This window comes from Pinus tabuliformis, chromosome 3_2, assembly GCF_031772625.1.
Source record: "Pinus tabuliformis cultivar Carrire ecotype Pingquan chromosome 3_2, CPIR1, whole genome shotgun sequence".
In the NCBI taxonomy this organism is placed as follows: domain Eukaryota; kingdom Viridiplantae; phylum Streptophyta; class Pinopsida; order Pinales; family Pinaceae; genus Pinus; species Pinus tabuliformis.
In genome coordinates, this window is record NC_142302.1 from 1,077,733,522 (window position 1) to 1,077,877,700 (window position 144,179).

At 39.7% G+C, this 144,179-nt stretch overlaps 1 protein-coding gene and 1 pseudogene across 1 annotated transcript; one reads left to right on the forward strand and one right to left on the reverse strand.

The window, feature by feature from the left end:
• Window positions 1–28,752: 28,752 nt before the first annotated feature.
• LOC149184416 (uncharacterized) lies at window positions 28,753–115,011 on the forward strand. The gene is made up of 3 exons (XM_089417472.1): window positions 28,753–29,357; window positions 110,477–113,976; window positions 114,080–115,011. The coding sequence occupies exons 1-3, from the start codon at window positions 28,788–28,790 to the stop codon at window positions 114,837–114,839; spliced, it is 4,830 nt and encodes a 1,609-aa protein (XP_089273598.1). The 5' UTR covers window positions 28,753–28,787; the 3' UTR covers window positions 114,840–115,011.
• Window positions 106,497–106,883, reverse strand: LOC149184417 (E3 ubiquitin-protein ligase AIRP2 pseudogene; annotated as a pseudogene).
• Window positions 115,012–144,179: the final 29,168 nt, after the last annotated feature.

The following is a 144,179-nucleotide window of genomic DNA, read 5'->3' on the forward strand; positions in this document are numbered from 1 at the left end:
TCGATGTATTTCCTTGAATCTCAATATAAACAAAATAAGTTACTATAACAATGGTTGAAATTGTTGTAAATTATAGCAATCACAAAAATTGGTATTATGTCATTCAATAGTTTTATAGATCCGACACTCTAAAATTAGGGAAAATTTTAGGGACTAATATTCGCAGGTGGGCTAGTATTCTATGCTTTTTCCTAAAAGAAGATTCGCCAATTTCCATTTTTCTAAAAATGAATTCGCCCAAATTTTATAGTATAAAATTGTTTTACCTTAAAAACCACCAATAGTATATGTTGTCTAATATAAAATAATTAGAGATCTAAACATTTTAATATTTGGATATTAGGGACTAGTAAGATTCGCCAAAGTTGTTAAATTTTAAGATAAATATCCATCCTTAAAATTTTAACTGTCTAAAATGGTCCCATCTCCTAGAGTTACTATAATAAGTCAATCTAGATAAAATAGTTTCCATAATATCAAAATATATAGAAAATGTAAATTAATAATAATATCAAGTATGGATTACAATTAATATCATTATATAATTTTATATAGGATTTTTGTTTCCATAATTTATTGTTTGTTAGATTATCCTTGATCAACTTAAATTTAAATTAATATCAAACAATAAATAAATAAATAATATCAAACCATAAATAAATAAATAATACAATTGTAAGTTCAAAATATTTGTATTAAATAAAATTTACAATGGTTGTGTTGCCTTGGCTTGTGAGCCAAAATCCCTCAGAATGAGCCATGGGTTTACAGAGGGTATGAATCCAGAGTACAACAAGAGTCTGCATAAGAAAGAAAGCCGAGGGCCATGAGCTAGATCTATACAACAAGACTCTGCATAAGAAAGAAAGTCGAGGGCCATGAGCTAGTTCTAAGATTGAATGTTTCACAAAAGAAATGACGCATGGCCTGCTTCATAGAGAGCCAAAAGAAAAAAACAGAGACAAAGCCAAAGCACCCAAGGTCGTGGGCCATGAGCTAGATTTAAGACAAAAGGTTTGACAAAAGAGATGATACAAGGTCAGATTCATAGAAAGCCAAAAGACAAAAACAGAGGACACAAAGCCAGAACACCTAGTCACGACAGCTTCAATATGACAGATATCTCTTCCTCGACACCGCTTATGATCACAGTGATTTAAAGGTTTACAGGTAACATTAAATGAGGATTTAAAATACCACATACAAATAGTTTTTCCATTAATTTTATCCGATAAGAAATTAAGAATTCTGAATTTTAAAAATTTGAAAATATATCTTTAAATTTAAAATTAATAAATAACATTCACATTCTATTCAACGCTCATTTGAAATAGACTAATTACCATATTACCCAAATGAAGTATAACTGAATGTTAATTTGAAATAGACTAATTACAATATTACCTAAATGAAAGTATAACAAGGATTGCATGCAATGGTAGTCCCTGCCGATTTGAAAGCACACTTTATGGCCTGTAAAATTTAAATACCATTGGAACAATAATTTCTCATACATTTTGTTTTCTCTCGAACTGTATCAACTACATTGTGTAGTAGACAGAAAATGTTATTTAACCGAACGTATCTTACTACAAAATGTCGTTAATTTGTCCATATTGTAGTAGATATAGCAGGCCACCAGATCCATGTGATGGTGTCCAGCTGGTACTTTAAACAGAAGCCATGCACGTGCAGGATTTTGTATTTCTAAAAGCGACAACCCCATTAATTCTTGGTGCGGTGCTAGGTATGTGCATGTTCACCATGGCATAATCAGACGAGTTGAAAATGCATGCTATGGAACAAATCGAGGGATCGGTTCTATATATTTGATCACTGTGATGATTGACACTATGTGATTCATTCCACTAGTTTCAATCCCACTTCTTCACCCCTATGAGCATCACCCGATGCAATGAGTGCTAAGTGAACTATTCAAAAATCATGAGAAATTAGTCAGTTACGACTACCTCTCATGGAATTGGTCATACGTGAATGACTTACTTAACGCAGTTGAATCCCCAAAAATGATATTTAATATAATGCATTGCGTAAAATCCCCATACTTAAATTCAAAAAGAGTGAAGGGATCTCTACTTCAATGGTTCATGAGGCACAATACTTGCTAAGGTTTTGCAAATGGGGTAGCAAGCTAAGTGGGCTTGATTGTGGGGAAAACTCCAGAGTTAAGCGCACTTGAGCCAAAGGTGATTTAGGATGGGTGACCTCCCGGGAAGTCCTGGTTACGGGTGCAAGCCCCGGAATTGATGATTGATGCTATGTGATTCATTTCACTAGTTCCAATCCCACTTCTTCACCCCTGTGAGCATCACCCGATGCAATGAGTGCTAAGTGAAATATTCAAAAATCATGAGAAATTAGTCAATTACGACTACCTCTCATGGAAATGGTCATATGTGAATGACTTACTTAACGCAGTTGAATCCCAAAAATGATATTTAATATAATGCACTACGTAAAATCCCCATACTTAAATTCAAAAAGAGTGAAGGGATCTCTACTTGAATGGTTCATGAGGCACAATACTTGCTAAGGTTTTTCAAATGGGGTAGCAAGCTAAGTGGGCTTGATTGTGGGGAAAACTCCATAGTTAAGCGCGCTTGAGCCAGAGGTGATCTGGGATGGGTGACCTCCTGGGAAGTCCTGGTTACTGGGTGCAAGCCCCGAAAGTGATGATTGATGTTATGTGATTCATTTCACTAGTTTCAATCCCACTTCTTCACCCCTGTGAACTGTTCAAAAATCATGAGAAATTAGTCAGTTACGACTATCTCTCATGGAAATGGTCATACGTGAATGAGTTACTTAACGCAGTTGAATCCCAAAAATGATATTTAATATGAATAACTTGTTGATTACTCCACAATCAAAACTTCAACCAGAGCCTAATTTGAACTAAAAGCTAACACTAGCTTGTGCTTGGAAAAAAGGGAGGTTTATATAACATGGATGGAAGGGAGATGGTTCCTCTTCTCATGGGAGAAGGTCTTATCTCTTGAGGTGGTTCCATCCTAATAGGGGAAAGGATCCTAATCTGACCTCCTTGGCTCCATCTAGCCTAACCATTTACCAGACTTCCGTTACGAAGCTTCTAGAGTTGGAAGCTTTGGCTCCTTATTTAAAAAACTTTCCAAAATAGGATCGATGAGACTCGAACAAGGCTCAGTGCTTCAGTTGGTGCTAAAGACAGTTGTTATCCCTACATATTGGTGCAAGGAGGACACGATCATTAGCGTCGGTCTTGTAAACTGGGAAAAACATAAGATTTTTGGGAAATGATGCGAAAGGGAATTGTTCTTCTCATGAAGAGGGACACAATGGGAATTTATTCATGTAGGGTTCACTGTAGAGGTCCTCCAAGATCATGGAATTGGGAGTGTAAGGACAGTGACAAAATGTTGTGTAACAACCCCACCCTTTGTTATATATAGAACCTCATAACTCGTTGTGAGGGCTTTTGGGAGCCAAGCTTCTGATAGGTATAACTTAGAGAAAGCTTAAGGTGTATTGTAACGAGCCTTGGCTTCTCCACAGTGCAGAGCGAGTACATCTATTTGGAGGAGAAGACGGCAATGACTGTAACGTTCCACTATTGGGGCTAGTGGTTGTCATGGTTGTATGTATGATTGGATCTTTCACTCTTTTAATATAACAGAGCCAACAAATTTCATGCATGTATTGTTATTGTAGTTCGACTATTCTGGTTACTCTAACATTGTATGCAGTTGTAACTTACACATGTATGTATGGACTATTCTGTATATGTTTGTATGAATCCTATCGAAGCGTGTTGTTGATTTAACTCATCATTTTGAATTGTCAACTATTATGCTTTCCATCTTGTGATGTCTTTCAGCTCGTGTGTTCCCTTTCAAGCTACGTACTATTACAGGCTTCTAAGGGGCGCACTCCTCTCCCCTTCTGTGTGTTAGAGCCTTTCCATGCATCTTCCTTGACTTGTTGCAAGATCACACCCTTACTTCCAAGAAGGACATCTTACTTACCTCTGCACGCAACCGCAATCAAGGCGATATCGTACTACCCACTGCTGGGACTCCTACTCCAAATGGTCTAAGGTCTAGTTGGGACTTCTTATCGAGGCCCTGACATGTTGGCGGGTCCAACACCGTCAACACATCTATCTCTTTATCTCTGAACTATTTAATAATAAATAATTTTTTGATGTAATAATATCTTAAGTATTAATATAGTGTTTCTACAAAATGATCTCTTCCTTTATCTCTCAATTGTATAGCCAAGGTTGCTCACACATATGTCATCCCCACTTGAGTTGAAGGTGGTTTTGGTTAGATTTACAAGCAATTTCAGGAAACCTCTTGTCTTCCATGTTATTTAACCTCCTTATACATAAAATATTGATGCCATGCTTTCAATGGGAGAAATATATGATTTGACGAAGAGGATATGATATTAGATATCATTTTTGGGATTCAACTGCGTTAAGTAAGTCATTCAAACGTATGACCATTTCCATGAGAGGTAGTCGTAACTGACTAATTTCTCATGATTTTTGAATAGTTCACTTAGCACTCATTGCATCGGGTGATTCTCACAGGGGTGAAGAAGTGGGATTGAAACTAGTGAAATGTGGAGAACGAATCACATAGCATCAATCATCACTTCCGGGGCTTGCACCCGGTAACCAGGACTTCCCAGGAGGTCACCCATCCCAGAACTCCTCTGGCTCAAGCGTGCTTAACTGTGGAGTTTTCCCCACAATCAAGCCCACTTAGCTTGCTACCCCATTTGCAAAACCTTAGCAAGTATTGTGCCTCATGAACCATTCAAGTAGAGATCCCTTGACTCTTTTTGAATTTAAGTATGGGGGATTTACGCAGTGCATTATATTAGATATCATTTTTGGGATTCAACTGCGTTAAGTAAGTCATTCAAACGTATGACCATTTCCATGAGAGGTAGTCGTAACTGACTAATTTCTCATGATTTTTGAATAGTTCACTTAGCACTCATTGCATCGGGTGATGCTCACAGGGGTGAAGAAGTGGGATTGAAACTAGTGAAATGTGGAGAACGAATCACATAGCATCAATCATCACTTCCGGGGCTTGCACCCGGTAACCAGGACTTCCCAGGAGGTCACCCATCCCAGAACTCCTCTGGCTCAAGCGCGCTTAACTGTGGAGTTTTCCCCACAATCAAGCCCACTTAGCTTGCTACCCCATTTGCAAAACCTTAGCAAGTATTGTGCCTCATGAACCATTCAAGTAGAGATCCCTTGACTCTTTTTGAATTTAAGTATATGATATACCGATGTATTTCCTTGAATCTCAATATAAACAAAATAAGTTACTATAACAATATTTGAAATTGTTGTAAATTATAACAATCACAAAAATTGGTATTATGTCATTCAATAGTTTTATAGATCCGACACTCTAAAATCAGGGAAAATTTTAGGGGCTAATATTCTCAGGTGGGCTAATATTCTATGCTTTTTCCTAAAAGAAGATCCGCCAATTTCCATTTTTCTAAAAATGAATTCGCCCAAATTTTATAGTATAAAATTATGTTACCTTAAAAACCACCAATATTATATGTTGTCTAAAATATTATATGTTGTCTAATATAAAATAATTAGAGATCTAAACATTTTAATATTTGGATATTAGGGACTAGTAAGATTCGCCAAAGTTGTTAAATTTTAAGATAAATATCCATCCTTAAAATGTTAACTGTTTAAAATGAGCCCATCTCTTAGACTTACTATAATAAGTCAATCTAGATAAAATAATATCCATAATATCAAAATATATAGAAAATGTAAATTAATAATAATATCAACTATGGATTACAATTAATATCATTATATAATTTTATATAGGATTTTTGTTTCCATAATTTACTATTTGTTAGATTATCCTTGATCAACTTAGCTTTAAATTAATATCAAACAATAAATAAATAAATAATATCAAACCATAAATAAATAAATAATACAATTGTAAGTTCAAATTATTTGTATTACATAAAATTTGCAGTGGTTGTGTTGCCTTGGCTTGTGAGCCAAAATCCCTCAGAATGAGCCATGGGTTTACAGAGGATATGAATCCAAAGTACAACAAGAGTTTGCATAAGAAAGAAAGCTGAGGGCCATGAGCTAGATCTATACAACAAGAATTTGCATACGAAAGAAAGTCGAGGGCCATGAGCTAGTTCTAAGACTGAATGTTTCACAAAATAAATGACGCATGGCCTGCTTCATAGAGAGACAAAAGAAAAAAACAGAGACAAAGCCAAAACACCCAAGGTCGTGGGCCATGAGCTAGATTTATGACAGAAGGTTTGACAAAAGATATGAGACATGGTCAGATTCATAGAAAGCCAAAAGACAAAAACAGAGGACACAAAGCCAGAACACCTAGTCACGACAGCTTCAGTATGACAAATATCTCTTCCTCGACACCGCTTATGCTCACAGTGATTTAAAGGTTTACAGGTAACATTAAATGAGGATTTAAAATACCACATACAAATAGTTTTTCCATTAATTTTATCCGATAAGAAATTAAGAATTCTGAATTTTAAAAATTTGAAAATATATTTTTACATTTAAAATTAATGAATAACATTCACATTCTAGTCAACGCTCATTTGAAATAGACTAATTACCATATTACTTAAATGAAGTATAATTGAATGTTAATTTGAAATAGACTAATTACAATATTACCTAAATGAAAGTATAACAAGGATTGCATGCAATGGTAGTCCTTGCCGATTTGAAAGCACACTTTATGGCCTGTAAAATTTAAATACCATTGGAACAATAATTTCTCAGACATTTTGTTTTCTCCCGAACTGTATAACCTACATTGTGTAGTAGACAGAAAACGTTATTTAACCAAACGTATCTTACTGCAAAATGTCGTTAATTTGTCCATATTGTAGTAGATAGAGCAGGCCACCAGATCCACATGATGGTGTCCAGCTGGTACTATAAACAGAAGCCATGCACGTGCAGGTTTTTGTATTTCTAAAAGCGACAACCCCATTACTTCTTTGTGTGGCGCTAGGCATGTGCATGTTCACCATGGCATAATCAAATGAGTTGAAAATGCATGCTATGGAACTGATCAAGGGATCGGTTCTATATATTGGATCACTTGCCCTTGAACTTTCCAACGGGAAAAGTCTCTGGCTTTGCAGCTCTGTTCATTTTTCATTTGATCTTATTCAACTGTTATGCAAGTCCTTCATTTCTTTAAAGTAGCTACTATGCATTAAATTGATTTTTCTAAGCGAGGATTCTAGTCATTGGATTGATGAGTTTGTTTGGCTGCAGACTAATGATGCAATTACACGACATTGAGCTAATTTCATTGCAGGGATTCCTATGGATGGTTTCTCAAGCTTCTGGATACGGTGGCTGGCAATCTGGCCATGCCACGTTCTACGGTGGCAGCGAGAACTATGGGTACGTAGGACATTTGGTTGGAACACACTTCAAAATTTTGTTTCAAAATTTGGTATATTTGGGAAATTTTGTGAAATTTAATAGATAATTGGTAAATATGTTTGAAATTTACATACAAAAAGACGCAATCTATATATATCTGTAAATATTTTGGAGTTTTGGAATTTGAAGTGAAACAATTAACTTCTGCATAAAATTTTATTTTAAAATATTCTACCAATCTACAATTAAATTAATCTGTCATAAAGAAACTATACAATTCTGGTAAAAAGATTATTCTCCAACCTCAATAAGTAACTATAAAATTCAGGTAGAAGTATATTGTCCAACGTCTTGGACTTATAAAATTCAGGTAAAGGTATATTGTCCAAAGGTATCCTACGAAATCCAAAATGAGATCGTAACTTAGTGGCGAACAAGCAACCCACCCAGGTAGATCTTCGGTTCTGTTGATAAAATCAAATGGCAAATAATTCCCAAAGCTTGAGGCTATAAGTATCGTTGTAGTTTGGTTTTAGGAACTGTTTGAAATTCCAATACAGGCTCCCAAATGGATAGTCATTCATATAACGGGATAACGGGATGGCTGAAGCAGTCTCCTAGCATGGCCTAAGTCTACACGACATTCACTTTCTGGCTTCATTCTGGTTTCTGCTTTACCTTTTGAATATAAATTAGTTGTACCCTGATTTTTCATATATGCTTGTTTGCAAGAGGTGCGTGTGGATAAAGGAATATGTACAACCAAGGTTATGGCACTAATTCTTCTCCCTTGAGTATTGTGCTTTTCAACAATGGACTCAGCTGTGGAGTTTGCTACGAAATGAAATGTAACAATGATCTCCAGTGATGTTTGCCCGGGATAGTGAGGGTCACAACCACTAACTTCTGCCCGCCAAACTATGCTCTCCCAGACAACAATGGTAGCAGGTGCAACCCACCCCTGCAACATTTCGATATGGCTGAGGCATATGGAGTTTGTGCTTGGCTAGGAAGTGTTGACCTTTTAGGACCAAACAAAAAAGACTATGGTATTAGGTACCTGGCTCGAGGGGATTGAATCAAGCACTATAGGAAGAGACCCGACTCAGGTATTAGGGGTTAGCCCGACCATACACCGTAGATATATACTTATCACCTTCTATATGTCTAGCATACTGATTTATTCAGGGTAGTTTTCTCGCAATTCCGAACTAAACCAAGCCAGACTGATAGATCTCAGGGAATTAGCAAGATCAAATCTTGATCAACACGACATGAGATGTTGTTTATCTGGCAGAATCATAACCAGTGTCAATCGATTCAGTTCCAATCCAGTTCTCAGTCAAGCAAGAGAAGTACTAGGTCAGGTAATTAATTAGGTTTTTCTGAAACACACCTGATTTTTTGTGAGCTTCAGTCTTCCCTCCTTCTATATCCTTTACCAGTTGAAATCAACCCATACACTCTCGCGCCTTTGGTCTTGCATGTTTACTGGTTACAAGTTCAAGCTTTTGCGAATTTTTCTGGAACAGGTTTAAGTTTACGGGTTGCAACATGAGAGAGAGAGCATGAGAGCACGAGCATGTGAGCCAACTGGAGCCTATTCCCAGAATCCAGTTTCCAAGGAAACTCTAATGAGTGATAGCTGTTGCATTTAGGGTTCTCTAGATGTAAGTCTAAGATCGCGTAGGGAAAGGATCCACCATATATATTTCATTGAATATTTCCAGGCTGAAAACAAAGAAAACACCCTGTGTTTAGCAAATTAGGATATGTTAAGAGGCACAATTGGATATGAAAATAAAACCTTGCAATAAGACCTCCAAAACAAAACTTTGGATAAACTTTTTTTTTGTCTCTGAGGTTTCTGCGAGTTTCATGATTATGTAGATTATCTTCCGGATACATCGCATTAGGTTTCTTTTTAATCGACATTTCGAACCAGCAACGGGGGTTCATCTTTAGGATGTGAAAGATTGTTGAAAGACTGGTCTCATTTTTCCAAATATATAGAGATGTATGAGATGTTTAGCCAACATGTATCAGGATTTGTTAATTATAATTCTAATTTTTTTATTATATTTTGTTAATTTGTGAAATTTGGGGTTTAAAAATGTGACATAATTAATTTAATTTTTAAAAAATTATTATAGAATTATTATTTTTATTAGGGTTATGGTTATGTTAATTGTATTTGTATTAATCATTTCATATTTTAATTATATTCATTTTGATTAATTTTGTAATTATTTTAATTAATTATTTATTTTGATTATTTTAATTTTAATTAATTATTTATTTTAATTATTTTAATTGTTCTAATTCTATTTATTTTAATTTATTTATTAATTATATTTATTCTAATTATTTGTTGTGGCTAATCCATTCTTCTTATTCTATTTGTTTTCATTAATATGTTTTATTGTAATTTTTTTTACTTTGTCTTTATATTAATTTTAATCATGTTGAATATTAATTAGAATAAATTTTTATGTTTTATTGTAATCATTTTAATGTCTATTCTAGGGTTATGGTTATATTAATTATTTTCATTAGGGTGGTTATATTAATTGAATTTGTATTAATCATTACACATTAGCAACTAGAGCCCTTAGAATCTCTGACAAGGAACACCTAGAAAAAGAAATAGAACACCTTATTAAAGTTTTCCTAAAAAACGGATACAACAAACATCAAGCCATCAAAGCCATAAATAAGGCAAACACTCGACCTAACAAAAATAAAAACTTTGATAACATAATAGGAAAAGTCAACCTCCCTTACATACTAGGGACTACAGACAAAATCTCCCGCATCCTGAAAAATAATGGAATTCTAACTACTTTCAAACCCTTAAACACTATTCGTAACTGCCTTAATCATGTCAAAGACAAAATTGATCCTAAATGCCATAAAGGGGTCTACTTAGTTCCCTGCTCATGCGGCAAACCCTATGTAGGTGAGACTGGGAGATCCTTCAACACAAGAATCTAGGAACACGCAGCTGACATTAAACACAATCATTCCAAATCCTCAGCTCTAGCTGAACATTCTGATAAAACTAAGCACCAAATCTGTATAGAAGATACCCGTATCTTAGCTAGAAGTGAACACTACTTCATAAGGAAATTCAAAGAAGCCATAGAAATTAGCAAACACCCTAATAACCTCAATAGAGACGATGGATGGACCATAAGTGAAAACTGGATTCCAATCCTATCATCCAAATCTACCTCTACCTAACTATAATCCTCCTCTAATTAACCTAGAACAAACATAAAAGATCTAATCCATTATAATTAAAATAATTAGAATAAATATAATTAATAAATAAATTAAAATAATTAAAATTATAACAATTAAAATTAATAACTAATTAAAATAATTAAAAGTAAAATAGTTAAAATTAAATAATTAATTAAAATAAATATAATTAAAACAATTATAAAATTAATCAAAATAAATATAATTAAAATATGAAATGATTAATACAAATTTAATTAATATAACCACCCTAATGAAAATAATTAATATAACCATAACCCTAGAATAGACATTAAAATGATTACAATAAAACATAAAAATTTATTCTAATTAATATTCAACATGATTAAAATTAATATAATGACAAAGTAAAAACAATTACAATAAAACATATTAATAAAAACAAATAGAATAAGAAAAATGGATTAGCCACAACAAATAATTAGAATAAATATAATTAATAAATTAATTAAAATAAATAGAATTAGAACAATTAAAATAAATAATTTATCAAAATTAAAATAATCAAAATAAATAATTAATTAAAATAATTACAAAATTAATCAAAATGAATATAATTAAAATACGAAATGATTAATACAAATACAATTAACATAACCATAACCCTAATAAAAATAATAATTTTTTAAAAATTAAATTAATTCTGTCACATTTTTAAACCCTAAATTTCACAAATACAATTAAATTAACAAAATATAATAAAACAATTAAAATTATAATTAACAAATCCTAATACCTGTCAGCTAAACATCTCATACATCTCTATATATCTAGAAAAATGAGATCAGTCTTTCAACAATCTTTCACATCCTGAACATGAACCATCGTTGCTAGTTCAAAACGTCGATTAAAAAGAAACCTAATGCGATGTATTTGGAAGATAATCTACATAAACTTTTTTTTGATAAAATGTTTTTTAAAAACATTGGTTAAATAGATTGGTCCACCCAAATTAATATGAAAACAATCGACTATTGATCGCTATAGTCCCATGGCAAGGACTAATAAGTTATAGAGTAATTACGATAAGTTATATTTTATATTTATACTTGTTTTTCTGGATGCATTAAATTTGTTACTTAGTTCCAACCAGGCTTAATAACTTGTAGAACCCAAAATGATTAAAGATTTCTGCATTATTTTTTTTTTACTAAGATCACATTAAGACTTTCTGGATCGTTGTGGCGTTAAAAATAATGAGTTGATATTTTTTTCAGAAAGAAAAGCTTTATATTATATTGAGGCAATATATACAAAATAGATATGATGGATCTGTTAAAAGATCAATGGATGATCGTCTGAAAGAGAGACAGACAGAATAGATCTGATGGATTTGTTGCAAAGATCGCCTGAGAGAAGACTGATAGTCAAAATACATAAGCATCAAAAGATGGTAGAAAAACCAAAAGGGGTTGCCTGCAGAGACAGCCATGATAATAGAGACAAAAAAACCACAAAGGTTCAGCTTCAGCGGCTTGGAGAAAAGAGAGCAGAGAAAAGAGATAGAACATATATGGAGGAGAGGTTTGAGTCGTCAAAAAAAATTTTGTTCCTCCATTTCCAGAGGCTCCATAAAGCGATGGGAAGGATTGGACGAAGGGAGGCATTCTGTCTTCCCCACCATGCAAAAGCAGCATCAACAGAAATGAAGCAAAGGTGCGGAAAGGAGAAGAGCAGTGCTAGATCGAACCAGATTTGTTGGGAAACTGTACATTTGAAAAACAGGTGAAAATTGGTTTCCTCCTCCAGCTTGCAGAGGGCGCATCTACTGGGCCCATGCCAAGAGCGCTTTCTTAAGGACTCCCAAGTCAGATTTTTGTTGAAGAACACCAGCCAAGAGAATAAGGTCACTTTGAGGGGGCAGCCTAGATTCCACCAGAGTGCAGGAAAACGCTTGCAATTCAGTCTATTTGAGAATGATATAAGATCCATATAAATGTCCTTGACAATTGCTTGAGAGGAGGAAGGAGATAAGGACCAGACCAAATGGTCATCATCAGCGGAACGCACTATACCACCCTGAAGGAGAGAGTTTTTAAGAATATCCCATTGAGGGGACAGCTCCAGAGGAATGCCAATGTCGAGAGCGTCCATGAGCGCTGGAGAGGGGCCTCTCCAATCCTTGATAACTTTGTCCCATGAGAAAATGCCAGCTCTGTGTAGGTGGAATAGGATAGAAGAAGGAACAAAAAGATTACCCCTGAAACCTGCAAAAGAATCTATGCCGATGAGAACCTTCCGACCTGAGTAAATTTGCCATTTGAGATTGCTGAGGAAATAACGCTGGATCCGCCTGAAGCTAAGCCATATAGCAGACCCGTGCTGCAACCCAATTGAATGAAACCTGAACCAGAACTCGATGCCTCGACCTTTTTGGTATTTATGGCGGATAATATCACTCCAGGGGTTGGTGCCGAAAATGCCTCTCCAGAGGGATTTACAGAGAAGAGCAGTCCCAAAGAGTTTTATGTCCAACAGGCCCCAACCGCCTTGCTTTTTTGGCAGTGTTAAGAGATCCAGCTTCGCAAGATGCATTTTACGCCTTTCAGCTTTTGCTCCCCATATGAAATTGGCTGTAATTCTGTTGATGGCTTGGATGATGCGAGCCGGGAGGAGATAGAGGTGGCCCCAGAAAACCGAAAGCTGCGATAAAACCGATTTAACAAGCACAACCCTGCCGCCCAGAGAAAGGGATCTGAATTCCCACAGTGCAATCTTGCAGAAGAAACGATCAATAAGCCATCGCCAGTCCGACGTCCTGTAGGCCTTTGCTTTGAGGCGAAAACCAAGGTACTTAAAACCATCAGACAGAAGTCTGGATTCGATTCCAAGAAGCTGTGTTATCCAGGAAATCAGAGCGTCATCCGAGCCGTTATGGAAGAGAATCGATTTGGCTTTATTGATGGCCAGGCCCGAGGCTTTTTGAAAACGGTCCAACATTGATTTAATGCACAACCATGTAGTCCTGGATAGCATAGCGAATAAGAGAATATCGTCTACAAACAGGTTATGGGAGATATGGATATGTTTGCACACCCTGACCGGAGAAAAATCTTTTAACTCCACTGCATGGTTGATGTGAAGGCTCAAAGCATCGATGGCCAAGATAAAAAGGAGGGGCGACAGCGGGCAGCCCTGCCGGAGGCCCCTTTCGGCCTGAAAGAACTGAGAAGGCCAGCCATTGATCAAAATGGCGTAGTTGACAGTTTGAATACAGCCCATAATCCATCGAATGGCACCCGGATTCATCCCAATTTTGGCTAAAAGACATTGTAGATATCCCCAGTCTAAGACGTCAAAGGCCCTCTGCAGGTCGATTTTCAGAATGGCTGCCCTGGAGTTGTGCACAGACATGGAATGAAGGCATTCTTGCGCACAGGCCACTGCATCATGGATATTTCGGCCCTTTAAAAAGGCGTGTTGATTTGAAGAGAGATGTATTGCCAGAGTGCTTTTAATCCTAGCTGCAATGATTTTAGTGATGATCTTGAAGGAGATGTTGCAGAGGGAGATAGGGCGGAAATCCAGGAAGGATTCAGGCTCGTCCTTCTTGGGGATAAGGGCAATCAGAGTGGACGAAAGATGGCTGTGAATGTTGCCTGAGAGTCTGGAGCCCTCCACCATACCCAGCAAGTCATCTTTAAAGAGGTCAAAAAAATGGATAAGAAAATCTATTGACCATCCATCGGGCCCCGGGGCCTTGTCCTTTTTGAAGGATTTCATGGCCGAAAGGAGCTCGTCTTCATCAACAGGGCGGAACAGTGCCTCGTTCTTTTCTTGATCAAACATCACTGGCATCAGGTCGATTCCCCATCTTATATCGCTGAAGCAGCTTTCATTGGATCTACTGTATTGCTTTTTGAAAAAGCTTACAGCCAGCTCTGAGATGTCTTCTTGGGAGACCGCATAACCACCGTGTTCATCCTTGATTCTCCATATGAAATTCCTTTCCCTCCTTGCATTGGCGAAGTTATGGAAAAATTTCGTGTTTTTATCACCCTCATGCAACCATATGGCTCGGCTTTTGAGCCTCCATTTAGATTCTTCTTGTTTCAGCAAACAGAATCTCTTATTTTCCAGCTCTCTGATGTGGCATTTTGTTTCAAAAGAGCATGTGGAGAAGTCAGTCGATTCCAGCATCTGGTCCAATTCCTGTTGAATCCGTTGAAGATTTTCTTTGTCCTGCTGGTGCTTTCGAAACTGCCATTTTTTCACCATATCCCTGATCTCAGCCAGTTTTTCCCTGAAAGTTGTAAAAATAAATTGTTTGTCCCGGCCTTTGATTTCTTGCCATGCATTCTGAATGAAGGTGTTGAAAGCAGAGTCAAGAAGGAGACTGTTGTCGAACTTAAAGGAGTAGCCTTTTCTGAATATTTTCGCAGGCCAAGATATAAGGATAGGAAAATGGTCCGATATCATGACATTCTCCACCGAGAGTTTTGGCATACCCATTTTGTCGATAAGACTAAAATGAATAAACATTCTATCAAGCCTTTTGGCTATATAGGCTTTTCCAATCCTGCCGTTTGACCAGGTCGGCTTTCTTTTGGCAGGAATAATGTCAACCATGTTCTTATTGATCATCTCAGAGTTGATGAGGTCCGCCAAACAATTGTTTATCTTCCCCTGTCCCCAGACCTCGTTGGAATACAATGCTACATTGGAGTCGCCTGCAATGAGAAGATTGTTCATATTGAAAAGCTCGGATGCAAAAAACCTGGTCCAGAAAGGGGTTCGAGTCTTATATGGAGCGTAGAGGTTGAGGATGTTGATCGGAACATCTACTCCTCTGATAGAAGCCGATATTAGAATTCCTGCAAAACACCTGTATGCCTTGGCTTTGACCTTGGTAGGGTCCCATAAGGTAATCATACCGCCTGATAATCCATTTGCCTCTGTAGCGGCCATGTGCCATGTAGGCATCATTTTCCTGAAATACAACAAGGAGTCCTCCTTCCTGTGCAAGGTTTCCTGGATAAGAATGATTGAAGCCGATGTTTGTCGCATGTATGGCAATGAACCGTCTTAGGCGCTGGTTGGCTGAGCTTGTGGTGAGCAGGCGATGAGAATCAGTGGAGACGACACGTCGAGGCTATGGCTCCGCTCCCGTCAGGGGGTCCAAACAAATCCTCCGACCTACTCCAAAATTGAAAACCCCAGCACCACACCCTTGCTTACAATCCTCTATTTGAAAAAATGTTAGTATATACCATCCTTTAAAGAATTCGAGGAAGTGAACTCCTTGTTTTCACTATCAAAAATAATGAGTTGAGATGTGCACAATTGTTGAATCGCTTAATACAGATGCCACAAATTAGTTTTGTTTACAATTTTGTGGCTAAAATCCAATAACAGATTGTTGGAGTGTTTGAATAGTTTTTAATGACGGAAATAGATTCAGCACAATCAAAAACTTTGAAACACCCAAAATCTTGAAATTTGATAATTGTAATTTAGATTTTCAAAAATTTATACAAATTTTTATAGTAATTTTATGGAAATTTGCATACCCTTTTTCAGGATTATTCAACATAGTCATGTGTCGTGAATGGAACCCAAGTGGGGAGGTTATCATTAAACCCTCCCAGCCACCCAGGATATGCATCATTGACTTAAAATATATATATATATATATATATATATATATATATATATATATATATATATATATATATATATATACTTTTTTAAAAATCGGCGCACAGAACCTGTGATCTCGGAAATTATGCTTAAAATTTTAGTACAATGGATGACGCCCATATGCCGCCCCATATAGGGCACAAATACCCAACGTAATTTTCAATATTCTGCATTTTACAATGTAATTTCAAATAATTATTTTTAAAAATATAATAATAATTAAAAGAACAAAAGTACGATTCTTGCAAATGGATTTCAAACAGCGAAATTCCAGAAGCAAAAAACCAATTCTGCACCGAGTCAGGAAGTGATAATAGGTATATGGAAATTAAATCGGAACATTCACTTTTCGAGGTTCTTGATGTTTTTTCACTATTGACAAATTCTGCGCCAAGTGAGGAAGTGATAGGATGTGAACCTTCACTTCAGCGTGTATTTTTCTGTGGGATTAAAAAGTCGGAACCTTCACTTTTCGAGGTTCTCGATGTTTTTCACTTTTTAAGGTTCTCCATGTTTTTTCATTATTGATCACGGGCCACTGCATTATTCATAGCGGTTGTATGGTAAAAAGAAATTATTGGAATTGAAAAAAATAAAAAATAAAAATCAGAATGTTGTAATGTTTGAATCATTTTTTATAGTGGAAATGGATTCAGCATTGTGAAAAAATTTTAAGTACCTAGGTTTGACAACTATAACCTAATTTTTAAAATTTTCTGCCAAATTTATCTTAATCTTGTCAAAATTTCTATTATTTTCCCAACTACTTTGTGGATTTCTTTTAAACTACCCTTTATTCATAGATTCCTAAATTTGTAATCAATTCTTTCCCCCATAGATTCTTAAATTTGTAATCAATTCTTTCCGCCACTTTATTTATATATTCCTAAATTTGTAGTCAATTCTTTCAGCTTGGAATTGTAAACTGTGTACTTAGCTTTCCTAATAAGCAACACATATTATGTCATTGTATCAGTCCATCCCAATTTCTCTGCACAAAATAAATTTGTCTAATATGTAACTATGTACCACATGGTATAATATGCAAGAATATCAACTCCCAACTTTGGGCCATATTAGTCTGCACTGTGATCATCTATTATCTACATCGAAAACATGCTATGTACAAGAACAGAAAAACAAAAAGTGTCAGTTGTGTGCTCTTCCAGAGCTTGGATATTATCTGGGAAGTGGAAGTACCCCGACCTCTACCATAGTATAGCCCATCTTAATTTCTATGTGCATCCCATCCAATTCATCTTGCAGCCCCCTCTTAGACAGACGGTCTACATTTTGATTGAATTCCCGCTCAATATGCCTCATCATAGAGTTCCTGAATGTGGCCCAAAGATTCTCAATTTGCCTGAGCCATCCATGTAGCAATGGCTGATATACTTTTTTTCATCCCATTATATGTTCGATGATGATCTGAGAGTCTCCAAAAATGTGAATGGAATGGATGTTTAGATAAATCGAGAACCAGAGAAGGCCCCATAGTGCCACCACTTCATCCTTCATATTCGTGCCACTGCCAGCACCCCAATGTACCCAAAATTTCTGCTCCTCTCATATAGCAATTCAAAATCCGCATCCACAGTTATTACTTTGAGCCGCACCATCAAAAAATATGGTTGGATACTCAGTCTCAGGTCCTATCTTTTTGTTGTTATTCTTCTTAGTCCCTGTGTTATGTTGTCTACCAATTGTATACCACTGTATAAAACGGTCCTTTACCCGCACATCATTATCCTTGCAGTTATCATAAATTATTTTATTGCGCCATCTCCATATTTCTCAGAAAAAAGCAAGTGGGATGTACCGCCATGATGGATTTTGATTTCTCCACCATCTTAAGCATTCATAATTATTGTCATATTGGTTGTATGTGAAACCAATGGAACTAGAAATGTAACTCCAAATCTAAACAGTTATAGGACACTTTAGAAAGAGGCGGCCATTATCCTCCTTCGCATTCCTGCACATAATACAAATCCCCGACCCCTACCAATTCCTATTATGAAGGTTCCCCCATGTTAGATTTTTATTTTTCCAGACCAACCAAAGAAAGAGTATGATCTTAATGGGAATTTTAGTTTTCCAGAATGTATAGAACCAACATACCTCATTGTTGTGTGCCTCCTGGTAGCAGAGGGCATTGTACACATCAGCTACCATAACAACACCTTCCTTCATTTTTCTAGTCCATGCAATCTGGTCCCCGCCTGCCTCACGACAGACCCCAACTAATTTCATTTATGTTCGAATTTGATCCCACTCACGAGCCAACTGCCCATCCAGTCCCATTTCCCATGCCCGTTTCCAAATCGGAACATGACCCCGCCATTCGGATATGGCCAATGGACAAGGCCTTCTGAGATATTATTGTCTATTTCTGTGCCAAGTATATGATCAATCCTGATTATTATCCGATGTCCAGTCCCCAGTCTCCAACATAGGTTCTGGAAGATCCATTTATTGATTTTTCGGAAACTAAGCCAAATGGTTGATCCCGATGCAATCCCAATACTTCCTTTGTGCATCCAAGTAGTAAACTCATGGTCCTTTTGATACTTGTGTCTCATGATCTTGCCCCATATTCCATCCCCAAATATACCCCTCCATAATGACTTCTGCAATAACACCCTTCCAAAACGCCGCAGATTCAATATCCCCTTCCACCCAAGCGTTTAGGAAGGGATATATGCTCCAATTTAGCCAGGTGGAATTTGGTATGGTGTATCGCACCAAACCAGATGTATTTTGCCATAATATGATTCAGAGACTGGATAATGGTGGGGGGAAATAATATAAATGTGCCCAGTATAATCCCAGCTGTGTGATCACCGATTGGGTCAGTGTGATACGACCACCCAAGGATAAACATCTGAATTCCCATCCAGTGATATTTTTATAGAAATGGTCCACAAGCCACATCCAATCATTTATCTTGTAAGTACAGGGCTTAATGTGATAACCAAGATATTTCATGCCCCCCATCAATGTGTCAGTTGCCACCCCAAAAATTCTATGGATGTATGCAATAACCTCCGGATCACACGTACCGTGTAGGATGATAGACTTTTGAAGGTTCATGTATAGTCCGGTTGCACTCCCAAATTTTGAAAAAATATGAAATAAAGTGAGCCATGCAAACTTATTGATCATCCCCATGATGAGCACATCGTCAAACAAAAAACAATGTGATATCCTGATATCTTTGCCCAGGGCTAGTGCCTCAAAGTGTCCTTCTGACACAACTTTTTTGATGTGTAAGTTGAACCCGTTCATTGCTAATATGAATAATAATGGCAACAGTGAGCAACCTTGTCTGAGTCCTCGCCCTGCCCTGAAAAAGTTAGTGGGATAACCATTAATAATAACAACATATCGAACATTTGTGACGCAAGCCATGATCCACTCAGCACACCTGACCTAGACTCCAATTTTGAGGAGAACCATCCTCAAGCATCCCCAGTCTAGGCAGTCATATGTCTTCTGGAGATCGACCTTCATGATAGCAGCATTTAATTTTTTTTATGAATCGAATGTAAGCTATCCTGGGAAATAGCCATTGCATCATGAATTTGTCTGTTCTACAAGAACCCAAACTGCTCAGGAGAAATATGCTTTGACAGTGTGTGCTTAATCTTGGTAACATTAGTTTTAGAGATGATCTTATAAATAAGATTACAGAGAGAAATGGGCCTAAAATCTGAAAAGGTAGTCGAGGATGTCCTTTTTGGAATGAGAGTAATATAGGTAGAATTTATATACGAATGAATGTAGCCCCTCGTTCTCGATTCCTCCGTCATATTGAGCAAATCATGTTGAAAGATGTCAAAAAAGTGAGTAAACATTTCAACCTTCCACCCATCTGGACCAGGGCTCTTGTCTCCCTTTAAGGATTTGAGCACCCACGGGAGTTCCTCCAAGAATACTGCTTTGAAAAGGTTCGAGTTTGCCTCCTCGTCAAACATGGATGGATATAAATCCACCCCCCATATTTGGTCCTCAGCATTGACATAATCTTTGCGACGATATGCCCTCTCAAAATGATGTACCGCAACACTACTAATATCCTGCTACATCTAAAATTGAATCCCATCTACATCAGTGATCTCCCATATAGAGTTGATCTTCCTTCTATGATTAGCAAATCTGTGGAAGAATTTAGTGTTTCTATCACCTTCCCGGATCCATATAGCTCTACTCTTTAAGCGCCAGGTTGTCTCATTTATTTGTAGAATTTGTTTCCTTTTAAGTTCCAATGATTGAATATGATTCTTGAGTGCATCCAAGGGATTGTGCATTAACATCTGAGGCTGCATAGCATCCAACTCCGCTGAAATATCATTTAGCTCTTTTTTCAATTGACCTCGTTTCCTCCTCTCCCATGCTTTGACCTCCACCTTAAGGGCCCAAAGTTTCAACAGAATATGTGTCATGGGAGAGTTATTCCGAACCTTGTCCTGATTCCAGACTTCTTGCACAAGATTGTTAAAATCTGGGTCTTCTAGACACACATGGTTAAACTTAAAAGGCATCCCACTTCTAAGATCCCCTCGTCTCCAGAGAATGATAGTGGGACGATGGTTTGAGATATAACTATTCACAATATCCGATTGTACAAACCTGAGCCACTCAACTAACTTTTCATGTAATAGGAAACGATCAAGCCTTTTCGCCACATATCTGTCCCCCAACCTGCCATTGTCCCAAGTAGGAACAATCAAAGGAGGCATATATCAACAAGGTTAAAGTCAACAATGATGTCTTTAATCTGTGTAGCCAAAGCATCCACCTTTCTTAAACTCCCTCATACCTCGTCCATATCAATTGTACAGTTCAGGTCCCTAGCGATAATAAGGGAAGCCAATCCCAAAATCTCCAATGTAACAATTTTATTCCAAAAGGAGGTTTCGTTTGTGTATGGTGCATATACATTTAATATATGTATCCGACCTGGTAAACCTCTGATGTAACCAACAAGGAGAATGCCCGCAAAACATGAGTATGCCTTCACCCTAACCCAACGTGGATCCCAAAGAGCCACCGACCCCCCGAGAGGCCTGCAGCGTCAGTGGATGCCATGTACCAATCAGCGAGCATATTCTTGAAATATTCAATCACATGAAATGAAAAATGCATAGTTTCTTGTAGAAGAATGATATAGGGACGAGATGAATGAAAAATTTCCTTGAGAGCTAAATATTTTGGAGCAGCCCCCACACCCCGAATGTTCATTGATAGGATGAAGTTCATGTTAGCTCAGGAATGGGCATCTGTGCTCTAAGGGCCTGAGGGGAGGTAGTAGATGCAATAGGAACGTCAATGAGAGCATGAGAATCGGATGAACCAAATGGAGGAGGCCATGCGCGTCCTCGGAAGTGTCTACTTTCCCGATTTTGTTTCCGACAGACGGTGATATTGCCCGCCGAGGATGGACTGATGTGGGGGGTCGATGTGCCCGGAGGCTTGTGTATGGTGAGGGTACGCAGGTCCAAGGTCTTCTTCTGGAGAAGGAAATCTATGTCACTATCCATTGAGTTGGTGGGAGAATATAAGGGCGAAATAGGTGATGTAGGTCGGGTCCTATTCCCCAAGGTAGGTTGAGAGGTGCGTGTAGGGGAGGTCGCAAGAATATACATAATATGTGATGTGGAGGGTACATCATATGACATCGAAGGGGGTGGTACAATATTCGGAAGAGCTGAGTCAACATGAGAGGGAAGGGGAATCCGGTCCAATAGGGGTGGTGAGGTGTCATCAGCCATAGGAGTACCAGAACATTTCAGGGTCCAGGGGGAGGAAGGAACGAGTAAGGGGGCAGATTCGTCATGTTTCACAGAATGAAAATCAATGGAAGGGAAAGGGTGGGAATAGGGCGGAGTAACTGATAATCATCGAGCATCGCTCAGGTAATAAGCCTCCCCTTGACTGTTCATAGGAATAGTATAATGAGCATCCACCTTCTCCCTCAAAATGGAACCATGTCTCTTGTGTCGCATACGCCTACCACCCAATCTGCATGGACACTGTGCCATAATATGCCTAGTATGATGACAGATAAGACACCGGAATGGAACACCCCAAAAATCGAGCTGTTGCACCTGGTGGGTGTTCTCCCATTGTAGCTCAATGTGATCCATAAATCCACCTCTGTATTCCTTTTCATCAGGATCCATGCAATTCTCTTATCATGTGCACCCAAACAGTGTGGGTCAACATATACAAACTTACCAATTTCATTGCCAATATCCATGAATGCTTGGCGAGTCCAAAATTCAATGGGCAACCCTGGCTTTTTGACCCAAATTATTTTTTTGTGGCATCTCCTTCAAGGGGTTAAACCCAACATACCAAGAATGCAGTGCCAGAAATCTCCTCCCCCTTATCCAAGGAATGACCTTGATCTTTAGTAAATCATCCTAGCTGAGGAAATGGAAGTTGTATCAGTGGTTCAAAAACCGCACCACCATAGGCATTAACTCAGTAGTGATTTCCATTTAGTTTCCACCCATCTCCTCATTTCAACTTCACTTAATTCAACAAAATACCATTTGCCAACAAGTGCCCTCTTTTGTAGACTATTAACCCAATCAATCAATACATCATGGCCAAAACAAAGCATAGGCATCGAGGTGGTAATTTTAATAGATTGTGTTTGTTTCCTGGTTCGACGTCCTTTTACGTCGTGGAAAACCGCATGAGATCTAGACCCAGTATGTCCACCACCTGGTATGTACATCGAGGCGCCCAACGAGCGCCATGTGTCCAGGTCATTAGGACTCCCCCCCCCCCGCTTCGACCCAGAAAATTGGCGATAGTTTGATTCAGCTTCTAGCATGGCACAGATATAGGCCTCGTGCACTAATGTGTCTGACACCAGCAGATCCATAGTGTCACAAGAATCCAAGATGTGATGGGAGTGAATATTGAGAGAAGAGAATTAAAAACAACCTTTAAACCCCCTCAAAGCGATAGGTTAGAAATAGGTGTATCCTGCAGAAAATCCCTGCCAGGAATGTCTTGGGATCCATAAACCTCCAGACCTGAAATCAGAACCTGTGGAACATAAACCCACATCCCGCCAAAAGAGATATGTCGTCGTTGAAACTCATCCTAAAAGGGAATGATACGGATGAATTGAAATATAAAATGGAATACTCGATACGAATTAACGCCAAGAAATCTCCAATATCCAGGATGTCAATAGACTTGTGATAGAGAATAATGTGTGATGCAGACCCAAGTCATCTCAAAAGAGAGTGATCCAAACAACCATCGACAAAAAATTCAAAAACCACCGAGAAAGTAAGATCCGACACCATATAAACCAATACCCCCCGGTGCACCAACGCCTGTAGCCAAGCCACCAAGAGATACAAAAACCAACCAGAGACAACAGCCAAGTGACCAGATCTATACTCTTTCACAGCAACAGTAACAAGAACACCCCAAACAAGTCAACCACCTGTTACAAACCCGAAAACCAAATGCCTTGCAAGGCCTGGAAATGTTGAAAGAATTAACCCAACGTTACCAGAGTGGATAGAAAATTTTTGGACGTAAACAAGATCCCTCTTCTTGGTTATGTTGAGAACAGACAAGTGTGAGAATCTCAGTCCAAATAGACATTAGGACGTTGGAAGGGAGATGTCATGTGAGTCCGAAAAATATAGATAAAAATGTATATAAGAATACAGAGAATCATCAGAATGTGAAAGATTTCCGATATAAAAAGGAAGAGAATGTCATCCAGGAGTATGGGCATTCTAAAGGGAGAGTATGAATGGAAGCCAACAAAGAGAAACCCAAGTTTAAACCCCACATCCAAGGACGGATATCAGAGGAGAGTGAACCATCCAATCCAAAGGCAAATACCTTAAGCGATTTACCTGGGCTGTAGTAATATCAGTAGATTTACCAAAATACCTAACAATACATCCACCCCAGGAATGAAAGAATACCAGGAAACTCAAGCAAATATACAGTGACCTAAAGTTATGATAAATCAAAACCAAAATCACATCGTGAGGACCTGTGAGAGCAAACCAGAGAGACCAAATGATTTCTACCTTAGAAATACCGCTATGAGGAGGGCCGATGCTTTGAGGGTAATAGAGAGCCACCCTACTTCCATGTCATCTATAGTCCATTGAATCTACAAATCAACGTGGCCTCTGAGAAAACCTTTTCCTTGCTCAAAGCTGCCACCTCTTTACATGCATATTCTGTTCTGCTTCGCATTTCACATTCATTGCTTCTGCCACATTTTCGCCATTGGGAAATGTCATCTCGAACCATACAGATCCAGTAAGAAATGGGGTTGCAGAGTCTCTTTCCTCTGTTTCAAAATCTACATAGGCCTTGAGATCATACTCGCATTACACATAATTCAGTTCAAACTCATCAACCTTTTTCCCATAATTTGGGAAACCACATACAAATAGTTTTTCTATTGATTTTTTCCAATAAAAAAAAAGAAGAATTATGAATTTTATAAATTTCAAAATGTATTTTTAATTTTTAAAAATGTAAAATTAATAAAAAAAACATTCACATTCTAATCAATGCTAATTTGAAATAGACTAATTACAATATTACCTAAATGCGAGTATAATAAGTTATAGAGTAATTGCAATATTACCTAAATGCAAGTATGATAAGTTATATTTCATATTTATACTTGTTTTTCTGAATGCATTAAATTTGTTACTCAGGTCAAACCAGGCTTAGTACTTTGTAGAACCAAAAATGATTAAAGGTTTCTGCATTAAATGTTTTTACTAAGATCATATTAAAACTTTCTGGATGGCTGTGGTGTAAAAAATAATGAGTTGAGATGTGCACAATTGTTGAATCGCTTTTGAGCTCGTTCCCTATTTTGTGGCAGGATCGCTTAGTGTTGGCATTGGCTACAGATTTCACAGAAGTGTTTTGTTGTTTGAATTGGGTAAAAAAAATTAAAATATTAAATGGTTAGTGTGAATTATTTTTTATAATGGAAATAGATTTAGCATAATCAAAAAAATTTAGATACAAAAAAAACTTAAAATTTAACTCATGTAAATTATCACCGCCACATAACTTATTGGTTCAGGCAGCGCTCCATTGGGTCTGCCAATGGCTCAATCATTTGGAGAGGGTTTAAAAAATTGGAGCCATTCTTCAGGAAAAATTTGATATGGAAATTCCAAACTGGCTCCAACATTATTATGACCCATAATAATGAGTTTGCAGGTTCAGGTGAATCGATCCACTTCTCCCAACATCTCCTAAGATATCTTCATTGCAGGGGACATTATTTCTGGGCCAGTGTTATCAAAAAATGGGACGGCGCCATCCCAATTTGGAAATCTGCAAATGAGTTACAGCTGAACGGTGTACTTGCGGCCCAATGGAAAGACATCACTCTTTCATTACAAACGAGTGGTCTCTATCGTTCTTTGGACAGGGATGGCATCATTTGGAAAGGACTCAGTGGATCCTCGGCTGTATGTGCAAGACACATATACTCCCAGATTTTACTTACAGAAACTGATACCTCTGATCATATCTTTCCGCCAATTTTCTGGAAATCTGGTTGCCCTATTAAAATCAACATTTTTGCATGGCTGGTATTTCATAACCAGAATCTCACTTGGGAGAATCTCCAGAGGCGTCATTGGTTTGGACCTGCTATTTGCCCCCTCTGCAGATCGAATTCTGAAAACAATGTTCACATATTTCTACAATGTCCCCAAACCCTACTGATTTGGCAGCAAGTATCTGCACACTTTGGATTCACTTATGCCAACTCGCCTACAATCTACGAGGCCTTCTATATATGGAGCAACATGTGTAACAAGAAGTGGCCGATCCCTTTGATCACTATATGGACCATCTGGAAATGGCGCAATCAGTTGATCTTTGATTCCAAAAGGAGCCTGATTAATTTGGTCTTCGAATCTATCCTTCATCTATATGAAGCGCTTGACCAGCGCCGTCTTCCCAAAATCAAGCATGGAGTGAATCAACTACCCATGTGGCTTTTATATTATTCCAGTGGAAGGTCAAGCTTTTGATATTCATTGGAATGGAGGACCTGGAACCAATAACAAAGCTGAAATCATGGGTCAGGCTGTCTCATCATTTTCTCTGATTTCCTTGGTTTCAAAAATCTTGACATTTTTGGAGACTCCAAAGTCACCATTGACCATGTTTAAATCGCATTAAAAATATTCACCTATCTGGCTGGTTGGACAGGCTTGAGGCTTTGTGGCTTAACAGGAAGGACTACACAATCTCCCACATCGACAGAGGAAAAAACCAGAGAGCTGATGCATTGTCAAAGCAGGGATTGTCAGCGCCGCAAGGAATATGGAGGCTGCTGATTTCAGTTGACAACTCCTCCCACCAGATCCAAGACTTTTCTATGCAGGGTTCTTCTTTCACTATTTTGTGAGAACTTCACTGATAGGAATTTTGCTCCCCATCTTTTGTCTCATTTTTTGTTGATATTTCACTCATAACTCCGGCTCATGGGACTGTTTATTAGTTTTTCTATATGAAGATATCCCCAATATATATCTTTTTCCTCATGGCTGCTATGAAGCAGATCTGCCTAGGAAGCACATATCCTTTCTCCTGGAGGTCTTATGCCTTCTTTCTTTTCTCAAATCAGATGTCCACATGTTCTCATTGCTGTATTTTTCATGATGTTTTTTAGACAAACATAATATAACTATAGAGTTTTTTCCCGTGCTGAAAAAAAGCTAAAAATTCTATTATTTTCCAAATTAATTTATAAGTTTTTTTAAACTAGATTCTTAGAAATAAATAATAAAAAAATTCAACGCACAGTCAGAAACGCTCTAGAAAACTATTCGCGAGATTTTAACACGATGGATAAGGTCTATTCTCCACTGTTCGATAAAATTTCAAATAAATATTTATAAAAAATAAAATAAAATATATTATATATAACTTCTTTAGAAATCGGCGCACAGAGCCTGTGATCTCGGAAATTATGCTTAGGATTTTAGCACAATGGATGACGCCTATATGCCGCCCCATATAGGGCACAAATACCCAATGTAATTTTCAATATTCTGCATTTTCCAGCGTAATTTCAAATAATTATTTTTAAAAATATAATAATAATGAAAAGAACAAAAGTACGATTCTTGCAAATGGATTTCAAACACTGAAATTCCAGAAGCAAAAAAGCAATTCTGCACCGAGTCAGGAAGTGATAATAGGTATATGGAAATTAAATCAGAACATTTAATTTTCGAAGTTTTTGATGTTTTTCTTTTTTTGGTATGAAAAAAGGTTGATTGTATTTATTAAATAATTATATAAAGTCCAAAATACATCTGATATAAAATCCAAAATACATCTGATATAATTTGATATGAGATATAACTCCAAATCTGTACAATAGTATAGAGGCAACAGAAGTATTTCTGATATGATTAATAGCCAATATTCCGCCATAAACTAGTGAAGAAAATGAAATATATGTGCCAAAAAGCTATCAACCAAAAAAAGAGACAAAATTTGTCTAAAACAGATAAATAGTCTAGAAAAGTCAAAACCCCGATAAGAAGCATACATAATCTACTATTGAGATAGTATGTGAACCTTCACTTCAGCATGTATTTTTCTGTGGGATAAAAATGTCTGAACCTTCACTTTTCTAGGTTCTCATGTTTTTCACTTTTTAAGGTTCTCAATGTTTTTTCATTATTGATCACTGGCCACAGCATTATTCGTAGCGGTTGTATGGTAGAAAGAATATTGTTGGAATTGAAAAAAAATAAAAGTAAAAAACAGAATGTTGTAATGTTTTTCACTTTTTAAGGTTCTCGATGTTTTTTTCATCATTGATCACTGGTAAAAAGAATATTGTTGGAATTGAAAAAAATAAAAAGTAGAAAACAGAGTTTTGTAATGTTTGAATTATTTTATTTTATATTAAAAATATATTTTATTTTTAGATATTCAAAGTTTTGAAGTTTAATAATTATAACTTAAATTTAAAAAAAAATTATCAAATTTATCATAATTTTATCAAAATTTATTAGTTTCCCAACTGCTTTGTAAATTTCTTTTAAACATAGATTCCTAAATTTGTAATAAATTCTCTCCACCGCTTTATTCCTAAATTTGTAGTCAATTCTTTCAGGTTGGAGCTGTAAACGGGCACGCTTGCCTTACAACTGTATACTTAGCTTTCCTAAGAAGCAACACAGATTCTGTCATTGTACCCGGTCTCTCTTCCTTTATTACAACTTGTCTTCGAATCACGAACCGCCAGGTTCCTGCTCTGTTAAAAAATATAGTAACTGTATTCCAGTCGAACCTCAATTTCTCATCATCCAAGACGCTTAGGAATTCCACAGCCATTTCCCCATCAATGGCTGTGAGCAATTCTGGAACTTCAGATGAACATCGTTTTTCCAGGTTTGGATTTCGATTATCTTTATCAGAAATCGAGAGATGGCTGGACAATCAGCTAACGATTTCTACAACCCATCTCATTTCTTACCTCAGTTCGCCTGAGGGGCTTCATATACTGAGACATATAGCAGACAACCGTTCTCTGTCGTCTCAAATTGTCATCAAATTGGCCAAACTTGTAACTAGGGATGATATAAGATGTAGCGTGGCAAGGTTTGATACCAATAAAATATACGGAGCATTTCTGGGGTCGGCTTTTCTCACACAGATTCAAGCCCATGTCGGAGCCATGATGGAGCCGAAGCCCAAGGATTTATGGCCCTTTCTTCATCTTTTGGAAGAGATGCAGAATCGAACAGAGGATGGATGGAGGTTCTTTCCAGCTGAGACTCTTAGAGAAGCAATTAATGAGATTCCAGAAGGCGCTGAAAAGTCTAAACTGTGTCAGCAATTTTGCAAGCTCATTGAATATCGAAATAAAATGAAAAGGCTCCAGCAACTTTCAAAGTCTGAAGAGCAATACCAGGTAAGAGTCATTCTAGTGATCATTGAATACCGTGTTCACTTCATGGAATCAAAATACAGTACACTATCATGGATCTATCATCCTTCACCTCTATATATGAAATTCTATTTTTAAATCAATTTAAGCTTTAATGATATCAAAATACACTCGCACGGTTTTATGTTTCTATTTTTAAGCGGATAGGATAGACTTGGTGTATTTCTGAATAGGCCTGTAGAATTTTTATTTTTGAAAAAATGCATAGATAATTTAGATTTACCAAGTTAAAAATATTCTTTGTCCAAAGCTTTTTATTCATATGATCTGTTTCAAAAGTGTTATTGTTTCTATACAAATATTGCTATAAGTGTGTGAGAGTTGTTTTTTTTGTTTGTTGTGAATTTTGTTTTTGCAAGTGTGAGATTTCTATGTGTAAATTTGGAGGTTGTGGTGTGTGGAGTGATTTTTGTCGGCTAAACTTCAAAAAATTCCTCTGACCATAAGTTTTGAGTGAAAATGGCCACTATGAGGGAGAAAATGCAGAAGAGATTGGAGGATTATTTCAGATCTCACGTTGTGAAAAAAGGGATCGAGTGTGTAAATTTGGAGGTTGTAATGTGTGGAGTGATTCTTGTTGGCCAAACTTCAAAAAATTCCTCTGACCACAAGTTTTGAGTGAAAATGGCCACTATGAGGGAGAAAATGCAGAAGAGATTGGAGGATTATTTCAGATCTCACGTTGTGAAAAAAGGGATCGAGTGTCTTCATAGGAGATCAGCCAACGACATCAATGGTTCACCTTAAAAGGGAGGCCATCGTGGAATTTCTAATGATAAGAGGTGGAGACAGAACCGAATTTCATGTGCCAGAGGTCGAGATCTGAGAGATTTATTTTAGAGCTAACGAATAAATCTCATGTTTGGCTCAGCTCCTTACCCACAATAGAGATGGAAGATCGTGCACATGATGTGGTCGCTCTGTGTTTAAAATGCCACTTGGCCATTCGGTCATTCTGTGTCAAATTTCTAGCTTGATTAACGTTATTTCTCCCTTATTGCTTGCTTCCTTATTATCGCTATCTGCCTTTCCAATTCCTACTTTCCCCACGAGTCGTGTATCACCTCTTTGAAATATTGGAAGCGCGAATTTTCTCTATTTATCGTTTGTAATATTCTTTTTTCCTGATGTGGTTAAAATGGATGAAATTTACTTATGGTATTTTCCTATGGGATCTATCGTTTGTAATATTCTTTTTTCTTGATGTGGTTAAAATGGATGAAATTTACTTATGGTATTTTCCTATCGGATCTATCCATAGTATTTGCTTTTGTTTTTCGAGGAAAAATAATAAAATAAAGTTTCTAGGAATGAAAACTCCGTAAATATCCAAACTCTAATCCATTAACTTGGTCAACGAGCATGTAGTCAAAGCCTTGTTGCCACATACAGGGTCGCTTGCCAACCTGGGCCATTCATCGTTGTATGGTCTAAGGTCTTGGTTTATTCATACATCAGGCGACAGTCATTAGGGCTCAATTGTTGGAAGCCATGTGTTGGCTTGTTGGAGCCTAACCCAAGTTCGGAGGTGATTTACCCAAACAAATCCTAGTACTACTAGCCCTTTTGAGAACAGTCCACGGAGTGCGGACTAAGGTCTCACCTGAAGTAGTATGGGAGGGTGCTAGAACCAGGTTTCCACACCCTGGAGATGTCTGATGGGTTCCAAGTGGTCCGCAGTTTGCCCTGCGCGCACGTCGCTACGCGCACTTATCAGTACCTCGCAGTCTGTGATGATGTCTTCACACAATCCTACTCGGGGGCCGAACAATGTTATTACCCAAGTCCTTATCAGTAACCCGATATTAGTATATTAACTTAGCTTATATGTATGCTTTCAGTTATACTTAACAATATTCACCATTCATACAAATGCGCGTAGTAAATAAATAGTATAATTGCAAATGATATCAAACAGGTAATAACACAAGAACAAATACACAGATTTCAGATAAAACTTCTCTTTATTATTCTTCTTCCTTGGTTATAGACTCGACTCCGCCCTACGCACTCAGCTGCAAGGGTCTGCGCACTCAGCTGCGGACTCTACTAGGCCTCTGCGCACTCAGCTGCAAAGCCTCTTCCTATTACTACGACCCAAGATACTTAGACTCTTACTCTATGCTCGCTATCTTATTCTATTCATCAGATTCTATCCCTTCATTTGTTTCTTTACAACTTAGAGCCTCTCTCTATTTATACAATCCCATGGTCCATGGACCATGGGTAGGCCAACACTACATTCAAAACTTAGGGTCGACAACCCTATAACTCTAACATACAATTCGCGCTCAGCACCCACAATTCGCGGAGTCTTTACAACAATATTACTCAAAACTTGGGCTTTGAGCCCTAAACCATCTTGTGGAGGGATTCCATGCCCAACAAGCCCCCAACACAAACATCGCGACTCGCCCTCGAGTCACTCTGTTTGTGCGGCGATCTTGGCGCGGAGTCCCTCCAACTGTTCCCGTACGGTGCTGATGTCTGCAGCGCACTGAGCTGCTGCCTGCTGAATTCGTTCCTCCATGTCTAACTTGTGTCCTTACATCTGTACCGACATCTGCTGCGTATGCTTATAGTCCCGCGCCCTTGTCCGACTTCTCGGGCTGCGAAGACTGTGCTTTCGCTGGTAAGTCAGATAGCTGGCCCACCCGTGTAAGGCTTCAAGCGGCTATCGTTTATTTTGCCTGGGAAGGGTTCTCCATTTAGTTTGACTAGCTGCACCATGCCTCCATCTGTGACCTCCTTAACCACGTATGGTCCCAGCCAGTGCATTCTGAATTTTCCCATAAAATTTTCAAACTTACTATCATACAGCAGCACTAAGTCGTTTACCTTGAAGGTGCGCAACTTGATATGGTGGTCGTACCAGGGTTTTTCACATTGTTTTTGTACCTGCTGATGAAATCCAGCCAAAAACCGTTCTTCTTTGAGTTCCTCTAATTGCACGAGCCTTTCCTCAAGAGCTTTGCGGTCTGTCATGCCTGTAAGCGCTGTTATTCGCAGACTAGGTACAATATATTCCATCGGCATGACAGCTTCCACACCATAAACTAACTGGAAAGATGTCTGTCTCGTCAGTTTCTTGCACGTTTTCTTGTAAGCCCATAGCACGGCAGGTACGCGCAAGTCCCAATCGTTTCGCTGCGCGTTGCACACTTTGGTCAGCGTAGTTTCCAGTATTTTGTTGAATGCCTCTACTGTCCCATTAGCTTGTGGGTGGTATGGTGTACTTTTCTGATGATACACCTAGAACTCTTCTGTGAGCGCGTTGATGGTTTCATTCAGGAAATGTGTTCTGCGATCACTCATTAAGATTTTTGGACAGCCAAATCGGGTCAACACATTTTCGAACAAAAACTTTGCAGCTGTAGCGGTCGTGCAGTCTTTGACCGGCTGCGCTTCTGCCCATCGTGTCAGGTACTCTGTCGCGGTGATGATGTAGCATGCGCCCGTCTTTCCTTAAGGTTTGATCGGTCCCACAAATTCGATTGCCCATTTTTCAAATGACTGCAGCGTCATTTATGGATTTAACGGCATCTCATCCCTCCGTGATGGTTTTCCAGTCCTTTGACATATATCGCAGGCCTTACAGTGTGCTTTCGAATCCTAGTGCAAGGTTGGCCACCATAACCCTGCACGAAGAATCTTCTATGCGGTCACGCGTCCTGCATAGTGTCCTCCTGCAGCACCCCCATGTGCTTCTGTGAGGATCTGACTTCGTTCGAATTCAGGTACGTATTTTCGCAATATCTCATCATTTCCCATTTTGTATAGGTGCCCCGCGATGACAGAAAAATCCGTCGCGTGCACCACCAATTCGTTCTTCTGTTGGACAGAGTATTCCTTCGACGCAGTCCCTATTGTCAGAAAGTGGATTATATCCTCGAAGTGCCCGTCCGCAACATGCACCACAAAGAGTTGTGTATCAGAGAGTCCCTCCTCCAAATTAGTAGGTTCCTAGCCAGTCTCAGTTCACGACAAGTGATCCTGTCTTGCGTTCAGGCGTCCCGACTTTACTATGACCTCAAAATCATATTCCTGAAATAGTAAGAGCCACCTACATATGCGCCCCCCCAACACAGGCTTATTGACTAGATATTTCAGCGCGGAATGGTCAGTATACATCTTGAAATGTCCTCCGAGTAAATAGTGTCGGTATTTTTGGAGCACGTACACCATTGCCAACCCCTCGCGCTCGGTAGTGGAATAGTTCTTCTCTGCTTTGGACAACCTCCGACTTGCAAACGCGTTAGGGTGATCCAAGCCTTCCCGGCCCTACTATGTGAGCACTGCTCCGTGCGACACACGACACATCAACATGGACATGAAACTCCACATCCCATTTTGGGAAGACCAGGATTGGAGCGGAGGCCAATTTCCCCTTCAAGAAGTCCAAACTTTTCATACAGACGTCATTCCAGCAAAATGTAACATCCTTTTTCAATAATTTTTCAATCGGCGTGGTGATTTGGGCATAGATTTTGATAAAATTTCTGTAGTGTCCGGTGTGTCCCAAGGTAGCGCACAGTTGTTTAACACTTCGCGGTGCTTCCAAATTTAGAATAACGGAAATCTTCACAGGGTCCACCATCAGTCCTTGATTGCAAACCACATGTCCCAACAGGTTTCCAAAGGGAATGAGGAATGTGCACTTCTTAAGGTTTAGTGCAATCTGATGTCATCGACAAATATCCAGCATCAAGCGTAAGCTTGCTACATGGTGCTTAACTAATCCAAAGACAGTCCAATCATCCAGATAGACCTCCAAGAACTTGTGGACGTATTCTTTAAATGCAACAACAATGATGTGCGAAAAGATGGTTGGTGTGTTCTTCAATCCAAACAGCATAACAGTGTATTGAAAGCAGCCCCATTCTGTTACAAAGGTCGTTTTGATCCTGTCTTTCGGCGTGAACTTAATCTGATGGTACCCTGAGAACCCATCCGTGAACGAGTATGCTTCCTGGCTGCCAACATTTTCCAGTACTTCATCTGTGAGCGGTGTCGAGAATGGATCGTGTACACAGGCGTCATTCAGCTTCTTGAGGTCCACATATTCTTATTTCGCCCTTCTGCTTTTTCTCCTGCACTACCATAAGACGCACCCAGTCGGATTCTTCCACTGACTCAATAATTCTGGCTGCAAGCATTTTGTGTAATTCTTCGCAGACCTTTTCCTTATACTTCGGATTCAAACAGTAAGGTTGCTGCTTAACCGGCTTCGCGTCGGGTTTTAGGGTGATCTTCATCATCCCTAAGTCGCCAATGATCCCTTTTAAATCTATAATTTTGGTCGGGAACAAGTCTTGGTATTTGTGGAGTAACTCAACGACCTTATCCACCGTGGCATCATCCCAATAGTCCCCAAGTGTTGCATACTTTGGCTCTGACTCTGTTCCAATTGTTACAGGGAAAAGTGTCTACTCATAACTGCTTAACCCACTAAGGTGTGACAGCTGCCTTAGAAACAAACAGAGTAAAGCTACTTTCGTTTTTCCTTTACGAATTATAGATAGAGAGGAACAAAAAGACCAACCTCTGTCTTGCGCTAATCTCCTGATTTGATTCCTCTCTTCCTTGATAGTCTTTCGCTACTTGTTCCCCTGCACGCCCAGCTTCACAAAGTACCTGTAAGATCACAGTAGCATAGCACTATACAAAGACATGGATCTATAATCATAAACAATCTAGGATCAGATGTAAATTGACCATACAAATGCAGCAAACAACAATGACACAAGAGTATGGAGGAAAACTTGAATAGCTTTTATTGATAAACAAGAAAGAGCCAAGAGGAATTACAACCAGTTGTTCTGACCCAGCATCAACCTCTCAGCAAGGAAGCCCCTCTTCACCTCATACAAAGCTTAGATCACCCAACAATCTGATGTTTGTCTCAAGAAACCAATAGCAATTCCTTACAATATGCAAAATTCCAGCCCCTGGATCTCTGGGATGAGGGATCCATATATAGATATTTGTAATGGAGAAGAGTCAGCTTATGATTTGATTAGTGTCTTCCCTCTGATAGTTCTTGCTTCCACTTGGAGATTGATGATTTCTTACTCATCCTTGGTCGAATTCAGAGAGGCAAGTGTCACAGGAGAAGTTTCTAGAAGCTTCCATTGCCTCTCCACCTCGCGGAATGACACTGCCATTTGTCATTTATCGCCCATCGCACCCCATAGAAGGGCTTTTTGAAATGCAACGCACCCACACAGTGTACTTAGGTGAGATGCAACGCACTTGGCCAGTGGAGCAACTGAAATGATCCTGTTTTGACCAATTCTGAGCAGTTTTTCATGGAGAACTTCTGGGAGAAGCTGTAATCTGTTGACCTTGTTCCTTTAGGGGTTAGAACAACACTTTTAGGGACTTAGGAGCCCTTGGTTTATGGACATTTCATGCTTGGGGTTGTAGTGCCCAAAAATGTCTATAACAGTTGCCCCCTAAAGCATGAGGTCGTTAATCTTTTGATGTCGGGTGAAATGCTTTATTATGAGGATCCGAAGTTCTTTCAAGCTGGGAGGAGACCTGCAATAAAATACAATACAATACATTATCTTCATAATATTTTCATGATCTAGCTGAGGTGGGAATTCCCATGCTCAGCTTTATAAATTCATTTTCATGTACATAGGACAGAGAATCGTCTGAGTGTAGACTTATGATTCTGATAGAGCCATCATCCCTTTGATTGGATGATTATCTGTGCAGCAATGATGTACATTTGATGTTTTTACTTTCCTGAATGTATATCGCAGCCCGGATGGATGAAACTAGATCCGGGGTCTTCAATCTTGTTCAATCTTCACTCGAAGTACAAGTCTATCCATGTGAGAAATGTTCTGAAGTCGAACATGGAAAGACATCGCTTGATTACCAGCCAATGATATAAGCTATTAACAAGTGCGAGAGGAATCACCGATAATGATAATGACCCTCAAGGTACTGCAGTACAATTCACGTGGTGTGAATAAAGGGCTTGGCGTCAAACACCACGCAAAATCTTTCGGTCGAAGGTCATTGATGTAAACCTGTCGCCGGAAGTGAGAAACTTGCCATTGAGGCATGCAAGCTTCAAAGTACTAAATGGGGTGTTCCTAGATCACCTTCTTGGATAATGAGCTGATGTCGACAAGAAGTGATCCGTCATAGGAGGGCCTTAATGAATCCCACATCAATGACACGGAACTGAGCAAATGATTTTAATGGAGGTGAAAACGGTCTGGTGATATAAGGTTCAGGGTGGCAGTCATGAAAGAATGGAGTATAAATGTATTGTAGTGGGTGAGACACAGGTGAATTCTCTGAATGACTTCTCTTGAATATATCGGCGACACTGACTTGATGGATTGGTAGCATTAACCCCAAATGTGGATGGTATTATGGGACCATGGTGATGTGACCGGTGAATGAAACAACCCAACCCGACTTGGATGCAGAGTGAAAGTGTCATGTTCAAGAGCGACTTGCTACCAACAAAGTTTCTTCAAGTTTTCTTCCCAATTTTTCCCCAGTCATTGCTGACTAGTACCTCTTTATTTCTATCAAGCTTGAGGAGGATAACATATGCTTGTTTTATAATTTGCCTTTCGAGCAAACCCATCGCTATGTTTTAACGATCCTAGCGATAGTGAAACTCGTTCTCGTCTATAGACAAGTTTGTCACTATTAAAATTTTAACGAGTTTAACGACAAAGATAACTCGGTCCTTTTCAATTTTATAGAGTCTGGAAAGGAACGTAAAGGTAACTCCAAAATTCATTTTTCGTCATCTAATCCCTTAAGCCCGCAAAAGTATAAAACAATACAGAAGGGATGAATTTTCGATACTTTTAACGAGCCGAACAAAACAAGCGCTCGATCTTTTTGTGTAATAATCCCTCAGGTCCAAAAAGATTAAAATTTAGAGGAGGGATAGCACTTCCGGTCCCTTTAACGAGCTGGAGAGGCCAATGGCTCGGCAATCTTTTCATATTTTACGAGTCAGTTGAAAATAGCTTAAAGGAGACTCGTCTTTTGAGGAATGAGTGATAAAATGGGTAGCAACTGATTCCAGGTAAGGTTTGGAATTTTCCAATCACGGCAGTGTTACAAGGATGGCTAGTGAGATCACTCTTCGCAGCTGTTCCTCAACATGGGTAAATAATCAAATGGAGGTGAATGATCGGCTAATGCAAAAGTGGAGGTGACGGGGCAAACACGACCAAGGCTTTAATGGCTGAAGTACTACATGCACGATGGTTATTTACCGGGGAATAGTTCATTTTTTAATGAGTTTAAACGTGGGGGGAAACATTTGCTCATGGCTTATGTTTATTTTTTAACGAGCTTGAACTATGTGCTAAAACTGCTCGATTAAATGGTCTCTTTTTGACTTTACCATAAATAGCTTTGTTCTTTCAAAGATTGTACTGTATTCTCACTTGCTTCATCAAACTAGTCAGAAATGAACAATATATGCTTGAAAAATGAGTTAGAACACTAACATTTTAATTTGAACTACGTAAAAAGTAATGAAAAAGTGCTTTTACCTCTCATTTTACCATTTCATTTGAACTTTGGTTTGTTGGAGCTTTGGAGGTTCTTTCCCCCTTTGATTTTCATCAGGTGATTTCGGGAGATTCTATGGACGATTCTCGGCGCCGTCTGGACCAGGTAGGAGCTAAACTTGAGCTCTTTCATTTCATGCTTTCCATTTTGCATTCTGAGCTTGATTCCTGGTTTTTCTGAGCCTCTAGGGTTTGAAAAACTCGTTCTGCCTTCAGCGCACCCTCTGTGTATCGAAAGGTGCGTTGGATGTTGGCCTGTCCAATGGCCATCTGACATGCAACGCACCCAGAGCACTACTGTAGGTGCGATGGGCGTAGAGAAGGAATTTTATGCACAGTTTTTTGATGGAAATTTTGCCTGTTTCTTACCAAAATCAGGATCTAACTCTTCTCTTGTTTGTTTTTCAGAGATCTTTGGAGTAAGATGACTATTACATGGCGAGAACGTGAGCATGAAGAAGAGGACATGCTTGCCCTTCATGATCCGGTTACAGTAAACGCACTGCGGAACTGTGGCTTGCTGAAGTTTTTCTGCATTTCTAGCATGAGACAACAGATCAACTTACTGCAGTATTTTCTCGATGCTTGGGATCCTACCAACCAGGTGTTCCAGATCAGGGGCAAATCTATCCCCTTGACTGTAGTAGACATCTATTTCTTGACTGGCTTGTCGAGGCGGGGTGCCCCCATCTCTTTATCAGGTTCGGCCCGAGGAGGTGAATTTGTGAGAGATTATGTTCGCCGGTATTGCAAAGAGGGATCTCAGTCGAGTAAAGACGGCAAGATCATCATCCATGATGTCACTGACAAGTCCCTCAGGACTATTCTGTTTACTTTTGGTAGGATGGCTGGTGGTGCGGCTCTTCATGTAGCCAACCGATCTTATATGCAGTATGCCTTGGAATGCCTCCGACCGAAGGTGTTCAACTGGTGCGACGCAGTACTTCTTGTGATGAAAGAACAGTTGACCAAGGTAAAGAGCGGGAGGTTGAAGAACTTTGGGTATGGTTCTATTTTGACCGCCTTTGCCTTAGAGAAGATACCACTGATGCAACCGCAGTATATTGCACTCAATTTACCTTCACCTACTGAACCACGTATGCAGAGATGGGTTGACCATATGTCTAGGCATGCTGGTCAGTCTCAGATTTCATTTTCTGATACCTTCTTCAGGTGGTTTGATCGTCAGGAGATGGTTTATTCCGAGTATCCATATGCTGGCATGCACTTCCGAGGTGATCCAGATTTAGTACTGCTGGATGGCGAACAGTGGGGCGCGATTGGTAAATTCTTTGACCATATTCTTGTTTATCGTTTTTCATTTATAATGTCCTTGTGCTTTATTCTATCAAGACTTTAATCAAACTCATGTGTTCACGCAGATGTTGGTCTTGTTCGGCCAGTAGCACGCTTGAGAGTGCCAGCTGCCGCCCCAGCGGGAGAGGCTGTTGGAAGGGCTATCCTTCGCGACATCGATGTGGCCGAGACTCTCACAGCATTACAGGAGCAGGTTGAGGGCCTCACTCTTGGTATTCCAGATGTGAGGACTGACAAGCTGCCCTTGAGGTTGCAGCGGCATACTACTGGTGTGCCAAGACGATGGACTCGTCTCTTACACATGATCGCACAGGCTGTGACTTGCTATCACGAGCACCATTAGACTAGGGTGCCCCCTAGCATTTTGAGTTTTTGGTCACTTGACTGATTTTGTCTTGGTTACAGAACATTATGTGTAAACCATAAACAATTATATATATTTTTGATTTTCAGAGTTTTGTTTTGGTTAAGTTACATGATCCAAATGCAAACATTGATGGTATGCTTCTTTTTATAAATGTTGCAAATGTCTATCTAATACATAATTTGCCAATGAGTCAGTTAATGTGTTTAAGTTTCTGGAAATATGTTGATATTGAATAAAATCAAATTGTCTTTCCAAAATCTTAACCCTTAGGAACATGCGATAAATAGCTGGATTTCGGACAGAATAGATACCAGTGAGTTGTAGTATGACGAGTTGTGAGTCTAGCCTGACAATCAGTCGGCGTATACCATGTGTGATGGCATCAGAGAGAAGTTCTATCAACGCGCTATATTCAGCGATGTTATTTGTTGATCGACCAATACATACCCCTCTGAAACTTACTAACTCGCCGCTTGGATCAAAAATGGCCCAGGCTGCGGAAGATAAGTTCCGCGAACTACGACTCGCTCCGTCGGCATATCCAACACATGACTCCAATAGGTTTGACATCTGCAATAAATGTAAAAAGTGGATTACTTGACCAAAATAAACACTTTAGCGAAAACAAAAACATAACAAAAGTATACAGGTTACCATTATGCATAGCAACGCTTGAGGTACAACCTGTTATGAGGTTGCGCCAGTGGAATTATGTCATAATCCATTAACTCGTAGGCTCCTTTTGCTAACACTTGCTTAACAATATAGGGGCCCATTCATAAAGACTTAAATTTACCTGCTCCCAATTTATCGGATTCTTGGTGGTAAAGCAAGACCAAGTCACCTTCTGAGAAGACACGGGGTTTGACATTTTTGTCGAACTGCGCTTTGACTCATTTCTTATGGGCTTCGTTAGCCAAAGCGGCATCATGACGGGTTTCATCCAATTGGATTAGTTCCAAGAAACGAGCTTCTTCTTCTGAAGTTTCGGGGAGGAGATCAATTGCGAGTTTGAGAGACGAGATTTCGCACTGGATTGGTAAGACTGCTTCCAGGCCATATACCAGTTGGAAGGGCGTAAACCCGGTTGCATTCCTTACCGACGTTCGGTAAGCCCACAAAGCTGAGTACAGGATTAGGTGCCATCTTCTTTTGTGAACTCCAATCATCCTTTGCAGCATGCATTTCAGGACCTTGTTGATTGCTTCAACTTGTCCGTTGGCTTGCGGGTAATATGGAGTAGAGCTGTCGTGAGACAACCCTAGTTTGGCAGCTAATTCAACCATCATGTGATTGCGAAAATGCGATCCATGATCTGTGACTATAGCTTGTGGTACGCCGAATCTGGAGACTACATGATTGAAAAAAAAGAGGGCAGCTGTTTCACCAGTATTATCTAATGTAGGCATCGCCTCGGCCCATTTGGTAAAATAGTCAACTGCGACTATGATATACCCATGCCCCCCAGTCGAGGTGGGGTTACATGTCATGAAATCGATGCCCCATTTGGCGAATGGCCCGACAGCAACTATTGGCTGCAGAGGTGCGGGTGGTCTTCTGGTTTTGCTATCGAAAATTTGACAAGCATGGCAACTTCTAACTGCGTTTATGCAATCTTTAAACATTGTTGGCCAGAAGTATCCTGCTCGTAAGATTTTTTGCGCTGTAGCATAACCAGATTGATGCCCCCCACACGTGCCTGAATGACAATCATTCAGGACTTTTTTGGCCTCCTCATGCGTGAGGCACCTTCTCAGAACTGTATCGATACCGCGACGGTAAAGTGTATCACCGACGATCATGTAGTCTTTTGCTTGGTATCAAATACGTTTTTGTTCGGAGCGGGAGGTGTTTGGCCTATATTTTTGGGTTTGGAGATAAATTATTATATCTCCATACCACTCATTGCTTGAAGATATCAGAAACAAACTTTCTTCCACGATTGTTTCTTCGAATGTTTCATCGTTGGACGACAATGGGAGATCACACAATAATTCTGCGAAAACCAGAGCTTTCTTTGACTTGGATTTTACAAATTCCAAATCAAACTCTTGTAGGATTGCTATCCATTTTGAATATTTTCCCCCCAGCAACTGTCGCGACAATATATAAGTCATGGGGTTGGAATCTGACAGAATGGTAGTTTTTCGAAAGAGGACATAGTGTCGAAATCTCTGTATCGCTTGAACGGCTGTGAGCGCTAGCTTTTCAACATAAGAATATTTGCTTTCTGTATCATTTAAGTTTTTACTTAAATAATATATAGGATGTTCGATTCCATCGTCTTCTTGAACTAAAACCATTGCGATGGTCGTATCTGCTGCAGCCAGATACAGGTTAAAGTCTTTTTGATAATCAGGGGCGTACATTAATGATGCTTTCATTAGGGATTCTTTTAAAGCATCAAAGGAAGCTTGCGCAACCTGATCCCAGACAAAGGGTACTTCCTTTTTCAAAAGACGCGTATAACCTTTAGCAAGTTCGGCGTAATTTGGAATGAACCTCCTTAGAAAGTTTGCTTTCCCTTGGAGTTTCTGAATCTGAAGCAAATTCAAAGGTGGAGGCAAATTTATGATTGCCTGGACCTTACATGGGTCGAGACGAATCCCGTCCTTTGAGACTACAAAGCCAAGCAAATGACCAGAACTGACGCAAAATACACATTTGTGTGGATTGAGTCGTATCTTGCAGTGTCGGCAACGTAGAAATATCGCTCTTAAATGCTGCGGGTGATCAGTCCGCTTTCGCGAATGAGCCGGAAGGTCGTCGAGGTATGGTTGAATGATGTTTTTGATGTCATGGAAGGCATAATTCATTGCCCTCTGAAACGTCGCCCCTACGTTCTTTAAACCAAAGGGTAATTTTCGAATATGCGAATGTGCCCCATAGACAAATAAATGCAGTCTTTGACTCGTCCTGTGGGCGGATATTTATTTGATTATACCCGGAGAATCCATCCATGAATGAAAAGATTTAGCATCCGGCACATTCATCAATTATCTGGTCGATGAAGGGTGTAGGGTAGTTGTCTTTTGGACAAGCTTGATTTACATCCCTGTAATCGACGCACACTCTAATTGTTCCTTGTTTTTTCATAACAGGGACAATATTCGATACCCAATCGGTTAGAGGAACCGAGTAAATGAAACCAGCATGGAGAAGTTTCTCAACTTCTGCCTTAATGGCAAGGGCTTTCTTAGGGTGCACCTGCCGTAGCCTTTTTCGTACTAGTTTGACATCTGGATACATCTTAATTTCGTGTTCAACGATACTCGAGTCAATGCCTGGAATTTCACTATATGACCAAGCAAAGACATCTCTGAATTCGCGAACAAGAGCGTCATATATTTCAAGTTCTGAAAGAGAACAACATTTGCCAACATAAATATTCTCTACAACATCTGTTTTGGTCGAGATATTTATGGCGATAGTCTCTTCAATGTTGGACAAGTTTCGCTCGGAATCCACCGTGTTTACAGTATTTGATAGAAAATAAAAAACTGAAGGATGATAAAGGTCATCAGGAGTATCTTCTCCACAATCCGGAAGAAGGGAACGATGGTGGGAATCATTCCATGGTGCTCCTTCAATTACCATTGATTGAACAATTCCTTCGTCGGTGACATGCACTCGCGACCAAGGATCTGAAGGGGTACCATATTCCTCAGACCTGTCTATCCAAACGCTTGATGAGCGTTGATTTGGGTTTGCCATCCAGGCTAGGAACATTGATTGCTACAATATTTCCGTTGGGCTTGGAGGCAAAACCATTGCATGATCCATGTCAATATCGTTTTCTGAGATCTTTTTAGAAGATATCATATTGCAGGTTCCTACCGACGCTACTTCCGCCAGATTGATTGGAGGTGGAAGGGCGAAAGTTCCCATTAATATAGGATCTTTTAGTAGGCCTACTCCGATATTTTGAAGCGAATGGGGGCTTCCATGGATCATAGGGATGCTTCCTGTAACTTGAGAACCATTGGGGAGGAAGTTTTGTTGATCGACGATTGTAATCCCTCCTTGGAAGGGAAATGCAATCTTCCTAAAATAGGTCGACACAACGGCAGCCATAGCATATATCCATGGTCTTCCTAGTAGGATGTTGTAATCGAGATTTCCATCGATTACTTCAACATCTATTTCTACTGTTTTCCCTCCTAGTTCAACTTTCAAGTTACTTAGAATACCATATGGGGTATATGTCCTTCCGTCGAATGCTTTTAATGTCGTCGAAGATCGCGACAAGGTTGGAGATCCTAAAGTTTTCCAGCAACTCATCGACATAATGCATGTAGATGCCCCCTCATCAATAATTGTTCGATGAACAGTTTTGTTGAGGGCTTTCACTTGAACAAGGAAAGCTAGTTGCGCTGGTAATTGAGGATCGTATCCTTTGTGATCGAAGGATACAAGATTGGAATCCTTTGGGTCTATCCCACCAATGGCTGATAATAAAGCTTGCTTTTGGGATGGGAAATTTTGTAGTACTTCAAGAGTCGACATAGCGGATGGTGATTGGGCCAAATCTTCCACTATATTATAATGTTGTGCTGCTCTAGCGCGGGGATTAAACGTCGACTTCTGTACTACTCCCTTTCGCGGTTTTATTGTCAATTCAGGAATGATGGGCGGCGCAACTTCTGTCGAAGTTTTTGTCGAACTACTAGGCTGATCTTTATCCTTGTTGCTCGACAGCTGTGGATTCCCATAATCTTTGTTCCTCATCGATATCAAAGCATCATTTTTCTGTTTTGAAACCGACAACATTAGCACTTGAGATGGGGAAGCATCTTCACTCTCAACCAGATTTGTTCCTGGATTTGGAAACGGATCAGTTAACACTACGGAGGTTTTTGAATTCTTGAAGAATTTTTTAAGCTCAGCTCTGTGTGGACAATCTGCGATCCGATGATCCTCATCGCATATAAAGCATGGATTTTTTGGTTTTCTATTTCCAGGAGGGTTTGCAGAAGATTTTTCAGGTGATGATTGTTCCTGTTTCTTCTTCTTCCCTTTGCCTTTCTTCTTGCCCCTTGGTTGATTGGTTTCTTTGCCTTTATCTGTCGATATGGCATTTACTTCCGAGGCAAGAAGTTCATCTTTTGCATTTTGACCTGAAATCTTACGGGCCTTTTTGGATGTAGCCTTTGTCGATTTCATGTCTGTTGCGCCAATCACGCCATCGCCGGCATGAGAGTCATTGTTTGATTTAGGAGGAGGAGGAACTGAGAATTCCAGTCTAGGAGCGTCATGTATTTTATCGTAGAGCGTGCCAGACTGAGTGTAAATCAAGTCCAAATATTGCGCACGAGTGATAACTTGCTCTTCTGTTACGACTCCCCCCTTTGCCACATCTTCCGTGATGGAAGGTAGTAATGACTTGATAAACCATTCAGCTAAGAGCTGATCGGGAACATACGTTTTTACCATTCTACGACGACATCGCCACTCATGTATATGATCAGATATGTGAGTGGCCGTCGTCTGTTTGAAGTTGGTAAGGAGTTCCGTTCCCGTTTCGTACCTTATCGGTAATTGAAAATGGGTTAAAAAGGTTGTGGCTAGGGTACTGAAGTTGTTGAATGAAGCTCTAGGCAATTCGATGTACCATTTTGCCGCCGGACCAGTTAACGTCCTCTGAAAAAGGCGAAGCCTTATCAAATCATCATTTAGGGTGTTTGATGAACACCACAGATGAAAGGTCATCACATGATTCGACAGATCTTCACCCGGATTTCTATTAACTTTAGGAATATCTGATGGAAGTTTATGCGGGATCGCTGGCCACGAAGGGGCGTAAGCGATTGGATCGTTTGTTAACCGATTTAAATCCAGTAACTCTAAAGTTGCCACAAAGGGTAACTTCTGATTCAGGTTAGGTGAAGCATACCCAGGATAAGATGGGATTGCCTGAGCAGTTGGTCTTTGCATACCGGCATAATGCATTTGATGCTGGTAACTTTGGTAAGGTTGGTGGGCATGACCATTGTAAAATGGTTGATTTTGACCGTTTTGAATATACGGCTGTCCACTATTTGCAAAGATTTGTTGCTCAGAACCTTGGTATACTTGTTGGAATTGTGGTTGTTGGTATTGTACTAGCCATGGTTGTGAAGCCATGTGCTGTTGCCCGATACTAACAGTTTGACCAAGATGAGGGGTAATTGTACCCGTCTGAACCTGTGTCATTCAAGGGGCTGTTGCATTACAACCTGAGAAACCTGAGGTTGGCATACAACAGGCAGCGCTTGAACGTGCGACACCATCACAATAGCTGGCGTAGTTGGTATATTTGACGTAAGTAAGCATTGTTGCATCGAGTATACAACTCTTGGTTGTTGAGGTAGTATTGGTACCCAACCGCTAGAAGTAATTCCAACATAACCCGAATTTTGTTGTGAACTCCCGTATGGTTGTCCCCCCGAGGGGATAACGAAAGGGTATACTGCCCCCCATACGGTGGTAATCCAGAACTCAAGGGAATGGTTTGCCCTTGAGGGCCGGACTGCCTAAATTGTCCTCCAAATGGATCAATTTGTTGAAACTCAACATAAGAGTTTCCGGATATTATTCCGGATGAACAAACAGGAACAGACCATACTGTCGAAATGGCCCCTGAGTGGGTTCCTTCTAGCAATTGAGAGCTAGTTGCGACAGATGGTATACCGGCGAACATTTTTGGAGTGATAGCAGGGGGTTCTGCCGTCGCTGTGTCAGACGACACAGTCCTAGATGTTGATGGTTGTTCAGACATTTCTAGTCTATCCAAAAGATTACCTAGCGATTCTACAGGAGCTTCCGCTGGCGGTAGACTAACTTCTGATGAAGAAGGATACAGAGTGATCCCGACTCCAAATTGCGATGGAGTACTAGATGGAGGATCTTCCACCATCTCTTCTATAGCAATCAGACCAGGTGGAAGGGGTAGACCGTCAAGTTCGTAGAATATTTTTGGTGCCGAAGAAGGTATGGAATCGGCAGCGACAGATGTTTGAGGAGCAAGACTCTCCGAACTAGTTGTAAATGGAAATGGTTCGGTAACACAAGTGTTTACCCTTAGACTAGGATCAGTACTACTTTCCTTCTGTGGCTGCTGAACTTCTTCTGTAGAGGCAGGGATTCCAGAAATGTTTGGAGTAATCGGAGTCTCTGATGTTGTTGGAACACTTGTTCTAACTTTAACAGGAGATTTGGAACCGGTTAAATGAGTTCGCTTTGTCCATACTAGCTTCGATTCCGGAGACAAAGACGATTGACTCGTAAGCCTCCACAAACGTCGGGGTTTCAATTGACTTTCTTCCAAGATTGCGGATTACTCGATCAACTAAAAATAAAGGGGAAGTATGTTTCCGAATTAAATGAATTTTAGACACTTTGACACAACTTGTTTTTTCAATTTTTAAGAGTTGAGAAAAAACAAAAGATGACTCTAGTCTCCTTCGATTTTTAATGAGCCTGAAGTGACAAGTGCTTAGATGGACCTTTTCTGTTAAAGAGTCTGAAAAGGAACGAAAGGGACTGCTCTGGAAATCTAGGTAGAGGGATTACCAAACCAATCGCAAAACTGAAAAATACTTTTTACAGTACGGCAGTCAATCTCCCCGAATGCTGTGTTCAGTGCATTGCGATCGATAGGGCGGCAGACACGGCTTCCTATGGATAAAGGATTAAGCCTATTGGGGTCTCCCAAAATATACTCGACGGTACGTGGGAGCACAAGTCCGTACTGGCACTTATCATCTCAAAGTGGAGGAATCACCCAACCATCAGTGAGAACAACAGTTACCAGGATTTACGACGTCGGAATACGTCTCTAGCCTAGACTTCTAAATGTTGTGCGTTAAGTTCCAAAGCGTTGTTAGATTCATTGAATTTATTTGATAGTTGATCTTGTTTGTGAAGTTTGCCTTTCAGGTTCACCGCGAGATGTAGATGTAATTCCTAAAATGCAATCTAAGATGATAAACAATCTTTTTATCTTCTTTGTGCAATGAAAATCCTAGCTACTAAGGAAAGAAAGACAGAATCTTTTCACAAAGAGCAAAGAGCACACTCTAAATGCACTTTCCTAAATCAAACCAATCAGACTGTCTATATGCAAATGCACATGCATGTATTTGTTTTCGACTTTCTTAGTATATGAATGATAAAAAGAAAGTTGATGCACAAATCTAAATTTCTTTTCAAGCGACAAATATCAACAAGTTTCCTTTCGAAATAAAAAATGGAGACGATCACAACACCTTACGATTTTGAAATGAATACTTGTTTTTGACACTAGAAAATTACAAATTCAGACCAAAAACAATAGTAACAGGATAATCGACCATCAACAGCAATCAAACTCTTTCCTATGATCGAAATCGACACTTGCGACTGTTTCAAATCAAAGGACGACAGTACGATTACGCTACTTTTGCAAAGGAGAACTGAAAATGACTCAACAAACACACAAAAAACATTTACAGTTCTTTTGTACAAAGGAGGCGGAATAACAGCAAGGAAAAGGGGTTTCAAACAGACATATATTGTTCACAGGCAGCAAAATTCAGGAATAGAACTGGAAAGAATGAATCACAGAAACCAAAACTGCACAAAGCCTAGTCTGATCAATGCACCTGTAACACAGGGAATTTGAAATGCAACGCACCTTCTCCACTCGGGAAGTGCGCTGAAGTTCAGATTCTCTGAACAGTACCTGCGCTGGGCCAGAAACGAGACACTATTTGGGTTCCGGGTCACAGTTTGCAGTTCAGTTCATGGGTTTTGGCCGAGCAAAAGGTAATCAGTAACTCAACGATCAGGGGTAGATCTAAGGAGGATCTAAGAGCTATCACAAGGGCAATCATAGAGTTTGTGAATCAGTTGTTTAAATCATAAACAGATCCCGTAGATGGACTGAAGTAGCATTTACCTACTTTGCATTTATTATGGCAAATGCAGTTCGAATGCTACCTGTAAGTTTATGAAATAGACAACAAGGAAGATAAACAAACAAACTAATTCGTCCCCAGTGGAGTCGCCATTTTGTTACAGGGAAAAGTGTCTACTCAGAACTGCTTAACCCACTAAGGTGTGACAGCTGCCTTAGAAACAAACAGAGTAAAGCTACTTTCGTTTTTCCTTTATGAATTATAGATAGAGAGGAACAAAAAGACCAACCTCTGTCTTACGCTAATCTCCTGATTTGATTCCTCTCTTCCTTGATAGTCTTTCACTAATTGTTCCCCTGCACGCCCAGCTTCACAAAGTACCTGTAAGATCACAGTAGCATAGCACTATACAAAGACATGGATCTATAATCATAAACAATCTAGGATCAGATGTAAATTGACCATACAAATGCAGCAAACAATAATGACACAAGAGTATGGAGGAAAACTTGAATAGCTTTTATTGATAAACAAGAAAGAGCCAAGAGGAGTTACAACCAGTTGTTCTGACCTAGCATCAACCTCTCAGCAAGGAAGCCCCTCTTCACCTCATACAAAGCTTAGATCACCCAACAATCTGATGTTTGTCTCAAGAAACCAACAACAATTCCTTACAATATGCAAAATTCCAGCCCCTGGATCTCTGGGATGAGGGATCCATATATAGATATCTGTAATGGAGATGAGTCAGCTTATGATTTGATTAGTGTCTTCCCTCTCATAGTTCTTGCTTCCACTTGGAGATTGATGATCTCTTACTCATCCTTGGTCGAATTCGGAGAGGCAAGTGTCACAGGAGAAGTTTCTGGCAGCTTCCATTGCCTCTCCACCTCGCGGAATGACACTGCCATTTGTCATTTCTCACCCATCGCACCCCATAGAAGGGCTTTTTGAAATGAAACGCACCCACACAGTGTACTTAGGTGAGATGCAACGCACTTGGCCAGTGGAGCAGCTGAAATGATCCTGTTTTGACCAATTCTGAGCAGTTTTTCATGGAGAACTTCTGGGAGAAGCTGTAATCTGTTGACCTTGTTCCTTTAGGGGTTAGAACAACACTTTTAGGGACTTAGGAGCCCTTGGTTTATGGACACTTCATTCTTGGGGTTGTAGTGCCCAAAAATTTCTATAACACCAATGTTTACCTGCTTTGTTTTTAGTGGCGTGGTGATGTCGAGATCCTCAATCGATGGTCCTCGAACCTCATGACAACCTTCCATTTCTGGAATGTTAATATTTCGTGGGTCCTCATCATCCTCCTCAACATTTACATGGTAACACTCCAGCACACAGCTCAGCTGTGTCGCCCATTCTGGCTGAAGTACTGCCATTGGCTCCTGGGGTATTTTGAAGATAGTTGCTTTTACTGCCTGTAGCACATCGTCAACAATGTCCCACCAACGATCTTCAAACGTGAAAGTTAACAGAAATCCCTCGCACAAGACATCCCATTCTCTCGTACCGTGGCGGAGATCTGTCTCAGTATACCAATTCATGGGTATGACATCCAGGGTATGATAGAACAAATGTACCCATTTAGGCTATGGATCTTACCTGTAGACATTGGTCCATTTCGCGAGGTGTGTACGTGGATCATCCCGTCCATCATACTTGTCTGCTAGCCGCATCTGTGGTTTCTCAAATCGTAGGCGCATCATCCTTCTACATCCGCGCCAATCCTCAAAGCTTCTCTAATGTGTACCCAACCACCTTGCAGGCGTCGCGCGCAGTGCCATTTCAGAGCATCGAACCGTTGTTGTTCTGGCACTTCGCTTTCAAATTTGTTCAGGAATTCATCCACCGCTGTCAACCTGTCATACATAGGCAGATCCCTTACCTCTATTGTCACGCAACGCAATGATTTTACCATCATGTTGCAATTAAGCGTGGTTACCTCGTGTAACCGATTCTGCCATCGTTATGTTTCCTCATCCGAATCTGATGTGCAGGAGCTTTCACGCTCCCACAAAATTCGGTCATCCGCTGTAAGATTCACCCAATCTTGTTCCCGAGCGGTTATCTTGTAGATATAGTCTAGCTCCTCGTCACTCTCGTTATCACGCACTGGCTCTGTGTAGCGCGCTCCTTCCACAGGGTCTAAAGGCACCACTATGCGTAGTGACTTTTTTCTCAAAAATCATTTTGCGCTTCTTTATATTTATTACTCTGTTCATATCAATGGCCCAATCTATTCCCAATAGCGCAGGATAGGGATTGCTGTCATTGACAATCTCTATCACCTCAAAATCTGCGAGCGCACTCGCACCTTCGATGTCTACTGTTATCCCCTGCAATCTTCCCATCAGCAGGATCTTCTGTCGGTTCGCCATCCGTAATTGAATAGGGGACCATTGCAACGCGGGCCTACCCATGCGCTCCCATGTTTTCTTTGGCAGCACATTCGCTTCCGACCCTAGATCTAGAATTACTTGATCCATTTCATACTCCCTAATTTGCGCAGCCAATCGCATTTCCCTTCCTGTTCGCGATGTATGTTTCCCGAGCTTCCGGACTACGCAAGGTTCTCCTGACCCAACACACCTAGTGATAAGTTCGCGCAGCCCTTTCATAGCCTTACTGTCGCGCAACAGTGTCATACATGTCTCGAGAAAGGTAGTGATGATTGAAGGATCCATCTCCGGCTCTAGTTGATCCTTACTACCTGAAGTGGAGGCCTCTGTGAAGCTCTTCTTAGCTTCCATAAATGTCTCCTTTGTGCGCTCCAAATCAAATTCAGGTTCCTTTGTAGGAGCCTTGCGAACCCACACACTTTCTTCAGGCTGCTTACCTTTGTCATCTCCTGTCATGATATTGCTTCTGAGCACTACGTTTACATTCAGGTCCTCTTTGCACGAATCAGACCTCATCATTTGCAAATTCTGAGTCAAGGAAGACTGGAGTATCCCTTTATCGCACAATCTCGCTATTAGTGTAGGGCAGTGCTCCGTCTCATGATCAAACTAAGTACAATATAAACATGATGTTCTCGTTGGATTTGTACAATCGCGGGCATAGTGCCCTGGCCCTCCGCAATTGTAACAAATTAGTTGTCTGCGACCCCTTCTTGGTCCCATTCCACCTCGACCTCGTCCGCGCCCCTGAAATCCAACGCACAACATCCTTGCATTTGGATCGAGGGCTCGTGTTTCAATATGTACTCTATAGGCAGGAGTCTGATCCATCATCAGCTCGTAACTTCTACAGGTGCGCTCATCATGGCCTACCGACTTGCAGAAATTACAAAACAGTTGTTGGGACGTCTATGTATACTTCTGTAATAGATGACAATTATTCGTAGCATGTTTTCCTCCTATCTGACAGATCGCGCACCATAATGTAGGCGTCGCCGGGTCTCGTGCAGTCTCATTGCAATCTCCAAAGCTTCAGCCTGGGTGGATAACTTCTGCTACAACAGCGTCGTCCTTAGATGTGGTGTTAGTGACATTACAAACCATGCGCAGTGCTTCCCATCTGTCAAGGTCATGTTGGCTTCGCAAATCATCCTCTTCAGTCTCTAATCTAGATGCCATGGGGTTTCGCCTAGAAGCATCGCAATCTCCTTAAACCCAATAACTGATTGTGTCTCCGACTTTGGCCTGCTAAATTCCCTATTCAGCGTGGCCTGGATATTGGCGATCCCTACATTCGGATGGTCATTAGAATGCTTAATGTACCACATCAGTGCGCGATCTTACAACGCGCTCACCAATGTTTCCTTCTTTATATTGTCATCCACTACTCCTTGTGCTTCCCATATGGCCCTTACCACAAACCAAAATTCGTCAGGATCTTCGTTCCCTACTCCCCTGAATACCAGCAATTTTATCGCGCTCGCCATATTGAACTGTGGTGGTGGAGGAGGTGGTGTGGTGTTGTGGGGAAAAGTATCCAACACGGAATGACCCTATCCCACTCTAAGGGTGATAGTTCCTTAGCAACAGCTGAAGCAAAGCTATCTAAAGTTACTTCTTTATGACATGCAAGAGATGAAAGGAAGAGATCCACTTACTGATGTCTTGTGCAAATGGTCGATCCAATCTCCTCTATTTGCCGCTTGCTCCCAGCTCCAAGTCTTCTCACGGGCCCAGCTACACGAGATCCTGCAAACAAGACAAGAAACGGAAACTACAAGAAGCATGCATTCATAATTGATTCAAGGATTAGCATAAATCAAATACGCAAGTAAGACAATACACCATTGAAACACATGCGAATAGAAGAACCTCAAATGCTTTATTAATATAAGGAAGTAAGGTTCAGGCGGTGATACAACCGTAAGAGGTCCAATCCAGCATCACCTTCCCGACGGAAAGAAATCTCCTCTTCACCTCCCTCAAGCAATCACCCAATACTCTCAACTGTAAACCAACAGCAATTCTTTGCACTAAATTCCGGCCTCCTAGATCCCATGGGATGAGATCCTTATATAGAGTTTTGGAGTGAAGATAAGTCAGCTTGATGTGTGACTTGTTGTCCTCTTCAACTCCAGTTGTTCTTCAGTCCTTCAATCAGAGTTTCTACCTTCCACTTGGAGTTTTAGAACCTCTTAACTCATCATTAGGCGAATCTTCTGATCCAAGTGTCATTTTGGAAGCTTCCTGGGCACTGGCACATTGAGAAAAGATTCCTCCACATGTCAAAGTACGCCCAGCGCAGGTAGCCTTTGTTCCACTTGCTATGCAACGCAGGTACACCATAGAGCTTTTGACATTCAGCGCAGATGCTTAGTGGAGCAGCTGCTTTGATCCAAAATTGACCTGTTTTTGAGTGTTTTTCAGTGGAGAACTGATTTGCAGTGCTGTGGTTTGCTGACCTTGTTCCTCTAAGGGTAAGAACAACATGTTTAGGGACTTTGGATCCCTCAGATTATTGACATTTCATGCTCCATGCTGTAAGGCACAAAAATGTCTATAACAGTTGCCCCCTAAAGTATGAGGTCGTTTATCGAGTGAAATGCTTTATTAGGAGGATCCGAAGTTCATTCAATCGTCGGGAGGTGACCTGTAACAAAATACAATACAATACATTATCTTTTCATACTTTCTTTTCATGATCTAGCTGATGCGGGCATTTCCCATGCTCAGCTTTATAAATACATTTGTTGTACATAAACAGACGATCGTCTGATAATAGACTGATAATTCTCTGCTTTTAATTATCATCCTTTTAGTAGGATGATCATCTGCTGCACATGTCTATGTTTTTATCTCCTGAATATATATCGCAGCCCGGATGGATGAAACTAGATCCGGGGTCTTCAAACTTGTCCGATCTTCACTCTAGTACAAGTCGATCCATGTGAGAATTTCTTGAAGTCGAACATGGAAAGACATCGCTTGATTACCAGTCAATAATGTAAACTGTTAACAAGCGCGAGAGGAATCACCGATAATGATGATGACCCTCAAGGTACTGCAGCACAATTCACGTGGCGTGAATATAGGATCTGACGTCGAACACCACGCAAAGTCTCCTGGTCGAAGGTCATTAATGTATACCTATCGCCGGGAGTGAGAAACTTGCCATTGAGGCATGCAAGCTTCAAAGTACTGAGGGGGTGTTCCTAGATCAACTTCTTGGATAATGAGCTGATGTCGACAAGAAGTGATCCGTCAAAGGAGGGCCTTAATGAATCCCACATCAGTGACACGGAACGGAGCTAGTGATGATGGTGAAAACGATCTGTGAAATATGATTCAGGGTGGCGGTCATGGAAGGATGAAAGATGATGTATGGTAGTGGATGGGACCCGGTTGACACTTTCTGAATGACATCTCTTGAACATATAACGACACTGATGTGATGGATCGGTAGCATTACCCCATATATGGATGGTATGGCGAGACCATGGTGAAGGGACCGGTGAATGATAATAACCCAACCCGATATTTACGGAGGCAAAAGTGTCATGTTCAAGAGCGACTTGCTACCATTAAGCTTTGAGGTTCTTCCCAATTTTTCCCCAGTCATTTCTGACCAGTACCTCTTTATTTTTGTCAAGCTTGAGGAGGATAACATATGCTTGTTCTATAACCTGCCCTTCGGGCAAGCCCATCGCTATGTTTTAACGAGCTTAACGATAGGGAAACTCGTTCTCGTCTAAAGACAAGTTTGTCGCTATATAATATTTTTAACGAGCCCAGCGACAAAGACAACTCGGTCCTTTTCATTTTTAGAGAGTCTGAAAAGGGTACATAAAGTGGACTCCAGGGGTCCTTTTTCGTCATCTAATCCCTTAAGTCCGAAAAAGTATAAAACAATACAGAAGGGATGAATGTTCGATATCTTTATCGAGCCGAACTAGACAAGCGCTCGATCTTTTTGTGCAATAATCCCTCAGGTCCAAAAAGATTAAAATCTAGAGGAGGGATAGCTCTTCCGGTCCTTTTAACAAGCTGTAAGGCCAAAACTCGGCAAACTTTTCATATTTTACGAGTCAGTGAAAAGAGCTCAAAGAAGACTCGTCTTTTGAGGAACGAGTGATAAACAGGGATAGCAGCAGATTCCAGGTACAGGTTGGAATTTTCCAATCACGGCAGTATTACAAGGATGGCTAAGTGAAATCACTCTTCGCAGTTGTTCCTCAAAATAGGTAAACAATCAAGTGGATGTGAATGATCGGCCAAATGAAAAGTGGAGGTGACGGTACATAAACACGGCCAAGGCTTTTATGGCTGATGAATTTACGGTCTCAAATGGTTATTTACCGGTTCATTTTTCTTAATGAGCTTGAACTCTGGGGGAAGCTTGCTCACATGTGTGTTTATTTTTTAACGAGCATGAACTCTTGCTAAAACTGCTCGGTTTTGCGTTTATTTTTTAACGAGCATGAACTTTGCCAAAACTGCTCATTTGATAAGATCAAATTCATATTTTACCATGACTAGCTTTTTCTTTTTCAGAGATAGTACTGTATCATCAATTGCTGCAACAAACTTTGTTAGAAACAGATAACATGAAGTAAAAATACTAATATTTCACTTTGAACTACGTAAAAAGCAATTAAAAGATGTTTTTACCTCTCATTTTACCATTTCATGTGCATTTGGTTTGTTGGAGCTTTGGAGGTGCCTCTTCCTCTCGATTTTTCACCAGCTGATTTCGGGAGATTCTGTGGACGATTTTCAGCGCCGTTTCCACCAGGTAGGAGCTAAACCCTAGCTCTATCTTTTCATGGTCTTATTTCTCAGTTTTATGCTTGTTTTCCTGCCCCCATGAGCCCTTGGGGTTTCTCTAGGGCGCTCTGCCATCAGCGCAGGTGCCCCATATCGAAACCTGCGTTGGGGGTCCTCTTTTTCAAAGGTAGTTTGTCTCCCAACGCAGGTGAGACCCTTCCCTACCTGCGTTGGGCGCAGAAAACATCTTGGTTGCATAATTTTTCATGAGATTTTTGCCATTTTCTTTACTGAGTCAGGGATCTTACTCCTCCTCTTGTTTGTTTTGCAGAGTTTATTGGAGCAGAATGACTCTTACGTGGCGAGAACGAGAGCATGAAGAGGAGGACATGATTGCCCTCCATGATCCTGTTACCGTGAGCGCGTTGCGGAACTGTGGCTTGCTAAAATTTTTCCGCATATCTAGCATGAGGGCACAGATACGTTTACTGCAGTACCTGCTTGATGCTTGGGATCCTGTTAACCAAGTGTTCCAGATTAGGGGCAAGTCCATCCCTTTGACCATAGTGGACATTTACTTCTTGACTAGGTTGTCAAGGCGGGGTGCCCCCATTTCCTTGTCCGGTTCGGCCCGAGGGAGCGATTCTGTGAAAGATTATATCCGTCAGTATTGCAGGGAGGGATCCCAGCCGAGCAGAGACGGCAAGGTTTCTATCCGTGATATCACTGACAGGTCTCTCAGGTCTATTCTGTACACGATTTGTAGGATGGCCGGCAGCGCATCCCCTCATGTTGCCAACAGGTCTTATGTGCAGCATGCCCTGGAGTGTCTTCAGCCGAAAGTTTTTAACTGGAGTGATGCAGTACTGGTTCAGATGAAAAACCAGTTGACCAAAGTAAAGGATGGGAAACTGAAGAATTTTGGCTTCGGTTCAGTTTTGACTGCCTTCGCTTTGGAGAAGATACCCTTGATGCAACCTCAGTATATTATTCTCGACTTGCCATCTCCTACTGAGCCACGCATGCAGAGGTGGGTTGACCACATGTCCAGACATGCAGGTCAATCTCAGATTACTTTTACTGATGCCTTCTTTAGGTGGTTCGAGCGGCAGGATATGGCTTTTTCCGAGTATCCATATATTGGCATGGATTTCCGAGGTGATCCGGATTTGGTGCTACCGGATGGCGAGCAGTGGGGTGATCTTGGTAAAATCTTGACCTTATCACTGTTTACTGTTTTTATTTGTAATGTCCTTGTGCTTTACTCTATCAAGACTCTAATCAAACTCATGTGTGCATGCAGATGTGGGCCCCGTCCGTCCAGCAGTTCGCCCGAGAGTTCCGGCCGCTGCCCCAGCAGGGGAGGCTCCTGGGAGAGCTATTCTCCGTGACCTTGACTTGGCCGAGACTCTCGCAGCTGTGCAGGAACAGGTCGAGGGTCTTACCCTTGGGATTTCGGATGTACGGATCGACGAGCTGCCTCTACGATTGCAGCGACATACTGCTGGTGTTCCTAGACGATGGTCTCGTCTTCTGCGCATGATTGCACAGGCCGTGGCATGTTATCATGAGCATCACTAGGCTAGGGTGCCCCCCAGCCATTTTGAGTTTTGGGGTCATATGACCGATTTTGTCTTGGTTACAGAACATTACATGTAAACCGTAAACAGTTATATATATTTTTTATTTTCGGGGTTTATTCCAGTTTTTATGTGATCCATGTATGAAACATCGATGATGCTTCTCTTTTTATCAATTTTGCAAATGTCTATCTAACACATAGTTTGCTAATGAGTCGGTTAATGTGTTTAAGGTTCTGGAAATGTGTTGATATTGGATAAAATCAAACTGTCTTTCCAAGATTTTAACTCTTAGGAACTTGCGATAAATAGCTGGATTTCGGACAGAGTAGGTACCATTGAGCTGTAGTACCACGAGCTGTGAGTCTAGCCTGATGACTAGCCGGCGTATGCCATGGGTGATGGCATCAGAGAGGAGTTCTATCAACGCGCTATACTCAGCGATATTATTTGTTGATTGACCAATACATACCCCCCTGAAACTCACTAACTCGCCGCTTGGGTCAAAAATGGCCCATGCTGCAGAGGATAGGTTCCTCGAACTACGACTCGCTCCGTCAGCATATCCAACCCACGGTTCCAATGGATTTGACATCTGCAATAAGCGTAAAAAGCGGATTACTTAAACCGGAACAAACGCTTTAGCGAAAACAAAAATGTAACAAAAGCACACAGGTTACTATTAGGCATAGTAACGCTTAAGGTACAACCCGTTACGGGGTTGCGCCAGTGGAACTCCGTCATAATCTACCAACTCGTAGGCTCCTTTTGCTAATACACTCTTAACAATATAAGGGCCCATCCATAAGGACTTAAATTTCCCAGCTCCCAATTTATCGGATTCTTGGTCATAAAGCAAGACCAAATCACCTTCTGAGAAGACACGAGGTTTGACATTTTTGTCGAACTGCGCTTTGACTCGTTTCTTGTGGGCTTCGTTGGCCAAGGCGGCATCACGACGGGTTTCATCCAACTAGATTAATTCCAAGAAACGAGCTTCTTCTTCCGAGGTTCCGGGGAGGAGATCAATTGCGAGTTTAAGGGACGAAATTTCACACTGGATTGGTAGGATCGCCTCCAGGCCATACACCAGTTGAAACGGTGTGAACCCAGTGGCATTCCTTACCGATGTTCGGTAAGCCCACAAAGCCGAGTACAGGATCAAATGCCATCTTATTTTGTGAACCCCAACCATCCTTTGCAGCATGCGCTTCAGGACCTTGTTGATCGCTTCAACTTGTCCGTTAGCTTGCGGATAGTATGGAGTAGAGCTGTCGTGAGACAATCCTAGTTTGGCAGTTAATTCAACCATCATGTGATTGCGAAAGTGCGATCCATGATCTGTTACTATGGCCTGTGGTACGCCGAATCTAGCGACCACATGATTAAAAAAGAATAGGGCTGCTGTTTCACCAGTGTTATCCAATGTAGGCATCGCCTCGGCCCATTTGGTAAAATAGTCAACTGCGACTATAATATACCCATGCCCCCCGGTCGAGGTGGGATTACATTGCATGAAGTCGATGTCCCACTTGGCGAAAGGCCCCACAGCTATTATTGGCTGTAAGGGAGCGAGGGGTCTTCTGGTTTTGCTATCAAAAATCTGTCATGCATGGCAACTTCTAACTGCGGTTATGCAATCTTTGAACATCGTTGGCCAGAAGTATCCTGCTCGTAAGATTCTTTGTGCTGTAGCATATCCAGATTGATGCCCCCCACAGGTGCCTGAATGACATTCATTCAGGGCTTTTTCGGCCTCCTCATGGGTTAGACATCTTCTCAGGACCGTATCGACACCACGACGGTAAAGCATATCACCGACGATCATGTAGTCTTTTGCTTGGTATCGAATGCGTTTTTGTTCTGAGTGAGAGGTGTCTGGCCGAAATTTTTGGGTTTGGAGATAAACTATTATATCTCCATACCACTCGTCACTTGCTGATATCAAAAACAAACTTTCGTCCACGATTGATTCTTTGGACGTTTCATCGTTGGACAGTGATGGGAAATCGCATAATAATTCTGCGAAGACTAAAGCTTTCTTTGATTTGGATTTTACAAATTCCAGATCAAACTCTTGAAGGATAGCTATCCATTTTGAATATTTGCCCCTAAGCAACTGTCACGACAGTATATAAGTCATGGGGTTGCAATCTGACAATACGGTGGTCTTCCTAAAGAGGACATAATGCCGAAATCTTTGTATCGCTTGAACAGCAGCTAATGCTAGCTTTTCAACATGAGAATATCTACTTTCTGTATCATTTAAGTTTTTACTTAAATAATATATAGGGTGGTCAATTCCATCGACTTCTTGAACTAAAACCATTGCTATGGTCGTATCTGCTGCAGCCAGATACAGGTTAAAGTCCCTTAGATAGTCTGGGGCGTACATTAATGATGCTTTGATTAGTGCTTCTTTCAAAGCATCAAAGGAAGCTTGTGCAACCTGGTCCCAGACGAAAGGTACATCCTTTTTCAGGAGACGGGTATAACCTTTAGCAAGTTCTGCGTAATTTGGAATGAACCTCCTCAGAAAGTTTTCTTTCCCTTGGAGTTTCTGAATCTGAAGCAAGTTCGAAGGTGGAGGCAAATTAATGATTGCCTGCACCTTGCAAGGGTCGAGACGAATTCCATCCTTGGAGACTATAAAGCCAAGTAAACGACCAGAACCGACGCAAAACACACATTTGTGCGGATTGAGTCTTATCTTGTAGTGTCGGCAACGTAGAAATATCGCTCTTAAATGCTGCGGATGATCAGTCCGCTTTTGCGAATGAGCCGGAAGATCATCGAGATAAGGTTGAACGATGTTCTTGATGTCATGGAAAGCATAATTCATTGCTCTCTGAAACGTCGCCCCTGCGTTCTTTAAACCAAAGGGTAATTTTCGATAAGCGAACGTGCCCCACGGACAAATAAATGCAGTCTTTGACTGGTCCTGTGGGCGGATATTAATTTGATTATACCCGGAAAATCCGTCCATAAACGAAAAGATTTCACATCCGGCGCATTCATCAATTATCTGGTCGATGAAGGGTGTAGGGTAGTTGTCCTTTGGACAGGCTTGATTTACATCCCTATAATCGACGCACACTCGTATTGTTCCTTGTTTTTTCATAACAGGGACAATATTCGATACCCAATCGGTTAGAGGAATCGGGTAGATGAAACCAGCATGGAGAAGCTTCTCAACTTCTGCTTTAATGGCAGCGGCCTTCTTGGGGTGCACCTGTCGAAGCCGTTGTCTTACTGGTTTGACATCAGGATACATCTTAATTTCATGTTCAACGATACTCGAGTCAATGCCTGGCATTTCATCATATGACCAAGCAAAGACATCTCTAAATTCGCGGAAAAGAGCTTTATATATTTCTTGTTCTGAAGGGGAACAACCTTTGCCGACATAAATATTCTCTACAATGTCTGTTTTGGTCGAGATATTTATGGCTATAGTTTCTTCTATATTGGATAGGTTTCTCTCGGAGTCCACCGTATTTACAGTATTCGTTAGGAACTCAAATACTGAAGGGTGATACAGGTCGCCTTGAGTATCTTCCGTAGGAAGGGAACGATGGTGGTTATCATCCCATGGTGCCCCCTCAATCCACATTGATTGCAGGATTCCTTCGTCACTTGCATGCACTCGTGACCAAGGATCCAAAGGGGTACCACATTCTCCTGACCTATCTACCCAAACGCTTGACGAGCATTGATTTGGGCTCGCCTCCCATGCCTGAAATATTGATTGCTACAATATTTCGATTGGGCTCGGGTGCAAGACCATTGCCCTATCCATGACGACTTTGTCTTTTGCGACCTTTGTGGAAGATATCATGTTGCAGGTAGCCACCAATGGTACATTTCCTATGTACATATGATTTGGTAGCGAGAAAGTCCCCATCATCGTGGGGTCTTTCAACAGGCCTACTCCTATATCTTGAATTGAATGGACGCTTTCATGGATCATGGGAATGCTTCCTGTAACTTGTGAACCATTAAGGAGGAAGTTCTGTTGGTCGACGACCGTAATCCCTCCTTCAAACGGGAATGCGATCTTCCTAAAATAAGTCGACACGACAGCTGCCATGGCATAAATCCATGGTCTTCCCAGTAGTATGTTGTAATCCAGATTCCCATCTATGACTTCAACATCAATTTCTACTGTTTTTCCACCTAGTTCAACTTTCAAGTTACTTAGGATACCGTAAGGGGTATATGTCCTACCGTTGAAAGCTTTTAGTGTTGTCGAAGATCTCGACAAGGTTGGTGACCCTAGCGTTTTCCAGCAGCTCATCGACATAATACATGTCGATGCCCCCTCGTCAATAATTGTTCTGTGAACAGTTTTGTTGAGGGCCTTTACCTGAATAAGGAAAGCTAGTTGAGCTGGTAACTGAGGGTCATACCCTTTGTGATCAAAGGACACAAGATTGGAATCCTTAGGATCAACCCCCCCTATTGCCGATAACAATGCCTGCTTTTGGGATGGACAATTTTGTAGTACTTCTAGAGTCGACATAGCGGATGGCGATTGAGCCAAATCTTCTACTATGTTATAATGCTGCGCCGCTCTGGCACGAGGATTAAAAGTCGACTTGTGTACTACACCCTTAGGTGGTTTTATCGTTAATTCTGGCATTATGGGTGGGACAACTTCTGTCGAAGTTGTTGTCGAACTACTAGGTTGATCTTTACCTTTTTCGTTTGACAGTTGCGGATTCCCGTAATCTTTGTTCCTTGTCGAAATCAAAGCATCATTCTGCTGCTTGGAGATCGATAACATTAGCACTTGTGATGGGGAAGCATTTCCACTATCAACCATATTTTGACCTGGGTTGGGAAACGGGTCAGTCAACACAGCTGGGTTCTTTGGACTTTTAAAGAATCTCTTGAGCTCAGCTTTGTACGGACATTCTGATGTCTTGTGATCTTCGTCACATATCGAACAGGACCATTTCTTTTTCCCTTTCTCAGGAGAGTTCGAAGAAGTTTTTTCAGGTGACGGATCATCCTGTTTCTTCTTCTTCCCTTTGTTTTATTTCTTCTTGCTTCCTGGTTGATTGGTTTCTTTGCCTTTATCTGCTGATATGGCATTTACTTCCGAAGCAAGAATCTCTTCATGGGCATTTCGATCTGAAGTCTTACGGGCTTTCAGAGGTGAAGCCCTTTTTGACTTCGCGCTTGCAGTGCCAATCACGCCATCTCCGGCATGAGAGTCAATATTCGATTTAGGAGGGGGAGGAATTGAAAATTCAGGTCTGGGGGAATCAGGTATTTTGTCGTAGAGCGTGCCAGACTGAGTATATACCAAGTCTAAATATTGAGCACGAGCGATGACTTGCTTCTCTGTTACGACTCCTCCCTTGGCCACATCTTCCGTTATAGCCGGAAGTAATGACTTTATAAACCATTCAGCTAATAGCTGATCAGGAATGTATGTTTTCACCATCCTACGACGGCGACGCCACTCATGTATATGATCAGATATGTGAGTAGCTGTCGTCTGTTTGAAGTTGGTTAGTATCTCGGTTCCTGTTTCATACCTGATAGGTAATTGAAAATGGGTTAAGAAAGTCGTGGCTAAGGAGCTGAAATTGTCGAAAGAGGCTCTTGGCAATTCTATATACCATTTAGCCGCCGGACCTGTCAATGTCCTCTGGAAGAGGCGAAGTCTTATCGAATCATCGTTTAGAGTGTTCGATGAACACCATAGATGAAAGGTCATGACGTGATTCGACGGGTCTTCACCTGGATTTCCATTGAATTTAGGAATGTCCGAGGGAAGTTTGTGAGGAATCGCTGGCCACCAAGGGGCGTAGGCAATCAGATCATTTGTCAACCGATGTAAATCGGGTAACTCCAAAGTTGCCACGAATGGCAGCTGTTGACTCAGGTTAGGTGAAGCGTACCCAGGATACGATGGAATCGCCTGAGCAGTTGGTCTTTGCATGCCGGCATAATGTATTTGATGCGGTATGATTGATACGGTTGGTGGACTACCCCACTATAGAGTGGTTGGTTTTGACCGTATTGTAGGTACGGTTGTCCATTGTTCGCAAAAATATGCTGCTCGGTACCTTGGTACACTTGCTGGAACTGCGGTTGTTGATACTGCACCAACCATGGTTGTGATACCATTGGTTGTTGTGCGATGCTCACCATTGGGCCAAGATGAGGGGTAAGGGTACCCGTTTGTGCTTGTGTCGCCCCGCCAGTCGGCGATTGTGGTTGGGTTGCAGGGTCAAAGGGTTGTTGCATTACAACCTGAGAAAACTGAGGTTGACATGCAACAGGTATTGTTTGAACTTGCGACACAGTCACAATTGCTGGTGTCGTCGGGATGTTCGTCACAGGCATCTGTTGTTGCATAGAATACACAACTCTTGGTTGCTGGGGTAGCATAGGTATCCAACCACTTGTAGTTATTCCAGTATAACCTGAATATGGTTGTGAACTCCCGTATGGGTAACCTCCCGGAGGGGGTAATGAAAAAGCATATTGCCCCCCATACGGTGGTGGTCCGGAACCGAGAGGATTTATTACACCTCGAGGACCGGATTGCCCGAACTGATTTCCGAAAGGATCAATTTGTTGAGTTCCAACATAGGAGTTACCGGGTATTATCCCGGGAGAACAAACAGGAACAGACCATACTGTCGTCATGGCCCCCAAAGGGACCCCTCCAGCTGTTGAGAGTTAGGGACAGATGGTATGCCGGCGAACATCGTCGGAATGACCGCAGGGAGTTCTGCTGTCGCTGTGTCATTTGGCACAGTCCTAGATGTTGACGGTTGTTCCGACATTTTGAGTCTATCCAGTAGATTGCCTAGTGATTCTTCAGGAACTTCTCTGGGTGATAGGCTAGCTTCTGATGCAGTAGGAAGTAGAGTGATCCCTGCTCCAAAATGTGTTGGAGTAGTTGCTTGCGGATCTTCTATAATTTCTTCTATTGCGATCAGACCGGGTGGAAGAGGAAGACCGTCAGGTCCGTAGAATATTTATGGTGCCGAAGAAGGGGTTGTTTCGACAGCGACAGTTGTTTGAGGAGCAAGATTCTCTGAACCGATCACTGATGGAACTGATTCAGTAACACAAGTATTTGCTCTCAGACTAGGATCAGTGTTACTGTCCTTCTGGGGCTGTTGAACTTCTTCAATAGGGGCAGGGTTTCCAGAAATGTTTGGAGTAACCGGAACCTCAGATGTCGTCGGAACACTTGTTCTAACTTTGACAGGAGATTTGGAACCAGTTGAACGAGATCGCTTTGCCCGGGTTGTTTTCGATTCCGGGGACAAAGACGGTTGACTCGTACGCCTCCGCGAACGACGGTTCATCGATTGACTTTCTTCCACGGTTGCGGATTACTTGATCAACCAACAATGCACAGGGTAAATGTGTTTTCAAATTGAATTAATTTTAGACGCTTTTTAAGACACAACTTGCTTTTTCATGTTTTAAGAGTCGAGAAAAAGCTAAAGATGACTCTAGTCTCCTTCGATGTATTAACGAGCCCGAAGTGACAAATGCTCGGATGGACTTTTTCAGTTATAGAGTTTGAAAAAGGCCAAAAGAAACTACTCTGGAGTTCTAGGCAGAGGGTGTGCCAAACCTTTCGTGAAACCACAGAATACGTTTTACGGTATGAGTGGTCGATCTTCGTGAATGCTATGTTCACTGCATCGCGATCAGTAGGGCGGCCGACACGGCTTCCTATGGATAAAGGCTTTGTTCCTATAGGGGTCCCCCAATATACGCGACGGTACGCGGGGGCACAAGTCCGTATTAGTGCTATCGTCCCTCAGGAGGAATCACCCACCTTCGTAGAGATCGACAGTCACTATGTTTAACGACGCCGGTTCACGTCTCTACCTAGACCTCTACTGTGTTTCGTTATGTTTCAAAGCGTTGTTAGATAAATTCAGTTCGTTTTAGGTTGATCTTGCTTAGCAGTTTGCCTTTATGGATCACCACGTGATGTATGATACAACTCCTAAATGCAGTCTAAGAATGATAAGCAAGCTTTTCTCAATTCTTTCAACTTATGAAAATCTTAACTACTGAGGGAAAAGAAAGACATCATCTTTTCAAACAGATCATAGAGCACACACTGATGCACTTTCCTAAATCGACATGCAAACTGTCAAAATGCACATGCACAATGCAAGTATTTCTTTTCTTCTTCCTTAATGTTGATGTATTACAAAAAGAAAGCTGTTGTATGATTTCGAATTCAATTTCAAGCGAAAGCAAACAAGTTTTTGTCCAATAATCAAAAGAACACCTTAAGATTCACTCGTTTCGACACAAGAAATACTGAAATTCGAACCATATAACGAAAGCAAATGCTCAAGCAGCTATGAACAGCAATAAACCAGCTCTTAGAATCACAACGACACTTTATCACAGGCCTAGATCCAAGAGGTCATAGCAAGACTAGTTCACTTTCGCTACGGGAAACTGTGAATGAAAGCAAGAAATGCAATAAGAACAATCACGGTTTCTTCATACAACTGAGGCGGAATGAAGGCAAAGAAAGGTAGTTTCAGCTGGGTATACAGGTTGACAGCAGGCTGCAAAACAATATTGAAAACTGGGCAACAGACAGTGGGGAACCCCAGTTGCACAAGGCAAAACTGGATCAGCGCAGGTACTGCACTGTCAATCTGACATGCAGCGCAGGTAGCCCCTTCGGGACCTGCGTTGCAGCGCAGGTAGCCTTTGCTACAGCTGCACTGATGAGACAACTCTCGTCTCACTCAGATTCCGGGTCACAGTTTGCTCAAAAATCAACAGTTTTTGGCCAAATCAGAAGCTATCAGTCAAGTATACTCTAGAGGATGATTAAGGAAGATGAACACTATCACAAAGAGCTTAAAAGAGTCCTTGTGGATCAGCTCTTTAAATCATGAACATGCCCAGCACTGGGCTAGAGTAGCTGCCCTCTACTTTGCATTCGAAGGATTCGAATGCAGTTCGATTCGGTACTCCCTTTGTTCAAGAGATAAATAGCAAGAATACACAAGCTACCAACAAGACACGATCCCCAGCGGAGTCGCCAGTCTGTTGTGGGGAAAAGTATCCAACACGGAATGACCCTATCCCACTCTAAGGGTGATAGTTCCTTAGCAACAGCTGAAGCAAAGCTATCTAAAGTTACTTCTTTATGACATGCAAGAGATGAAAGGAAGAGATCCACTTACCGATGTCTTGCGCAAATGGTCGATCCAATCTCCTCTATTTGCCGCTTTCTCCCAGCTCCAAGTCTTCTCACGGGCCCAGCTACACGAGATCCTGCAAACAAGACAAGAAACGGAAACTACAAGAAGCATGCATTCATAATTGATTCAAGGATTAGCATAAATCAAATACGCAAGTAAGACAATACACCATTGAAACACATGCGAATAGAAGAACCTCAAATGCTTTATTAATATAAGGAAGTAAGGTTCAGGCGGTGATACAACCGTAAGAGGTCCAATCCAGCATCACCTTCCCGACGGAAAGAAATCTCCTCTTCACCTCCCTCAAGCAATCACCCAATACTCTCAACTGTAAACCAACAACAATTCTTTGCACTAAATTCCGGCCTCCTAGATCCCATGGGATGAGATCCTTATATAGAGTTTTGGAGTGAAGATAAGTCAGCTTGATGTGTGACTTGTTGTCCTCTTCAACTCCAGTTGTTCTTCAGTCCTTCACTCGGAGTTTCTACCTTCCACTTAGAGTTTTAGAACCTCTTAACTCATCATTAGGCGAATCTTCTAATCCAAGTGTCATTTTGGAAGCTTCCTGGGCACTGGCACATTGAGAAAAGATTCCTCCACATGTCAAAGTACGCCCAGCGCAGGTAGCCTTTGTTCCACTTGCTATGCAATGCAGGTACACCATAGAGCTTTTGACATTCAGCGCAGATGCTTAGTGGAGCAGCTGCTTTGATCCAAAATTGACCTGTTTTTGAGTGTTTTTCAGTGGAGAACTGATTTGCAGTGCTGTGGTTTTCTGACCTTGTTCCTCTAAGGGTAAGAACAACATGTTTAGGGACTTTGGATCCCTCAGATTATTGACATTTCATGCTCCATGCTGTAAGGCACAAAAATGTCTATAACATGTGGGCAAAGATGGAGGTGAAGATGGTGAGACTGGTGGCGATGTAGGTGGAGGTGGTAGGCACGGAATTCACTGCCTTATCAAACTGACCGCGCTTCTCAAAGAAACTTTCGCAAGCTCTTCCTCACTTTCCCGCTGAGGCGAAATCAAGGAGTTATTTTCTATCTCTGCACTACTTTTGTTTCTATAGATCCTTCCACTTCGCGTAGCCCCAAACATCAATTTATTCACATAACCCGCTTTTCACACTATAACACCTTAATGCAAGTGTTCAAAGATTTAATGTACTTATCTCGCGGTCCTTTGAGGAAGCGTCGTTTTGCCTCGATGTAGCTGACTGTCGTGTCTACCATGAACTCAGTGATAAACCCCCCTGTAATTCGATCGAGCTAATTGTCCATAACGTGCGTGATCTTATTTTCCGATGCTTCTAGTCTGCGAACTAATTTTGGAGTCCACACAATCAGTTTGTCGAGCCTACACCTTCCCTAACTGTCTGCTAGCTTCGCGATCCACTCATACAACTCATAGGGAAAGGATGCAAAGAAAATTTCATGGATTTCCATAAAGTAGCGCTCCAACCACTGTTCCTTTGATACTTGTGGATTCCTGTTTTCCTACGTCGCGAACTCGTGAATATTTCTAGCTAACCACCCTTCAATTTCTTTCTTTGTTGGATTCTAGTGACACGACATCAGACATCCTTTATGCAGATCCTGGTCCCGGCAATGGAACCATTTGTTGGCTTGTTGGGGCCTGACATAGGTTCGGAGGTGATTTAGCCAAACAAATCCTGGAACTACTGGCCCTTTCGGCAATAGTCCGCAGAGCACGGACTAAGGTCTCACCCGAAGTAGTATGGGAGGGTGCTAGAACCAGGTTTCTGCACCCTGTGGATGTCTGATGGTTCCAAGTGGTCCGCGGTTTGACCCTGTGCGCACGTCGCTACGCGCACTTATCAATACCTCGTAGTCTATGATGATGTCTTCGCGCAGTCCTACTCGGGGGCCGAACAATGTTATTACCCAAGTCCTTATTAGTAACCCGATATTAGAATATTAACTTAGCTTATCTGTATGCTTTCAGTTATACTTAACAATATTCACCATTCATACAAATGTGCGCAGTATAATTGCAAATGATATAAAACAGGTAATAACACAAGAACAGATACACAGATTTCAGATAAAACTTCTCTTTATTATTCTTCTTCCTTGGTTACAAACTCGACTCCACCCTGCACACTCAGCTGCAGGGGTCCACGCACTCAGCTACGGACTCTACTAGGCCTCTGCGCACTCATCTACAGAGCCTCTTCCTTCTACTACGACCCAAGATACTTAAACTCTTACTCTAGGCTCCATATCTTATTCTATTCATCAGATTCCATCCCTTCATTCGTTTCTTTACAACTTAGAGCCTCACTCTATTTATACAATCCCATGGTTCGCGGACCATGGGTAGGCTGACACTACATTCAAAACTTAGGGTGGATAGCCCTATGACTCTAACATACAATTCGCGCTCCGCGCCCTCAATTCGCGGAGTCTTTACAACAATATTATTCAAAACTTGGGCTTTGAGCCCCAAACCATGCTGTGGGGGGATTCCATGCCCAACACCATGCCCATAGTCACAGGTTGTTAACACAGCTTGCATATGGGAATCACAACAGAGAATTGAGACACTAAGGTCATGGGTGCCATCTGCCCATCTGGCCGTATTACAAGGTCGTAAGCCCATTTTTTACCACCAAGTGTACAGCTTCAAAGACAGGGCCATCAATTTATCGCAGGAGCTAGGCCAAGCACTCACTTTGAAGTCGCTCAGATAGTGGTAAGGGCCAAGGAAAGATGTATCATCCTCTATCACACGAAGTATACAAGCTACAGTCCTCATCGATCCATAAATATTTGGTGGCTAGGCACATAGTAATGTTGTCAGGCCACACGATGACAGTATAGAATAAATCAAGGTCGAAAGGCTTGTAGTTGACGAAGGGAAGTTCTAAGGGCCATGAAGTGAAATCATGAAATCAACCAGCTAAAGAAAAGTTCACTTCCAGGGAATCGACTTAAGAAGAGGAGAAGTCAATGGTTGGAGGAAATCATCATGAACAGAGGAGTGATGAGTGTTGGAATAATGTAGAAATGATATGTCTAGATAGAGTTCATGAGTTATGTTCTCCCAGTTAGTGTTTGAGTCTATTTGTCATGAGTGGTGTCTTTGTAGTTTGTGTTGCGAGTTGGTGATCCTAATTATTTGGATCTAGATTGTTCTAGAAGTTGTCTATGTGTGCCTATATAATGTACTAGTTGTCCAAGCAGTTTGATCAATGAGATTTGATTTCATTCTTATGCATCTTTTTTTTTTAATATGGTATCAGAGTCAGATAGGGAGATCTGGTAAGGCTTCAGATCTGAGAGTAAGAGGGCCCAGATCTGTGAGGTTTGTCAAATAGAGATCTGTGAGATCCTGTTGTTATGGTGTTGCTTCAAAAAATTTTATGTTATTTGGTTGAGGAATATTGTTGAATGGTATTGTTTGAAGTCATTTTGTTTGTATGTAACTACAGTCTCCATAAGTGAGAAGCCCGTGGAATTATATAGCCTTCGCAACCATCATAACTGTACGAAGTCTATTGGCCAGAGTCACAGTGTGTAATTCATCGTGTTGGAGGGTGTGGATTACATTAACTGGAAACTGAATATTTTATTTACGATCATTCGTGCTACGATGTGGCCTAAGTTGAAACGTATGGGTTGATTTTTAAAATCAAGCCAAGCCATAAGTTTAAGGTTAATTTCTCATGGAAGGGAAAATTGGAGTAATAAGGAGCCCTGCCAAAGACCTAATTTCTTATCAGGTATTCACTTATTTCAATTTTTTTTTTTGAGAGAGAAAATTGTGGATGAAGTATGGAGGCATAAGGAGTTAAAATTTTGGTGAAAATTTTGCTTTTATTTATTGGTGAAAATTATTTTAATAGTTATTTTTGGTGAAGAGAATTAAAAAGGTGTTGGGTGTTTTTTTGTTGGGGTGAAAGAATTTATTTAAAAAAAATAAATTGGGAGTGTAAATTGTGTTGGGTGAAAAGGAGAAATAAGGAGTATTTTTGGCTTTGTTTTTTATTTGAAGCAAGATAGAGTCTTGTGTTTTTTAGATCCTGTGCACTTGGTTTTGGATCTGGTGAATTTGGATGTAGCTATAGTGAGATGTAGCTCTAGTGAATTTGGGTGTAGATCTGGTGGATTTGGGTGCATTTTGTTGAGTGGAGACAAATTTTTTGTCATTATGTCAAATTTTTTCGCTGAAACTTATTTGAATGAGTCCACAAGGCTTGATGGAGGAAATTATGCAAATTGGAAATTGCAAGTATTAACAGTTTTAGAGGCAAATAATTTTTGGCCCATGGTGAGTGGGGTGGAGCCCAAACCCACTACTGCTACAACTATTCTGGATTGGGAAAAAAGGGAAACAAAAGCAAAGTTATTTCTACGAATGTCAGTTAAGGCATATTAGGGACTGTAAAACATCCAAAGAAACATGGGATGTTCTCAAAAGCTTGTATGAAACATCTAATACCAACCGGATTTTGTTCTTGAAGACCAAGCTTTTGTCAATTAAAATGGAGGCCAATGAAAGTATAAGCAATTTCATTTCCCGTGTCAAAGAGCTAAGTGATAAGTTAGGAGACATTGGTGAAAAGGTGTCCAATACTGACTTGGTCACCATCACATTAAATGGCTTAGTGCAAGATTATCAAATTTTTGTTTCAAGTCTTTCAGCTAGAGAGAAGCCTCCTACTTTTGATGAATTGATAGGTATTCTTCTACAAGAGGAAGAGAGGATGAAGAACTTCAATTTGGGCTCAAACAATTCAGATTTGGCATTGGTAGCCAAGGGTAAGCAACCACACAAAGGCAAGCCATGGGACAAAAACAAAGGACTAAAGTTTCAAGCAAGCAAAAAGGTATGGCACAATCTAAATTTCCAGTTCATGATAAGAGAAATGATGATTGTTATTATTGTGGCAAACATGTACATCATGCTAAAGATTTTTATAAAAGAAAATATAATGAGTCTAAACAGAGAAATAGAAGCCATAATGGGAATTTTGTGGATGAAGACATCTCAATCAATGATAGATTTAAAAATCTCAAATTGGTTGTTTCTAATGCTGCATTGTCTGCTGAGACTGATGATGTGAATGCTTGGTTCATTGATTCTGGTGCATCACTCCATATGTCTTGTAATAAAGATTGGTTTGATGAATATCATGAGAACATTGATGGAACATGTGTTTATCTAGGAGATAACAGATTCCTTCAAGTTCAAGGTTATGGAATAATAGGTGTGATGTTACCTAGTGGAAAAGAGAGACAGATCCATGATGTGATGTATGTTCCTGGTATCAAAACGAATTTAATTTTTGTTTCTACTATTGTTGATCAAGATCTAAAGGTGGATTTTTTCAAATGACAGTGTGTTGTTAAAGATATCCAAGATCGCTACAAGGTTATTGCCATAGGTCCTAGAGTCGAAGGCTTGTATAAGCTGAATGTGACGAGGATAGGGAGTCAAGCATTGGCATCTACAACAATGTCAACAGAAAAGTTATGGCATCAAAGATATGGGCATTTAAATCATAATGATTTAATGTTACTTCAAAGAAAACCAATGGTTGAACGTCTTCCTGTTATGAAGAATAATCATGTTGAATGTGAAGGATGTGCACTTGGAAAACAACATACAGAGGAATTTCCTGTACATGAAGAAAAAAAAGGCAAAGAGAAATACTTGAATTAATTCGTACTGATATATGTGGACCTATGCAAACTATATCTCTTGGAGGAGCATTGTACTTTCTTATTTTTGTTGATGATAGATCTAGATACACTTGGGTCTATTTCATAAGAAATAAAAATGATGCTTTTGAGTACTTTAAGGAATTCAAAAACATGGTGGAAAAACTAATTGGGAAATACATCAAAATTCTCAGATCTGATTAGGGGGGGGGGGAATACAAATCAAGATCTTTTAATCAATATTGCAAAAGTCGTGGGATTCTACAAAAATATATAATGTCTCATACACCTCAGCAAAATGGAGTTGTTGAGAGAAAAAATAGAACACTAGTGGAATGTGCACATAGCATGCTTCACGGTAAAAATATCTCTAATGGTTTTTGGGCTAAAGCCATTAATATTGTTGTTTATTTGAAAAATAGGAGTCCAACCAAAATTTTAGATCTAAAAACACCTTTTGAAGAATTTTATGGATATAAACCAAAAGTGAATCATTTAAGAGTTTTTGGATGCAAGGCATTTGCACATATTCCAAAAGATGAAAGAAGAAAACTTGATGAAAAATCAATTAAGTGCACATTCATTGGTTATTGTGATGATCAAAAGGCATACAAGTTGTTTGATCCTAGTTCACATAGATTGCTTGCAAGTAGGGATGTGGTGTTTCATGAAAATGTAGATGAAGGTGATAAAATGAATAACACGGGTGTATGGCATGATATTGATGATTATGTCAAAATAGAAGCAAGTTTTGATAGGGATAGGAACAGGTACATCAATAAGTATAGGAACATGTACAGGTTCAAGAGCAGGAAGCATCCAATAATCATGACACTCCAAGAAGAGAATAAGAGACTCCACAAAGCAGAAAGAATTATGAAAGCACTAAAACTCTAAGGAGGTCATCACGTCAAAGTCAGTGTGTTATGTCTTTTATATTTGTATCTCTTGTGATCAATAAAACAACGAAGTGTGATTGGTTATGTGTTTTAATTTCTCTATGCTCTCTCTCAATTTTTCTAACAAAAACTGAAAGATAAGTGTGAAAATTTTGATACCAATAAAATATATGGAGCATTTCTGGGGTCAGATTTTCTCACACAGGTTCAATCCCATGTCAAAGCCATGATAGAGCTGAAGCCCAAGGATTTATGGCCCTTTCTTCATCTTTTGGAAGAGATGTAGAATCAAACAGAGGACGGATGGAGGTTCTTTCCAGCTGAGACTCTTAGAGAAGCAATTAATGAGATTCCAGAGGGTGCTGAAAAGTTTAACTATGTCAACAATTTTGCAAGCTCAATGAATATCGAAATAAAATGAAAAGGCTTCAGCAACTTTCAAATTCTGAGGAGCAATACCAGGTAAGAGTCATTCTAGCGATCAATGAATGTTGTGTTCACTTCATGGAATCAAAATACAGTACACTATCATGGATCTATCATCCTTCACCTCTATATTTAGTATCATGTAAAAATCTATTTTTAAATCAATTTAATATTTAATGACATCAAAACACACTCACATGGTTTTATGCTTTTTATTTTTAAGCAGATAGGATAAGTTTGGTGTATTTTTTTATTTTTGTTAAGTTTGGCAGGACTTGTCATTTTCTATTCAAACATAGGCAAATTTACGCCAGATAGATTGGCTAGGTGACCTCAACTTGTCCTGGAGAGAAACCAAGTCAGTTGGCCACCTATCCGCATTGTAAGTTGGCCTGGTGTATTTAGGCTTGTAGAATTTTTATTTTTGAAAAAATATATAGATAATTTAGATTTACCAAGTTAAAAATACTCTTTCTCCAAAGCTTTTTATTCGTATCTGTTTTAAAACTTTTTGTCAAGAGAAAAAAAACATACTCTCTTTTATTAAGGATCAACGTTAGCTACATTTTCTTTAGTCTCTCAATATTAATGCAACAAAAATCCGGTGGAAAGAAAACTATTGGAAGTAATGCTTTCGTATGTTGTTGTGAGTTGTTCTTGTAAGTTTGTGTGTTATTGTGAGTTGTTATTGTAAGTTCCCAAACGTCAAATTAGAAGTTGTTGAATCCTATGTTATGAGTTGGAGTCATAATCTAAATGTGTCGAAGTGAGTGTATTATGTCTTTTATATTTGTATATCTTGTGATCAATAAAACAATGAAGTGTGATTGGTTATGTGTTTTAATTGCTCTATGCTCTCTCTCAATTTTTCTAACATGTATTAGAGTTGGTACTGGCATGGCTCTCTCAAGGGAGAGCCAAAAATATGTAAGGGATCCTAAGTGTTATTGTTTCTGTACATATATTGCTATAAGTGTGTGAGAGTTGTTTTTTGTTTGTTGTGAATTTTGCTTTTGCGAGTGTGAAATTTCTATGTATGTGTAAATTTGGAGATTGTGTTGCGTGGACTAATTGTTGTGAGCCAACCTTCAAAAGATTCCTCTGACCACAAGTTTTGAGTGAAAATGGCCACTATAGGGGAAAAAAATGTAGAAGAAAGAGGAGGATTATTTCAGATCTCGCGATGTAAAAAAGGGGATCGAGTGTATGGATAAGAGATCGGCCATCGTGGAATTTGTAATGATAAGAGGTGGAGACGGAAGCAAAAGACAGAAGTGAATTTTGTGTGTCGGATGTTGAGATCTGAGAGATCTATTTTAGAGCTAAGGAAGAAATCTCGTGTCTCGCTCGGCTTCTTCCCCACAACAAAGATGGCAACTCGTGTACATGATGTGGTTGCTTTGTGTTTAAAAGGCCATTCAGCCATTCTGTGTTAAATTTCTAACTTGGTCAACATTATTTCTCCCTTATTGTTGGCTTCCTTAATATTGCTCCACACCCTTAAAATACCTACTTTGCCCACTAATGGTGTATCACCTCTTTGAAATATTGGACCCGCGGCTTTTCTTTGCTAGTTGGTTGACAATGCAAGCTAAAGCCTTCGGATCAAAGCATCCACAAAGTTTATTAAAAAGTTCACAGAAGAAGAGAGGTTAAACACCAATGAATGCGACCGGACAATTGCTAGGAAATCAAATTAGAGAGAGATGCGTTGATTCCCTCCTGATCCATGTGAGAGGTAGATCTGATCAACGTAGGTAGCTGACGGTATTCCCCTGTGACATCGATAGCGAAGGCAAAAGTAAATTAATTTGAATGAAAGGCCAACTGATCAAACCTAAGGTGAAATCAACCTGCGCATCATGAAACCGTTGATCAAGATCTAGTAATTGGTTGCTAGATCTGAGATCTAGTTGTTCTCATTCTAGATATGAAGTCATAAAATATTTGTTTATCTAGTTTGTATGTTTGTGGTGTGAGTTGTAGTAGTTTTCTATTTTTTCAGTTTTGATTATAAAATAATTGGTGGTTTTTAAATTGGAAGCCCCGGTGCTGATCCAAATTGGATCCTAAAACAATTCCATGATTGTTAAGAATGAATGACAAACTTCAAGAAATCTTATAGCTATCAAAAATAACCTCTGAATAATGGCAATTTGAAGCCAGCACGGAGCAACGAGGACCTTCGGTCAAAGTGCACTACCTGTTGGCCCATGGAGACCGCGGATGGCGCAAAACTGCCAATTGGGAAGCTCAGATCTGGAAATGGAGGTTGTTTCTGATACGCGATTAGCACGAAACCTCTCAAGAAGGAAAGGCCCCGAGCGCTCGGTCACAAGGGAAAACCAAAAAATCGTGGGAAAGCGCTAAAACCGACAAGGCGGGTCCCGTGCTCAAAACCAGCGGAATATCGAAGGCATTTCGAGCGGTAAGTGGGTTTGGCCAAGGACCCAGCGATTCCATACACCGAGTGACGTATGTCCGACGGGGAGAGAGAGAAACTGCTTATATCACAGATTAACGGTCGAGCAACTCAACTGCGCGATATAAGCGAAGACCGTGGGATATGGGGGCTCCAGATCAACGGCGGAGGTTCAACTCGATGGATGACCAGACCTGAGGGAGAAATAAACTGCAGCGCATAAGATTTGAAGTCCAATTTGACCAATGAATCGACAGAAGGATCCATTTCACAGGAATCTGGGAAAAAAAAAACGACCATTCAAGAAGAAATGACACTCAATTCGCAAGGAGACAAGTGGCCACCTCTCTACAAAGCGTTACACAACAATGATGATGCAGGGTAGAGGGGTCCCAACGGATAGTGACAGGCAATCCAGAGAGCCGGGACGCTGAAACGAACAGTCGAAGGAACGAACTAGCTTTAAAGCCACGAGCTGACAAAGATAGGATAGACAGTGAGGTATAGAAGCAGTGAAGAAACCAAAGGCCGAGAGACACAGAAAGAGAGGAAAAGTTGCAGAGGACAGAGAAGCTGAGATGACCATCAGAGTAAGTGCAACATCGAGGAGACAGAGACCAACTGAGGTCGAAATTTGTTAAGGGGAGTCTGTGAACTCTAAGGACTTGGGAATTCCAAGTGCCATCCTACTGATCATCCTCTGTCAAGTGAGACTCAGATTGAGCTCCTTATTGTAAGACTCTGCTTTAAAAACATAATAAAAAGGCCACCACTGAAGGCTGGACCAGGAGACGTAGCCCAGGAGGATTGGGTGAACTCCTTATTAAATTTTGTTGTGTTTATGTTTGCTTACTGTGATCTCTTACTGTTTCAAGTGTCTGTGTATTTTGCAATCTTATCGATCCATTGCACAAGATAACATAGACACACACACCAGCACATGAGTCTGTAATACCTTCATTGATTTCCTAAGGTCACCGAGGGGTGATTTCAGATCAAGTGGTATCAGAGCTATAGGTTGTTAAGGTTAGATAAGCTTATGCTGGCTTTAGCTATTGAATGCTAACTAGATCAAAGCTCAAATTAGGAGAAGGAGAGTTGGTCGAAGTTAATCCTGAAATTGGAAGAGTCTATCCTCAGAAGAAAATGTTGGAGGAAGGTTCTGTGGGCCCAGACCCTCAATTTATAGATAGTTTCCTACCCATGAGATCCATGGTAGAGGAAATGTATAAGGACTTTAGAAAACATAAAGATGAGGAATCATCAGGCTCCAAACAAGATAAAGGAGAAGAAGAATCTCTCCTCCATGACCGCTCAAAAGGAAAAGAGAAAGAAGAAAACTTTCTCACACATCCTAATAGCCCTGAACATAAAAAGAAGGCATCTTTGATTAAACTAGATGTTAAATTTGATTTATCAATATATGATGATGAGTTGAATGCAAAAAAGCTAGACAATTGGATCAGACAAATGGATGTTTATTGCAGAGTGCAGAGTATCGACTCAGACAAGAGCAAGATTCAGTTGGCCAGCCTACCCTTGGGGGCACTGCCTTGGTTTGGTGGGAAGGCAGGACCCAAGTTGACATGAAGAGACATGGTAAGACTCTTTCTGTCTGGAGTGAATTTGTTTCTGCAATCAAAAAGCAGTTCTATCCATTGGCCTACATGCAGCAAGCCACGATGAGCTGGAAAACTCTTCGCCAATTGAAAGGAACAATGTAAAATTCGAAAATGGGTGATGCAGAACACACATGTTTTTTAGAGCTTAATTTTTGGCACTATAAATTTTTTTATGTACATTGCGTTTTAGAATGGTAGTGTTTTTTATGCTGATTTAAAAACGTGGTAATTCTACACCAGGCCCTTTTTTAAAAGGCTTTTTTTTTCTTTTTTTTTTTCTAATGTTTGAAATGTAAATAATTATTTGTAAATTTAATAATTTTTGAAGTGGTCTTTTTCTTCATATTTTCTTGTTTTTTTTTTTTTTTTTTTTTTTTGTAGTGAGGTTTTTATTGTTTTGCATATTTAAAGAAGAAGGTCGATATTTTGAATTTTCGATATTCTATATATTTATACATCGTTAATTAATTTTTCAATCCACAAGAAATAATTGTTTCTAAAAAACAATATTTTTTAACAGTGGACATAAAAATAGCCATTTTTAACATAAATATAACCAAAAAACTACACGTTTTGATAATTTTTTGCTACAATTGACATGCGAAAATCACAATTTTTATACGAAAATTTTAATTAAAAATAGTTAAATAATAGTTTTTTATAAATTTCATATCAAAAAAATAATAATAATTTTTTTTTTCAAAAAATAATGATTAACTTAAAAATTAATGCAAAAATCACATATTACAAATATTGAACGCATAACAACCTTAATTGAGTGTATATTCTTCTCATAAAATGTCAAAGTCAAAACATTGCAAGTATAACTACTTAATAGTTACAAAAAATGAGCTTGATTTCCAAACATAACTTAAATTTAATCAACAATGTCACATAATCCAAACTCTTCGTCCTCTCGAGTTTCATCATTGTTTTCTTCCACAATATTTTCTGCTTCCTTTTGCTCATTTTCGTCTTCTAATGGATCTTTGATGTCTGCGAATCTCCCAATGTATGTCTTTCCAAACATCCCATGTAATGGTGGTTGAGGTTCCTTTGTTTTTTTTGCCACACGTGATTCACTAAAGTCCCCTTTCTTCAATCCAATTTCTTGCATTGCATTTGGAAGAAATTGAAGAGCATTAATTCTTTGCTGAATGAAATTGCACTGTAATGGATCTTTTTCAATTGCAATGCAATTTCTTCCTTTTTGAAGGCAGCATGCTAGTGTTGTACCTAATTATCAAGCACAAAAGAAATAATGAAATAAATTAGTACAATGACATATTAATTAAAAAATAACATATTGAAATTCAATTCCATATAATAAAGCTTACCTGAGCCAGAAAATAAATCCAAAACCCAATCTCCTTCATTTGAACATATGTCTATAAGATAGTTAATCAATAATTGTGGTTTTTGATAAATGTTAACTATCTCTCCTTTTGCTTCTTTGTCTTCATATGTTAGTTTTCTCACAACAGCATCATAAGTCAGTATTTGGCTATGACTCTTTCCGTCTACCCGATTAAAAATCATAAACATATAGATATCATATTTTACCCAACTATCAATATGAATGAACTCACAATCATTTATAAATACTTGATCTTCACGGTTAAGAAGATTTGACTTTTGCCTGTAACATGAAACAGTAAAAGTTCAATCAACTTGTACATAAATGAATTTTTCAACATTAATTAAATATACATTTTAAACGTCTTACCATGTAAGTTGCATTCTTGAATTTGTTTTCCCCTTGAAGCTTGACAATATCATTGCCAATTGTGTGTCTGAATGAAATATCACAAATCTCCATAATGGTGATGACATGACTTTTACAAATCCCGCAACCACTTTACTAAAAGCTTGATAAGTATGAGGGTCACTATCATAGTCAATGTTTGGAATATTGAAACCATGGGGAATATCTGCAATAACTAGGGCATACTCCCTTTTAGGTATGAGTTTAGCAATTTCTTCACAGTCGCCTTGTATTACTTGATATTGAAAAGTATCTAGCCCATTCCAAATGAAATGAGTAAGAGTTGGATCAAGTTCAACATTCTGAATACATTGCAGCTTCCTCAGTCTTTCGATCTTTATTTTTTCAATAAAGGTTCTGAAGCTACTTGGCGGTCCATTATCATCCTTCTTCATTTTTTATAAAATAAACAAATATATGTGTAAATTATAAACTAAAAATAGTACACAGATGAATAAAAATGAATGTGTAAATCAAGATACCTTTTCAAATGCAAAATGAAAAGCTTTTAATGTTGATGTAGAACTTTAATCTGGATAGTTGCATACAACATCATCCCAACTATCTTCATTCAACAATTTAACCATTTGTTCTTGAATTTTCATGTAAACTTTGTGACTGCATAGATAAAGTAACAAAAAGTTAATATAATGATATGTATAACAAATACTACCAAGAACAACATGTTTTATTTAAAAGAAAATTATAATCTAGAAATAAATAAAAATAATTCAACAAACTTACTTTTGAAATTCATCAGACATTTCCTCCAATGATAATTCCCCTAACTTCACACGAGATAAGATTGTTTTGACAATTTTTTCATCTTTCACTCCTTGCATTTCTCTCCAAGGTGTGATAGTCATATCTTCTAGAAGTTGCTTCAATTCAGGAGCTGATTTATTGCCGCCACATAACAATGGCTTAGACTTTTTGACCTTCTAGTTTTTAATGCCAATGTTTTCCCACATGCTAAAAATATCATCAATCAACTTCCAAACATCTCCAGTTCTAAATGCCAATTGGAAAATGTTATCAACACCTCTGAATATATCACTAGGAAGGTTGCGTTTTCCACCTTTTGAATTGGGTTTCTCTTCAATTTGATACCCTATTTCCAGACAACATTCCCTTCAGAAATCTGCAGTAACATTTATCCTATCCCCACCACATTTTTCTTGAAATTCACTATGAATAAATCTAAACCTTTGAATGAAAGTCATAGACATCCTATAGTCATTATCTGAATTATGATCCCATGCCACTAACTTTGCTTCTGTATCCGATAAACCAGCATAAATGATACATTTCATTGTTTCAAAACGTGGGTTATTGGGATATTCCTCCATCAATTATCTTTGAGCTTCTACAGAATGGTTCCCCCCAAGCACATAATAATTGTATTCAAAACATTTTGACTTATCAAATGCTTCTTTGTTGGGAACTTGAACTAGATCAACAAGAAGCACATAATTAACCACATGAGCATATGGACTGTACCTCATCAATGTCTTCAAGTTGTGAACATGCAGATGGTGTGGCTTTCTGACTTGATATTGACATTGTCCTTCACTTGCCTTATAGGTTTGTCTGACATTAAGCTGAAATGTACGACCACCATCAATTAAGTTTCTCTTTGTCAAATTCTGTCGAATGGCATTTTGTTTTGTTTTGATAATGCCATCCTCTAAATCAGCGCCTGGTGTAACGATTTCTCTGCTTTCTTTTGAAGTTTCACTAGTTTCTTGACTGCTAGTAATGACTACTTCAAAATCTTCAACTTTACTTTTCTTCGTCATAACATTCTCAACAGATTTATTCTTGAGCATTGTTACTTTTGGTCTTTTACGACTCTTCTCAGTTCCAATGTCATCTTCAGTAACGGCAACATATGCTTCATTGTCAGTTTCAACTTCATCGTCCTCAAAAGTAACTTATCTACCCTTGCTAGATTTATCCACTAGAGGCCTTTTTTTCTGATCCTTTGGATGTAGTTTTGTAGCATCATCAATTACTACATTTTTCTTGTTTTCCATATCTTCTTCTAACACTGAGTAAAAACTGCTGACAACTTTCATGATATCATGCTTTATGAAATGAATGCCTCCCAACCTAATTGAACAACTTTCAACAAAATTCTGTCAAACAAAATATCATATGTCAATAAAAACAAAGTTAAAAAAATATAGCAAGACACTTTCAAAAACACAAAATACAAATATAAATAACAATACTTACAATGTTTTGTTTCATCTCATTTACGATTTGTTTACACAACTTTGTAGATACCTCTCTCGTGTCATACAATGAATATGATAGTCGATATTTAATCATTTCATGTGACTTGGGAGCTTTTGTAAGTATGTAAACAACTTCAGTGTCCAATACCGAACACATATCTATGACTCTTCCCATCAGCTCAAAATTCCATTATCATTCGGTATATCAATATATAGATATATATTCACATTTTGGCTTTCTCTTTCTTTCACACACCAGATTCTCGATGGAAATTTCACCTCTTTTGAATTCTTCCAATCTGAAATCATCTTCTTATCATTTGAGGCACTTGAAAGATTTGTAGCCATGAGCTCAAGTGGAGTTCGTTCACCAATGTTTTTTGAAGATGCACCTTTAAGAGTCTTTGGTCCAGAAAGATTCACAAAAATCTTATTTGATGCCATTTTCCTGAAAAATAGAAACACATAAATCAGTAAATAACGAAAACATATTAACTTAAATCCACAACAAAAATATATCATAATTTTTTAATTTGTATAATCAGATAATTGAAATTAAAAAAATATTAACACTAAGAAATGACAGAAGCCCACCGACACCACCCTGTCCATCCGCGGAGTAGCGGGCGATTCCGAGAATCGTGCAACCTCTGCGGGCAGACGGGCGGGCCGCCATGGTGGTGCAGGATGGGGTTGCGGCAGCTCCTCACCGCACCACCCAGGCGGCCCGGCCGCCCCTTAGGCCCCCACACCCCCTTCCTACACACCCACTCCTCCCCCCCACGCCCGCCCCTTTTCACCACCCCGTCACGGCCACCCCTTCCACACCCCACACCCCTCACCCCCCTTCCGTCCGCCCCTTCCCCAACTCCCCACATCCTCCACCCTACCCGCCGCCTCCGCCGACCATCTCACGCACCCCTTTCCCCTCTACCACCTCTCCCGCCACCCCTTCCACCCCCTGCACCCCTCACCCCACCCCCTCACGCACACCCATTCCCACTTCCCCACTCCCGCCCCTTTGCACCCTCCTTCCCCGACCCCGCCCCCTCCTCCCACACTCCCCTCCTCACCCCCTCACGCCCCACCGAGCACCTCCCATCCTCACTCCACCCCCTCACTCCCGCCCCTTCGCACCCCCTCTCCCTTCCCTACTTGCCCCCGCGAGCCTCACCCGCTCGCCCGGCCCACCCCACTCGGTCACCCCAACCACCCCCCCTGCACCCCTCACCCCACCCCCTCACGGCCGCCCCTTTCCACCTCGCTTCTGCCACCCTACCCGTCCCCTCTCCCACCCCCCACACTCCCCTCACACCCCTCCTCACCCCCGCCTACCCCACGGCGGCCACCTACCCAGCCCGGCGCCCGTCCCATTCGCGCCCTCCTTCACCCCTCACCACACCCCCTCACGCACGCCCCTTCCCACCCCCCCACTCTCGCCCCTTCCCACCCTACCCGCCCCCTCCCCCCACACTCTCCTCCCCATCCCCTCACACCCCTCCTCACCCTCGCCCACCACACCCGGCGCCCCGCCCGCACCCGCCTACCCCACCCGGCCACCCCACCTGCCCACCCGCCCAACCCACCCGGCGCCTCGTCCCACCTACCCACCCCACCCGCTCGCCCACCCCGCCCGGCGCCCTGCCCCACCCGCCCACCCCGCTCGGTGCCAACCCCACCCACCCACCTTGCCACCCCACCCCACCCGCCCATCCGCCCCACCCAGCGCCCCGCCCGGCCACCTCACCCTGCCCCACCCGCCTGCCCGGCCACCCCACCCCACCTGGCACTGCACCCACCCTCCTCGCGGCACCCCGGCGGTCCGCCTGCCCACCCGAGGTGGCCAGCCAATTCCAGCCCCGCGCCACCCAAGCAGCCCACCCGGCCACCCGGGCGGAGGGCGGGGGGCAGAGGGTGGGGGTAGGCGTGGGCGAGGGAGGGGTGCGGGGGCAGGGGTGGGGGTGGTTGGTTGGGTGGGGTGGGCGAAGGGGGGGCGGAGGGTGGCATGGGGTGGGGTGGAGCGGAGGGGAAGGGACGAAGGGCGGCAGTAGGGGTAGCCAAGGGAGGGGGTAGGGTGTGGTGGGGTGGGGTGGAGAGGAGGGCAGGGATAGGGGTGAGCGAGGGAGGGGGTACGGGTGGCTGGTTGGGTAGGGTGGGGGAAGAGAGGGCGTGGGGTAAGGGGGACGTGGGGGGTAGGGTGTAGGGGTGGAAGGGGGGTTGGGGGGCGGCAGGTAGGGGGTAGGGGTGCGGTAGGAGGGGGGTTGGGGGGCGAGGGGTGGGGGGTGGGGGAGGAAGGGTATGGGGGGTAGGGGGTAGGGGTGGAAGGGGGGTGAGGGTGAGTTGGGGTGGCCGGCCGATTGCGGGGTGGGGTGACGGGGGGCGAGAGTGGCTGGGGGGTAGGGGGGAGTCGGGGGCAGGGGGTAGCAGTGGCAAAGGGGGGGTGAGGTGGACGAGGGGATAGAGTGGGGGAGTTTGGAGAGGGGGCCAGTAGGGTGTGCGGAGGCGACGGGTGGCCGGGCGATTGCGGGATGGGGGTGCCCAGCTTTGTTGGGCCCACCATGCTCATGATGGAAGTATTGGTTAATTTCACTGATAAAAAATATTAATCTTAAAAATAAAAATCTAGTTCATTAAACTAATTTAATATGAAAATTTTCAAGGAAAAAAATTTAACTGACCTTTCAATTGCGAGAATTCTTCGTTGAATATGTTGTTGAAAGCAATGTAGCTACTCCACAAATTCGCTCCAAGTCTTTCAACGAACCTTAGAAAACCTTGATGTAATGTGAGTAATAGTGATAATGGAATTTAGTATATAGGTGAAATTACGGAGATGTTTGACCGTACGGTGAATGCGGGATTAATTAGTTTTAAAAAAATTTAACATGTTAATTTTTTTATGGCGATGAAGGAAAATATGATAAAGCGAATATTATGGAATTTTTTTATAGCGGGGTGAATGTGGGATTAATTTGTTTCAGGATGTATTATAAAAATTTAAAAAAAAAGCATTCAATTGTTTAGTAAATATTATATACTTTGACTATTAAAATAATTCAGGTAGAAGTTGTAGTTTACAATTTTTACTTTAATGATTTATTTCATAAAAAAAATTAGTTTACATTTTTCATTAAATTATAGAATAAAATAATGAAGAGAAATAAATCTCACATACTTTTAGGAGGGAAATATTTTCGCGAAACTTTTGGGGGGGGAATTTTTGGAGGGAAAATTTCATTCTCTAAGCTATATAATATCTTGAGGAGACTCTCCATTTGTATCATTCAACATCTTCTATTTGAAAGGGATGGATTGTCCTAATAGTGAAGTTTCGATTTATACTGCATCAACGTCTTCATCGTGTAACAACTCTATTCATATGGATGAATATAGCGGGAATTCTTCCACTATGAATAAAAAGTCAATTCTTCCACTTAGTCCTGATCCTAAGGACTATGAGAGCAGCACTGATGAAAGAGGGGATGGAGAATTTCAAATAAATAAAGAGTCACAAATTCCACTTAGTCCGAATTGGAAGGACTATGAAAGCAGCAGTGATGATGAGCTTGATGAAAAATTTCAAAAGAATGGAGTGTCATGGTGTCCACTTAGTCCTAATTCTAAGGACTATGTGAACAATAGTGATAAAAAGCATGATGGTGAAGTTCAAAAGAATGGAGTGTCACGGTGTCCACTTAGTCCTAATTCTAAGGACTATGAGAGCAACAGTGTTAAAGAGCATGATGACGAATTTCAAAAGAATGGAGTGTCACGGTGTCCACTTAGTCATAATTCTAAGGACTATGAGAGTAGCAGTGATGAAAATCGTGATAATGAATTTCAAAAGAATGGAGTGTCAAAGTGTCCACTTAGTCCTAATTCTAAGGACTATGAGACCAGCAGTGATGAAAAGCATGATGATGAATTTCAAAAGTATGGAGTGTCACGGTGTCTAGTTAGTCCTAATTCTAAGGACTATGAGAGCAGCTTTGATGAAGATCTGGATGATGAATTTCAAAAGTATGGAGTGTCCAGTCAGTCCTAATTCTAAGGACTATGACAACAGCAGTGATGAAGAGTGGGATGATGAATTTCAAAAGAATGGAGTGTCACGGTGTCCAATTAGTCCTAAATCTAAGGACTATGAAAGCAACAATGATGAAGAGCGTGATGATGAATTTCAAAATAATGGAGTGTCACAATGTCCTCTTAGTCCTAATTCTAAGGACTATGAAAGCAGCAGTGATGAAGGATAGGATGATGCACTTAGTCCTAATTCTAATGAGTATAAAGGTAGCAGTGATGAAGGACAGGATGATGCACTTAGTGCTAATTCTATGGACTATGAGAGCAGCACTGAAAATGCACATGAGGAAGAATATCCAATAAACATCAAGTCAAATTTTCCATTGAGTCCGAATTCTAAGGACTATGACAGTAGCACTGAAGAAGGGGAAGATGAAGAATATCCTCCAAGTTAGTATTTGAAAAGCACAGTTGATCATAGTGTGGATAACACTCTTAATGATGATGAAAATCCTTATACAAATGATGATCCAATGATGGAGATGTTGCCAAGAAATATTGTATCGAGGAGTAGGAGCAGACCTTTTCGTATCAATGCAAGATGTTCTAGTTACACAAGGAGTAGAGCAAAATATCTGACAAGAAGAAGTTCTATTAGCACACTCATTTCAAGTGAATGTTTCCAAAAAGATTGTTTGAAACATATGGATTTCAAATTTGCATTAGAGAGCGGGAAGAGATATTTGTCAACGAATAAAAGCATGCAAAATTCATATTTAGTTGGGTGCATGCAATCTACATTTCTAGGTTATGATTATTATATTAGGACTTTATTTATCTGTAGAAAAGCTTTCAAAATGTTTCATTTGATTGGGAATTTTCGTCTCTCGAGAATTCAAGAAAATTTGGAAAATGATCCCACATTTTATTCTGAAGTACGTCACAAAAGACAGTTTGGGCCATTATCAAATACTGCAATGTCATGGATGAAAGATTTCTTTTCAAAGCATAGAGAGTGTATGCCAAATAGAGAGACAATACATATTCCAGATAATTTTTCAAGACGAGAAATCTACAACTTATACAAAGAATATGCAGAAGGTGCTGAGGGACATGGCCGGTTTATTACATATCAATATTTTGTGAAGGTATGGAAGAAAGAATTCAACAATGTCTGTATTCCTAAGAAGACAAGGATGGGGATTTGCAGTACATGTGCATCTCTTAAATAAAAAAGGGACAAATGTGAAGGGTCAGAAAGATGTAAGCATTTATAACTTTAACTTTTAAAATTGTATATTCATCAAGTATGAAAACGTATTTCTTAATGGATTTCTTTTATGTTGTGTAGATTCAATTGTCAAAGAACTTCAAGAGAATCGCGAAAAACAAACAAATGAAAGGAAAAGGTCGTACAAGCATCGAAAGAAGTGTTATGATAATCCGAATAAATATTTGGGTTTGATAATTGATGGTATGGACCAGAAGAAAACACTTTTACCACATTTTGTTCGCACGCCCAAAAATTTACAAGAGAAAAATTTTATTCAGTATCACTTGGTCGGTTGTATGGTCTTCAATGGAAAAATGTTGCGAAAGGTGTACTTCACAGCTCCAAATATTCATAATGATGCAAATCTAACCATAACCATAATTCATGATGTGCTTTCTCATTGGTCTGATAATCTTCCTAAAGTTTTGTATCTACAATTGGACAACACTTGCCGTGAAAACAAAAATCAAGTTGTTTTTGGATACCTAAACATGCTTGTTGAATTGAGAATTTTTCAGAAGGTAAAGGTTGGTTTCCTTCTTGTTGGACACACTCATGACCATATTGATCACATGTTCAGTCGTTTTTCAATCACATTGAGGAGGAAAGAAGTTGGGAGCTTGCCATCATTAATTGAATGTATTAAGAAATCATACATGCCAGAGCCTACTTTTAATGTGTTGGAAGAAAGTGTTGACATGCAAGGTTTATTATGGGATCATATGGTGAGGGGAAATGCATTGAACAACTTAATTACATTAGCTTCCAACATCAATTTCGTATCAAAAAATTGATGGGAAAACACTAATATGAGGCGAGAAGTATTCAACTACTGCAAAATGGGCACTGTCATTAGGTTTGCAATTTTTGAAGTTCATTCAAGATCATCCAATATTTGCATCAAAAATATTGTTATTACAATCAGTTGGTGAAGATCATAATGCACGCAGACAAAATAGAGATATAAATTATTCTGATTGCCTAGAAGAAATAAAAAAAATGTATTAGATATAAATACGAGTACTTTGACATTGCTGATTCAGTTTGGTGGGAGTTATTTTTCAATAATCAAAGTGATATCATTTCAACAACAACAAATGAAGATATACCTTTGAAAAATCCATTTATTTGGCCACAAAATGTGTCGAATGCACATGAGGAAATAAACATTGTTGAACAACAACAATCTCAAGGTATTATTAATTCTTCACAGGCAGAGGAAAGAGAGATGTATATTGGTTCCAGAAGATCTCATGCACAACGTAAAGCCATGGAAGACCTTTATAGGGGTTCAGTATAGGATATTAAGGAGGATTGCATGATCGCAGTGCTAGAAAATGGAAATCCCAATGGCTATCCATTCTGGGTTGCTAAAGTTATAAAGGTCTTTACAGAAAATGAGGATGTTACAAGTGTTGAAGTATATTGGTATGCCACAAATACACACCCATTCAATGGTGTGTATAAGCTAGAGAAGGTAGTTGACAAAAAAATGGCGGAAAAAGAAAAAGAAAGGGTACGAATATAAATCGTCGCTACACAGACATATTAAAATTGGAGAATATTGACATACTTGTTTATTACTTCAATTTAACAAAGAGAGGAACTCTTCGCTTCAAGATGATAGAGATTCTGAAAAGGTTGTTACCAGAAGGAACAGTGTTGAGATGGGAGTCTGCTGAAACCAGTCGTATATCTAGAAGAATTTTGAAACCTGAAATGATGGGCATGCATGTGGACTCAGATAGGGCACTAGTTGATGAAAGAGAAGAATATGGAACATCTTCCTCAGCATCTAGTCACTCATCTGAAGATGTGAATTCTGATGGTGTACAAGAAAATATGAGTGATTTTGAATAATTGTTTAAGACAGTTTATCTAACTGATGTATGCATCGTATTCTGAAATAAAATTTTTGATTTCCATATGGTGTTAAATGAGAAGTTATGAGTCATTTTTATGTTGTTGGATCATTTTACTAGCATTTTTTTTAAATTTTAAAGATTGACCCTAAAAAAAAAATCATCGTTCCAGTATAATCACTTTTTCGTTTTCAAGTTGTATTTTGCACGAAAAATTCGTTTTCACTGCCATTTTTAAAACATATTCAAAATTGTCCCTAAAAAAAAAACCATTGTTCCAGTGTACACACTTTTCGTTTTTAGCACTGTTTTTGATGTTTTTTTGGCGTTTTTTTGCCAGAGTTCCCGTTTCAAAGTTTACATTGTTAAGGACAAAATGTACAAGGTTACACCCAAGAATTTAGGAAGTGAGCTTTGATTCTAGGAATATCATTAGACTCACTTGAGACTTTTGAAGTACATCGGTGGTCTACACAGCTACATGAGGCACACTATCCTCATGTTTAATCCCACTAGTATAGATGAGGTATCTATTCAATCTATGCATCTAGAAGCTAAAGGAAAGAATGGGAACCCAAAGGTTGGAGGATCATCCAAGCCCATTGCAAGCAAGAATAAGGAGAAAAGAAAACAGAAATGGAAAGAGAGGAAGGCCAACACTGCACAGAAAAGCAAGTCTTCATGCATTCACTGTAAGAAAGATGGGCATGATGATGAGCACTGTTGGATTCTGCATCTGGAGCTGAGACCTAAGAAGTTCGAGGGCAAGAAGAAGAAGACTGCTGCAGCTATTCAGAAAGATTTGGGGTCGGACTCAGGAGATGAAACAACCATTGCAGCCACAGGTATAAAAGGTTGTCCACTTTAGAGAATGCAGAAATCAAGAAGCAGGTGCATGAGTTGCTCGAGAAGGGGTTCATCAGACCTAGCACATCATCATGTGGGTCACCAATCGTTTTGGTGAGAAAGAAAGATGGCTCGTGGAGAATGTGCGTTGATTACCGAGCACTGAATAAAATAACAATAAAAAATCGTTATCCCCTTCCTCGCATAAATGATCTATTAGATCAGTTAAAGGAAGCTGTTTATTTTTCCAAGTTAGACTTGCATAGTGGATATCATCAGGTCAGAGTTGCAGAACAAGATGCATGGAAGACTGCTTTCAAAACAAAGCAGGGATTGTATGAGTGGTTGGTTATGCCTTTTGGCTTAATTAATGCTCCTGCTACTTTCATGAGAATAATGAATGATGTGCTCAGACCTTTTCTTGATGATTTTGTTATTGTATATCTAGATGACATTCTTATATTTAGAAAAACATGGGAAGAACATTTAAAGCATGTTAAGCAGACACTAGATGTTTTGAAAAGAGAAAAACTTTATGTTAAACTCTCAAAATGTGAATTTCGCAAAACATATTTGAATTATTTGGGACATATAGTAGGGGGTGGTGAATTGAAGATAGATTCCTCTAAGGTGGCAGTCATTGTAAACTGGCCTAAACCCAAATCTGCTACAGAAGTTAGAAGCTTTTTAGGAGCAGCACAATATTGGAGAAAGTTCATTTCTAACTTTTCCTTAATTGCAGCTCCCTTACATGCTTTAACATGATTGAACAAGGTGTTTCAGTGGGGAGGCAAACAGCAGAAAGCCTTCGACACTTTGAAAGAAAAGATTAGTACAGCACCAGTACTAGCACTGTCAGATCTTCAAAGACCATTTGAGATCCAAACATATGCCAGTGACTATGCCATGGGAGCAGTGTTGATACAACACAGTAAACCCATATGTTATCATTTTGAGACGTTTAACTCTGCAGTAGTTAACTATCCCACATATGATAAGGAATTGTATGCATTAGTACATAGTGTGAAAAAGTGGAAACATTACTTAATGGGCAAAGAAACTGTTATCCATACTGATCATCAACCACTTCAATATTTACACTCCCAAACTAAGTTGCAAGAATCAAGACACTACAGGTGGATGGGGTTCCTATAGCAGTTTCATTTAGTCATCAGATATAAAAATGGCATACATAATAAAGCTGCAGATATGTTATCTAGACCCATTATAAATGCATCTACTATGCTTAAGCATAATTTTGTATTACATGAAAGTTACATTGAACAATATGCTAAAGATATAGACTTTAGAGATGTATATGCAACTTTAAGTCAAGGCAAACGAGTAGAAGAATTGGATTATCATATTAAGGACCAACTCTTGTATCATTGTGGGAAGCTATGCATTCCACAAACTGAAAGAGTGAAGATAATTCGAAAAGCACACACTTCTCTAATATTAGGTCACTTTGGGGTAAGCAAAACAGTTGCACAACTACAAAGATTTTTTTATTGGAAAAAAATGAACGAGACAGTTTCTAGATATGTAAGAGGGTGTACTATGTGTGCTAAAAGCAAGCCCAGCAATAGGAAACTAGGCTTGTACACTCCATTGCCAGTTCCTTCTCATCCTTGGGAAAGTGTTTCCATGGACTTTGTTGGAGGACTGCCTAAATCTAGGAAGGGTCATGATTATCTGTATGTTGTTATGGATAGGTTCAGCAAAATGTGTATCTTGATACCTTGTAATAAACAGATTACAGCTGAACAAACTGCAAAACTGTTCTTTCAACATGTATGGGTTCATTTTGGATTACCCACTTCCATTATATATGATCGACACACTAAATTTGTGGGGAAGTTTGGTCAAGTTTGTGGGAACTGATGGACACCAAACTGAAGAAAAGCACAGCTTTCCATCTACAAACCGATGGCCAGACAGAAGTAGTCAACAGGACAGTGATCCAGTTGCTCAGGGGATATTGCAGCAAACATCCCAAGCTTTGGGATGAACATTTGTGTTATGTGCAGCATGCTTACAACCAAGTCAAACATTCTTCCACACAGAGATCTCCTTTTGAGACCTGTTTTGGTTTCACACGAAGGTCTCCCTTTGATTCTGTCTTTGGTAAGGACACAACAGTTGAGGGACACAGTGATGTGGACAAGGCAACTAGGTTCATTAAACAAATTCAAGGGATCCCTCAGGTAGTACAGGAACAGCTGGAAAAGAGCCAGGCCAAATACAAGGCAAGGCATAACAAGAATCGGATGGAGCATAGTTTTCAAGTTGGTGATCAAGTCTAGCTGTATATCAGCAAAGACAGGATGCAAGGTGAAGGTAAAAAGCTAAAACCAATAAGGTATGGACCTTTCAGGGTCCTTGAGAAAATTGGTGAGAATGCTTTTCGCCTTGATTTGCTAGCTTATATGCAAATCTACTCAGTCGTCAATGCAAACAGCTTGAGACTATTTGAACCTTCGTTAATTGAAGGTCCTGAAGAGCAGAGTCAATTGCCTTCTATTGATGACCTGTTACCTGAATATCTTAATGAATTGCAGGAAGATACAGCTATGGACAAGAAGGTGAGAACGACACGCAAGGGAGATGTTAGTACCTCAGAATTGGGCTCAGGTGTTCAAAACCAAGCAGTGCAAAATGGATAGAGATTGGACAGGTGAGAAAGTTGTATCCTCACTTAGTCGATGCTTGAAAACCAACTTTTGGTAGTCCAAAAGCTTTTTTAGTGGGAAGGTCGTGATCTGAATTGGATCCTCCAACAATTCCATGATTGTTAAGAATGAATGACAGACTTCAAGAAATCTTATAGCTATCAGAAATAACCTCTAAATAATGGCAATTTGCAGCCAGCACGGAGCAACGAGGACCTTCGGTCAAAGTGCGCTGACCGTTGGTCCACGGAGACCGCGCATGGCGCAAAAATGGCAATTGGGAAGCTTAGATCTGAAAATGGAGGCTATTTCTGATATGCGATTAGCACACAGGCAAAACCCCTTGAGAAGGAAAGGCCCTGAGCGCTCGGTCACAAGGGAAAACCAGAAAACCGCCGGAAAGCACTAAAACCGACAAGGCAGGTCCCGTGCTCAAAACTGGCGGAATATCGGAGGCATTTTGGGTGGTAAGTGGGTTTGGTCGAGGACCCAGCGATTCCATACACCGAGTGACGCGTGTCTGGCGGGGAGAGAGAGAAACCGCTTACATCGCGGATTAACGGTCAAGCAACTCAACCGCGCGATATAAGCGAAGACCGTGGGATCTGGGGGCTCCAAATCAACGGCGGAGGTTCAACCCGATGGATGACCGAACTCGAGGGAGAAATAAACTGCGACGCATAAGATTTGAAGTCCGATTTGACCAATGAATCGACAGAAGGATCCGTTTCACAAGCATCTGGGAAATAACGGAAAAAAACGATCATTTAGGAAGAACTGACACTCAGTTCGCAAGGAGACAGGTGGCCACCTCTCTGCGAAGCGTTACGCAGCGATGATGATGCAGGGCAGAGGAGTCCCAGCGGACAACGGCAGGCGATTGAGAGAGCCAGGAAGCCGAAACGAACAGTCGAAGGAACGAACTAGCTTTAAAGCCACGAGCTGACAGAGACAGGACAGACAGTGAGGCAAAGAAATAGTGAAGAAGCCGAAGGCCGAGAGACACAGAAAGAGAGGCAAAGTTGCAGAGGACAGAGAAGCCGAGCTGACCATCAGAGTAAGGGCAGCATCGAGCAAACAGAGACCAATTGAGGTCGAAATTCGGTAAGGGGAGTCTGTGAACTCTAAGGACTTGGGAATTCCAAGTGCCATCCTACTGATCATCCTTTGTCAAGTGAGACTCAGATTGAGCTCCTTATTGTAAGACTCTACTTTAAAAACATAATAAAAAGGCCACCACTGAAGGCTGGACCAGGAGACGTAGCCCAGGAGGATTGGGTGAACTCCTTATTAAATTTTGTTGTGTTTATGTTTGCTTACTGTGATCTCTTACTGTTTCAAGTGTTTGTGTATTTCGCAATCTTATCGATCCGTTGCACAAGATAACATAGACACGCACACACCAACACAAGTCTGTAATACCTTCATTAATTTCCTGAATTGAGGAATGGGGTTCTGTTGATCTGAATTGCCGTTGAAGTGGTCCTGTTACTGAGAAACATGCACATCAAAGAACGCACAAAATCACTAATTTTTCAAATGGGGTTTTTTCAGAGGCACTGGTTTTTCAAAATTACTGGTTTAAATAGTAGATAAATTATATAGCATATAACTGATACTATTTATTAACCATTTAATTTTAATTTACATAATTATAATAGTATTTTCGTGGTTTATGATAGAATTTTTTTTAATTAAAATATATTTTGTTGCAATTTTGGAAATGATTTTTATCTGAATTAATTTGGAAATTACTCTAAATTAAATTGTTTTATTTTCTTGTAACACTAAACCAATTATTTTTAGGCCGATAGGCCTTCCTTTGGAACAGACTTTCGTCGTTCCTTTGGCTCTCGTGCTGACACGTGGCATCGGATTCTGAATCGCATAACCAGGAGTTTTTCAGTCTCGTGCAGGTAGAAAACCAGGAGTTTTTCAGCGGGACGGTTCTGCGAGGGAGTGGCGTCAAAATAGGCGGAACAGTTCTGAGGGAGTGGCGTCGTGGATATTTATGTTCTGCGAGGGAATGGCGGCGTCGTCTAACTGTTCTGGGGTTCCTTTGGATGTTAGAGCAGAACCTGATCCACGGTTTATTTTCCAGTTTGTTGGACAGCCTGACGCCTTGAAGACAGTCCTCACATTTTGCAAGCGCAAGGAAAAGTTCATCAGCCCATTTTTACCTGTGACAGAGGTGATCGTTATTTCTGTGTTCATTTTCTTTTCATTCATTCTATCCATCGGTCTGTTGAATGCAAGTATTGTTGCTGCGTCTTTTTTGGTTATGAAGAGAGGCGGCTTTCTCCACTACAGCTAGGGTTTTGACCCCTGCTGCCAACTCGCTGCAGGTAGCTTTCATCACGTGGTCAATTTTTACCCTAAATCCCTGACGCCCTGAAGACAGTCCTCACATTTTGCAAGCGCAAGGAAAAGTTCATCAGCCTATTTTTACCTGCAAGTTTAGCCGTGACAGAGGTGATCGCTCCAGGCAAGTTTGTTCATGGCTTCTTTCTTAGTCTTTGGAGTTTATTTATATATGAAAATTTTTTGTTCCACAATAATGCCTTAACCACCTATCTTCTCTGTGGTTATGGACTGTTATCTTATTCAAACTCTCCGCAATACTAGATTAGTACAAGCCTTTTTTATAGCCTCCATGAAACATACACAATTGCATATGTTCCCTCTTCTACGAAAGGGTGCAGTTGGAAAGCCATGTCCTGAGGCATGAATGCGTAGCTTTATCCCCAAACGTTGAATGCTTATAAATTCAAGGTCATGATTAGGGAAAAACTAATAGGAATTTTCATTTTCTTTTGGGAGAAAGGCAGAAATTGAGAAGAGCAAGATGAAAGAGAATAACTATAGCTATTTCCGTTTCTGGTAAATACAGTTATGTCCAAAGTGGGAATTCTGTGGATGAATTCGATTTTGAGTATGATTAAAACAAACCTGCAAACCGGGGATCTATTTGGTTGTGGAGTTCTTATACCATATGAGGGTTTTCTCCACCTGAAATCTGTGTATTACTATCTGCATTCTCTATTTCTGTGTTCATTTTCTTTTCATTCATTCTATCCATCGGTCTGTTGAATGCAAGTATTGCTGCTGCGTCTTTTTTGGTTATGAAGAGAGGCGGCTTTCTCCACTACAGCTAGGGTTTTGACCCCTGCTGCCAACTCGCTGCAGGTAGCTTTCATCACGTGGTCAACTTTTACCCTAAATCCAGCCTTGAGCAAAAAACCGTGGTGTTCCAAGCCCCTGTAGCTAAGACCTCAAAGCATGGAGCTCATCAACCAAAGAGAGTATGTTTCCTCATGAAGTTATTAGAAGTGTCAAAGAAAATAACTATTCCATTTCCCAGGTGTAAGGCTCTTTTATTTGTTCAAAAGTTTTTGGTTGATAAGTTGATGGGCCAGTGGCTGAATCACAAGGTTTTAGGGCTTTGACTAGAAGAAAAACTACTGCTAATGAAAGGATCCTTAAGTTTCATCCTTTATGGAGACATATATATTGCTTTCCTGTTTGAATGAAGGAGGAAAGAAGCTTAATATTTCACAGTGGCCCTTATTTTACGCGCTATTGATGGTTTTATTTGAATTGCAGAATGCTGGAATTCAACACTTTTACCTTTCATTTTCACTTTAGTGTACTTTCTTCGCTAAATTTGTTCCAACATCTGAGCCTATCTCATGCATATTTCTAGATAATGTTAGAGCCCATGGTTCCATGATCAGTTGTGTCATCGTGATGATTTGTATTATGTATCATGGTTAGTCAAAAGTGTGACCATTGTACTAGACCATGCTTAGTAATCTATGTAAACTGTTCTTTTCATCCAGATGGTTTCTCTAGACCTTTGAGGTTTGTATCATCTAACTGGGCTGATCTGTTTATTAAATATGAATTGGGCCGACCTGTGCATGTGAGACTTGGGGTTGGCCCCTTTGGAAATTTCAAATTTGTTCATGAGTTATACGGATGTGACAACAAAAAACTTATACATCCACTGCTAAGGGAAGATTTGGCGTTCTTACATGATGAGTGAAGGAGATCGACTATTTGGGGCTTTTGATGCTGAGCATTCACTTTGAAAGTCCACTTACCCATTTTGGAGGATACATAGAGATTGTACTTACTGGTTTTTGTGGAGGAAAGGAGCACTTGGGAGGCCTTTAGAGGCTGGATGTGGCATCTTGAAGGGCCTTCTTTGCATCATTTGTGGAGGGAGAAACTGACATACTAACAATTCCACACCTAAGGATAGTTAGGAGGTGAGGTCATACTAACAATTCGACACCTAAGGATAGGTATGAGGTGAGGTCATTCAAAGCCTTTCGTTTCCGGTCATGAAATTACATTGGTTGGTAAGGCTAAAATTATATTCAAACTGCCCACATTCTTTCTCCTTTCACATCATACTCCATTTCGATCTTCTTAACTTTGTACAAAAAGAAAATGGGAATTGAATTACTCCTCTTTTGCAGATCGCTGCATTTAGGTGGATTGGTCAGGCTGCAAATAAATAGAAACTGCCCATGATAGTCCGCAATCTGGCCACTGTTATGTGACTGATGGAATCTGATTGTTGGTATGGTCTGGCCGCTGTTTTCAGGGTCCTGTTTCTGATAGTTCTTCTATATGCCTGGACTGAAGGACTGTGTGAACTTTCAGATTCAATAGCTATACATGGTGTTTGAAGAGCGTGTTCACTATATGCAATGCCTGCTTTTCAACATCCCTAAAATGTGCAGAAATGCACAAGCACAGTGAGTACACCCACATATAGCATATTAAATAAAAAAAAATTGTGCATTGTTCACATGATACTTAATATATCATAAATTATTACAAAGCCATATGGAGTCCAGTCAGCCTTTTAGAAGGGTCTGGAAAGGGTAAATTAAGTGAGTGAAATACATGGCAAATGCCTTGATTGAACAAGATCTCTTAATGTGTAGGATCAGTATTAGGATTGGCTGAGAAATTTTCCTATTTCATTGATGTTTTGCCGATACTGCAAGAATATAAGCATTTTTGAGCCGCTTAAGGTGCTTCTAAATTCCAACAATATGTAGCTTTTCCCTGAAGAAAATGGGAATTGAATTACTCCTCTTTTGCAGATCGCGGCATTTAGGTGGATTGGTCAGGCTGCAAATAAATAGAAACTGCCCATGATAGTCCGCAATCTGGCCACTGTTATGTGACTGATGGAATCTGATTGTTGGTATGGTCTGGCCGCTCTTTTCAGGGTCCTGTTTCTGATAGTTCTTCTATATGCCTGGACTGAAGGACTGTGTGAACTTTCAGATTCAATAGCTATACATGGTGTTTGAAGAGCGTGTTCACTATATGCAATGCCTCCTTTTCAACAGCCCTAAAATGTGCAGAAATGCACAAGCACAGTGAGTACACCCGAATATATCATATTAAAGAAAAAAAAATCGTGCATTGTTCACATGATACTTAATATATCATAAATTATTACAAAGCCATATGGAGTCCAGTCAGCCTTTTAGAAGGGCCTGGAAAGGGTAAATTAAGTGAGTGAAATACATGGCAAATGCCTTGATTGAACAACATCTCTTAATGTGTAGGATCAGTATTAGGATTGGCTGAGAAATGTTCCTATTTCATTGATGTTTTGCTGGTGCTGTAAGACTATAAGCATTTTTGAGCCGCTTAAGGTGCTTCTAAATTCCAACAATATGTAGCTTTTCCCTGAATCAAATAACAAGCATTTTGTTAACGTGGATTACCTTCGGTCGTTAATATGAGAGGTTATTCTCCTCCCCGTGTAGGTTGTGCCCTTATTATTGTTTCACCATCAACAGTTAACCTTCTTAGATTAGATTCCCCATTCATGTCACATCTTCTTTGACTAGAATTCTGTATTGTGCTGAAATTGATGAATTGCAGGTACTCCCCTCACGGGAAAAAGAAACCTCTTGTTCTATTATGGAGACAACCTTGACACCGAATGCCATTCCTCTATTGTTGAATGGTTGCACCGAGATTCAACCACTACTTCAAATAATCGATGTAGGTTCCGTTACCTCATTGAAAACAACATCCTCGCACTTCCACATTACTCTATCTGATGGAGCACATCAACATAAGACTTTGCTACCATCCGCATATGGCCCACAAGTTGTCTCTGGAGACATCCAAATTGGATCAATAATTCTGCTCAAAAAAGCAGCTTGCACAGTGCTCCAAAACTCCTCGTAAGGCCCACCATTTGAAATCACCCTCTTTTACTTTTCCCCGCCTAGCCATTTTTTGCATCAAACGAAGGAAAATGGAATCTTTATTAATTCATTTCTTACTTGTTTACATAAGGTCCATCCGAGTCGTTGAGCTTGAAGTTGTGAAGCGCACAGCAGCGTTGATGAAGGACACATCGACGCTGCAACATGCACAGGCGGGTTCAGCCCAATTTAGCTCTTCGTCAGCTAAAGATACCTTGCCCTCTTCAGTTACCCCACCAACTACGGCAACAACTACAACAATTCCATTCACAGCACTCAACCCTTACCGAAAGTATTGGTCTATCCAAGGTAGAGCATCTGCGAAGACATCATTGAAGTCATACAACAATGTGCGAGGCTCAGGAAAAGTTTTCGGATTTGACCTTATCAACCGTGATAAGGAAGAGATCCACCTTTCTGCATTTGCTGAACTGGCTGAATCTCTTTACAATCTAATTCAGGTTGGGCAACTATACATTGTATCAAATGGCACAGTGAGAGAAGCAAATCCAAACTACAACCACCTCAAGAACAAATGGGAGATTTACTTGTCTGCTGCTTCCACTATCAATCCATGTCCTACAGATGATCCAACGTTTCCCTACCAGAGCTTTCACTTCAAGAATATTGCTGACGTAAAAAATGCACCTCCAAATACAAATGTAGATGTCATTGGTGTTGTTACTTCCACGTCACCTGCATCAACAATTCGACGAAAAGATGGAAGTGAGACATTAAGGAAAACACTCATACTAAAGGACAGGTCGGGTTTTAGCATTGATGTAACATTATGGGGAGAACACTGTGACTATATCGGACAACATCTTTCTGAATTCTACTCTTTCGACAACCCACCAATTCTTGCAATCAAAGGAGGCCGCGTGTCTGAATTTAATGGCACCACAATAGGGACGATACCAACGAGCACTCTCACAATAAATCCACAGGTTGAAGAAACTCAGCAACTACATGCATGGTTCCGTGAAACCGGCTATAGCTCTTCTTCTCCATCTTTGAGTAGAAACTATGGTGTTGCTTCGAAACGTGCCCTACCACGAAAGACATTTCATGAGATTGCTGGCATGCAGCCCTCTGATAAAGCAATCTGGGTTTCAGTTCGAGCAACAATTACTGCTCTTCATATGGATGACTTCTACTTTCTAGCATGTCCACTAGATTTCAATGGAAAACAATGCATGAAGAAGGTTGTGGAGCATTCTAACAATCTTTGGCATTGTACAAAATGTAACGGTGACTTCCCAGAATGTGACTACCGTTACAAACTTAAAATTGAGCTACATGACCACACCGGGAATCTACAGAACGTCACAGTTTTCAATGATGCAGGGAACGAGCTCATGGGCATCACAGCTAAAGACCTGTTCCTACTTTCTATCGAACCAACTGATCTACAGGAAATTTGTGGCCAGATTTCAGGGCACCGCTTCCAGCTAACACTTTCCATTAAAACAGATTACTTCAACGGTGTTCAACGCTTGCAACCAATACTGATCAATTCAGAGGAAATTCAATATGCCTCTGCATGCAAGGAAGCACTCACTGACATTCAAGCACTATCCGCTTCAAAACGAACTATTGTTCGCCGCCTATGAACTTTTTCTTAGGGCGTCATCTACCACGCCTTTTTGTACATAAACAAACATTTCCACACAACTAATTCTCTCATCTTTGTAAATTACACACCCATGTTATTATGATGAACCCTGTAGTTTTCAGTGCAAATACTCTCTTCCATTCATTCCAACATATGTATGTTTGCCATTTACATTTTACGTAATATAAATATCAACAGATGTAAAGAGTCACTACATATCTTTGTCGTTCGTTGTCTACATGCTACACATTGATCCCTTGCTTCCTAAGCTATTCATTTTATCGCTCAAACATGTCAAACAAAAAATTTTCTAAGAAAAGGGAACAAATTATTTTTAATCTTGTTTCTCTCCTCTCAATGATAGATACTGAAATAAGATATGGTTTCATATCATTCCTAATTGCATGTTTTCCCTTCTACCTAATCTACCTATCTTCACCGATGTTGAACTAAAAAAATTTAAATCTAAGTTCAAAATATAATGTTCCAATTTCACAATGGATGTGCACACAATAAAATGAGATACCAAACATGCACTACTTGTTTACGGAAACTAACAACTACTACTTGTACTTGTTTAGATATGCCACCAAACAATCAACTTGCGGACAAAAACAAGCGGCGGCGTATTCTTTATGCACAACAAAAGGATCAAATAAATGCACGACGTCGACTACTTTATGAACAGCACAACAACCTTACTACTTCCTCTACATCCCTTCCCACCTCAAATGAATATAACCCTCCCCTTAACGAAGAACACCGTCGCTTTCGAGAAAGGATTGATGGACTTTCTACCTTGCACATTTGCACAACATGCAAGGAAGCATACCCAGGAATGAAAACAAAGCTCTTCCACAATAGACTCTCTTGTTTTCGTTGTGCATCATCTAAATCTACCAATTGTTTTTCTTAACTAAACAACATGGACCCTGGAGAACAACCCTATGTCCTTCACCAATTAACCCAAGTTGAAGAAATGCTCATCGCACATGTCAACCCCATTCTACAAGTCACTCATTCCCGTGGTGGTCAATATAAATATAGTGGCCATACAATTAGTTTCCCTCAAGATATCACTAGTATTGCCAAATACTTACCCCAGATGCTCTCTGACTTAGACATCCTCATTGTGAAAAGGCAAAATCCATCTGAAAAGGCTTACGAATTCTACGTTTGCAAATCACGTGTCCTTACAGCCCTTGAATACAAAATAAAATATGACCCTTACTACCGTGATGTTCAATTGAATTCATCTACAATTTCTACGCTGCCAGATCTCCCTACAGACATTTCTTCTCTTCTCCACAATGTAACCACCTCCTCTTTTGAACCCCATCAAACCACTACTGATTCCACTTATAATCCTGATGATGTCATGCTACCTCCATTAGAAATCCAACCCTCTTCTTTCGTTCCAGTCCTCCCAAATTCATGTACCGAGCGTGACCACATTTGTAACTATTTGCACTCGACCCATTCAAGTTCAACAAGCTCTATCGATTGGCCTCCAATATCTCCAACCGCTATAAATGAATACAACACCATCGGCCTCCTTGCCATGGCATTCCCCACACTCTTCCCTACAGGCATTGCAATGATCATGCAACCAAGACTTACAAAAGTTGAAATGCATGAATATGCTTTGCACTTGCTTCACTACCATGATAACCGCTTTGGCCAACACCCAAGATTCCGCTACTATCTTTATAACATTCTAATGCGCCACCGTAGCCAAGCAACAGCCAGTGTTTTCATGAAGAAGTACATTGAGAACAACTTGCCAACAACGGTGTCAGACCTACGCCAGTGTCTTCATGACTCTCCAGATTCAAGATTGCCAGAGAAAATAATGAGGTTTGGGTCAGCTCTACGAGGAACACGGTCTTTCTGGAACAAACGCCGATCTGAGCTGACTAACATGATCACGCAAATAGGAAGCCCAACATTCTTCTTCACTCTCAGTGCAGCTGATACTAAATGGCATGACTTGCACACGATCATGCCCACAAGTGTTCATTCCACTTCAGTCAACCCCTTCCAATGGAAAATCCAAAACATAATTAAAAACCCACATCTAACAGCCCAATATATGCATTGTAGATTTACAATTTTCCTTGAAGAAATCCTTAAAAAAGGCCTCCATGCAACCGACTACTGGTGCAGGTATTATTTAATATCCATATCCCTCTACATTAATTTTATACATTGCATATACATGTATTAACTGAATGTACCCTTCATGTTATATTCAGATACGAATGGCAACATAGAGGATCCGCACACATTCATGGCTTCCTTTGGCTACAAAATGCACCAGACATGGACACACTTGATTGGGACAATGCATTAGAAATTGCTAATGCACAGAAATATTTCGACCACTACGTAACTGCTTGGAATCCACGTCAGGCAGAACACCGAACTATTCCGCTTCACCAGTCAACAATTCATAACCCGTGTCTCCTTGACACAGCAGCAATATTCGCATCCAATCAATTTGAAGACTACACAGAGCTTGTCAACTGCGTTCAACGTCATACAAAGTGTCATGAATCTTCCTGTCTGCGTAAGAAAGACAATGTGCTTAGCTGCCGATATGGAGTACCGTGGGAATTGAAGTCCACTTCTTCACTTTTCATTGATGATAAGGGTCATAAAACCTATGTCCCTGCTCGCAATGATGAAAGATTGAATATTCACAATGCCGATCTACTCTCTATTTGGAGAGCAAATGTTGATTTCCAACCAGTCCTTTCTCGCCATGCTGTATTGAAATATATTTCAAAATATGCAACAAAAGCAGAGACAAGATCTGAGAGCTACCGTCAAATGCTATCGCGACTATCACAAAGTGCCCTTCCAGAAGCACCTACTAGTGGTGTCATCCGGAAACTCCTTACAGAAACCATTGCAGATAGAGACATTGGTGCACAAGAAATATGCCATATGTTACAAAAGCTACCTCTCTCTCTTTGCAGCCGTACATTCCGTTCTTTGAATGTCAACAGGGCTGTTTTCAAACGTGTTTCGCAAGATACTGAAAATCTTGGTTCGACACCCAACTTTATCGTTGCGTATATGAACAGGCCTGCCTCACTAGAAGCACTGCCCCTCCTTGAAGCTGCTCACTCGCGGTCATATTCTGCCCAGCGGAGAAGAAACCACTGAAAACACATATTCCCCCCAATGATTGTACATGTCTTGCCCCATTACAATGTCATTCCTTCCTCTACTAATCCTTCTTATGCCACCTTCTGTTGGAGTGAATTACTCTTGTATTTCCCCTTCCGAACACTCCCTGATGATATAGGTTCAACTGATGCAGAAATTATTGCACACTGGGAACAAAAAAAGGGTGCACATACACCATGGCATGTCCATCGCGAACCCGAAAACCCACAAAGCCCACCTACTGAAGATCAACCTACCCCACACACCCCCCCTGATTCCATTCAGATGGATGAATGGCAAATCCTCTCTCAACTACACCCAGGTTACAATATTGCAATTGATGACCTCAACATGATTGGCTACCGCGACTTCGATGTCAACCACAATTGGTCACAAAATACTGTCCCTCCCCCCTTGCAAGAAACTGCCCTCAATTTCATTGAATTCAACCGCTCACCCATTCAAAACCAACATCATTCATTTTCCAACCTTCTCCATGAGCATACATTATCCCCTACCCAAAGCATAGCTTTCACCGCTGTTTTTTCACACTTCAAAACCCCTTCGCAAAAATTCCCACGGAAGATCATCGTACAAAGAACAGCTGGCACAGGAAAATCCCATTTGATTAAATGCCTTCACCAAGCATTTGTGGAAAACTCGCCAGCCAACAAAAACCCTTTATTGTTACTTGCACCAACCGGCGTTGCAGCTTTCAACATAAATGCCCTCACAATTCATTCTGCCCTTCATATCCCTATCCAGACAATGCATCCTCTCGAAGGCCAGCCGCTCCTACACCTGCAAGAGCAACTCCGTCATGTAGAATACATCCTCATTGACAAAATGAGCTTCATTGGTCCAAAAATGCTTTCTCGCATTGACGATCGTCTAAGAGAGGCATTCCCTCTTCATCGGAATACACCATTTGGTAATCGCTCAATTATCCTTGTCGGAGATTTAGGCCAACTCCCACCTGTCAAAGATATTTCTTTATATGCTGGGACATCGCGTGGCACTGCACTTTGGCGCAGCTTCGACATATTCATAACACTTTCAACCGTTTTCCGTCAACAAGGAGCTAGCTCGTCCCAAGTTGCTTTCCGGCAAATACTTGCAAATCTTAGGAATGGAATATCTACACTTGAAGATTGGCAACATCTAATGTCAAGAACAAGTCCCTCTCTTACACATGAAGAGAAATGCACATTCGACGAGTCCATGCACCTATTCACGACAAACAACGTAGTTGTCTTGCATAATAAGAAAATGCTCAAACAATTGAACATCCCAGTAGCACTTTGCTCTGCGGAACAACAAAGACAGAAAACTCCTACTACAACAGAAGATGAGCACCTACCTGCAAAGGTGCTCTTATGCAGTGAACAAAAAGTTATGCTCACCAGCAACTTATGGGTACATGCAGGCCTTGTCAATGGCGCGCTTGGGAAGGTCGTCTCAATATTTTATTCAACTTATTCAAAGCCCCCAGCATTACCATCCTTTGTGGTTGTTGACTTTCAACAATACACAGGAACACCATGGGACATTTCACACCCAACATATGTACCCATTCCTCCCATCACAAGGGGTGCACGCCGTCAGATACCACTTCAAATGGCATGGGCTTTAACGATCCACAAGTCACAAGGAATGACATTAGACAAAGCAACAGTGGACATCAGCACCAGAGAACGCCAAGGGCTAACATTCACTGCAATTTCAAGAGTGCGGTCACTAGCGGACATACACATCAATCCAGCATTCCCATTCTCCCGTATTGCACAAATGCACAAGAATCCATATCTTAAGCGTAGACAGCAAGAGGAATTATTCCTTGCATCAAAATCTATCCAGGATAATACACTTTAGCCAATCATACAACCTGCCTTCCAGAATTACCCACATGGTAAACACCACTCACTACATAATGAAGTTTCACATAGATTTCTTGCTATTACATTTAATTTCATATGATTTTATACTCATTTGGAATCGTTTAATTTATTTCGAATTTTCAAACAAAATCGTCAAACATATTCATTGTCAGTTACAGTGTTTCCTTTTTGGATGCCAACAGGTATGAATACATGCTACCTTCGACAGTTGTACGAGTGTTGCGAAGAAATCCAGCAACAAGAACTTACATTACAAGATATGCAGACAAGGATCCTGCCACAACCATCCATGCCACTTTACCGTTTGCGCCCAGCAATTACATTGTTAAAGAATATAAGGAAACTACTTAAGATTACAATTCACATCCATGAAAGGGATGCACACAGGCAGATGCGACATCAACTGCAGGAACAGCTCGCACAACATGGCACCACAATAAACACTAACTGGTGTTGTCGATGCCATGGCTCATCATGCATATATGATTAGCGGCTCTTTCTCAATTACATCTCTACATAATGCTTTTATTGTACATATGCTTACAAGCCAACAAAACTTTCATTGTATATATCTTTACTTATATCTGGCATGTTTAGTTATATCTTAATAGAACTGTTCTCTGTTGTATGAACAAAGAGTATTCAAGTACGTGGCCCACTGCTCCTTGTTTTGGGTTTTATGATTCAACCAACAACTTTTTTTATAAATAAACACGTTTCTCACTTTAGATAGGTCGATGTTTACAACAACCTATTAGGGAAATTTTCATTCAGCTCTTTAATTCTTTCTATTAGTGTTAATAGGGTCAAAATCTGCATATTGTTTTTTATCATTTACCCAGTTGATGACTAGCTCTGAAACTCCCAGTATCTAGATTTGAGCAGTACCTTTCTTAATTGTTAAATTTTCCAGTATCGAAAATGCACTTAACTCTGCCCAGTAGTTGGTACCTTCTGCCAATGCAGCTTTGAAACAGAAACTATGGTTTTCCTTCAGAAATAACACACGTCCAGCACCACAAATCCCTGGAATTTATGGGAATTTTATGTCTCATGCATTTCAGATTCATATTTGCAATTAAAATAGTAGATGAGGATAGTTCTTGACAGTAGAGGTTTTTTCTTTATAATGAACTATTTCTTTTATTCTGGGCTCTTCACATGCTTGGTGATGCATGTTAGAGTGCCAAGTATTCTGAGTTGAGTTATTTTAGTTTCATATTGTCTACATATGGCTCTTGGGCCTTTACTCGGATTTTAGAAGTGCTATCATTTTCATTTTGGAGGACAGGTTTGTTCAGTTGACATTCTTTACTGTAGATTACAGCTGTTGGCTTATATTAGGCAATACAACTTTGGTCTGAGTCTCCAAACATATTCCACACTCTTTTTCACGTTCCAAATCAAGCTCAGAAAGATGTCTCCTTTCTTCATCAACACGTTTCTTGTATCTTTCTTTGCAAATCAGTTTCTGCTTATTATCTTCCATCTCTGTTATACCTCCTTCAAGTTGCAGCAAGGAAGGATATATAACAGCTGCCCAAGACAAAATCTCCATTAGATCACAGCTGTTATAGCTCCCTTTTCCCCTTTATTTAGAAAAGAAGAAAACAACTTACCATAGAATTCTCGAAGACTGGCTTTTCTTTCATATGTAGACATTGTTGTTGTTCCATCTGAATACACCTGCTAAATGGAAACACTGCAGTATTAGAAAGCATAAAAGAATAAACAATGTGGACTCAAATTTGAAGCAGGAGTAATTTTTACAATAGCAACATAGACCTAAATAACAAAATCATATTATTCAATATAATTTAGTTGAATTTCAAGCCAGTCAAACAACGGAACAATTCCTAGACGAAAAAAAACAAAATAAGCATAGGACCTTTTATATTAGTATGTACAGAAGTCCTAATGTGCTTGCTAGGCTGCAATCAGCCCACTGTACAAGAAGAAGGAACAACTGTGCTATGGGGCTCTATGATAATCTCATTTGAATGCAGGCGCCGTCCTACTCCCTTGTAAATGAAGATCCCCTGCATAATTTTGAGTATTTTAGTCCAGAATGCCAAAATCTTGGAAAAGCCTTAACATAATTTCAAAAAGGTAAAAGAGAAACAAAAAATAACTATTTGGAAAAGAACATAAAAGTAAAAAGGAAAAGTTGAATAAAGATGAGGGTCTCTTGTTGACTTCCATTTCTGTAGAAAAATTCAAAGAATTTTATCATAACAATCCAGCCTCACTGTAAAGCCAGATTCTCAATTTCCAAATAAAAAAACTGAAACCCCAGGTAGAGTCTGCTTGGATCAGGCATATCTTTACCACATCTTAAAAAACGCTACGTAGGAAAATTTGTGGCTAACCATCTATTGAGTCAATACCATAGATACCGTTTTGTTCAAATTAAATGGCAATCTGCTTTTGCACAATACTACACAAAATAGCTCAAATCATTTTCCAATTACTGGTATTTCCCCTCCAATAAGGATTCAATTATTTTACCTCTTGAACAGCATTTTTCGCAACGGTATCAGTTGTTAATGGTGGCCAATGACAATCTAAAAATTAGTGAGGCTTCTAACACTTTGCTAGCCAAAGAAAGTTCTACCCATTGGAAGGTCTTCAAGTATTTTGTACATAAAAGGGTAACTCAGCAATTAGAAGGACTATAAATATTTTTCATGGTAAGGGCAGGAATTCAAAAACTTTAAAATAGCAATTCAGTCAATAAAATGGCTTTGAATATTTCTCTAGTGGAAAGGAAGAATCCCTCAAAAGTGCTTAAAAAGGCAGTTTCCCCAAAAGCATTTTACCTGTCAAGAGGGCTTCAAATGCCTGGCCCATGAATTGGAATTTAACTATTAACAGATTTCAATGCTGCAGTGAATTTACTGATTGGAATTCCTCCACCCTCAAAAAACTATAGTTGAAATAGTATGCCTATAGACAGTTGAAGGCATTTGAATCATTTTTTTGTTAATGGGCATTTCCCATTTTCCATCTGCACTTCAGATACTATGTCGTAGAAGAACTGAAAACCAGATACCTTTACATTGCCAAAAGGGCTTTGAATATTTTACAATAAATAAGAAAATTCTTCGGTAGAAGCTCAAACATTTCACTGCCTATCTTGGCCATCAGAAGGACTCCAATACTTTGCCTTCTCAATGAACCTGGAATATTACTCATCCTAACCTTCAAAATTCAAATATTTTTACTCCTTTGTAAGAAATGCCAGGCTACTACCTGCATGTCAACGTAAAATTATGTTGAAACTTTCCAAATATGTAATTTGATTCTACATGTAGGTTAACTATCAGTGTACCATTAATCTCAGCGCTGCAAATCCAAGTAATCCGAATACTGATGGTATCAAGTGTTTCAAATTGATCCATATTAGCACACAGGAGAACACGTTCCTGGAGGGATTTGAGAATTAGGCATTAAAGGCGTTTAGATAGTATTAGAAAACTTATAGACAGTAATATTTATGTATGGATAATATAATTCGAGGTAGAGTTCTACATAATAATAAAATTTTATGGATTAAAATATCTACTCATGACTGGGATTAAGCTGTAGACATAATTCTAGATAATAATGGGGAGACAAATCTAGACAATAGGAAGAAATTAAAAATTATAATAAACATTTATAGATAAGGATGAAGATGGATTAAGCTCCCATTTAAAGGGGTTCAAGCTTGAAATCTAATCTTCATGTAAGCAAGCATAGAATAGACTGGGGATAAGCTTTATGGAAGAGACTGCCTCAATTAATTTCAATGAATAAGAAATTACTACATACTTCAATCCCATCAAGCCCATTCATCAAGCCCATTCTGATTGCATCACCCCAAATTACTACATACTTCAGCGGACTTGAACCCCACTCAGACCAGACCCACTTCATCCCTGATATACCCACAACATATTCTGTAACCACTTCTGATTTTTCATCACTTTTTACTGCTACAGAAGCAGTTCCCCTCTGTCATAAAGCCCTGCGTTTGTTTCTATTCTTTTAAAAACCTCATTGACCAAATACAAAAAGATGTTATTTACAGCCCAGAACATCAGCATCAAAACAGTGCACAACATGAAAAGAATTGTTACACAAATTAGACAAAGGAACCATCAATTCCAATCTTATCGAAACAATCATATATATTTTATTTGTAGAAATTCGGACAAGTAAATAGAACATTTAAAATATTTGCACTGTTTTGCCTCTTAAAATGCTTGAAAATGAAAGTTTGAATTGTATCTTGGACAGAGCATAGATTAATAAGTGCTAAAAGCTTGCTTTGAGGGCCAAAGAAATACATAGTGTTTTGAATGGTGGGTTTGCCAAAATGGAATCTAAAACCACTATATTTGACGACTTAAGTATGTAAAACAAAATACTTTGAAAAATACAATACATGAATTTAAAATCGGTTTCAAAATTTTAATAATGTTAATGTTTTACTTCTACTGTCAACCAGTAATGTAAGTGATTTGTTTTAACATTTGCAAATCACAAATTTCTCCACTTTTCATTTACCATGTACAACGTTGTAATTTACTTTTTATTTAGAAAAAAACCGTGCTGCCAATAATCTATTGAACCTATTGAGTTTTAAGTATGAACGCCTTCTACACTTACTATATTAATATGAATGGTTTGGTTTTGGTTTTGTTCTTCTAATATCAAATGTACTGGTACAGGATGGTCAACGTGGTTATTGCCTTCGTCACTACATACCTTTATATATGCTTGACTATCTATAAAACTTTCTTCCTTTCACTAATCCTATCGGCCTCTCTTTGTACCTTTTGGGACAATTGCTAGTAAATAAATGTTATGCGGCGCTTGCGCATAATTAAATTGATTACCAATTTTGGAAATATTTATAATGATTGTAAATTTTAGAAATATTGATTATTATTTTTCGTTAAATTTTAGAATGGTCATTTTACAATGTAACGTAAAAAAATTGGATCAATTCATATTAAATCTAATATCTATATTTAAAATAGATTTATAATTCATATTAAATCTATCTCTATTTAAAATAGATCTATAATTCATGATAAATCTAATATATGTATTTAAATAGATCTATAATTCATACTAAATCTAATATAATTCATACTAAATCTAATATCTGTATTTAAATAGATCTATAATTCATAATAATTCAAAGATTAGCCATCAAATTCTAAAATTTCACGAAGATTGGTTATAAATTTGCTTTACATTGTATCCAGGATAATTTTAAGAAAACACTCATCGCTAGATGGTTATGCACAGGGATCGACAGACATGGCGAGTTTCCCAATTTTACCAACTGAAGATGAAATATCTTCCCAGAGTCCACAACCATTGCCTATCAATCGAATATGCCAGACTTACAACAGTATTGACGAATACTTGTCCACCCACTTTCGTCTGCTTCGTGAGGATTGCTTCGCCTCACTTAGACGTGCTATTCAAGGTCTCCGCAAGAACACTGTTCCAGATAATATCACTATATACGAGAAAGTAAAATTTACTGGAATCCAATGTGGGAATCAAGGGCTGGAGCACTGCATGCTTTTAAAAACAACAAAGGAGAAGGCAGCAGATTCAAGCTCATCCAAAGAAATGATGTCTGGCTCGCTGCTGTGCATTTCCTCCGATGGATTTCGGAACTTTGTATGGGGAATTGTCAAGGACGCAGACAGCAAAAGCCTCGAGAAGGGAAGCGTTGCTTTGAAGCTGATAGAAGGTAACTTTGAGAGTTTGGAAAAGAACAAAACCTATGAAATTATCCAGTCAACTGCATACTATGAAGCCTATGTCCATGTTTTGAAATGCCTTCAACGGCCAGAAATGAAAGAGCTTCCTTTTTGGGAGCACTTTCTATCATTAGAACCTCAGCCTATGGAGCCAGGTTATCTGAAACAGAGGCGATTAAAGGATGCATATAATCTAGAATGTGCATTTCCAAGCATCCAAAATTATTTGGGCAGAAGCACAATCCACATCTTGCAGAAATGGCCTCAGTGGAATTCCAACCTAGATGAAAGCCAGATGGAAGCCGTGAAGCTGGGCCTGACAAAGAGGCTGGCCATTATTCAGGGCCCTCCTGGAACTGGGAAAACCTTCGTCGGTTTAACCATTGCCAGAATCCTCCTATCTAACATCCAGTGCGGTCCTATTCTGGTCATCTGTTATACCAACCATGCACTGGATCAGTTCCTTGAATCCGTTTATTCCGTAGAAAATAATATTGTTCGAGTCGGTGGTGGATCAAAAAATCAAATTATGTTGAAGCGAAGCTTGAATGTGCTCAAACGTGGTACTTCAGGAGCACTTCGTGATAGACACGGAGAACTAATGAGTACTAAAAGGAATGTGGAAGAGCAGATCAAAAGGTGTACAATTTGTCTGAGAGCAACGCAAATCTCCAGGGGGATGCTATTGGGTATAGCTTCAGAACAGCAAATTGTATCCCTCTATAGCAGGGATTCAGTTAATGATCAGACAATAGAAGAGGAATGGTTGCAAGGGACGGGAGATGAACTAGTAACTGATAAAGACGGTGGGAAACGTAAAGGGAAGCAGAAAGTGTCGAATGAATCTTCTTCAGCAGATGCATCTCTGGACAGCATACTTAGTTCCCAGGATTTATGGCTGTTGCCCCAAAAATCAAGGATCAAGCTGCATAATTACTGGTTGCAGAAAGCTAAGGAAAGGGCTGAGGAGGAACTGCATCCTCTATCTGAGAGATACAGAGAAGTATGTGATGGGCTACTTCAACATGGTCATAAGATCAGCCTCAAAATTTTAAGAGAAGCAAAAGTTGTTGGAATGACAACCACTTGGGCTGCTAAAAATTATGACCTTCTCCAGGCATTGCGAGCAGAAATAGTGGTGATAGAAGAGGCTGCCGAGGTTTTGGAGGCCCATGTTCTGCCCTGCATCAGCTCCTTCACCCAACATCTCATTCTCTTTGGCGATCACTTGCAGTTGCGTCCTTCTCTTACCGAATTTGAATTAGGCACCAAATACAAATTGGACGTCTCCCTGTTTGAGAGATTGATAAGCGGAGGGATCGAGCATGTGACCCTAAGATGCCAAAGAAGAATGAGGCCCGAAATTTCAAGATTAATATCTGATATCTATCCTTCATTGCAGGACCACTGTAGCGTGAGCAAGTATGAAAACATCAAAGGAATTAAATGTGATGTGTTTTTCTTAGATCATCAAGCCATGGAATCCCAGGTCCCAGATACCACCAGCAAGATTAACGTAAGCGAAGCGCGGCTTGCAGTGGAACTTTGTATTTATCTTCTGAGACAAGGATATAAGAACACCGACATTACAATTCTGACAATGTATAAAGGCCAGATGACTGAAATTCAAACACATCTCAGTGACCGCCTGTGCCCCAGGAAAAGCCAAAACGAGAAGTTAGATGATGTCACTTCACCTACTCCTCGAGTTTGTTCTGTGGATAATTATCAGGGAGAAGAATCCAATATCATAATATTGTCTCTGGTGAGGAGCAATAAAATGCTCGGAATTGGAGGGTCAAGAGGAAATATTGGGTTTCTCAAGACAGTGAACAGGGTCTGCGTGGCACTGTCGAGAGCCAAGAAAGGGCTTTACATCTTTGGCAATGCAGAGCTTCTAGCATCTAAAAGTACTCTGTGGGAGTCAATAATTCAGAAATTAGAGAATTCCAATTCGATTGGACCGGCATTAACACTGACTTGCCAAAGGCATCCACAAACAGAAATAAAAGTCTCTGTAGCCGAAGATTTCAGACGAATGGAGGACGGAGGTTGCAGAAGACCATGTGAATATCAGTTAAAATGCGGCCATGCTTGTCCTAGGCAGTGTCATCCACCTGACCATGACTCAATCATATGCCCCAAGCCTTGTCCGAAGAAATTCGAGACATGTGATCATCAGTGCCCGAAGATATGCCATTTCCCCACATATTGTCCTCCTTGCCAGGTCCCTGTCTCGAAGAGTCTTCAACCTAGATGTTGCCACCGCATAACTCTTCCTTGCTCCACTCCTCTCAGGGATATCATCTGCAACGAATTATGTTCAATTCGACTTCATTGCGGTCATCCATGTAAACAAAAGTGTGGAAGACCTTGCGGACCCTGTAAAGTAAATGTCATCAAAGCCTTGCCATGTGGACATCAGGCAGAGTTGCTATGCTATGAAGACCCCTGTAAATTCATTTGTGACCAGCCCTGTGGTAAGGTCCTGAGGCCAGGATGTGAACATATTTGCAGAGGAACATGCAAGTCATGCAAGCAAGGTACTTCACACATTCCCTGCATGGAACGGTGCTTCAGGTCTCTTCCATGTGGCCACAGATGCATGGCCGATTGCTCTGAGATCTGTCCTCCCTGCAAAAATATTTGCCAAAAAAGTTGCTTTCATAGTAACTGTGGTCTTATATGCGGAAGCTTATGCACGCCTTGCATGGCAAAATGCGAATGGCAGTGCGAGCATCATACTTGTGATCTCCCCTGCCATGAAACATGCACCCGGCCTCGTTGCAACCAACCCTGCCCAAAAACTCTAAAGTGTGGGCATCCTTGCCTAGGTCTATGCGGGGAGCCCTGCCCCAGGTTTTGCAGGGTTTGCGCTCACAAGAGTTCACATCACAGTACGCTAGACAAGTGTGATCCATCTGCCAGGTTTGTGGAGCTCGTAGAATGTGGACATATATTTGAAGTTAGTGTGCTCGATGCTCATATGGACATGGACAATGCAGGTGCTACTGCAGTGAAGCTAAAGCAGTGGTAAGTTCTGCTATTTGTAATATAAATATGACAATTAAATATTTGTGCAATGGCTTTCTATTCTAATTAATATATGAACCTTCTGAATTTCTTTGCTACGCAGTCCTGCATGTAGTTCGCCTATCAGAAGAACGCTGCGATATTCAAACATTGTGAAGACAAAGTTGCAACAGATTGAAGAAGTGAAGAAGCGAGTTATTGGATTCCAAAAAGTGAAGCGAGGGAACGATATGCTAAAGGTGAAAAAATATTTGGCAGCGAGACAAGAGTTCATGGAAGGTCTGAGCAGCAATCCAGGGCTTCTTGAAGCTCATCTTGGACAGGCGTGTGCTCTCTGTGGGTTGCGTACCGATACGGAAGCAATACCACATCTCAGATTTATCATAGAGCAGAGCACCTATAAGAAAATCATGATGGCAAAGCTTCCAAAACTTGGTCTGAAATCTGATTCAACCAACAAAAACGTTGATTCTAAAATAGCAGATAATGAGTTAGCCATTGATGCACTTCTCCAATGGGTATTGGTCTGTTCTGTTCAGAATGACTTGGCTACTGGGTTGGCGATTTGCGACATTGTTCTGCGGGGAAACCCTGGTCATGAAAAGACTGCGGAAATCAAAAGGGAGCTGATATCCCCACATCATGCTAAACGACATGTAATTGATGTTAAGAGCAAGGAGATGGGAGAAAGAGGGCACTGGTATAAATGTCAGAATGACCATTTTTACGTGGTGGGTGAATGTGGAGGAGCAATGCAAACATCTGAATGCCCAGATTGCAAGGCCATACGGGAAAGAATGTCTCACAGTTCGGAAAACAGTGATGCAGATGCTACAGGCAATCGGTGGTGCTCTGTAATGTAAACCGTTACTATTTAATTCCCAGCAGTTTTGCTGTGGTGGTCTGATGTACTGTACCCCTTTAGTGTCCTGCAGTCGTTTGTGATTCGGTATTTTGGTTAAAGTACATATATTTTCTACAGACACATGTGCAGATGTAAAAACCCAGTCCTTTTGACGGTAATTTAACTTCTCATTTGCAGGGTTTTGGTTTTTTAATTGCCCTACTTTTGGTTAGGGAGAGCTTTCTATTATTGTTGTGGTACTATTTATAATATTGTTTCCATTTATTCATTAAAAAATATTTATAAATAGTTTATATTAAATTATATAACTTAGTCTAAAATAAGTTTATATATTGATTGGGTCAACAAGTGTCAAACACCAAACTTTAACATTACAAGTTGACAAGACATAATGTCTCAAGTACTTCGAGCTGAATTCCCAAATAAGTCAAAACGCACTAACAACACTCCATTCAATTCTATTTAGGAGTACACCTATCCCATTAAACAGTCACCCATTGATTTCCACTCGAGCAACACATCCCATTGCTCAGGGATTAGTAATACCTGCACACGAATATGTAAAATGCGTGTGAGCCAAATGTACATGTGTGTTTAACCATTTAACCTATTGAAGACAATAAATGACAACATTCAATTAAGGAATTAGTTCGAAGATGCAATAAATGACACCAACCATTTCAATTCAAGTATTAAACAAACCAGCGTTTTCAATTCAGGAATTAAATATAGGAAAGCACAAGAATCAACCATGAAATATTATCAACCATTTAATCATATATAAATCAATCCAGACCACACATTTGAATTTGGGAAATGGCAATCCATGCCAATCTTCTCTACCAATTAAATTCTATATCAAAAAACTATAAAACATCAGCTCTTATTGATTTTCTTTTCAAACATTTATTCTAGTCATCAACGCTTGGAGACATGATTTTTATTTCAAACATTCATTCTAGTCATCAATTGTTGGAGACATAGAATCAGAGTGTTCAAACATGTTACATTCATTCTATTCATCAGTCACAGTCACGGGAGACACACAAATTATTATTATTTAATTCCCAACAGTTTTACTATTATGCTAAGACGATGGACATAGAAATTGTTACTATTATGCTAAGACGGTTTTGGTCTAATGTACTGTACTCCTTAGGCGGTGGTCTAATGTATTGTACTCCTTAAGTGTCATGCAGTGGAATTTTGGTTAAAGTACATATATTTTCTTACCGACCCATGTGCACATGTACAAAACCCAGTCCTTTTTACGTTAATTTAACTATTGGATTTTGGCAGGTCAGTCACTGCATGTATATACAACCCCATGCATTTATGGCTCATGGGCAGTTATTTGTTACCCTCATTTGCATGGTTTTGGTTTTTTAAGTGCTATGTTTTTTGTTAGTGACTTTGGTTTTTGTATTGATATATTTTTGGTGAGTGGTTTTAATTCCAACAAATATGTATAATTCTATTTAAAAAATCACCATTACTCAATAGATGTAACATCAACATTTTTTAGATGCTTGGAATATATATATAATAAATATATGTTTTATATATTTTAATTAATATTTAAATTAAAACCTATAAAAAAATGTAAATGAATATTCATATATATATATATATATATATCAAATTAAAACATAAACACATATATATAAAATAATGTAAATGAATGTCAAATCATTTTGCCTAAAAAAAATTTAACAAACAAAAATTAATAAATTGAGTAAATATAAAGTACAAAACTATTGGAAAAATTAATAGATTAAATAAATATAAAGTACAAAACCATGGACTATAACCAAATCATGCGTTGTTGGACACCTATTCCACTAAGAGTTGGCATGTAAGAACTCCAATAGTCACGTAAGTCTAAGAGACTTCTTGGAATATGAAACTAGGGGTCAAACTATGTATTGATATGTACATCCTTGTGAATAAAATTGCATTCCAAGTTTATCTACATTTTGTCTATTATTCTTGTATTGTTTAACACAATATCAGATCATAGATATTCTTGCCCTGCTCAAATTTGACACACTAATTTTGTGCCCTTTCCTTGCATGCATGTTCTGCATTTTAGTTCAGCCATCATGAGCTTGCCATATCACAGTTTAGAGACCTCCTCATTTTAGTCCAAATTAAAAACAGAAAACCACAAATTTCTATTCATCTCTTTACTCAATTACATCATGCTTATATATGAATTCCTAACCACTCATAACTAACTCTGTTCAACTACTTATAACTAATTCTGATCAAGTGCTCATAACTGCTTCATAACTAAATCATTTCTGCATTATTCTCACATCCTCCCTTAATGGAGAAATGGATTTTCTACCATACCTAACTGACTTCTAGAACTTGTACTTTGAACATCTGCTGTATTCTCTATCTAACTACTGCATTAACAGAGGGTAGTTGGGATTAATACCTTTCTACCACTTCCCCTTAATTCCAACTATATAACAAACTATATATTCTTAATGATGACGACTTAAACTTTAACTTGCCTGCTGGTCTAAGTCTCAGCTAGGCTTACAACAAAACATTTCATTTTTGTCTTCTTATTAAAAGGTCCATGCTTGTTCCTTTTCCATTGCTGGTGCAGTTTCATCTTCACCTTTTTGGATTTCCTGATGAAATTCCTTTGCTCCTTGCTTACATACTTAACGTCAACAACCTCTTTTGGATTGAGAGGCAATGCAAGATCTCGAATGAGGTAATTGAATTCATGTTCTCCCCACTTTCCATGAGGAACCAACGAAGGAGGTACCAAAATGTAGTCATCTTTGAACATGAGCGGCCTTCGAAGAACATCCATGGTAGTATCCTCCAAAGTAGATCCAATAAAACTTCTAACAACCGGGCAAGTTTTAATCTCAGTGATTTCTTCAACAGCGTGATCCTCAACAACATGAGTGATTTCTTCAACAGCGTGATCCTCAACAACATGAGTGATTTCTTCAGGGACATGATCTTCAACAACATGAAACTCTTTGTCAATGGACTCAAAAACACGATCTTCAACAACATGAAACTCTTTGTCAATGGACTCAAAAACACTGCTAATCCCAAACGGGTTCATGAGAAAATGATCATTAAAAAGATCATTGTCAAAAAGGTCTAAAATAATAGACATATCAGTTAGCTTTATCACACTTCAATCAGCTTTATCACACTTCAAACAAAACGACTTCAATCAGCTTTATCACACTTCAAACAAAACGCCTTTTCTACTGCTTCTCTCTGCTCTCCTTGGCCCTCCGGGCTCCTTCAATTAGACCAGCTGTCACAAATGGTGGTCACTACCAGCACTCTCTTGAACAAGACCCACTTACACAAGTTTTTGCAACAAAACAAAGAAAACCGGGCCGACTGAAAAAGAATATGACCTCGGTAGTACAGACCTCACTTCTGATTAATGAATAAAACAATACCGCAGGTTTTCGACAGGGGTCTTGGCAGCACGCGGACGGTTGGTTCTTGACAGCAACTCACTTCTATCCATAACTGCTATAGAACATGATCAATTGCTGGATTGAAAACCTACTGAAACAACCAAATAGCTGAACTCCTACGATGCTACCTCCGCTCCTACAAAACGGACCTCCCAATGTCCTTGCATGGTTGGATGAAGGACAGGGAATTTAACTTTTTCCTGTAACTGTAATAGTAAAATACTTCAGTTAACGCTTCAAACCAATCGCCTAAAGTCAAACCAATCGCCTAAAGCTGTTCTCGAGCATATGAGTAATATCAACAACCGCCAAACTATGAGTGACTCATTTTCCTCGACCCTTTATAGGAATTCGACTCTTACAGTTGATTGTAGTATAATTTTGAAAATTTCAACGGTTCTCGACAGCACACGGTTCCGAGTCAATGGTTCACAGCAAACGGATGGCTGCAATTCTCGGATGGCTGCAACGATAGGGAAATCTCGAATGAAAAAAAAAAAAAAAACGCAGTCAAGTTTTCCTTACCAAAAATCCAATATTCGATAACCTTTTCCGCAACTTTGCTTGGCACGTCGAACAGAGGAATGGGCTCCTCAGCGACCAGGTCTCCCAAGATCTGAATCAATTTTATAACCTCCGACTGCACTGCCGCCTTCACTGGCAGGTTGACAGTTCAACACAATCACGTTTCTCAGTAGATGATCCCTGCATCGGGAACTTGGCCTGGGACCTTCACGCAGGCTTTACACAGCCTCCTCTCTCACAGCAAGACTTCACGGCTTCTCACGCTGCAACACGCCCTCTCCACTGCAACAGACAGCAAGACTTCACGGACAGCCTCTCACACCTTCAACGCACAGCCACGGCTTTACACAGCCGCTCACGGATCTTCACGGCCTTGGCTTCAGGCCAGACTCCTCTCACGCAACAGAAAGTCACCACACCAACACGGATACCAACACCACAGCGTCAAACTGCACAACGCCTCCGGAACTGCACTCTTCACATCGGGTTCACCACGCCAACACGGGTACCAACACCACAGTGCCAAAAATCCAAGTTCTGGACAGGGTCAACGATTCCAACAGTTCAAAAAACGAACCGGCTTCACACAGCCTTCAGCAACCGGCTTCACACAGCCTTCAGCAACTCGGCTTCACACAGCCTTCAGCAACTCGGCTTCACACAGCCTCTGCTCAATAAAACAGCAAACTCACACACTCAAGTTTGAAACCACGTACCCAGCCTCTCACGCCTTCTACTCCTCTGCTGTTTTCTTTACGGCTCTATTCCTCTGCTGGGCTCCACGCAGGTGGCACAAACCTCGGCCTTCCTCACCTGCCCTCTCACCCCAGCTCAAACCCTGAGCTCTGATACCAAATTAAAAACAGAAAACCACAAATTTCTATTCATCTCTTTACTCAATTACATCATGCTTATATATGAATTCCTAACCACTCATAACTAACTCTGTTCAACTACTTATAACTAATTCTGATCAAGTGCTCATAACTGCTTCATAACTAAATCATTTCTGCATTATTCTCACAGTCCATCCACTCATAAAATTGTTAGCCACATTTGACAACTCCTACATTTTGGCATGTAAGCCCTGGCGCTCATGAAAGCATGTTGTTCTCAAAACTAAGCACATTTTTTTATTAAATCCATGATACTCGGGTGATATTTTTTCCACGATTTACTACCTTTTCTAACGCTTGGTTGTTTTCTCATGACCATCGCTTCAGAGACTATAATTGTCAACCTCCACTCCTTGTGAGGCATTACTTTAAGCATCTCTGACATTTTTCCGCTCTTCCTGATACCTTTGTCAAATTCCCTGGCTTGGTAAAAGGCATAGTCTAACAAGTCGACAAATTGGACTTCATTTATTGTGCCCCCTTCTCATGGGAAATCACCCTCCACCAAGTCGATTGTCTATTCTCATGGGAAATCACCCTCCAACAAGTCGATTGTCTATTTCGTCATGGCCTCTGCACCCTCGATCCATCACCATCTCCCATCATCTTCCAACCTCCAGTATCCACCATTTGCGAATGTTTGTTGTGTCACACCCATCTTCCATATGTCATACATGTATCTACCATGCCATGGATCCATCGAAATCAATTTGAAATTTGAAATAAAGGCGGGCTTGAAAGTTGAAGTATCCAGATTTGTAATTTGAATCTCATCATTGTTTACCCAATTCAAGCACTAATAGCAGGAGTGGTTTGCCAAGTTGATGAATAACCATAACTAGTTGATCGAGTTAGTGTTTGTTGTACACACGTAGAGAGAAAGGGATCATCTCGGTTAATGATTTCATCAATTGGGTAGCTCCCAAGATTGGGAAGATTGACAAAAACTATGATAATTGATGTCCCAACGAAGTTTAAGAAGTACATGCTAGATCCAAAGAAACTACGACATGACTTGTGATCATGTGTAGACGATTTATCAAAAGAATTTTTATTGAAAACTCTCCCAGGTTGGTTTGATCATTTCTCAAATTAATTACTTCCTCGTCTTCATTACATTACTTTTCTTGACTCATTTATGGTTGTTGACATGTGTATTATGTATAGGAAGTAGGTCCTTGTGGATATCTTTGAAGGGATATGTGCACAAGATCCAAGGTATTGGCTCTTCCTCGGCCAAACTTAAAGAGACAAGGGAAAGGGTTTCCATGTTGTACAACTAAAATTCAAGTTTGAAAGAGATCCAAAGAAACTATGACATGCCTGGTGGTCATGTGCGGAGGTTTTATCAAAATATTTTTTATTGAAAATTGTTCCAAAGAAACTACGACATGCCTCGTGGTCATGTGAAGAGGATTTATCAAAAAACAATTATTGAAATTTGTCCCCGGTTGGTTTAATTAATCGTTTCTCAAATTAATTTCTTCCTTGTCTTCATTACATTACTTTTCTTGACTCATTTATGGGTATTTACATGTGTATTATGTATAGGAAGTAGGTGCTTACGGAGATCTTTGAAGGGATATGTGCACAAGATTCAAGGTATTGGCTCCTCGTCGGCCAAACTCAAAGAGACAAGGGAAAGGGTTTCCAAGTTGGACAACTAAAATTAAAGTTTGAAAGAGATAAGGGAAAGGATTTCCCTTTTTCAATGTGAAAATGTGAAGAAGCAGAAAACAAACTTGCAACAAAGGTGCATAATGTTGGTGGCTCCAATGTTTGCATTGGCTACATAAGCAAAGATGATTCGGATTTAAACAGGAATGCAACAAAATACAGTGATAACCATATACACAAAGATGCAGCAAAAATAATACTTCATTTCATTAATGTAAAATACTAAAATATGCTTACAAACAGAAATGGAAATAAACCAACTAGGGCGATGGTAGCTTATCTCTGAGAAGAGATGTGGCGACTACTTGCCTCTGAACTGTGTCACAATGAGGCTTGAAGGCCTATTTATTGTTGAGAAACAATGGAAAACCCTTAACATCCCAAAACCTAACCCTAGAAAATGAAACGCCAAATTGTGGGCCCCGTTTTGGGTAAGTTGGTACATCAACTTCTCGGGGTCATAACTTTGGCACCCGATCTTTGTTTGACGCGTACAATAGCTCGTTAGAAAGATCTATCCGAGCACTACAACTTTGGGAAGATCAATATGGGTCCCCAGGGACCCCATATTGCTCCCAAATTTCCCAAAAAACATTGTTTAGGGCCTCAAAACGACTCCGGAAGTTCAAGACCTGAAAAACTGCTAAAAATAGTAAATTGTGCTACAATTAAGGAAACTGAAAAACTACAAAAGACAATTGTGGGGGTCCAAATGGGATAGGTGGGTGGCCACCAACATCTACCTGGATTATTCCTCCCCCCTTAGGAAGCAATGGTCCCCATTGTGTTGAGTTCCTCCATCTGCTGAACTTGTTCCCAGGTGAGCTGTTCTGCATTCTCGGATGTGTCCAATAATGGTGGGAAGCATGGTCGAGGGCGGTACACATTGAACACTTGGTGCAGGCGAAGGAATGGAGGAATGTTGTGCTCCAAAGCATTATTTCCCACAGCCTTGGTAATGGTGTAAGGACCATGTCGACGTGGTCAGAGCTTCTGATGGGCTCTTGTAAGGCGTTCTTTCTACAGATGCAACCAGACTTTGTTGCCCACCTGAAGTTTATGTGGTACCCCTGTGGGTGAGGAGAAGTTGCTCATGTGTTCTGTCATGACCGTATCCCTTTGTTGTTGCTGCTGCGTGGGGGAACCCATCGTGGGGCACATGGATGTGGTGACGATCTTCCCCTTACTTTGGGAGAGAACCAGATAGAAAATGAATTTCCTAGTCTCGGAGATGAGCTTGCTGCCTTTCTTGGCAGTGATCAAAGAGGTGGCGTTAGGTGGGGCTACCTCCGATATCCTGTATAATGAATTACCCAAAGAAATAATGACATGTGAGGCCTTGACTCATACACAGCATGTCGCCTCCACAAGTATGGCTGGCCTAATAGTACATCACAAACATCCTGAGGTGTAACATCACACAATACCTCGTTTGTGAAGGGCTTGATGTTGTAGGGAAGGCGGCACTGCTGGCGAACTTTGAGATCTCGTCCTTCATGAAGCCACCCGATACTATATGGCTACGGGTGTGGTGTAGTCGGTAGGTGCAACCGCTTCGTGACCTCTGCTGAAATGAGGTTGTTTTGGCTGCCATTGTCAACAATGAATTGCAGCGGCAAACCCTTCACCCACATCTGTGAGTGGAAAAGACGCTTCCCCTCCTCTGGGTCTTCGAGCTCATTCTTTTAGATCTTGGTGGTGGCAACAGTGACGTTGGGTCCCACATCAATGATCTACTTCCCTTTGCCATTCCCCTTGTCGGGTTTTGACTCAGGGTCGGAACATGCATCTGATTTTGAAGCCTTCAACTCGGCCACCAGTGACTGGTTGGTCCGACACTCACTTGTGTTATGAGTGGGACTCTTGTGGAACTCACACCACTTTCCTGTGTCCTTCTTCGACTTCGTGGTGTTGTTTTTTTCTTGCGGCTTCAACGGGTTGTCTTGGGTCACCCTGCCTTGGCTTTTTCCTTTGGTCTTCGGATTTGCAAATCCAAAGTCTCGCTTCTTAAGTTTGGACTTTTGCTCGATTTTGACAGCGTATCGGTACGCCGTGCCGAGCGAGGAGATGTTCAGGAACTCCATCTCTTCCTGGATGTATCTGTGTAGGCAACCGCGATATTTGAGTACCAAATGCAGCTCAGAGTCCTTGATACCCAACTGTGTGTGAAGGGTATGAAAAATGTTTGTGAACTCCGGCACATCTTGGTCCCTTCCCTACTGCAATGTGATCCATTTGATGTATTTGTCCTCATAGCTTTTGACAGGGTAGTACTGCTCCTTGACGGCATCTCGGAATGAATCCCAAGTGGGTGCGGTTGAAAATAGTGAGCCCGTACTTTCATTCTTCTGCTCGCAGTAGGTTTCCCACCAGTCCTTGACATGGGGGGCTACTTTGAGAAGAGCGAAAACAATCTTTTCCCGACTCGAAAATTCATGAACAGAAAAATACCCATCTAGCATATTTAACCATTTATCTACGACATCTACATCTATTTGACCCTCAAAGATGGGGATTTCAAAATTAACTTGTACCTTAAACGGTGTGGCGTTTCCAGAATAGTTGTTGGAAGCCGATGCATCGACTCTGGGTAACTGCTGAAGGATTTGCACAAAGCTATCCACCATCGCATTCCTTTGCCGCTCGAGGGCTTCTTTGAGCAAGATTTTGATAGGATCTCCTGCCCCCTCGTCTTTCTTTTCATCCGCCATGGGAGTCCGTCAGGATTTGCGAGGTTGGTCTTGCAAGGGTTCGACCAGTTCAAGCCCTAACTCCTTATATCCCGACCTTGTTGGTGACATGCAAAGAAAAACAGGGAAAAAGTAGACCGCTCTAATACCACTGATCCATATTTAAACAAGAACGCAACAAAATACAAAGATAACCATATACACAAAGATGCAGCGGAAATGATACTTCATTTCATTAATGTAAAATACTGAAATATGCTTACAAACAGAAATGGAAATAAACCAGCTAGGGTGATGGTAGCTTATCTCTGAGAAGAGATGTGGCGGCTACATGCCTCTGAACTGTGTTACAATGAGGCTCGAAGCCCTATTTATTGTTGAGAAACAATGGAAAACCCTTAACATCCCAAAACCTAAACCTAGAAGATGAAACGCCAAATTGTGGGCCCCATTTTGGGTAAGCTGGTACATCAACTTCCCAGGGTCGTAACTTTGGCACCCGATCTTTGTTTGACGCGTACAATAGCTTGTTAGAAAAATCTATCCAAGCACTACAATTTTGGGAAGAGCAACATGGGTCCATCTCAGATCGACCCATGTTGCTCCCAGATTTCCCAAAAAACGTCATTTAGGGCCTCAAAACGGCTCCGAAAGTTGAGGACCCGAAAAACTGCTAAAAATAGTAAATTGTGCTACAATTAAGAAAACTGAAAAACTGAAAGAGACAGTTGTGGGGGTCCAAATGGGATAGATGGGTGGCCACCAACATCCACCTAGATCAAGAGATGAAGTCATGGAAAACTTGAGCCCTCCTCCTTGCAATTAGTGATCAACTTCTTCTCTCAGATCAGGCAATCCCAAATGGTGCTCTCATCACAATTGAAGCAAATCCAAAGGACTGCATTCAACCTTGAGAACTCCAAGCCTCTCAGAGCTTGGTATAGTCCAAATCGTAGATTTAGTATGGTATGGCATAACAAAGTATTCAGACAACCCAACTTTGTATTTTCATAAAGTATTTTGTGAGATCCCATTTTTTTGTCAGAGATCCTCTTTTGAGTACTTGATGTCAGTGTTGTCATCCATGAGTAGTTTATTCCATTAGATTGCCATGTAAGAATTTTGGGAAATTTTCGACGGATGATATCCCTTATTCTTTTATTGGCAATAACTAAGAAGAACAATAAACCATACTAGCGATATTATCACACAAGATATCGTGAATGAACCCTCAGTGACCTTATTGGCATGTATCTAGAAAGAGTTTTTTGAGTGAAAATATAACCCATGACCAACTTGTGACAACCTCGGTCATGTTTCCATTTATAAAACGAATTGTAAATATTTAACAAATTGGGGTTGAGTCAAGGGACATGGATTCTAGAGGTTGGGGAAGGCTGCTTGCCTGGCATGGGTTGAATTGCTTGTTGAAGGAAATATGGACTACTTATGACAAACATTAAAGGTTGGTTGGTGTATTTTAGTGGCTTGGTATTTTCAGAATTTATGGTTGCAAGAGAAGTACGTAGGTCCATCCTTATTTTGGAAAATTTTACAAGGAAAAAAAGGACAAGAAATAAAAGAAAAAACATGATAGGTTGTCAACTGGTTATTGTGTTGACCACCCTTGTGTTGGACATGTGGACCCTTCTCATTTGTTGGCAAGATTATGGTAGGTTGAGGTCACTGCCAGCAAAGTAGGCGAGTGAGGAAAAATGGAAAAGGTTGTGTGAAAACAGGGGATTCAAATGGTAAGAGAAGGCACATGGAGAGAAAGAGAGGATACAAATAGTTGAGAAGAAACCAACAACAAGTGACGAAAAATTTATTTGTTGAGGGATAACAAAATAACAAGGAAGAGGCAACGAGGAAATTGACTTTATCGGAACACACTAGAAATAACAAAGTGCAAGGTAGAGCAAATCTGGAAAGAAAAAGGAATATAGTTGAAAGATCAAGGCAGACGAGATTTGTTAAGGTAGCACCGAGAACAAACTCAAGCTGCAGGAGTCAAGGAAGAAAATCGAACAGAGGAACAACATTGTAGAAGAGAGCTCGTTGAACTCCAAAGGGTGGAGATGACTGGTCCTGGACTCCCCGTGTACCTTGTTGACTGAAACTTAGTTGATGGGTGGAGGTGGAGGAACCTCTAGAGTCCCTAGTTCAACTAGTGATTGTCACTATGTTTTCAATAATAGTAAGTATATATTTATACTTATGGTTTGAAATGGAATTATTAATGTATGGTGCAGATCTGTGGATTTTTATTGTCTTCGTGATTGCCTAATATGTGGTGGTCATTATTTCACAGTGTTGGAACAGTGGATGTGGTTGTATTGATTATGACTCGGTATTCGAACACCCTCTTATTGTGGTGACATGACCTTGTTTGATTACAAGTTTTTGCTAACCTTGTTCATCCTTCTAAATGGTGAAATTGAAGATTTCTCCCCCTTTGGCTTATTGGCTTGTCTATTTTACGTAGATGTTGTTCCAAGTCTTGTAACAAAGCATGCTCAGACATTGGGTTTTCAACTCCACCTTGTCAAGATCAAACCTAATTAAGGCTTGTGATTTTGTGTTGTATATGGAGTTATCTCATAGGCTTGGATGGCTTGCTTTTGCGTTCCTAAATTACGCATGATTGATACCTATGCTCTCTCTCTCTCTCTCTCTCTCTCGCTATATATATATATATATATATATATATATATATATAATTATAATATAGATTTATTATATTGTGGTATTTCCTCATTTTCAAGTTCTAACTCCACAGGATGTATGTTGTGGAAGAGGGGTTTGGGTTGCTAACCTTGATATATGTATGTTAATAAGATGGGTCTGGAATGATATATATATATATATATATATATATATATATATATATATATATATATATATTCCTCACTTTGAGTAGAGTCAATTGTGGTCTCTGAGCTATGTTGACGATACTAAAAATTTGAACTAGGGAGGAGGCTCAGTTGCCATGATTAAAATCAAACTATAGTGGTGTAGGTACCTGCGCTATGTTAATAGTAGCTCCTATTGGTGTTACTCAACTAGTTATTCTATATTGTTAAGAAGATGCCCTTAAAAGGAATTATAATGTATTCCTAATATAAAAGGAATACTAAGATCCTATATGTATATGTATGCATATATTGTCGTGTCAAACATGCATTGGGTGTGATACTATAGGCCTAAAACTAATGTAGTAATTAGTAGCATCTAAATGTTATGGTAGGGCTTAACTGCCCATTCATTCAAACTGTTATACCCTGGTATATACACTTGAGTGTATGGACACACACACACACACACACACATATATACTCTTGTGTGTGTGGAAACAAACAACCTACAGGTTGCATTATCGTTTTATAATAAGGCGAGTTGAAGGCTATATGCATGTGTAAACAGTCTCATTGGCTACTCTTAATATTCTCTTTAACATGAATTTAGGCAATGGTCGAACACGGTAAGGCTATCAATTGTCTCATCCCTTATGTTGCTCATCCAATCTTTCACTGGACCAGGTGCACACCATGAAAGGAATGTCATATAATACAATGCAAACATTGTTGTTATTAACTCATATAACTATTACGTGTCATCTTACAATTACTTTTCCAATAAAGTGCGGTAAGTACAATGGATGTGTATATATATAATATCATAAATGAATTATATGTAACACACGACGAGTTATGTGATAGTAATGTGTTACATATATGTCTAGATATACAACGTGTGTGAAATGATGCACTTCATGACAATGATAGGGGAGCTTCGCCAGAGTCGCATAGTTCATAGATTCTATCACACCTCATATATTAGCCCCGCAACCTCCCATCTCGACCGTGAGTGGAGATCAACATAATGGACAGTGAGGAAGTAACAAAAGGATCGATGGATGGGATTGTTGCAGGACATTCCCTTGTGTGATATCAGCCAAGGGAGGGCAACCCCCCCTTAAATATGGATCGTCCATTAGCTTTTGAGAAATAAATGGCCTATGTCACTGTGGGGACCTTCCCTCATGATGTCGGCAGAGGTAATTTGAACCCATACCTATCGTCGAATGAGAAGGATCTTGGTGGATCATTGGATCGACTGTCAGATCCCCAAGAGGAACTGTGAGCACCTGCACGGGGGTGGTGTTGTGGTGTTTTTATCATTGATCTACAATGGGTGTGGCCCATTGGATAATGTTGGAGGCTATACTTAGTGTATGGGTTGTGATAGAGGTCGAAGCCAATGTGTGTTTGTGTGTGTGTGTGTGTTGCATGTATACATGTCGCACGAGGTAGCCAACGAATGACAGGTGGAGGCCATATAATCGTGGTCTTAACCATGGTGGAAGTAACCCTTATATTTGTGTCAGAATGGAGATTTAAGCCTTGTGGTCTACAACATAAAGTTCATATAATTAAGCCCTGTGGGCTACGACATAACATCCACTTAACCATACACAGTGACAGAGGATGGAGTTGTAACGCATTGGACAGCGGTGATTTGATTGGTAAATAAATGGTCAAGGGAATCACAGAGCCTTCCCCTTGCGATGTCAGCAAGGAGGAGGGGGACCTCTGCCTTGATCTCAGCCATCGATAGGGTAGGGGGAACCAATAGCCAAGATGCTAACAAGACTTCTACCCCGTGATGTCAGTAAGGAGGGATTGAGGGTCCTCCTACTGTCGATTGAGTTGATGCATTTATGTCCATCAAATGAAGATGGATAGTAGTGGGTCCCTAATAATTGTTGGCATTGTGGTGATAGGGTGTGGTATGAATTATTTGCATATGGCTCACATTAACTATGTATGCATCATGGCCAACACATATGGTAATGTGTAAGTGTATATATAAAAAAATGTGTTTAACAAACTCTTTTAATGTATCTTTAATTTTTATCAATGTGGGTCTTCTCAAAAGTTTGCATAATGAGTACTCGTTAGATGTGGAATTTAACTCTGCATCCAATGAGTATCTACACTTGAAATTTGAGTAAACCTATAAGGAGATGAGCCAAAAATACAATTAAAAAATATTTTTTCTTCTTTTCCCTCCAAAATATTTACATGTACTTCTTTTTAAATTTAAATGACTTTGATTGGATTACATATTATGACATGGAAATTACATGTAAATTTCATGAGCACTTTTAGGCTGAAATTTCCTCTAAAGGTAAAAGAGCTAAAGCGAAAGTTGGTTTTAGGAGGCATCACTCAACTATTGACCACCTTATCACTCTTAGGACCATTGTCGAAGAGTGTTGCAGTAGTAAAATTGACCTCTTCTGTTGTTTTATTGACTTTAGAAAATATTTCAACACCGTTCCTCGAGAGATGTTATGGAAAAGGCTCAATGAGATAATGGTTCCTCTCGAGCTAAGGGTTATTGTAACTAGGTTATACGCGAATGTTATTTCCAATATTAAGACCATCGAGGGTTGGTCTGAGGAGAATGAATGCAATATCGGGGTTAAGCAAGGATGTTCCCTATCCCCGACCCTTTTTGGCATTTACATTGATAAGATAAAAGAGTGTCTAGGAGCTGCAAGATGCGATAGACCCAAGCTCACTAATATAGTCATTACTCTTCTCCTTTACGGTAACAATGTCGTTATTTTTGCAAGAATCCATGTTGATATTGACAAGCAGCTTAGAATCCTCCATGATTACTGCTCCAAGATGGGTATGACTGTTAATACCGACAAGACTAGAGTCATGATAATTAAATCCAAAAGGATCAACTACGATCATTTCATTTATGACAACAATTACTTGGAGAAGGTTTCCTCAAACAAATATTTAGGTATTGACATTCATCGTCAGCTCAACTAGAACTATAACATTGCAAAAAGGTTTATAGGACGTTGGAAATCTTACTATGAGCTTGAAAACGATTGTAAGTCAATTGTTCTTTGGGTTTGGAGTAAAAATAAGTTCCTCTTTGAGACTCTCGTAACCCCTATTATTTTATATGGCTGTGAGGTTTGGGGCTGCAATATATCTAGAGAATCATGGAGAAAGATTGAGAAGATCCAAAAGCAATTTATAACCTACAACCTCAAGATTAAAGGAAACACTCCCTGCCTTATTCTCTTGATTGAAACTAGCCTCTCCCCCATTAAAAACATGATTATATTTAGGTATCTGATGTACAAGAAGAAGTTGTACAACATGGAAGCCAAGGGGATCCCCAAAATTGTTTATAACTCTAATTAAACCCACACCTCCAGCGCAAGTGAGGCTGGCATAAGGATGTCTAGTCCTAGCTTGACCATTGAGGGATAAAAAAGGAGATCATCCGCATCGACCTAAATTTATAAATGTGATTTTTTCCGAAATTAGTTTCAAATATTCCAAATATGGATCACAAAAGCTTGAATTTGAATATTAAAAACATTATTACATCCAAATTTAAGGATAAGTTGTGGAATGATAAGGAGTTGGAGGGAAAAACTAAGCTGAGATATTATAAGGAGGTGATCAAGATCACTTTTGCTAACCAGAATTATCTTTCTACCTCGACCAGTCCTAAGAAACACCTTGGGATGAAAGAAGTTGCCCCCTTTGTGATATTAAGAGAGTCAAAGATGAAAAAAACTTTCTCTTGGATTGCCTGACCCTTACTCACATCTGTTCTCTTTTTCAAAACATTTGTCACACAACCAACCTTCTTGACTTGTTAAGTGAGCATAACTACAATGATCTCAGAATATTTCTCGACCTTCTCTTTGATAATAGAAATAAACTATTAAAAAGCCTCAATTAATCACTTACTTTCTTAATAGACCATATTAATGTGAACGTTAAACATCATCATCATCATCATATATATATATACAACTTTATAAAAAAAAATATAATTTTAAAGAATTTTTTTTTTTTTTTCCTAAAATTTTTATTTTAAATCTTAAATATTTAAAGTTTACAAGAGCAACTTGATTAACAATATGTTACAAAATATTATATAAATAATAAAATTCAAAATTCAAAGTTATATAATATATCCTATATAATCATAATATATATATATATATATATACCAACTTTATTTCTGGATAAGGTACAAATCCTTAGTGTTTTCAATTTTTTTTTAAATATATATTTTCGCCTAAAAAAACTAAAAGAAGCTTTGCTCGTATATTTATTTTTTAAACTCCAATTGTTATTTCTGCATCTTTTAAATTTTAAATATATATTCTTTGATAAACATTAATAACAGCGTTGGGTGCATTTTTTTAATAATAAAATGAAAATATTTTATACAAAGTAAAACACATTTTATTTGGATTACTTAATAGTTTGAAAGTATTTTATAAAGTTAAATGTAATTTATATGGAATATATTATAAAGTAATATAAATTATTGACGTAGTTTAATTTATAGACGAAATGATTTTTTTATTGGAATCGGGTAATATAATCTCAAGCAAGATTGTGATTTTTTGTTGTTTAAAATACATTTTTGAATACATAAATGGATTCAACACCATGAAAAACCCTTGTGGCACTTGAATTCTACAAATTAAACAACTTAAATTCAAGTTTTTAAAAATCTCTTTCGAATTTTGATTAAAATTAAAAAGGAAAATGTTTTGAAAAAGGCCATTTCATCTATGACTTAGACTAAGCCTAAATTATTACTTTGTTTTTATTTTCAACAATAATGAGTTCTTTTTTCATTAAATCTTGCCTGGTCGCGGAAAAAAACCCGAGAGATTCACATTGCAAGTGAAGCTTTGGAAAACATGACTGACATATGAAGACTAACTATCCATGCTTAGATGACAACAAAAACTACAAAAGACGACAATATTCTTATTTTTCTAGTAGTATAGACGCGGCAAAATTGATACAAGAGGAGTACACAATGGAAACCAATCATGAAAAATTAGTTTAGGCAGTAGGATTAGATGGGAAAGTCATAACTATATCCCGACTTATATCTTGTGGGGGGTTGTCCAACTTGACAGTTTGCAATTGGAGATTTGTGACCATATTTCAAAGAGCCTTCACTTCATCCTCTAAACGTGAAATCTGTCGTCTTTGATTTTCAATAGTGTACAAAGTGTTGCTTTCTGAGGTGCACTGATGGCGATGCATCACCTGCAGATCATAAATCTCTGCCTTCATTTATGTATATTCCTTACTGCATCACTCAAAGAAATAAGAGGTTGAAGAAATAGAATTTGGAGAGCTCCCCTCCATGGTGAAATTTTTAAAGTGTTGTCTCACCACCCAACCCAAACGTTGTTTATGAAGACACCAGAGGCCTATTGCCATCATGAAGGGATCACTCTAGGAAGAAGAACAAAAAACTCGAAAGGATAGACATATTGCTTTATCCTTTCCAGAATTATGTTTTGGCACACCAAGCGAGTTGGCACTATCCTTAATTTGCCTTGCAGAATAAAGAATTACCTTCAGGCCTACCCCTAAGCCAAACATACTACAAGAAGAAGCGCTTCTAAGAACAAACTGATGGGTCTCCCTAGAATCAAACTTATGCCACCAAATGTGCTCCACAATTAGTGGCCTGAATACATGACACCACAACCCCTTATCCCTGAGACCAGTCTCTTCCTTAGTCACAATAATGAAGAGAATTAAGCAGACCCTCACCCATTTATTTACTTCACCCCTCAAATGACACATGTGAGGCAAAAATTTTGTATCAGAGCCACTAGGGTCCCGAGGCGACACAATCATCGACCTACAATCTAAAAGGACTCCTTCCTCATTTGGTTTGATCTTCATATGGATTAACAGTCGAATCCTTACTAGAGCTGGTAAATGTGGCACACTGTGTAAGGTAATTTTCAAAAGACACATTTGGTTTCGCCAAAGGTGAGCCTTGATCTGAGAGGAAGGTAACAAATTCAACATGCTTGCATGCATTCTAAGCCAACATGACGCCACATTGAGCCGATGGTTTTCCATCATGCCATCATGATGAGATAATCCATAATAGAGGAATGTATAATGGTAGTAAGGGGCTTGATACGCAAGAAGGAGTGATACATATAGAGGATGGGGTACAAGTGTATTAGCATAGGTAAGGAGAGATTATACTTGGGCTCCAATTTAAGATTGGTACAATTATAAGGAGGAGAGGAATTGGTACTAGTCATGCTTATCATCAAGGGATAATGGCATATCCTATGTTCCCCTTTATGTCATCTTTTCCTTCGCCCAACTAGAAAGCCTTATTGGCCATTAGATCAACATCAAGGTTGAGGTTCTTAAGGATATGAAAGGAATGGGAACTAGAGAAGGAATGTAGAATACCTTTGACTCGATGAAGCATCAAACTTAGCAAATTGTCCTTAGGAGATGCGTTTGTTCTTAAGTTTTGGAAAACAAGGAAGGAGTCTCCCAAGATGAAGTGTATTTTTCTCCTCATTGTTGGGCTAATAGAAGTGTCAATTAAAGACCATATACCTCAGCCTGATTATTGGATTTCCTTCTTAGTCCCTAAGCATACTTATCGACAATTATTCCTTTGAGATTGCAAAGAATCCCTCCCCCTCCTTCCAGCTCTAGGTTTCTTTTAGAGGCTCCATCAAATTGAAGAATCCAGGTCCGATCTTTCTATTTCCAATATGCAAAATTGTTAAGAAGTAGACGAAGTAGCTAATCAGTACAAGGCTTGGACTAACTAGAGTTAGACGAACTTGCCTGAAGTAAGATCTAGGGTTTGAGCCATTGGAATTCATAGGGATCTAGAGAGGGGTCCAAATAAGGGGGATTATACTCAATGAAAAATTAAAGGGATTTAAGGGTAGCACTCATGGCAGGAATCGAGATGGATTTGAAGATAGTGTTGTTCGTGGATAGCCATATTTTCCAGCATACATATTTATGGAGGGAAATCCAAGATTCCTTGAGGGAGGATTCAGCCTGAAGGGAGCCCGGATAATGCTTTTTCCAAGAAAAAATAAGGATTTAATATCATAAGGTAAATGAGTTTTGCATAGGAGGGGACCCAGGGAAGTGGACCAGACTGTACAAGAGAATGGACAAGAAAGAAAGAGGTGGGATATTGTTTCTTCAAACTTATCACATAGAGGATACCTTGAAGGGCCAGCTATACCCCGTTTTTTCAACAGTTACAATTTTGTTTGTGCAACAATAGCCAACAAAAGAGGTTTACCTTGGGTATGGCATTAGGTTTCCATAGTTTTCTCCAAACATAGGATTTCATCAGAACTTGGGATTAAAAAAGAAGGAGTTTATATCCTTCTTTAACTGTATAGGAAGAGTTCTTCCAACCCCATCTACTTGTTGTGGATTGGCTAAGAGGGGCACATCCAATCAGCTTAGTCTTCAAAGAGTATAAGGACAATTTTAAGTGATCAGGAATACCTTCAAACTTCCATCCAGTATAGTTTCCCTATTCGTCCCAGTTTGATATTTGTTCCAAGGAAATAATGCCTGCCTGAGATAAATGTTCCTTCAAGGGGAGAATGTAGGGATCTAATCCCAGAGGCTGGCCGCCCAAAATCGAATTTTTCCACAGATTAAAAATGTGGAAATTCCCTAGGATTCGACAAATATTATTAGTGATGAGGGGAGTTGAGGATGAAATGAGTCTCCAAATTGGGGAGCATTGGTTGGACACGAGATCTCCTGTGCCACTATTATTTTCTTGCATGTATTTGGCTCTTAGAACTTGCACCCACCACTAGTCTGGTTGGGACTTGACCTTCCAATATATATTGGCACCCATAGTTGGCACACATTGATGGGAATGCTCCCCGTGTAGGGGAAACCTTCTGGAGGAAATTGATGCTCTTCCTCTTTTATAGTGTGTGGCGTAGAAACTTCTGATTGATCCGAAGAGGTAACTGGAGCTTCGCCTTCGGGTTCCATAGCTAGGAACAAGTGATGATGAACGATTGAAGATGTACGAGGGGATAATTCCAAAGGAACGCCTGCCTTATCGTACGGACTATACGAACAATGCGGTGATATCACAACATGGTCGAACAAAGGATTCGGAGGATATATCACCAGTCCAAGCTGACCTTCAATAGTCAGCGAACTCTCAGGAGTTTGAACAAGATTGTCTGGAGATTCCAGGCCAATATCAGAAGGTGACCCATTATCTGAAGTAGGTGGAGGACGAGATGACAAAGGTTGAATGCTCAGAACGACTCCGAGTTCAACACCTTGGTCCTTGAGTGACTTTGGTAATTCAGGAAAAGGCTCCTCAGACAATTTTCCAGACGAAGGAGAGGAAGAGCAACTAGGTGAACCAGATTGTTCAGCCACGATGACCTCGTCTTAGTTAATAGGAAAAGAGAGATAAATTTCAAGGCTTTAAAATGTACTTTAAGGAAAACTCACGATTTTGTCTAGAAAATACTAACATGATGTTATAAGATCGTGGGAAACAATTTTTTAAGACGCATAAATAAACTGGTGCTCTTTCATGTTTTAAGAGTCGAGAAAGAAGCAAAGATGACTCTATCACTTTTGATTGGAAACGAGATCGAAAGGACAAGCGCTTGAATGATATTTTAAGTTTAATGAGTCAAAAAGATCAAATGACTACTCTGGATGATCTAGGTAAAAAGGATTACCATGCAACCGTGAACTGCAGAATACCTCCAGGCGAACCGAGAAGTACGGGCAGGCAATCTCCCCGAATGTTGTGTTTGGTGTATCACGTTTGCAAGGCGGAAGACTCGGCTTGCTATGCATAAAGGATTGTAGCCTAGAGGGGTCTCCCTTTATATACTCGACGGTACAGGGAGCACAAGTCTGTACTAGCGTTTTTTAGTGTCGAATCTAACAATAACTGCTAGGTTTAAAGACGTCGGAACATGTCTCTAGCCTAGACCTTCTAGATGTGATCGTTAGGTTTCAAATGTGCCTTAGGTTAATTGAGTTCATTTTAAAGTTTATCTTGAATTATGTCTCGGTTTTCAGGCCTTAGTGATGTGACTCAAAAAGTCCTAAATGCAGCTAAATGAGACAAGACCCTTTCAATTCGATGAATTGTCTACACTAGAGAGGGTAGAAAACACAATCAAATGCAAACAACCAAGAAACTAAAAGAAAAATGATTTTTCACTACTTCACTTTTCGAAAAAAATAAACTAATGAAAAATTCATTCCAATTCCTAGTTTCCTAACAAGTACACTCCAAACAGTCCTTTCCAAAGTAAATAGGATTCTTTTTTCTTTTCACATGCAAATGCAATCCTAGTCTTCGATGAGGCTTACTAACGTAACATATTGAAGCAGCAAACTAGAACTATGTACTTTTCATGAAATGACAAAATAAATTTCTCATAAAACACTTCAATGAAAAAGTTTCGTGACAATCAATTCTCAAGCAAATTGAAAACACAAAAAGAGAATCTCTTTCAAACTAATGACACAATGACTCTACCAAAAACAAGACAAACAATGTGATCTACGTCGGAAAAGAGACATTTAGACAAGCAAATGAAACTTTTCAAACTTGTGTAATGGAGACCCAAAGCAATAAGAGGACTATAAATGAAATGCAAGGAGTAAATGCATCAACAACTTGACTCACTGAGTTTACAATCAGCTGAATGGATGACAACCTAGATGCCCTAGGGCCACAAACCATCACCCAAGAAATTAAGCAAAAAGAAGTCAAGTCAACAAGCAAAGAAAACAAGTGAAATGCAGCTTTCCAGTCAGGGAGAAGACAATCTAAACAACTTACAAGGCAAAAATCAAGAGAGAAAGACACACTAACCAAGATCTAGGGTGAACCCTAATCTTCACTTACAGGCATCTGCACAACTGCCTAACTGACAACAAGCGCCAGAAGGGGATCGGCGCGACTGTCAGCGAAATAAGCATGCTGAGCAAGGATGTAAAGAAAAAAATAGAAATTTTCAAAAGTTGAGACCAGACTTGCTACTGTGAATTTCAGACCCAGAGCAGTAAACAAAGAAAAGTAGACATAACTAAAGGGAAATGGAGAAACTATAAAAGTTCACACAAAACCATGAAATTCCAAGCAAGCAAACAGAAGGATTGGTTCCCCAGTGGAGTTGCCAATTTGTGGTGAAGTAAAATTCTAAGTGCAAACACAAACAATTCCTCTAGCCCGAGAGCGGGTCTAGCCACAAACAAGACATTCTATGGAAGATTTCCTTAGGTTAGAACCAATTAAGAGGGCCTACCTCTTAGTATGCTTATCCTGTTTGGTGATGACCTTGTTTCCTCACTCCAGCTATCTCCTATTTCCTTCTTCGAGCACCTGAAACGAGTAAACAACAGCAAACAACAACCGTGATAATAGACAAATTGTATTCAACCTACTTAACAAGTCAAGAAACATTAAGCCATAAACATGTGAGATGAAATATTATGTAGGAAATCAATTGATAGTTGCATATATATTAAATCAAGAATAGATTACAATCGTTGTCTTGATGTTGTTGTTCTCCTTTGACAAATCCAGGTTCCCACACACTTCCGTTAGCATTCCATGATGGCCTCAACAATGGTAGTTTTAAGGCTCTTCCCTTTAGTCTTCACAGTACACCAAATTCACACTTCTCCCTCACACACAACTAGAGAGCTACAACTATGAATAACTTGCTGATTACTCCACAATCAAAACTTCAACCAGAGCTTAATTAGAACTAAAAGCTAACACTAGCTTGTGCTTGGGAAAAAGGGAGGTTTATATAGCATGTATGGAAGGGAGATGGTTCCTCTTCTCATGGAGAAGGTCTTATCTCTTGAGGTGGTTCCATCCTAATAGGGGAAAGGAGCCCAATCTGACCTCCTTGGCTCTATCTAACCTAACCATTTACCATATTTCTGTTACGAAGCTTCTAGAGTTGGAAGCTTCGGCTCCTTATTTAAAAAACTTTCCAAAATAGGATCGACGCGACTCGAACCAGGCTCACTCCTTCGGTCGGTGCTAAAGACAGTTGTTATCCCTGCATATCGGCGCGAGGAGGACACAGGTCATTAGCGGCGGTCTTGTAAACTGGGAAAAACATAAGATTTTTGGGAAATGATGCAAAAGGGAATTGTTCTTCTCATGAAGAGGGACACAATGGGAGTTTATTCATGAAGCGAAATCATGTAGGGTTCACTGTAGAGGTCCTCCACGATCGTGGAACAGGGAGTGCAGGGACAGTGACAAAATCTTGTGTAACAACCCCACCCTTTGTTATATATAGAACCTCATAACTCGTTGTGAGGGATTTTGGGAGCCAAGCTTCTGACAGGTATAACTTAGAGAAAGCTTAGAGTGTATTGTAACAAGCCTTGGCTTCTCCACAGTGCATAGCGAGTACATCTATTTGGAGGAGCAGACGGCAGTGACTGTAACGTTCCACTATTGGGGCTAGTTGAAGTCATGGTTGTATGTATGATTGGATCTTTCACTCTTTTAATATAACAGAGCCAACACATTTCATGCATGTATTGTTATTGTAGTTCAACTATTCTGGTTACTCTAACATTGTATGTAGTTGTAACTTACACATGTATGTATGGACTATTCCGTATATGTTTGTATGAATCCTATCGAAGCGTGTTGTTGGTTTAACTCATCATTTTCAATTGCCGACTATTATTCTGTCCATCTTGTGATGTCTTTCAGCTCGTGTGTTCCCTTTCAAGCTACGTACTATTACAAGCTTCTAAGGGGCGCACTCCTCTCCCCTTTTGTGAGTTAGAGCCTTTCCATGCATCTTCCTTGACTTGCTGAAAGATCACACCCTTACTTCCAACAAGGACATCTTTTTTACCTCTACGTGCAACCGCAATCAAGGCAATATCGTACTACCCACTGCTGGGACTCCTACTCCAAATGTGCTCCAAATGGTCTGAGGTCTAGTTGGGACTTCTTACCGAGGCCCTAGCATGTTGGCAGGTCCAACACCGTCAACACATCTATCTCTTTATCTCTGAACTATTTAATAATAAATAATTTTTTGATGTAATAATATCTTAAGTATTAATATATTCTTTCTACAAAATGATCTCTTCCTTTATCTCTCAATTGTATAGCCAAGGTTGCTCATACATATGTCATCCCCACTTGAGTTGAAAGTGGTTTTGGCTAGATTTACAAGCAATTTCAGGAAACCTCTTGTCTTCCATGTTATTTAACCTCCTTATACATAAAATATTGATGCCATGCTTTCAATGGGAGAAATATATGATTTGACGAAGAGGATATGATATGTCGATGTATTTTCTTGAATCTCAATATAAACAAAATAAGTTACTATAACAATGGTTGAAATTGTTGTAAATTATAACAATCACAAAAATTGGTATTATGTCATTCAATAGTTTTATAGATCCGACACTCTAAAATCAGGGAAAATTTTAGGGGCTAATATTCGCAAGTGGGCTAATATTCTATGCTTTTTCCTAAAAGAAGATTCGCCAATTCCCATTTTTCTAAAAATGAATTCGCCCAAATTTTATAGTATAAAATTATTTTACCTTAAAAACCGCAAATATTATATGTTGTCTAATATAAAATAATTAGAGATCTAAACATTTTAATATTTGGATATTAGGGACTAGTAAGATTCGCCAAAGTTGTTAAATTTTAAGATAAATATCCATCCTTAAAATTTTAACTGTCTAAAATGGTCACATCTCCTAGAGTTACTATAATAAGTCAATTTAGATAAAATAGTTTCCATAATATCAAAATATACAGAAAATGTAAATTAATAATAATATCAAATATGGATTACAATTAATATCATTATATAATTTTATATAGGATTTTTGTTTCCATAATTTATTATTTGTTAGATTATCCTTGATCAACTTAACTTTAAATTAATATCAAACAATAAATAAATAAATAATATCAAACCATAAATAAATAAATAATACAATTGTAAGTTCAAAATCTTTTTATTACATAAAATTTAGAGTGGTTGTGTTGCCTTGGCTTGTGAGCCAAAATCCCTCAGAATAAGCCATGGGTTTACAGAGGGTATGAATCGAGAGTACAGTAGATCTAAGACAGAATGTTTGACAAAAGAAATGACGCATGGACTGCTTCATAGAGAGCCAAAAGACAAAAACAGAGACAAAGCCAAAACACCCAAGGTCGTGGGCCATGAGCTAGATTTAAGACAAAAGGTTTGACAAAAGAGATGAGACATGGTCGGATTCATAGAAAGCCAAAAGACAAAAACAGAGGACACAAAGCCAGAACACCTAGTCATGGAGGCTTCAGTAGGACAGATATATCTTCCTCGACAACGCTTATGCTCATAGTGATTTAAATGTTTACAGGTAACATTAAATGAGGATTTAAAATACCACATACAAATAGTTTTTCCATTAATTTTATCCGATAAGAAATTAAGAATTTTAAATTTTAAAAATTTGAAAATATATTTTTAAATTTAAAATTAATAAAATAACATTCACATTCTAGTCAATGCTCATTTGAAATAGACTAATTACCATACTACCTAAATGAAGTATAACTAAATGTTAATTCGAAATATTGTAATTACAATATTACCTAAATGAAAGTATAACAAGGATTGCATGCAATGGTAGTCCCTGTCGATTTGAAAGCACATTTTATGGCCTGTAAAATGTAAATACCATTGGAACAATAATTTCTCAAACATTTTGTTTTCTCCCGAACTGTATCAACTACATTGTGTAGTAGACAGAAAACGTTATTTAACCGAATGTATATTACTGCAAAATGTCGTTAATTTGTCCATATTGTAGTAGATATAGCAGGCCACCAGATCCACGTGATGGTGTCCAGCCGGTAGTTTAAATAGAAGTCATGCACATGCAGGATTTTGTATTTCTAAAAGCGACAACCCCATTAATTCTTTGTGCAGCGCTAGGCATGTGCATGTTCACCATGGCATAATCAGACGAGTTGAAAATGCATGCTATGGAACAGATCAAGGGATCGATTCTATATATTGGATCACTTGCCCTTGAACTTTCCAACGGGAAAAGTCTCTGGCTTTGCAGCACTGTTCGTTTTTCATTTGATCTTATTCAACTGTTATGTAAGTCCTTCATTTCTTTAAAGTAGATACTATGCATTAAATTGATTTTTCTAAGTGAGGATTCTAGTCATTGGATTGATGAGTTTGTTTGGATGCAGACTAATGGCGCAGTTACACAACATTGAGCTAATTTCATTGCAGGGATTCCTATGGATGGTTTCTCAAGCTTCTGGATACAGTGGCTGGCAATCTGGCCATGCCACGTTCTACGGTGGCAGCGAGAACTATGGGTACGTAGGACATTTGGTTGGAACACACTTCAAAAATTTTGTTTCAAAATTTGGTAGATTTGGGAAATTTTGTGAAATTTAATAGATAATTGGTAAATATGCTGGAAATTTACATACAAAAAGACGCAATCTATATATATTTGTAAATATTTTGAAGTTTTGGGATTTGAAGTGAAATAACTAACTTCTGCATAAAATCTTATTTTAAAATATTCTACCAATCTACAATTTAATTAAATTAATCTGTCATAAAGAAACTATACAATTCTGGTAAAAAGATTATTCTCCAACCTCAATAAGTAACTATAAAATTCAGGTAAAAGTATATTGTCCAACGGCTTGGACTTATAAAATTCAGGTAAAGGTATATTGTCCAAAGGTATCCTACGAAATCCAAAATGAGATCGTAACTTAGTGGCGAACAAGCAACCCACCCAGGTAGATCTTCGGTTCTGTTGATAAAATCAAATGGAAAATAATTCCCAAAGCTTGAGGCTATAAGTATCGTTGTAGTTTGGCTTTAGGCACTGTTGGAAATTCCAATATAGGCTCCCAAATGGATAGTCATTCATATAACGGGATGGCTAAAGCAGTCTCCTAGCATGGCCTAAGTCTGCACGACATTCACTTTCTGGCTTCATTCTGATTTCTGCTTTATCTTTTGAATATAAATTAGTTGACCCTGATTTTTCATATATGCTTGTTTGCAGGAGGTGCGTGTGGATAAGGGAATGTGTACAACCAAGGTTATGGCTCTAATTCTTCTGCTTTGAGTATTGTGCTTTTCAATAATGGACTCAGCTGCGGAGTTTGCTACGAAATGAAATGTAACAACGATCCCCAATGATGTTTGCCCGGGATAGTGAGGGTCACAGCCACTAACTTCTGCCCGCCAAACTATGCTCTCCCAGACAACAATGGTGGCTGGTGCAACCCACCCCTGCAACATTCTGATATGGCCGAGGCATATGGAGTTTGTGCTTGACTGGGAAATGTTGACCTTTTAGGACCAAACAAAAAAGACTATGGTATTAGGTACCTGGCGGAAGGGGATTGAATCAAGCACTATAGGAAGAGACCCAACTCAGGTATTAGGGGTTAGCCTGACCACACATCGTAGATATATACCTATCACCTTCTATATGTCTAGCATAATGATTTATTCAGGGTAGTTTTCTCGCAATTCCTAACTAAACCAAGCCAGGCTGATAGATCTCTAGGAATTAGCAAGATCAAATCTTGATCAACACGACATGAGATGATGTTTATCTGGCAGAATCATAACCAGTTTCAAATTTCAATCTATTCAGTTCTAATCCAGTTCTCAGTCAAGCAAGAAAAGTACTAGGTCAGGTAATTAATTAGGTTTTTCTGAAACACACCTAATTTTTTGTGAGCTTCAGTCTTCCCTCCTACTGTATCCTCTACCAACTAGAATCAACCGAGACACTCTCGCGCCTTTGGTCTTGCATGTTTACTGGTTACAAGTTCAAGCTTTTGTGAATTTTTCTGGAACAAGTTTAAGTTTACAGGTTGCAACATGAGAGAGAGAGCATGAGAGCACGAGCATATGAGCCAGCTAGAGCCTATTACCAGAATCCAGTTTCCAAGGCAACTCTAATGAGTGATAGTTGTTGCATTTAGGGTTCTCTAGATGTAAGTCTAAGATCGCCTAGGGAAAGGATCCACCATATATATTTCATTGAATATTTCCAGGCTGAAAATAAAGAAAATACCTTGCGTTTAGCAAATTAAGATATGTTAAAAGGCACAATTGGATATGAAAATAAAACCCTGCAATAAGACGTCCAAAACAAAGCTTTGGATAATTTTTTTTGATAAAATGTTTTTTAAAAACATTGGTTAAATAGATTGGTCCACCCAAATTAGTAAGAAAACAATTGACTATCGATCGCTATAGTCCCATGGCAGGGACTAATAAGTTATCGAGTAATTACGATAAGTTATATTTAAGATTTATACTTGTTTTTCTGGATGCATTAAATTTGTTAATCAGTTCCAACCAGGCTTAATACCTTGTAGAACCCAAAATGATTAAAGGTTTCTGCATTATTTTTTTTTTTTGACTAAGATCACATTAAGACTTTCTGGATTGCTGTGGCATTAAAAATAATGAGTTGAGATGTGCACAATACCTTGTAGAACCGAAAATGATTAAAGGTTTCTGCATTATTTTTTTTACTAAGATCACATTAAGACTTTTTGGATTGTTGTGGCATTAAAAATAATGAGTTGAGATGTGCACAATTGTTGAATCGCTTAATACAGATGCCACAAATTAGGTTTGTTTACAGTTTTGGGGCTAAAATCCAATAATAAAAAAGTTTAGAAATCATATTGTTGGAATGTTTGAATAGTTTTTAATGACAGAAATAGATTCAGCACAATCAAAAACTTTGAAACACCCAAAATCTTGAAATTTGATAATTGTAACTTAGATTTACAAAAATTTATAATAATTTTATGGAAACTTGCATTATTTTCGACGTCAATCTCCATTGTTCAATAAAATTTCAAATAACTATTATTATTTTTTTTTTCTCAGTAATGAAGAAGCCTCATAGCCGTATATAGAATCATTTTTCAGGATTATTCAACATAATCATGTTTCGTGAATGGAACCTCGGTGGGGAGGTTATCATTAAACCCTCCCAACCACCCAAGCTATGCATCATTGACTTAAAATATATATATATATATATATATATATATATATATATATATATATATATATATATATATATATATATATATATATACTTTTTTAAAATCGATGCACAGAGCTGTG

What these genes read in the sequence shown, in the direction of transcription:
- LOC149184416 (XM_089417472.1), top strand. Translation starts at nt 28,788, where the DNA reads ATGGCTGTGAGCAATTCTGGAACTTCAGATGAACATCGTTTTTCCAGG. An exon ending in AGTCTGAAGAGCAATACCAG is followed by an intron (nt 29,358 to 110,476) that starts GTAAGAGTCATT and finishes GGTTATGCACAG; the next exon opens with GGATCGACAGACATGGCGAG. An exon ending in GCAGTGAAGCTAAAGCAGTG is followed by an intron (nt 113,977 to 114,079) that starts GTAAGTTCTGCT and finishes TTTGCTACGCAG; the next exon opens with TCCTGCATGTAGTTCGCCTA.